The sequence below is a fragment of the Pseudopodoces humilis genome, chromosome 3 (genome assembly GCF_049639895.1).
Source record: "Pseudopodoces humilis isolate 2021_Gansu_Grassland_sample_001 chromosome 3, ASM4963989v1, whole genome shotgun sequence".
Taxonomy (NCBI): domain Eukaryota; kingdom Metazoa; phylum Chordata; class Aves; order Passeriformes; family Paridae; genus Pseudopodoces; species Pseudopodoces humilis.
In genome coordinates, this window is record NC_142202.1 from 83,845,968 (window position 1) to 83,990,146 (window position 144,179).

The window sequence follows — 144,179 nt, forward strand, 5'->3', positions numbered from 1 at the left end:
CTCCATCCCACTGCAATGGAGAAAGGGAGGGAAAAGCAGGAGAGCAAGAGAAGCATGTGGTTTGGAAAGCCTCGGTGGGAGCCCTGAATTAGGGAGAACCATTCCTGAACCACAACAAATGGTCACCCCTGAATAACTAATAAGGCAGCAAATCCCTCTCTGTACCAGGGAAAGAACATCCTCAATGGGGTGGTGGCTCAGCAAGCCAGTTTCTGATGGTGCAGGGCATGAGCTAGAAGACCCGAATGCCTGGGTATAAAATAGGGGGAAGGCTGGTAGGACTGAGAGCTGTCTGCCATTCACTGTGTCAGAGCCACAGGCAGTGAGCTCTGGGCACAGCCACAGTGAGGGCTGCACTGCTTGCTGAGATACAAACTCTTTGCTGCTTTGCTCTTTTCCCACTGCAAATGCCAGCAATCCAGATTCGCTTGCCTTTAGTTCACTGGGATCTCTGCTTGAAAGGAATAATATATTTAATACAGGGTTTGTAAAATATATGGACTCAGCTGTTCAAATGTCTGAGCAAAAGAATTTTATTGAGGAGACTGAAATATTGGTGAGCAGTTCCACTGAGTTTTTTGCACACCTCAGATTTATTCAACTAAGACTTTATTCAGCAGACCAACTATACCTCTGTGTTGTTTAAGAGCGACTGATACAATAAATCACATCATGTATAAGAATTACTGTCCTTTGCAATAGAGAGTACAAATTGGACCTGTCTTAGAGAGAAGCACACTGACATTAGAGCAAACAACATAGTAGTTGCAGAAAAATTTGTTTTTCAAGAAATATTAATAGTAATTGCCTATTAAATTTTATTCCATCTGGGTACATATGCACAGAAATTGCTGTGGTCCATAAATCTTCTTACCTCCTGGTTTCTGCACTATAGCAAATATTTTTCCAGGCTTGTTTTGATGCATTTTTTATAGTGTTGTTTCATTCCTGGAACTAGAGGAAAAATGGATGAGGAGCAAATTTCCAGCACTGCTGCAGCTTGGAATTTCACCTTGATGGTGAAAAGCAGTTGGATCCAAGCTTGGATAGAGACCAGCAAGAGGTGTAACAGGTGCCCAGCCTGTTAGTATTTATAAAGCTTCTTCAATATGAAAACATCCTGAATCTATGCTGAATGCATTTTAAACCATAAACAAAAGTGTTAATACTGGAACACTGTCATTGGTCCCTTAAATCTTGATCCATATAATTGATTATATTAGTTAGAATTTGATGTGATTTTTTTTGCCCTTAGCCATAGTAGCCACAGTAACCGTTTGGGTATCGTTTAAACATTGGAAGACCAAAGGTCTTGGTTTCAAATCTTCGTAAAATGACCCAGCATTTTCTTGGACAGAGGCAGGCAGTGGTGGCTGAGCGGGTAGGTGCAGGCTGGCACACTGCCTGGCCCCAGGGCCAGACATCCTGCTAGCACTCAAATTGTCCTCCTGGCATTCCCCTCCAGCCTTCAGAGCAGAAACCCATGTTTGATTGCATTCAAAGGCAGATTGTCTTTGCTGCTTGGCCCCAGTCCCTGCAGCAGCAGAATATCCTGATGACTTTTGCAGACTGGGAGCAGCGCTGTTTTGCCATCGCGGCAGGTTCTGATGTCAGGATGTCTGAGGGACAGCACGCAGGTTAAATAAGGCTACTGTGCATGCTGTTAGCCTTTCTCATCCAGGAGCAGCAGCAAATGTTTGTGGTCTCATCCTCCCCGAAAGCTCAGTGGCCCTTTTACTGGTGGCAAATTCCTCAACACCAGTCTCATCAAGATCAAACAGAAACAGCTTTCTCGGCTCAGAAAAGCATAAAGACCAAACCCTGCCAAATGCTGTGTCTGGAACAGTTCCTCCCTAAATCTCCATGGGAATAGGATGGGAAAACAAGGGAACATAATGCCAGTTTCTGAACTGTTTCTCCCTAACTGTAAAATGCTACAGATAGAAGCCCATTTAGAGAGAGATGAAAGAAGCAAAAAGGAGGAAAAGCAAATTTACTTTGTTAAAGTGAAAGTCTAAAAACAGTATATGTCTCACTATTTTTTGCCCCCAATGCATTTAACTACTGATAATAAAAAACACCCCCACCTGAGCTGGACTCTAATTAGGCACCTATTTCTGGCAATCCATTCTGACGTTCCCTTTTACCTGCAGACACAGCACTGAAAATGATCCCTTCTTGATTAAAGAGACAGGCCAAGCAGGTGAGTCTTTTCTGCTGCTTTTCTGGCCCAGTTCTTGCCTGGGCCAGGCTTCCTTCAGGATGAAGTTTTAAAGGGCAGGGCCCTGGCTTGCAGGGGCCATCTCCAGCTCTGCCTGCCTTGCCAGCAGCAGCAGCCAGAGGGTCCTTTCAGACCCAGCCCCAGAGCCTCAGAGCTCTCCTGTCACCCTGAGCTACACCCCATGTAGCAAAGAAAGACAAGGAGAGCCCAGAGCTCCCACCTGCCAGCCGTGATCTAAGGGCAGGCATGTTCATCAGAGCACTTTGAAGCAGGCTGGGTTTGCTGCTGCCATGGACTGAAACAAGTCTTGCATTGCTTTCTTATCGATGGCATCAATTGTGGCTGTCAGGCACTCCAGTCTATCCACTCCTCATCAGTTATGTACTGGATCAGGTCCAGAGAGGGTCTAGAGTGCTCTGAGGCTCACAATATAAAAGTTTTAAGAGTCTAACTTCAGTTCACCATGCCATGCATGAGGTAAGCTGGCAGGAGCTTAAAAAAAACCAGCAGACTGAGTGGGAAAACAACAGATGTCATCAGGGCTTTCAGGTCAGGGCATTCTGCTTCTTCCCATACTGCTTCTGGTACTGTGCCTTGAGATTTTAGGATTTCCCCCCATTACTTCAGGACTCATAGCTCAGATCCCCAGAGACAGGAGCCTAAATATTAATTTTTAAAACAGAAGCAACAGTTCACTTGCTTGCTGCCTTCCCTTCTATTCTTCATCTCTGCCCCTCTGTAGACATGGCAAAATAAAACCCAGTTATCTTCTCTACTCCTCTCCCACCTCACTGTCCCCCTGCTGTGGATAGGAAGCTTACAAAAGAGGGATGAAAAGTTGCCTTGCCAGCATTATTCTCAGATTTCTGAAGCACCCACAACTTGGAAGGCATGTGGACCACATAAATGAACAACCATGGGATGTGGCGAGGGTGATACACCAGTGACAGTCTGATTTAAAAGCACTGATTCCACTGACTGGAGCTGCCTCCAGCAGTTATGTAGCATTTTGAGATATGCATTATGTAGCATTTTGAGATATGAGGGGTTTGGTCTGGGGGGGTGATTCTGGCTGCTTGTGCCAAGCAGTTGGAAGAGCCACACTTTCTTCTTGCTTCCTGACAGGTGTGTGCCTGCCTTCTGCTGCTTGGATTTGCATCAGGGTGTCTGGTCAGCATCTCAGCTGCCAGGAGGAGATTAGCAACCTCTATGGCAAAGTCTGAATTTTCCATTTACCAGATGGCTAAAGGATTGCACTCTTGTATTTATTTTTTTTTTGTTTGGATATGAACTTTGGAAGACAGGAACAACCTGTCTCTTCTGGAGATGAGATGACGGTGCTGTGCTCTGTGCTGGGCAGTGGTTTGGTTCTGCTCAGAATCAACTCAGTCTCACCTCTGATGAGGCATTTCCTTTCATGGAGATACGAAATGTGGGCTCTCCACAGACTTGTACTGGCAATGGGCTGTCTTCTGGACCTGGGTTATAAAACCACTCTTGGGAAGCCAGGCATTTCCCAAGAGACATCCTCTTTTCCCCATAGCAGCTGGTCAGACCTACCTTAGCAATGTGCTGTTGCTGAGACCCACTGCTGCAGGAGCTGAAGCATAGCAGGAAGTTCTCTACTAGAGCTCAATATCTTGGAAAATATCCCTCTCTCCCACCAAATTCTCACAATTATTAGTCTCTGAGTGGGAATTGTATTCCTTTCCTGCAAGGAGGTGGGTGAGAAATAGAGGGACATAAAACTGCAGATGGCAGAGGGGTGAACTCATTTCCTTCCTTCTGATCTTGCTGTTCTGGGGCTGCACTCAAGGAAATGGAAAGTGATCATTTTAATACACTTAAGAGTCTGGAAAAGGTGCCAGGGCACTGGGAGCACTATCTCTTATGAGCACCTATATAAATAAAAAGCCTTAAATGGAAAGAAAGGAAAAGCAGGTTCTCAAGACTATCCTTGCTGCTACTGTGATTGGCAAAAACAACCTGCTTTTGAATATATAGGTGAGATACTGTACCTCTAATTTGTGTCAGTGGGCTTTACGCAGTGAAACTCTGGGGTGCTTTTTTACCCAGGAAGAGTAAATTTAATCCCCAGTTCCAAATATTATCCCAACACCAATTTCATTAGAGGCACAAAATGGAAACTTTTGGGAGCAAGAATTCCTGCTGTTAGGCAACAGCAGAGGTTGAGGGGTGATTATTGAAGTGCAACCCTGGTTTAGCTGGGAGACCAAAGCAGCACAATGGCAGACACAGAACTTTTAAGAACAAGTTGGACAAATATCTATCAGGCATGTCAAGGGGTCATGAAACAATGGAAATGATGATGAGCTAAAGTTCCAAGCAGCCCTGATTTCTATCATTTCTGGGATGTTTTGTGACTCTTTAGTCACAAGTACAGCAAAATTTTTAATTATGACTGTGGCAAATCTAGACATAACCAATAAAACAGCTAGGATTGCAATGCTAGAGCTGTTTGTGCAGCAATTGGCCAGAGCTGGGCTGGGAAGATCATGGGTAAGGGAAATATGTGATATACCGGGTGGTCTTTGCTCATCCTCCAAAAATGCTTTATGCTCCTAATTTTTTTCCTATCTCTATTAATTATCATATTTATTTGAAACAATTTTAAAAGGATAAAGCATTATTCAACGGAAAAACTTACTAGAGGTTTGTTGGAATCTTTCCATGAATGCCTCATCTGTAAAAATTACATCAGATCAAGGAAAAGGAAAATGAGCCAAGCAGAAAGGCATTCACAACAGGTGCAGAACAAACTGGACAGCACACTACTGATCCCCTCTGCCAGCTATGGGACACACTGCAGCGTGCCCCGAAGTTCTGTCCTCGCTGATCTTGGACCACAGTGGAGAATAGCACTGTCAAAGGGTCCTGACGGGCAATGCCTTTCCTTTTCACTTCCCTGAGGCTCCCATCCACCTGCCTACAACCCCAGCAGCAGAGCAATGAAAGAGCCAGTGGTATTTCATGTGGGACCACTGAATGATTCCAAGCTACCCAAACAATTCTGTAGTTCATTTGCTCCCCCATTGTTTATCTCTAAAGTGCAGTTCGATGGAGTCTCCATGTTACAAGCATTGTGCTTCTGTGCTCCCAAGAGCAGCTGTCCCACGGAAAGTGTGTCATACTTCACTTATCCCACAACAGCATTGAGCTGGTGAGATGGGATAAAGTGGCATGCTAAAAAGAGACTCACCTCTGGATGGAAATGAAAAAAAGTGATCATGACAAACAACATCCATTTAATTCTTTAGAAAAAAAACTAAGCATTGAAGAACCATTAAAAAAACAGAGAAACCAGTAAAACACACTGCTGGTGATCACCTCTTCGTGCTTTCTGCAGACCAGCCCATACGCAGAAATGATACATTATGTAGGTTAGGTGTCAGAAGAAAGGTTCTAATGAGCAAAACAGAGTGGATGCAAATGAGACTCCCAACATGGACACTAAATGTAGGGGATGTCAGCAAACAAAATGGGCTCCCAGACTGTTCTTGGAGTCCAGTCAGCTGCCAGAAGGGATTATCTATTGCAGCTGGCCTTGGGTCCATGATCTGGAAAGCCTCCTACAGGGCTGTGTCCCCAGCATTCTCTTGGCCTCAGCAAGGTCACAGGGATGCCTCACACCAGTGCAAGTCTCCACATGGCTGTCCCCAAGCAGACATGGACCAGGCCACCTCCTCACACCCCAGGCAAAGGCAGCAGAAGATACAGGAGGTCAATACTGCTGGAAACCTGGCCTTGAAGTCACCTCTGAGACTGTAACTGCTCTGGAAGTCAGCAGGTGCAATGGCTTTCACCCCTTTGTCCTTGAGAAACTAAACATTCTGAATATGCCTTCCTTGAAAATGCACTAACACACACTCTCATGGCTTCTTCAGAATGATTAGTGCTTAAAGAAAGGAAAAAAAAAAAAAAAAAAAAAAAGCAAAGCACTGCATGCCTGACAAGTATTAGAATAAATGGTGTGAACAGTAGAACAGCGTGTGCTGGGAAAGAGAAGCATGCAGGAACCTTTTCAAGTTGGCAATTATGCAACTTAGTAGAGGAGACTGGTGACATTCCAGTAATCTTCTGGCCCTCTTGACAAAAAAAAAAAAAAATAAAAGGTGAAACAAAGCCCACACCATTTCAGCTGGATGAGAGCAAAGGAACAGAGATTTATAGAGATTTATACCATCTATACTTTCCAAACCTTTTAATTCTGAAGAGGATAGACTGAGTTCAATTTCTGCAGATGAAAGAAGGAGAGAGGAGAATTATTACAGATGTCTACTGAAAAATCCTAAGGCTTGCACTGTCTTCACCACAGATAGCAAAAAAATGAAGAAAACAAAAACCATATCTGACAGAACCTTGAGAAATTAAAAGCAATGGTCATTAAAGCACTGTCATTTGTTCACAGTACTTTGTATTCCCAGAGCAGGAAAATGAGCTAGAGAGAAGAGTATGGTGAAAGTAATAAACAAAGATATGTTTTCCAATTATGCTCTAAAGAGAGTTAGAAAATCCACACAATGGAGCTGAAAGGAAAGAGAAAGAGGAGAGAATATGAACTGCTGAGAGTATGCCAAAATATTAGTCATCCCTTGAGTCTACCCTGAAAGGTTAGTGTTGTTTTTAAGGAAAAGAATAATTTCCTTGCAGAGGTAATTTCTGGATGGTCATAAACTCTCTCAAGAGAAGCAGAAACCCCAACAATGAAGTCAACAAAACTGAGGCAGAAGGAGAGGAGGACGAAATCTGCACATGAGTCCTCAGGGCAGCCCCAAGAGTAACCTGCTACTGGAAGGCAAGAGATACAGAAAAGCCTGGCAGAGAGTGACAGTTGAGTAGGTAAAGATCTGGGTGTAAAAATGTCAGCAAGGAAAGGGAGTAGAAAACAGGGAAGTGTTTATCCCTGAGATCACCTCTCCAGGATAGATGACATTAGAGAAGGCTGACTCACTCTTGTCTAGCTAAGGTTTGATTAATCTGAACTACATGAGATTTTCATGGAGATGAAGGAGACAGGCCAAAATGTTGCCACCTACCCTGTGGCCCACAATACAGAATTTGTGAATTTTCAGTTCTGAAGAAATTTCAGGGACTTTAGCAAAACTTAATGAACTAATGGCTGATATAGAGAAGAGTCCCTCCTGCTGGTTCTATATCAACCTCTCAGGCCAGTAGTGTCTCCAGGTCACCTCAAGTTGCACTGGAACCTGACCAGTGCGAAGAAGAAAACATCACTAACTGCAAGTTAAAAATACCAATTTTAAAAAAGAATTTAATTTAATAAGAGGGAATACATTTCATTTTTCTGGAATTGTAAGTGGCAGGATGTTGCCCAGGAGAGGAGCATGGTTCATGAGCTAGATGGCAGGTCTCATGCCTCCCTGAAAGGAAGACGGTGAACTCATCAGTCTGCATAACTGCTCTGCCAGGGCCTCATCTAGAAGCCTCACAAGTTACAAATTTCTGAGGACTCCTAAGCCTCTCTGGCATGCCTGGGAATTAAGGGTGCCCAGAATCTCTGAATGAATCTGTGTATCATGACAATTTGATCCACTGTCATCTGGAGAACACACCACCCTTCCCACTGAGCGGCCAAGGCTGATATTTGGCTTGCTGGTATCATTTAATGTGTTAAATTACTTTCATTGCTAGGCATTCTTTAACACTGGAAAAAATTAATATACCCATTACTTCAATATGTTATGAGGTAAAAATGCTATTTTTCAAGGTAAGTGATGATACTTTGTATGAGTTCAGGAAGAAAGAAAGAAATCCTGTAACATTAGTCCATAAATTCATTTTATCAGTTCCAAGCAATGGACATAAAGACTCCTGAAACAAATTAGTTGTCTTTCATCACAACACTTGCAGCTAAGTTTTTCTAATGTGTTCAAGTTTCTTTTGCTATCTGCCTTCTCAATAGTTAAACTTTTGTCAGTCTGTTTTTCAATCTATAGGCAGCTGAAGGACTATTTTACCAGACAGTGTGCATAGTGCCAAACCCACTTTCAGCACATTTTAAGTATATTCATATTGTGGGAATCAGTGAGAAAATCTGTGTGCAAGAAAATCCAGTTTGGAGTTCCTTTGCTTTAGCAAAACCATAACATTAGTCCTGAAATGTGATCCATGTGATTACTAGGACGGATGGAAACATTTTGTTGTGCAGGGACTAAATGGAGTTCAAAATCTTAATTTAACACTCCCTTATTCGCACTCTCAAGAAGTCAGATCAAGGTGTTATGTGATGTTGATACAAAAAGAATTTAAACCAGTTTCTAACATACAGCTCATCAACAGTTTGACTGGAGCTCCCTTTTGACAGCAACATACTCATCTGCTAATATTAAAGGTGTTCTTCATTATTTTGTGAGTTTGGAGCCATGAAACTGGAACTTTAAGGATCAATAAACATATACTGAGCCAAAACCAGCTGTTTCTCCTTGGGAGGTTTTGGGCTTTAAGGTTTTGGTTTTCAGTAGCTCTTTCTTCTGAAGCAACTAAGAAGCAACTAACTCAATATTGCCTCTCACCAGAATCCAAAGCTTGGTTTTTGTTTGCCACTTTTTACAGTCTTTTATGACTTTGGTGGAAATCTTGATCTATTTGAGGTTTTTAGAAACAGCAAAAAATTTGATTTACCATAAGATATGACTTCTGACTACATAGTTTCTTTACCCAGAGTTCAGAAATTTAAAAAACATTTTTGGGAAAAAGTTTCTTTAATCTTCAATTCAAATTTCTGGTCCACAGAAAATCAGTCCATAAGAGAATAATTCTGCATATATAAATATTTATTGGGAGATGAAAATTTCATGTGATGTAGGTCTTAAAACTCAGTCTTTTAGCTAGCAGGTGGGTTTAGGTCTCCATCATACAAGATATTGTCTAATTCATAATGAGAGAAATGTGCCCTACCATAACTGGACTCTTTGAGGTGATACTTTGAGAAAAATAGTATCTTTTTCAATATCACCGAAAGGGTTCAGGGAAGTACAACTACACACACCTCCCACATACACACCACTCCCACACCTCTGCCCTCCACCAAGCTTCTGAAATATCAAAGACTAAATCAGTCTTGAGTTTTACTTTTCTTAAAATATTCTTATTAAATGAGGTCAGGAAGATCATTTAAGGAAAACCTGAGAAAACCTCAGCTGAGTGAATCTGGAATATTTGAATCAAATCTGAAACTCAGCTCACTGAAATTTCCAAGCTTCTGCTAGGTGAGTTAGACTTTGCAATTTTTCTACAATTCCAGCAAAGTTTTATGGTCTTTTCCCTAGCTTTTTGACTTACAGCTTTTACAGAGTGAAATCATTGCCATAAAGTGCTGAATTATCACATTGCAAAGATATGTAATGCACTCATCATAAAACACTCTCAAAATAGAAATCTCTCAAGAATATCTTAGTTTGAAGATTCACATTCAGCATCAAAACTGAAAGAAAGTAAAAGAAAAAAACCAAGAAATTCTGATAAATTTCTGCAGCTATCTCCTAAAATATCAACATGATCAATATTCCTTCTTTTCCCCCAATGCACTGGTGATAATAAACCTCAGGCCCAAACAGCTATCTGAGCCATCTTGAACTCTCAGAACTGGAAGCTCAGGAGGCTCTTGTGCTTGTGGCTTAGCTTGGCAGGTAAAACATTCCATCTAATCTACATTCACTTCTTCTTTATTTTCCTCTTGTTTCAAAATCTGACCCTTTCAAAGAAACACTCAGCTTTTGCAAGACTTTCTAATAGACCTCCCATCTGCGACAAAGTACAAAATGATCAAAGCCTGAGATATCAAAAATACTATCTGCAGAGGTTCATTCACTGCATAGAGAATGGTACATAAAGCATTCTGGAGTACAACAGATAAGCACCTATAATTTTCAGCTACACACCATTGTATGTAGCCCTTAACTCAGACCCAAACATTCCCCAGTATAGTTGGCTGATAAAGATTTTCCCAGTCCTAAAATACTTTGCTTCCTAAAGCCTTGCAAGAAGGCCAGTCTCTTGCTGGTTTTATTCAAGTGTTCAGCAACATACATGCCTAAGGTGCAGGAGCTCTCTGGAGATAACTCCAAAGCAAGTTGTTTTATGAAACAACCTTCCTCAAGCTGCAAAAAGTCAAATACTAAACCACTGGGGAAACTGCACTGTTCTGATATTTCCAAATTTCAGAAAAGAAGCTCGGTAACTTTAATGAAGCTCAGGTTTGATTCAAATTTTCCAGTGTTATTAAATTTGGAATTGTTCCTGTCTCCTTAGTACCCCCATCATTCTTCTGGACCTCCTCCATTTCTGAATCACCTTCTGCATGGCAAGGCAGCTCCAGAATACTGTGGTCATCCTTTCTATTTATGAAGACAGTATTAGTTGAAGAGGAGATGAAGGCAGCAATTTTAGGGTGCTTTTAATTTCTTTCATTTCTCAGATTTTTTGTGTGATTTTTTCGCTCTCAGGTTCTGTACAAAAGAGATGGAACAGCAACTATTTAAAACAGAGAAAAGTTAATCCATGGAGTGACACATTCATTTAATTAATGTTTTCCTTTCAAAAGCACAACAATTACATCTGCAGGGCTTTGACATTCAACTACATTAAAACCCTACTATTTTCCATGGAGAAAATAGAATGCAGTGATGAAACTTCTTTTATGAACAATATTTCCTTTTAATCCATTTTAATGATATTTCCAGAATAACTATTTAGTTACACAGGGGAGAAATAAAAACGAAGAAACTCTTTTTAAAATCATTTAAATAAGGAGGCACTCTCTCATCCCCACATTTGCATTCACTTCAAAATTTTTTAGCTGAACTCAAATCCCATCACAGTCCTTCCACTGACCCTTCAAATCAATCATGACATCACTACAGGTCCCAGTCAAAGGAGTTCTAATGGTCTTTACATACCTTTAAAGTACCTGCCCTGCAAAGCAGAATAAGCCCTAATTAATGACACAGTAAAAGTTAGTTCATAGTTGTGGATGTTTTGTAGCTTTAATGAGATTCAAAGAAAAGATGCAAGGATTTGGTTCAGAATTTTGTCTCCACCAGGGCTCTACCAGATACATACTATGAATCAAGACTGATCTACCTACTGCTTTGTAGCTATCTCAGTATTTCCTATGTCCCTTCATCTGTTCATCCTCCTGTGTCCTCGCTGTTCCATGTGTTGACAGGGAGTTGTCTGGAGTAGAGACTGTATTTTTGCTCCATGGTTTAAAAATACCTGGCACAGGTGGGTCAGGGCCACTGAGCAGGACTTCTCAGGTGTCCCAGCTAACACTCACAATGCAGTCAGTGGCACCTGCACGTGCACCAGGTCCTGACCTATCAGAGCCTGCTAAAGTGACAATTGCTCCTCCACCACACTGTTTGAAATTGGATATTGTGTGTGCATGCCTGAACTTTCACATTAGTTTAGCACCTGAAAGGCTTTCCAGAAGGTTGATCTGAAGTAGAATCTGTCTTCAGAAAATCTGTTTAGAAAATTAGTACATCAGTTACTATCACATACAAATTTTTCAAAAGGGGAATTTGTTCTTCATGGCATCTGGGGACTAAACCATTTCTTGAGCTTTTGAACATATTCGCTTTGTTTGCAAATATTTTTAATGAATATATCTGATATGCTTTCATAAAACTAGCTATAAATTCTATCTATAATTAAATTTAAAAGAAAAATCTGTTTAAAAAAACATCTTTGGGTACTGAGCTGCATGTTCTTTATTTAATTAAGGGATATAATTTTGCATTAGGATTCTACACAAGACTTACTGAAATACTTGCAAATCATCTGGAAGATTGAAAGGAAACTTGGTAAGTTCCTGCGGCTTTGGAACCTTGTAATAGGACGGGTTAGGCATAGGATCCAGTGGAAACAGACAGTGGTTAAACATGTACTTTCTCCAAGCTGCTAGCATTTTCCAAATAAGCTAAAAAAATGGGATTTTAAATTACAAATTAAATGTAAACCTCTTCTGCCTGAGCACCAGCCTCCTTCATAAAAGATGGCGTCATATAAGATTTGTTTGTTCTGCTGTAAGAGAAAAGAATCTAACAGTGTAGTCGTTTAATATTTCTACCTCTTTTATTTTCTCTGCTTAACTCATGTATGGAAAGACTTGCACAAAAACTGACTACTCTAATAAAACCAGATAAAATCTAATACAGCATGCTGAGGGCTGAGGAGAACAACTAGAATTACACCGAGCTCTTTGTTGGCATCAGGAGAAAAAGGATTAGAAATATCTTTTGTCACCTGGTATTCAGACCTTGCCAGGCTCACCCACTAGGCATTACACAAGTTATGTAAATACTGTGTGTGCACATTTTTTTCATTTTTTGCCTATTGGCAATTTTTTTTCCAATCTTAACTTACCAGTAAGCTCTTATAATCCTAGTTAGGTCACTGAAAAGCAGTGAGCTCATTTTCAAAGGAGCAGATCACTTACAGCTCCCTGGGACTCAGGGATTTTCAGAAACCAAGAACTGAAAGTCATCTGCATTTCTGATTCTGAAATATTCAACATAAGTACTTGAAGGCAGCCTAAAAAATCAAAATATGTACAGCTGGTGGATGAGTATTACATCAGGACTTTGAAAAGGTGCCTCAGCTGAGACTCCTTGGTGGCCTCCGAAGAAAATTCCATGCCTGACTGTCTGTGCTCTACGTGCTGCAAGGTGTGCACCCATTTGTGTTAATGATTACTGCCTTCACCAAGAACTAATAAATTTTTTTTTTTTTAATTAATAACACAGCAGCTGACTTTTAAAAATGATGCAAACAACTGTTTGCCTGTAAAGCTGTAAAGCTAATTTTAGTCAAGGGCAGCAATTCTGGTATTTGTTGTGATCCAGCATCATGGCATCTTTCACAGGATCAGCACCCCAGAAGAACAGAAATACAGAAAGTATCAAATGAGTGTGCATACCTTGTCAACACTCATTTGGAGATGGCTGAGTTGAACAGCCAGGATATCAGACATACACCACTGGGCATTTCACATCTTTGGGAGAATTTAAAATGTAAGGTGTTTATATATGCAGCTACAAGCTGTAGAACAAAAAAAATAAACTTCTGTGCATTCATATGCAGATATGCAAAATTTGTAAGTTGCAGAAGTGAAAAATCTCTCCCTATGCCTATAGCTGCCTCCATATAATCCTGCAGGTTGAGTTTGGTTGATTTCTCCTTGATAAACGTGTTCTGCTGGCTACACTCCTTAATCCTCTGAGTCCCTTGGATGGTCACTAGCAGTTCTAATAAGCTGTGTTGTTGAACAACCAGGACAGATTTACAAAATGTTAATGGCATATTTGAGAAGAGTTGTTCTGAACATCTTGTTCAAGAGCTTAAAAGTTTAACCATGCCAGGACATCTCTCAGTCCTTGCTTGTTCTCTTTCCAAGTTGCCCTTATGGAGGCAGCGAGAATTCTCACCAGGGAAAAAAAAATTCCGTATTTGTTTTATAACCCATAACATCAACCTCTTTATTGCCTCCCAAGGTTCTTGTTTTAAATCATCAGGTTTATCAAGTTGTCAGCTGTCGCTGCCAACAGCCACATCCAGCAGCAAATGTCTCCTACTGAGGCTGATGCCCTACAACAGTCTGCTACATGGCTGACCCTTTCAGGTTTCAATCCTCAACACAGTCCTTGCTGGAGCAGTTTTTTTGTAAACATGGAATAACCACCCATTGCACTGCACCTCCCAACACACCAGTGAACATCTTACACGTAAAAGGTATTTGGTTATTTAAAAAAGACTTTTTTTCCATAGCACCTTGGTGCCAGGGAATAGCAAGAGCAGACCTAATCACTAAGAAAGTTCATGAGGATTCCTAAGGCTGAGACACCCTAGAAGGGCCATGACTCTTAGAATCTTGTATAGTCCTGGACTCCCAAGGCCCTTGCACAGCCAGTAACTGCACTTAAAATGCAGCAAAACTCTAAGTACAGCAAGAAATAAAGTAATAGGAAGCACTGGGACCATGCCAGCCTCACCTATAGATATATTTTAAAGGCACTGGGTGTAGATCTGCCTAAGAGCCTGCCTTCAGCACACACTTAATTTGCTAGAATTTTTACAGTTTTGTTACCTCTGGCATTTTGATTTTATATTTGGGAAGGGAAATGGTGAAGAAGAAATTTCAGCAGAAATATGATACGGAGAACAAATCTTGGCACAAAATCATAGCCACTACTAAAAACACTCCCCAGGTAGCTTGCTCATAGTCTGTACATTGAATCTGCAGGCTGTAATCTAACATCACAGCTGTAACCACCAGAGTCACAAACACATATAAATCTCTTCAACTGATAACCCTTGTTACAGGACACCTGATTCTCTACTTTCTAATGAAGTCTTGTCAAGAATGACTTTCATTCTGCACATACTGTGAACCCTATTACAAATCAAATGTCCAGGCAGTCCTACTTTGCTCTTGAGAATTAGCAGTGACTTTTGGAGGGAATTATGGCCATCATCAAATAATTCCTCTATAACTCCAGTAAATTCAAAGCAGTTTTTCAGCACTTCCCCTAGCATCAGCAGAAAGTTACACCTCGTGCATTTCATTAGGTCTCTTGTAAAAACTGTCTAATTCTGTGTGATAGCAGCAGAGCTTGCAGATATCAGCTCATAAGAAAACAGCTCTGAGAAGGACATCAAGAAATTACTTACTCCATCTCCACCACTTAGACAGTCTCACAGAGACCCGGGCCATTATTAGAAGGTGTTTGGCTAACTTGCTCTTCTTTCTGAAGAAAGAAGCAGCCTGTCTCCCACAGCAGCCTGCCCAACAGTTTGTTACTCCTGTTAGAAAGGTTCTCCCTACTGTTGAATTTTAATTTTCTGAAATTTATTCACCTGGTTCTAATCTTACCTGCTATGGCCACAGTGAAATCATTACTCTCCTGAATTTTTTTGAAATAGCTAGACATAGCTGAGAGAGAAATATCTTAACCACACCCCCATGTCCCACAGCTTCAAGGGACCCTAATTAATCCAATCTTCCCATGGTGGCTGAGCTTCCTAGACAATACTTGTTCTCTGCCCCCAGCAGCCCCACAGTCAGAGAACTGGTTTCCAGTCACAGACTTGAACAAAGCATGGCCAGTAGCTTAGAAGGACACCATATGTCTCCCACGTGTACTCTTGTTTACACACTCTGTTGTTTGCCTTTTTGCACAGCAGTTCTTGACTCTCACTGGTTGCTCACAGCAGCGTGTTCTGTTCCTGAACATCCCTCACAGAGCCATCCACGCTGCACTGCATGGGACATGGAGCAAGAGGTCTGTGTTCAGGCAAAGAAAATGCAACTTCAATGCATGTAGGAATGTTTTGTGACCTTTGAAACAAGATGTCAGCTTGGAGAGTCACTTTTGCCGCCCCTAGCAGAGAATACTGATCTATACAGTGATCTAGCACCAACACGCCACCATTAATTGCGATAAAGTTTGCTCCTTCTCCTGCTCTTGCTTTCCTTCTTCCACACAGCCAGCTTCCTCATGTCTTTCAGACTCACATCCCATTGCCAAAGGTATGTTTTGGCCAGAGACCAGGCACAGAGGCTGGCTGCCTCCACAGGTGGGACACAGCCACTCTCGTGCTTGGGCATTGGAGTAAGACTGTGCAAAGAAGTGCTCTCTGCCAGGCTGTTCCTGCTCCAGGCAGCCGCCTTTGTTCTGCCCCTCTCCTTGTCACCTCGTGCCTGCCGCTGCCCAGTTCTGCTTGCAGTTCACATAACTTGTTTTCAATCACCTCCAAGGAAAATGGCTATGTTCAAACCTCCTGCAAGCCAGATGTGCCCCACTGGTTGCCAGGTGAAATGTGCTAATCTAGAGGGACTTGAAGTATAGGATTGCATTAGAGAGTGCTCCTGCATATGACTTAGTGCAGCATTATCCCAGCCTTACAAAAGCAGAAGAATAAAGTCATTATGAATGAGTGGAAAAAGAATGAAACCAGAGAAGCAGCTGAGGCAGAGCTGTGTTGATCACACCAGGCTTTGTTTTCTGTATAATGTGGAGTCTCATACTCCTTTGGTTAGAGGTACCACTTTGAGACCACATGCTGTGCTTCCTCACAAAGAATTCACACCTTTTTTTTGCTTTTCCTGTATCCTGTAATAAAAGTCTTTTAGACTGTGGTTGGTCTCTGTGTATTGGCAAAATGGTGGATGGAGTTGAGAAAGGAACCAGGAAAGCTGTAGCATTCAATCTTAAGTGGAACAAGCAGAATATGTAGCAATGGCAAAATCACTCCTTACAACTGTCTCAATAAAGCTTCATGTTGTCGAACAGCAAAAGCATTTGTGTTTTTATTATTCTGACTAAGATTCAATTAAAATCAGGAACAGAAAAACAACAGACCTAAACTCACGTGAACTGATCAAGGACAATGATCATCCACACAAACAAGACACGTTTACCGTATTGACACTCATCTAACATCCAGCCACCTCATCTTTAAATAATCACATGGGGAATGATGCATAGTTCATTCCTGAAATCAAAATGTGAACTGTAAGGGAAAAATCACACAGCACCTTGCTGATACATGCTCTTGTATTGAACTTAGAATATAACGTACAGAGAGATCTCTGGCTTAATTAGCTGCCCACTGAGCTAGAGTTGGCGTCTATCTTTTTTCTGCATATGAAACCACAGAGCTTTCTTAGTACATTATTTCCACATGTGTTTATGTTGCTATCCTTGCCCTATGATCTAACATTTTAACTGAGCATTCCTGTCTTTAAAAAAAAAAAAAAAACAAAAAAGTCTATCCACTTACCTAAAGTATTCATCAGTCCTCCCTTTCCATCAGTGTGAGCCAGAAGAATCCCCAGGAAAATCCATAGTCTCCCTGGCAGCTGTTGAGAATCAGATCAAGACACTCTTCTTTATGTCATTTTATTCCCCTTTATTAGGGATATGATTTCTCATTCTTTGCTTCAGACACATTAAAACCCTCACTTACCTAAGTAGCCATGCCTAAGGTGGTGGCTGGTTTCAAGACATGAACACCCAGCTAGGGTTGGACAGGCGTGCGCTAGCACAGCACAGAGCAGGGAACTGTGGCCTGAGCCCCAGCGCCACCAACAAACACATCCTCGGCACGGGCTCACGGCTCTTTTAAAGGTGTCCGTGGGCAGGAGAAGGATGAATCACCACTTACACACCACTTAAACACACTACAGACACTTCTTGTGCAGGAAGGGATGGTATGTCTGCACAAATATTTACACTTAACCTCTGATTGCTTCTACACTTCACCTAGAAGCCTGCTCCAAAAACCACTTTTCTAGAGACCGGTCTATCATCAGAATGTCTCATGTTCCAAATTTGCTTTATTTAGGACTATTATCAATATTGAAACAAAAAAAAATATGAAAGCCTTACTAAGTTCTATCCACTGTTCTTCCTCATGCACACAGCCAATCCTCTTACCACAGAACGCTATTAGGTTGGTTAAAGATTATTTCAGCTTCAGAGATCTGTGCTGACAAGTCCCAAGTGTTTCCTATTCATCCTGGGTTTGAGCTGATAGCTACTTCTCCATGAGACCAAATATTTTAGTCTTGACAGGTCACAAAGGCTCTGAAAGAAAGGGTAGATCTGTGACACATGAGCACAGAAATGCTACTGAACTTACAGGAGAGATGGTGAGGGGTCAGGGCAAAAGAGATAAGTGAGGCTCAGCAGATCCTGACCTCAGAGTTGAAATGGGCCAGGAAGCTCTTTCAAGGGCAGGCATGAGGAATATCAAGAGAATTATGAGGAAAATTAGGAAAAGACAGTGTCATGGAGACCAAACTTCTAAACCACGAAAAATGGCAGTTAAAATAGCAGGTCACCAAAAAAAAAAAAATTTTGCGTATCAATTCAATTATGTTTGTATAATATACTTTGACATAAAAATTTCTTGGTGCTCTTTTACTTCCACTTCAACAATTAGCTCTGTATCTGGATACATACTTCTCATACAACAGTACCGTTCCAGATGTTCTCCATGACCACAAGGGGCCTACCTAAACTGAGCACATTACATAAGACTATTTATGCTACCTCTGCTACAGATACCAGCAAACTTTGCAATAACTTCACGCTGAACAAAATAGTAGACTTTTAAATTGAGGTGACTGTTTACAGCCTGACCAGAGAATCTACTGCTGTAATACTTTTAATACTATTTTATTTATGTTATTAAATTCTGAGCTTTAAAACACAGATGTGGAAACCTCTAAAAAGTGCTGAGGATGGGTAGTGGTCAGCAATGTACAGAAACTGTGATCTACTACACGTAGCTGTATTCTTAAACAAGCAAACATTAGACATATATTATTAAAAGTCATCTTTAATAGCATTTAAAAATAGCTATTGCAAACTTTATTTGAAGAAAAATAAACGAATGACAATCTTCCAAGGTCCTTTGAAACAGTCTAGTTCCTTAACATTTGCTTTATTACTTGAAAAGAGAGAAGCTATTTGCATAGTTGGCATGTTAGTTCACCTCTGTTTGCTCAAAACAGCTCATAAAAGCATTATTTTTCTACGATATCTGATTTGATCAAAAGTGAAAATGTGAATGATGATCCTAACTTAGATCCAGTTGGGTAAATGAATATGTCACAAAGCAGTCAAGAATTTTAGTTCGAATTGTTTAAGGCCTGATATGGAAAAAGAAGAGATGTGCCAGTCAGTAGGACATTATACCTGCTATTATACGTCCACTGAGCAAGCATATTTTTATTTTCTTCTTTGTATTTAGTATCCCATACAACCTAACAAAACAAAAAACCACAACAAAAAAACCCTGTTCATAATATAACATTATAAGATATAAGCAATGCTGATGATTTTTTTTGGGTAGCTACTAAGAAATGCAATTAATTATTTGAATTTAAAGATAAATCTTATACTGGAGTACTGGTGACTCAAATGCAGCATATAAGGAATTAATGTTCATACCTATCTGAAAATAAGCTATCTATAGGAAAAGTAATCATTAGATTAATCTAATACAGCACACTATCAGCTTTTATTGCTTAGAATAGCAATAGAGCAATGGCCTTTCCATTTGACACACAGAAATACATTAAAATGAATAAAAAACAATATGGAAGTGAAATATTCTGATATGGTGAAAAGGAAACAACTGCTGTTATGTTTTATAAATTAATTAAGCACCTAATTTCAAAATCTTCAGATCACATAGAGATAGTTCACTGCATAAGGACTTATAGTAGAAGAAGAAATGTTATAACAAAAATAAAATGAAACATTAAAATTAAATCCTCTTTCTTAGTGTTTCAGACAGAAAAACTATGCCATTAGGCACTAGTTGCTTTCTAACATATTCTTTCCTAGAAACAGAATGCTACACAGCATTGTTTGTTTGGGCACTTTGTGACGATCTTGTGTTTATGCACACACATTGCACACTGCAGAACACTGCAGCCTGTAACAGCTCAGTGTATGCAAAAGCTTTCTGCAGGACTCAGCTAAAATCAAATACTGTCAATATTCATACCAACTTGAACAATGTATTCAGAGAAATATTGCTAGGATAATATTTTGAAAACCGAATAAAATTGATGTTTGCATCTTAGGTTTGATTGTCAACAGTGACTTCCAAGGCAAAAGAGAGGCCTGTCATATAAGAAGGACATGGAAGTGTTGGAGCAAGTTCAGAGGAAGGCCATGAAGCTGATAAGAGGACTAAAGCACTTCCCCTGTGAAGACAGGCTGGGAAAGTTGGGACTGTTCGCCTGGAGAAGAGAAAGTTGTGTGGAGATCTCACAGCAACCTCCTAGAGGGGGCCTGCAGGGAAGCCAGAGAGGAACTTTGTCAGGAGCTGTACTAACAGGGCAAGGAGTAATGAGTTCCAACTGAAAGAAGGGAAACTCAGAATAGATATTCAGGAGTTTTTTACTGTGAGGTTAATGAGAAACTGGAACAGGTTGCCCAGGGGGGCTGTGGATGCCCCAACCCTGGCAGCGTTCAAGGCCAGGCTGGGTAAGGCCTTGAGAAACCTGATCTAGTGAGAGGTGTCCCTGTCTATGGCAAGGGAGGTTGGGACAAAATGATCCATAAGGTCCATTCCAACTCCTTCACCTTCTATGATTCTGTGAACACTGGATATGGCTCTCATGTTTCTCCTGCACCCGTCTGGCCACCTCTCCCTTTTAGCATGTGCCACTGATGTGCACAAGCCACAAGCTCCTGCTTGTGAAGCGAACAGGAGCACATGATATGGAAGCTAACTGGGAATATCTGCACTGCTTGTGTTTGATACAAGTTGTGCCAGGGGATGTTTTGCTTGAATTTTGGGAAAAATTTCTTCACTGTTAAGCATCAAAACAGGCTGCCAATGGAAGCAGTGGTGCCACCATCCCTGGGGGTATTTACAATGAGTTTAAGTGTGGCACTTGCAGACACGGTCTAGTGGTGGACATGGCAAATCTGGCTTAATGGTTGGACCCAATGATTTTAAAGGTCTTTTCCAACATAAACAATTCTATGGAGCTGCCATGCTGGGAACCAAACATTCTGTACAGCAGAATTTAGTATAGAAGATCTCTAAATGACTCCCACATTGAAACCTGTAGAGAAACCCTCAGCTAAGATGATGGATGACAGCAGAGGCAGAATTTGGGGAGAACACCTTTAAAATGCATTACAGTTTTGTTTTAGACTCAATCCTAAATAAATATCTCTTACTGATTCAATAGCATATTAAGGCCTCTAGACAGACCATGTCCATTCACACCCTGTGGGTGAAAAGAGCATGGGAAGTACCAGCACGCATTCAGACTTCAATGAACAGCAGAAATGTTCACACAATACAACATTAAGACTCCATCACAAAATAGCTTTTCATGAATGCTTTTAGCATCACTCCTTAAAGCTCCTTATAGACCTTATTGCTACAGAGATCCAAAAGACTTTTTGCTACAAGATTTCCTATCAATTTCAGTGGGAGCACGACACCCCTAACATCCAAAATGGATATTATACAGCAATGGGGATAATATATATGCTGAGCATTAGTGTAAAGGTTCACACACAATAATGAGGAAAACAAAAAAGTCACTATGCCGAACAATATTGCATTTCTGCTGTTCCATTCACTGCCCACAAAGTACAAATTTTATCCTCTGCAATTCATTCAAAGCACCAGCCACTACTGCAAAGTGACTGAAGGCACTGATGCAGAAATGTTAAAGGCCACCTGGTGTAAGCATTTGTTTAAAGTCATACGATGTACACGGTTCCTTTAAAATAGCTTGATACAGATGCAGATTTGGATGCCTACAATAATATGCCTGCTGTATAAAATAAAGTAAAATAAAAGAGGATGTTTATTCACTGACTCCAACAATTTCCCTGACATGGTGCATTATGACTGATGATTCTTAATATAGTGTGCAAAGCAGCCAAAAGTAATTTAAAAACATGTGTTGTTTGTCTCAGAAACAAATGTAAGGGAATACTAGTAAAAGCTGTGCTGTCCAAAACTCAGCTAAGCAGTTTAAATCCGTTTTTCTTGGAGGATTTTCAGGAAGATTGGACTGCATACAAAACAGAACTAATTTATTCCTACTATCTACTGCAAAAGAGCAATTTATCTCCAGTACATCTTGTCTAGAAAATAAGACCCTTTAACCTATCATTAATCAGGTACCAATGTCCGTATTAGAAGCCCTATGTATAGAAAAAACCTGGAAGCATGTGAGCTTTGGGTTTCTGAAATTATATTAAAGGAAGGCAAACGACATGTCAAGTCTGCTGTTCTCAAAGAAAGAGAAGACCAACTTTCATAGGTCATAAGAAAATCAAACCCACAGCAAAACACATCCCAGCTTAGATGAGACATTTTTCCAGATCTTAACTTGGCACAGTTCAATTTAGGCTCCCATAAATTAATAAAGTTTTTTGAGATGCAGAAATGTGTTTAAGTCTGTATCTTTGTTTCTCTTAGCATTGGACCCATGTAACCAAGTGAATGGCTTACATAGGGTGAGATTCTGCACCCTACTGACTAAGCAGTGTTTTTGGCTTCAATAAATACATTACTTCATGTAGGTCAGAGCAGCACAACACTGATCAGGCACTAATTAACTACTCAAAAGGCTAAATCCAAAACACACCAAGGGCAAGTGAAAAGCATGAATGACCATGAAAAACCAGGCCTAAGCTCTGCCTGAGAAACAGGACAGAACTTCAAATTTGTGAAAAACATTGTCAATTCCAAAAACAGGTGAAGTAAGACAAATAACCCCATCTAAACTAGTTCTGCAGTTAAAACCCATACATTTGTATTAGAAGGCACCCCCAGTTCAGGAAGTTCAGGCCTTTTCCCATGCTACTATGCAAAATTTCCTTTGTGAACAACATTATAGATGAGCATAAATACAAAAATATACATTTTAAGCAGTAGCAAAAATTGAATAAAAATTAGAAATTGCCCAAGGAAAGTGACTGCTATACATAATATGTAATATTATATATAATATAATATTATATATAATATGTGTAATAACATGTGCACAAAAAACACATTTAGTCTCTAAAAGGTGTGAAAGAAAGGGAATCAATAGAAATTATAATTTCCACCTCTCTTAGTCAGCATTACAGCTAATAACTTCATTTTAGTAACTATGAATGTAATAACTTGGCTGCCTCATCAAAAAGATACAGATATTACAGGTAGTGCACAAGAAGGACAGATTGGCTGCCAGACAAGGAAGGCATTCATACATTCACTCAGGAGCAACAAGCTCCCAAGCCCACACATTTCCACACTCACAGAGACCTGTAATTCTCCTCATGTGCAAAGAGCAGGTTTGGGTGTAAAAGTGCCTGCTACTTTTCACTATTGCTCTCCTCCATTTCACTTCAGCAGAGCCACTGAGCATACAAGGATGTGGTTGAAGTTAAGCAAGTATGTGGATTGTTTGGCTGGACTGAACGCATATGCAGCCCATGCCTCCTAAAGCCACCACCAGCAACAGGGGGCACAGGTGGCATCCAGGGCCACCAACTCACATGGCACTGAGAGCAGTAAACAACTGTTTGGGGTTATGCCTCCTGAACTGTTGACAAGACACTGAAAGCGCAAGACATAAATGATGCCCCAGAGTGACGTTTCTAGGACACACCAAAAAACCAGAACAGGTTCAAAGCAAACTTCCTTCATCTGGCCATAAATATATGCCAATTGACACCAGCATTCTCACACGGAAAGAGAATTGCATTTGTTTCTGAATAACCCTGGAAAAATTAAGTCTGAAAAACAAACTTTATCTTTGATGTGTTTACAGTAAAAAGCCTTTCAGACAAAAATGCATGAGAACATCCTGAGGCCTTATTTTCAAGCATGATTAGCTTATGAATTGACAAAAAAGTCTGCCTACCTTCTCTGAAAAGATTAAAAAAAAAAGAAGACTGACAGCTTTCTGGAGCATTCAGCAGTTTGTAAATGCAGTACTTTTTGGCTCTTGGATCTGCTCTGAAGCCAACTCCTTTTTTTTTTCTTTTTTTTGGTCATAGTATTCCCCATGAGAGCACACAGAGAAATTCAGTATTAATGTGGAGTGTCTCATCTTCAGAACAGAACAAAGTGAGCTCTGATACCAAGCTCCTATCATTGTCCATCAACTCCCTAATGGAGAAGCATAGTGTTTTGGAAAAGCATGGTAAAACAACATGCATCTCTAAAAAAAAAGCACAGTTGGAAGCTGGGGTAATAACAAAGTGGGAATATGGAACTAAGTTTACTTTTCATCATACTGCTTTGTCAGTAACTCTGTGCTTCTTCAGAATATAAATTCAGTATGAAACTAACACTTGGAAAGCTTTTCCAGCAGACACTTGTAGAAGTTTTCTGGCACAGCCAGAAAATTTACCATATGGGCCAGCCCAGTTCTCCCTGAACACAGCAGGAGTTTGGTCATGGTAATCACTAAAGACGGGCTGGTATCTGAACATAAAATTTTCTTTTGGATAATTTATGGAAACCTTAGATGTGAAACATAATCTTTTACAGCACCCAACTGCACAGCAAGTTTACATGGATGACAAAGAGTACACAGAACAAGGAGGCCAATGAAGAGTGCTGAAGCAAGGCTGCAGAACCGTCTCGGTGGCAAAGGTTGCAATCACTTTCACAGAAGTCACAAGAGGTTACACTTTGCATTACTTCTGAGTTATAGCTTCTCACTGCTCTTCTCCCTGTTCAGAAAGGTTAGTTAACATTAGTCAATGGACTTCTGAAAATTAACCAAGAATCCAGCTTCAAAAAGAAATCATTTTTAAAGGATGCACTAAAATCTGACACAGACTCTTGACATCATACACTGCAAAACATTTCCCATAGCTGGTATTTAAGCCCAGCCATTACTCATTTTTCTTCACCCAGAACACCTCAATGTATTCAGGCCAATGCCTGGTGAAAGGCACACTTTCATAGAATCAATCTCAACTGTTCACAAACCTTGGACAAACATTTTGAAAGGAATTTTGCCCCTACCTACACAACAAAGGAACTCAGATGCTTTACCTGACAAGTTGCTGGCTATAACATTTAAGAGCAAGATCTCTCCTAACTGATGCTTTCTCTCACTATCATTCGTGGGAGCTTCAGCTTCCTGAATCTGGGACTGCTTACCTCACCTAGGTCCTGCTCTTGTATTTTACTCTCCCTTTCCCTGAAGGGTTGCTACAGAGCCACACTAGAAGTCTGAAAAATCATATTAATTTCAGAAACATTAATGTATGGTAATTGCTCACAGAACAAGCTTTTGCAAAGTCTCTTCCTCTCAGCAGCTTTTTCACTTCTTTTTCTTTCCAACTAGAGACTTTGCAACTTCTTTTTTTAATAGTAGCATTTTTAAACTGAAATTATATTCATTTTCATTACAAGCCTCAGGGTATTAAAAAAATATGTAATTTTATGGGACAAAATGTTTACCAAACAGCAACACCCAGCTAGTTATAAAAAGTCAGGTAAGAGAATACTGCATCCAAGCCAGCTCTTACATCTATGCCAGTTGTACTATCTTCTACAACAAAATCTCATTTATCAGTAAATGCCAGAGGAGGAGATCTCTAGGCATTTCCTAGCTCTGAATATAACATGAATCTATCATCATCACATAAAATATATCCCTGCAGGTCAGGTCACCAACTACAACAGTGGTGGAAAATAATAAATTAAAATCAAATTGCATTCCTGTATTAGACAGGAAGGAGTTCTCCCAGAAGAACTCAACCATGGCACATGTATATATGTTGACCAATAATATATCTATGCTATATAGTAACAGGATTGGTGTCCTGTAAAATAATATTTGCACAAATAATTTTCTTGAAATTAAAGTAATTACAGCACTGATTGCATCATAAAAATTTTGGTCCTTAATATTAGTTTGGTAACTGAGAATTTATGGACTAAATTCATTTAAATGTAATAAAAATATTTACATGTGTGCATTTACCTGTAACTTTACAACAAACATATTTATTAGCCTATCTAATAGCATTCTTATAAAAGATTAGGTCCTGAGTGCTTATCCCAGGAACTGAAAATTCATTTCAGCCATTCATTCTAAGTCTCATGTGTTTCTCTCAAATAAAATCTTGCTGTAATTTTTAAGCCACTAGCCCTTAAAACATGCTTTGATTAATGGACTTACAATTAATAGTGTATTTACAACTGGTAATTTCCTATTTTATTTTAAATTCTGTGAATGAACAAGAATTTCAGCCTATATAGAATAAATGTGATCTTCATCTAGCTGAAGTAGCACACATTATATTTGGCTGTCTTTTGTATTGTGCTAAAAAACATGAAAATTGCCAATACAACTTTTTTATGCCTTATCTCAAACCAAGACCAAATCCTTAATAATGTACCAGGTGGTTCAAGTAATGAAAACCTAGTATCTTCTTCATCAGCCTGTAATTTTTTTCTTGCTTTTAATTTTGCCAAAGACCTTTGTACATTGTTGCCCATCTCTAAAACACACTCTACACAAAACATACTACGTAATACATATAATACACTCATACACAACAATAAACAGACAAAAACCAAACAAAAACTCCCTAAAAAACCACAAACGAACAAGCAAACCAACCAAAACCCTTCTCCCCCCTCAAAAAAAACCCTTTGAAACTACTTTTCCAATGTACACCTTTTTTAGGTAACAACAGAAGTCAAAACATTAGCATTTTCTCCCATGAAGGAATCTTAGTTTAAGTAAGAAACAGATGGCAAAGCTACTCCAGAAGTAACTATTAACTTGGTAAGTGAATCACAGTGAAGCTCCTGCTTCATTTTAATAGTTTTGGGAACATATTGGGCCAGACAATTTGCAACAGTTGAGGAACCAACCCATTAGGACAATAGATATGTGTAAACACTACTAATTGTTCACAAATTGGGCACGTAAATGTCCAAAAGCACTACAGTTCAATGCAGCTTTTTCTTCACTAAAATTTTTCCTATTCTTATAAAAAGAAACTTTCTTTTAAACTTCTGAATAATTACATACCATTTGAAATGAATGACACTTACTAGGTTCATAGTAATCCACTACAGCCACTGAAGCATCTTGGATATTTGCCACCTTGAAGTCTCTCGTAGCCGGAATATCCACACAAACCTGTGTTCCATTAAGCTAGAAAAACAAGAGAAACATCCTGAGAACCCTGGGGATGGTGGCTTCATGGAAGAGGTAAGGACTTTTAGCTCAGTGGTAGTCCATTTCTAAAGGCTTAAGGCAGGATGCATGTAAGGATAATTATCTCATTTGCAGTCATTTTGGCCAAATTACAGACTTCTTGAAATGTCTGCCCTCTTATGTGTAATTTTTAAGAAGCCTAATTTAGAAACCTCTTACAAATACAACTGAGTTGCACCTATCGAATCAGTCTCACGAAAAAACAGAAGAACTATTAATTCCATGTAAATAGCAGATGTTGATTCCCCCAGAGAATACAATCATAATGTATTTCCAAATTTAAGCCTAACAATGTCAGAGTCAAGATTAACATCACCACAAACACATTTCTTTGTTATTTCCAACTTACAGAGTCTAAGTATAGGTTGACTTTTCCATTGTCTTTTTCCATCTTCTTAACTGTATTGTCTAATGGAACAAAATCTGGTGACACAGAGAAACCACTGAGTAAGCCAACCTCCATGAGGACCATACCACTACTGGGAGCTGTGCCAGAACCAAAGTACCTTTTCAAAACACAGAGACAAAGGAACTTTTAATAGAAATACAGTAGCCCACTCTCCAAAGAAAATGTTTGATCTTTATGTCCCAGCTAATGAAGTAATAATGATTAAGAATACTTAGGAAACAAACGGAATAAAATACTGACAAAAAATTTCCAATTATAAAGAGCTAAAAATCAACTTCTCAATTATTTTTCTTGCTAATTTTAACCACATATACAAAAGCTGGGCTAGCACTGAGAAAACTGCAATACAAATATCACATGAGACATTGACACCACTTGGAATTTTCAACTGGCATCTGTAAGTACAGGTTTGCATTACAAATATGCAGAAACTATTGCAATTAAACACATTTCAAAAGAAGCAGTTAAGAAACTGCTGTGGGAAGTCTTTTACTGAAATATATGCATTTCCTCTTATGGATGCATTGTTTTGCTTCTATTGATTTTGGAGGTCAAGATACTTTGGTGTGTATACCAAAGTTCTCCCAGACCTTTTCATATTTCCTTCACAGAGACTGATGGTTCCATTTAAAAAGTTTTCTAAAAGTTTCATTTTTAGAATGCATAGCCATGTTATTAATCCACATTTGGAAAAAGATTCAAGAAGTTGAGTCCCTTCTTTTTTCCTAAATAATTACATTATATATATATACATAATTATATATTATTGTATCTTCTTCCAATGTGAAAACCAGACGCTGGAGTAAAAGTTTGCTCTGTTAAGAAAGCCTTGCATACTATGGTGCGTAACAGATGTATCAAAATGTATTAATGGTGCTCTGTGCTACAAGTGTCACCTAAATGACCTGCAAAAGATTCTACTGCTTTAAATAAAGCAGGTAAAAGAAGAGTTTCCCCAGCCTTAGCATGGAAGGTAAATTATTATTATTGTTCCACTAAAATAGAAGGGTCTCCAATCCTCATTTCGAAAGCCTGGCAGTATTGAAAGTAATTAAATTATTTCTTTGTAGAGCTGGGTAGTAAAAAAAATAAAAGAAAGGGAAGAGTTGCTTTCAAAGCAATGCTGTTAAGCCTGGCTGATTCAAGGCAGATACAACTTTGAAAGAAATACAGCACAACCACTGACTTGAGTTGGCTCACAAGATTAGAAACAAATGAAACCATCTGTTCAATGATGTGCTGTGCCAAAGTAGCTGCTATTGAAAACAAATAACTGAATTGGAACTGGATGTAATTATTTCTGCATAATTACCAATAAGAGGAGAGGAAAATACCCAAGCTGTCTAGCCAGCCTGGGGTGCTACTAAAACACCAACAGGGAACCAAACTATCTTGGTACTGTCAAGGGGTGAATTAGATATATCCCTAGAATTTATGAGGATCTGACTCTCAAAAAAGGATGAGAGGCAGCCTTGGGGGTGGGCTGTGGTACCATCTCTTCAGCTCCATGGTCTCTTAAAAAAAGGGGAAAAAAAAATCATCATGCAAGAATGATCAGTAAGAGAAAGACAGACTTGAAACTTGTACCTGAAAAAAACTGATAATATTTTCAGTTGAACTTTATGTTTCAGCTCTTCAGCAATATGAGATCAGGGTGAGACCCTCTCACAGATGATACAAAGAAGAGAAAATCAAACCAAGCTAGTGCAGGCAGAAAGCAGAAGTGAGAGAGTAAATAGAGCCATCAGTGATCATTTTCCCATGTCTGGAAAAGGAATGCAAGCAATAAGACTTAGGAAAAATGAGCAGTCCTGGGTATTTGCCTCCCAGAGAGTGAGTTAGCTCCTCTAACCAAGAACCACTTCAATTTGAATTAGACATCACCTGCTCTAGTGTCATAAAAAATGCCCAGTTAAGATGACCATAGCCAACCACTATCAAGCTGGCTGAGAGAAGGTGGATATTCTCCAGATTAAAGAAAAGAAAAAAATGGTGAAGCTGAAGCCTTCAGTACCCAACTATGTATATCCTCAGCTAGATGCATACCCACAGCTAGGCTATACACACCCATCCATGGAGATTTCAGCAGTCTTGCTGTATTGGCTTCTCTACTAGAAAGCTGCATCATGCTATAAAGATCGTTAAGTCAACCAACTTTAAACTGAGGTAGGAATATAGATAAGGCATAAATAATACACAATTTATAGGGAAAAGGAGAGGAAGACAACTCAAGCACAGCACAGATGAAGCTGTAGCCTAAGAAATTTAGACAGACTTACTCAAAGTACCAGTCCACTTTCCACAGTAAGAGTTGAGGGAACTGAAGATAGAACTAACTAAATGTTCCAAGCAGTCTCTTGAGGATACTTTTCAATGTCACTAGATTTGTCTCAATTCTTTGAATACTTTTCAATTAAAGCATCACTACCCTAGAGGGTTCCCAGAGAGATGGAACACTTCTTTGTATTTTAAGCGAAAGATCTTAGCTAGAGAGTCAGACTGCCCAGAAAAGACTTACCCCAAACCCAGCCCTTTACATGTCAGGAGTTTGTGCTAGACTTCAGAATGTTGTTGACACTTATAGAAGAGTTTAAAAGAGAACAAGCCCCTTCTGTTTCAAGAGCTCTCAAGTATTCTAGCATCTCTGCCCACCATCTGTGTCACTGAACTGGATACTAGAAACACATAAAAACAGAGCTCTGGCTTTATGCCTGCTGACTATTTCCCAAATTAAATCAATCCTCTGTACTGAAATCATGTTCTCTATAGCTGATTATTTGTATGATGGTGTCACCTAGAGGCTCCATCTCCAGTCACAGCTCCCTTGTGGTAGGCAGAACATAAGAATAGTTCTAGGCAAACGGTGTACAAAGTTTAAATAAATAGAAGGTGTGGATGAAAGGCATGAAAGAGTAATCACGGTGGATCAGGTGATACTTTTCAAATCTTGCATTTTCAAGGAATGTTACAAGATGTTACATATGTAATATGTATAATATCACAAGAAGGAAACTGCTTCTAGAGGAAGTATTCACAAACAGATGAAATCCTTAAATACAACAAATGCAGTCATCTCAACAACATCCTTGTTGGTAACAAAAGATAGAAGAGAAAAAACATTAATATATATCGAGAGATAAATGTCCTATAGGGTTTCAGATGAAATATGCAGTGGTCTTTAACTGCAATAGTAAATACATACTGAAGAAACTGACAGAAAACAAACATACCCTTTAAATATGTGTATGAACACTTCCACAGCAAGAAAAATGGAGGCACAAAGCAGTCAAGGAAATAACTTGACTGACTGGCAGACCTAGGAATATACAGTTCAATGTCACCTATTCTCATGTGATGCAAATTCTATCCAGGCAACACCAGGTGGCTGTTCTGTGGTCCCTGAGATGATACTTGAGCAGTCTCTGCTCAGCTCTTAGTAGTTGATTACTGAACAAGAAACATCACCCCAGATGCACACATTCTCCCATATCCTCCTGCCCCATCCCCCTTTTTCAGCAAAAAGAACAGAATTAGCCTGGGCGGAAAACTTACCACCTCTTTCAAACACAGAATAATGTATTGTATTCTATTACCAAGTTCTTAACTACTGGTGAATGAAAGACTGCAAAGATAGTTGCACAATAGGGCAATGTGAATTTATCATTAAGTAAATATGGATTTTGATTCCTTCCAAAATTGTTCTGAGTGAAGTTAATTATAGAGACAAAGAATGACTACTTTACTTCATGGTGTTTTCAGCACTGCAGAACTTCCTTCTTTCTTTACAAAAAAAAAGTATCTCCTTCTGTATCAAAAGCAAAGGATTCTTTCCATGAAAGGTAAGAGTAATAGGCTCTTGTCACATTTTGCTACTCAAGTTAGAATGCAAAGGTACTGATTCAATTTTCAAGTCTGTCCACACTCATCCCTATAGCTCAAAAGCACTTGCACCAAAAAAACCTTTGAGGTTTTTTTCTTGTATTTCACATAAACTCTTTCACATACCTCTAACATTTAGGGTACCTCCATCTTTATGCATACTAGTAAAAAAAGTATCACCTGGCCAGCAAAAAGTGACTTATGAATTGATTCTTAGTTTAACTACTATGATTGGTGCAAAGTAATTTTTATTTTCTTCAGTTATGTATTTATATCCCATACATTAGTAAATTCATACAAACAAATGGATAATTTAGTTTATTTAAAGTAATTTAAAGGTGGCATGCACAAAGATGTGCATGAGATGCTCCAACTGATTTACCTACCTTGTGCACACATTCAAAGTCAAGTGGTTTTTATCGTCTTTATCATCTTTTACATCAACATTCAAGTCAAAGGCTTCTCGATTTTGGACAGATCTGAGCCTCTGATCGGTGTGTTTTGTGTTGTACATAACATTGAGCTGTGGATTGCAAGTACAGACATCAGGTGATATGTAAAGCAAATCAGTGTGGTTTAAACACTAACACCATAACACCAGAGGAGTGTTCACATGAGAAAACACGTTTGCACAGACCTGCTAGCCCATAATTGACTTGCTATCCTGTAACTTGTACATGCTCCTATCATACCTTTAAATTTGGACTGACAATTTTCCATTTGCTATCTGAAATCATTGTAGAAGGACTGTGATTTTCCAGAAGCACTTTTCATTCCCCTTTCTCTAGCCAAGCAAAATGCATGTTGGGGTCTTGCAAGGGGAGTTACTCCAGCCATTTTCCATTTATTTTTCTACTAAAAGCAAAGAAGAACCCTCTCACCATGCTATGTGTTTTATCTGGATAACTGAGGGAATCGTCTTTAATTTCTGATTTTTGCTTTTGCTGCCATGTCTCTCACTTTTTGATACAAAAAATATGGTCCTTCTTTCAATATCTACACATAATTCCCATTGCCCTGCCCAACATTGCTGAGTTTGGCATGCTGTGTGAGTGCAGAGCCAATTCTGTAGAGGCACTCAGGACAACCATGGTGAAACTGTGAAGATTTATCACGTACAACTGCTCCACAGGAGAAGGCAGTACCAAGGATGAAACCAATCTACAAAGCCTGCCAGCTGAAGGCACACAAAAAACAGTGCCTCAACAATCTGTCATCATAGAAACAAAACTGTTTTAACTTTTGCCAGAAAAAGCTAATGAATGGGAATTTACTGCCAAGGCAGGATGCTCTGAAACCACATACTGAACAGGTCAATCAGCTCATATTTTCATGGAATAAGTTATTGCTGTTACTGTCTTCCTTTTCCCTATTTCTCATGACAATGAAAGAAAATGTTTTCACAACACAGAGTTTAATTACAGCCTTCTGTATACACACTCGCTTTGGGGACAGAAGGCTATTATACAGAAATATGCATAAAATTAACAAAATGAACAACTGTATTCATATAAACATAAAAGTTTCTTAACTTTTAAAAGGCAACTGCCAAAGCTAAAGGCAGAACCGGTCCAGTCTTGTGTGTAGTACACCAGTTCCAGTGAGAGAAAGGTACTGACTCCAAGGAGAGAAAACTAAAACCTAGTATTCTGCATGAGAGTGATGCTTCTGATAGTAGCTGACACTATCAACTGCACTACACTTCTGAAAATATGGCATATTTACAATCCCTTAATCAATGCCTATCCTTTTTTCTTCTTCAACTAGCAGCATAAATGAGCTTGACAGAGGATGGGATGTGAATTCAATGAAAACATCTCCAATATTTTCTGTCCCTTTTTGAGTACTCAACATGTATTCAAATGGTAATGGAGAAATATGTGTGCATTTCTTCATGTACCTATTTCAGTACCATCACATTAACATTCAGTCCTCTGCCTAAATCCAGCAAAAATACACTGAGTGGAAAAAACAGTCAGTATTTCCAGTAATGAGTAACAGGGAATTCTGAGGTTTTTTCCTCATTCCCTCTCTATACTTGATCAGGAGATCGAGGATATCTTGTTCACCTATCCACTTTGCCCATACCCACCCTTGTTTGAGCCTGTTTACCCTCCCCTTGTTGTTGCTAGTTCTATATTTTAGTGGCATTCTCCTTCCTTCCAAGAAGGCACAGGCCATGCCAATTATTTTAGTCATGTGTCAAGACCAGTTCACAGTGGTTCTAGACAGTAGAGAGGTGTTTCTTTCAAGACTTTCAGCAGGGCTCCTAGGGAAGATTGCTTCTTTGACTTCTTTCACCAGAGCACCTTTCATAACACCCTAACCCATCCTCTCTTCCCTCTTGCAGAATAAGTGTCTTAGGTCATGTATGGTACATACCCACACAATGCAGAGATGAGCTAGGAAACTAGAAGGACCAAAAAGCTGTAAGTAAATGCCTGCCTTTACAATCATAATATCCCAAAAAAATGCATTTTATGAGATCCTGAAGGGTCAGGAGTGAATGCAGTGCCAACTTGCACACACAGACAATGAGATTTCACCACAGGAAAAAAAAAAAAAAAAAGGTTTTTTTTCCTAGGAATCCATTCTGTTGGGAAAGCATGATTTCCATTAATGGATTTAATTTTGTGCTGTGGGATATTTAAATTAATTACTGTTTTGACATGCTGCATTTGGCGAGAAAGTCAAATCTCAGAACAGTGATTCTTACCACTGTACTCTGACAGGCGCAGAACAATGAAACCCAGCTGAAAAAATGTGATTGTTACACTATAGCTATATATGCTATCTGATTTATTAAATCTGATCCAGACCCAGCCTGTGTATGGGAAAAAGAGAACCCTCATTCAACGTCCTCAGCACTCTTTCTTTTAGAATACCAGACCTGCCAAAGGAAGCAGAAGGAAAGAACTGATCTTAGCAAAGACAAGGTTTTAGAGGAACTACTCATGGGTGTTAAGAGCAACATCTTGAATCAAGTCAAAGCATCTCTGACTCAAAGCTTCAGGAAAACAGGCAACAGGACAGTGACCTAAATGAACAAGTTATTCTAGCCTTGGTTCCTGAACAGCAGCTCTTTGTGAGTACATTTCCACATGCATGCAACAAACCAGGAACTTAAACCCTGGAGCTATACAGCACCAGGGAGTGCTCCCACCACAGTCAACTGGCTATTCTCGGTGGAAGACTTACGCCCAGTCTTCACCACACCTGCTAGTTTGAATGTGAAATTTTCTTGCTGGAAATAATGTAATTGGAACCAATGTGTTTTCACAAAAGGTATTAATTTCAACAAATCAGTGTTTTCCAGCATGAAACTACTTGCTGAAAAGTTTTTGATCAGCTCGCCTGACAAATTAGCTGACTTAGTATCAGGGAGTATTTCTCAACAATGATTAGGGTTAAGTAGTCTTAACTGTTCTGGAGCCCCACTTTGTTACATTCCACACAGGCACACTGAAATCACAGATGTGTGAACACAGTCCTGCTGAAATGTTCACTCTTATCTTGGCCTGCAAGCCCAAATCTAAATTATCCTCTGAAACTTTTGAACTTTGCTGTAAACTTTGTCTGCACTGCCGGGAATTAATAACCATAGGTTGTGATTTATGGCATTGTGTGTTTTGCAGACTGGTGGTGAATGAATGAGGTGTATCTCCAGCTGCTGTTCACTCCTGATAGGCAGCTGTGAAGACCTCTTTGAAAAGGTCTTTTTGAATATGAAAAGCCTATTTTCCAACCATCACCAGGCTTTTTTTGTTTCCCAGATGCATAAGAACACTAAAGTGAAGGACAGACTGGACAGAGCTTGACATGGAATCTGACCTGCCATAAAACTTGGAGACACTTAAACGTGGCTTTGGATCAGTTTTCTCAACTATGACTAGTAGTCCAGTAGGAACTCTGGATCAGTGACACAGTCAGCAAGTCTATACTTTCAACAAAATTAGTCTCTCATGCTCAGAGACTAGTATTTCTGCATTATTTGTAGCTTTTCCAAGGTCTGCTCTTTCACCTGTGTGGTCACAACCAATTGTCATGGAGAAGGCACCAGGGAAGTGAGAGCCACTGCTGGCCATAACAAGTTAGATCCAACACTGTTTTCTTCTGGTATGGTATTGCTCCTTCCACTCTCTGCCATGCCCACACTTTTGGTTGATGCTAAGTGTTACTGTTACAAACTATTACTGTTCATAGTTTGCAGGATGCCTTGACTCCTTTTTCATGCTATTTCAGAACACTGTAAAAACTGCTGGAGAACTTAGCTGTAATAATCTCTTATTTTTAGTTTTTGTTGCTTTCTACTTCAATGCAAGGAAAATAACTCTTATAACTAGCAATGCAATATCATTCTGTACTGATCTGTGCCTTATTATGGTCTACCACAGGTTCTCAATGAGGCATTTCTGCTTTGTCCACATACCTGTTTTACTCCGAACTCTGTGCCTGCCAGTGTACCACTGCAGTCCTTTGTCTTGCAAACAGACATTGCATTTCTGCAAGAGGACAGGGCTGCTTTGATACAGCTGTGGCCCATGAAAGTGCCCCAAAACTGTCAGTCATCCAGCACTACTTAAAAGGTGAGGCCATTGGGCAGAAACAAGGACAGGAATATAGCTGTATTTTATTCACAGCATTCCCCAACTACTTTGCTTTGCTACTGATTTAAGACATTTTGGAAGACTGCTCCTATTAACATGTTCTATAAAGCTTCCAAAATACACCTTCCTCACAGAAAGCACATCTTTAGCAAGAATACCTACCTGATTGCCTGCATTGCCTACCTGAAAGACAGCAAATCCCATTCCCTCCGCTGACACTGTAATTGTCATTTGCTGTGCAGGGGGAATCTGAAAGAAACATGAGTAAACCAGTGTTTTCAAAGTACTTTCACTCAGCAGACTTTACAAAAGTATTCCTCACTTTTTACAGTACCTCCTTAGTCTGAAGCAGGAAACGGTTTCGAGTATCAACTGAGAATGTTTCTGGCATTTCCAAAGAAGGGGCTGTCACTGTTACATCCATTTCTGTTTTGCTTGCTGCAGTGAGAGCTGCAAACAGACTCAATGCTTGTAGAGCCACCACTGTGTCCTGTTGAGAGAAACAAACCCTTCAGTACTAAAAAGAAGAAGCCAGTGCAGCACATTGACCATGCCTTGGGGAGCTCATAGTCCCTGCATTGACACTTTGGTTGATCATGCTGGACTCTTCCTGCAGCCACCACCATATCTCTGGATTCCCCCGGCACGAAGAGAGCAACACAAGACAAGAAGTTAGCTACTGTGGAAATGGAAAATGAGGTGGCAGTCAGCTAAGGAAGTTTTCCTCCTGTGCAAGGTACATGCAACACCTGACGAACTGAAAGACACAACACTCAGAATTACACACCACACCAACCATGGAGAAAGACACAGAGGAAAATAACAATATTGCTACTTTCTAGATATATTTAGTGACTATGCATTAAGTACTCAGTATTGCACAGGAATTTTTCAGGGTGCCTTGATCGTTGACACAAAAGCTACAGGTCTGAAAAATTATTAACACTAATTTTAACAAAAGGCTGGAATTAATTTTTATCAGACACTCAGCACCAATTAAAAGGGTTTCAGACCAGTTTATCCTCTGTATTTAATCCAAAGATTTGGTGCAATTATTTAACCACTGCAGAATATACTTACAAACACACTGTCATATATGTATCTAAAATTCTTTTTTTCATCTTTGTGTGTGATTGTAGACATAGCTCTCCAGGTTTTGAACACAAGAGGCAGTATTTGAATGTTTGGTCCAGTTTAAGGAATGAGAATTTTAACATCCACTATTTTCTGTGAAGAAATACAGTAATCAAATACATGTCTCTAATCTTCTCAGGGACTTTTACTGTTCATGCAGTTCATTTTGCACCTATTTTTAACCAGTAAGAGTGAAGAAATTGGTCTTTCAGGCTTGGCATACAGATACTTTATTTATTATTAGGCCACTTCTAGTAACAAAATTCTAACATAACAGGAATTCATTCACCACAACATGGTGGCTGTGCTGTACCTTAAGGGGCTAGCACGTGCTGACTATTCACTCTAAGTGATAAAAAAATCCACTCTCCTTCCCATGCCATGTTCTTGTCTGAGATGACCTGCTTACCACTGGTTTCTTAAAATGCAGAAAGATCAGCTGATTAGCAACTGCAAATTCTTACAACTGTAAGCTGTATCATGTATAGAGATTATGGTAAATTAATACACCCTAACTTATAAAGCATCACACATGCAACTTAATTCTTTCCTCCTTATTGTTCAACAATATATTAAGTTTCTTGTGTAATTAACTCATGGAAGGAAACATTCCAGCAATTATTTTTTAAAGCAATCTTAGAAGTTAAGTAAAAAACTATGGAGTCATTTCTAAAATTAAAAAAGGCATCTAGCTAGACATTGGAGTAATTTTGAAATCAAAACAGTTTAGACTATGGAAGAACAAAAGGATTAAATCAATTTCTTAATTTTACCATCAAGGGTAAATGATATGTTGCTACATTTTCAAACTTTCAACTAAAGTAGATTTCAGGAGAATAGAGAAAAGCTTTCTAAACTCATTTAGTGCTTCAATCAACCTCTCCAAATAATAAGCAAGAATTAACACACTAGGAAAGCATTAATACCTCAGGGGAACCAGGCTGGTTCTTAAATTCCATTTTACTCAGAACACATTTCTCTCAGATTAATACCAACCAACATCTGAAAATAATGAAGGATGGCCTGTACACCTTGGTACCAAGCAGCATGATGACATGTGGCATTTTACTGTGAGCGGCATTTGTAGTTAATTTAAAAACTAGTTTAAACCAATGCAATCCAAAGTACTATCTAATTTTTTGGATGCCAGCACAGCTTACAAGATGTGGCTTCAATAACATGGAAACCTCCTGGAGATAGTGAAGGTTTTCCAAATTTCATGGCCCATCAAAAATCTATGCAATAATAAGGACAAAGTACATTATTAAGTTAAGACCAAATGCCAACAGAGGGATTAGGTTAGGCTGTTTTTCTAGTAAAACCTACTCCTTTTAGTTAAAGGCTAAGTTAATAGCCTTTCAGGAGTTGAGGACCTACACATGGTAAGAATAAAAAGAGGCTTCTCTCCTTGGAAAGAAAGTAAGCGTAGATATCCATCATACTTATTTCAAAATTATGTTTAAACACTTTTCCATGGACACTACTATTTCTTCTTAATTTGTTATTAGTATGTTATATAAAGAAGGTCTCCCTCTAATTCTCTTTTTTACTAGACTTGCCAAAAATACTAAAACTGGCAGTTCAGGAGTAAGATGCCAATAATTCAAGCTTGTACATAACCAAGGCTGTTACAGCAAAACAAAGCTCAGTAATTATTATGTAAAAATGGTCCTTTTTTATTTTTAAATATACACTGTTTGATTAGAAAGCATAGCAAAACCCCTTAAGACAAGATATTACCTGAGTAGATGAAAATCCCCCAAGGTGATTTCTTTGATGACTTAACCATTTCATAATAGGGATCCCCTCAGCAAATCTGTCTTGATGAAAGTGAGAGAGAAGAGCGTATGCTGCAAGTTCAATATCAATGGACCGTGGCTGCCATGAGTCAGAAATTTCAGAAGCAGGTGTTACCCAGAAACGAAATTCTCCTGTAAAAGGAACCAATAACAACCTCAGATCCACAGACTGAAGTCTTTGGATTTCTGGCAAAGTCTTAGGGGAAGCCTCTTCATTAACACTTACACATGGGTTCTAGCAAGGATCCTGTGTTAGTGTTTAGGCACGTGTTCCATAAAGGCCTGACTTAAGTACTTCTTCAGCAATGTTTGAATCTAGATACAAATAAAGCTGGAGTCCAAATCAGTCACTCAACTGATTTCAGTGAACTTTGCATTGATCCTTTCCTTCTCAGCCCAAAGTGCTCACATAAAGGAGCCCTTCTGAAAAAGACACCTAGTTGTCCCAGTGCTCCTTTCTCTCAGGACCAGAGAAGGCACCTCAGGCAGCACAGCTGCTCAATAGACTCTTTCTTGAGTAAGGCCTTCCCAAAAAAATTACTTCTTCTCTTCCCAGAAGTGACTGTCCAAAAGGCCTAACACAGTAAACATAGATGGACGCTCAAAAGGCCCCATTGCTATGCTACAACACAAATTCATTTGGATTTTTCAAGGCGAGTTACTATTTTGAGCCAAAAACTTCCATTTCTTATACTCCATATGGTTTGTTCTTCCCACAAATTAGGACAAATAATCCAGCTGAACTTGAAAGAGGTTAAATATACCAAGATTATAGGTCCCCAAAGAAAGTGCAACAGACCTCTGTATTGTCTTACAGAAAGTCCAATACTTCACCTCTTCTTTCCAATACTCATTGTTCCCCAATATCCTCCTGATCTCTCCAAACTACACTGGAATAGTTAACTTCATCCATTTATCTCTCTCTAACCAGGCTGATCATACGAGTGTGCATAATAAAACAGGAAAACTGACAAGTCATGTCCTTCAACAGCATCACAGTACTCCTATCAGGAACACTGTAACTGGGAATGAAATCCCAAGCCTTGTGAATTGTCACTCATTTGTGGACACTTGTCATGAAGGCTGTCTTGGAACTTCCTATCTAATTCTCCTTATCATACTCTGAGCAGATTTGAATTCTGAACACACAGCTGTAGATATATGATAGACATTTTTAAAGTTGACAAAAATCTATCTGTGCAACTGTATAAAATATTTGTGCAGTACCTTGGCGTTCTGCTCTCTGGTTCAACATATTCAGTGCTTCCTTCGCTCTTGTACTTTTTGCCCAGGACAATGCGTATGTCACAAGTGCCAATGTGTAATTATCTGAAATGCCTTCTTCTAATTTATCTTCTAGAAAATTTGTAGCAGTCTTGATGGCATAAGCATGCTGGAAATTAAGATAATATTGAAGACTGTACAGTGAATAAAACATATCTTGGAATAGTAAAATGTAAAACAAAAATTTGTAGTGATCCAGAAAAATTACTAGCCCCAAACCACAGCCAGTAAATAATGAAAATCTCATTCAGAATCACAGATGAATCTCAAAGGCAAACCTTTTGATCTGGCACTGCTTTTATGAAAATGAGTAATTTCAATTAAATCAATTAGAACAGCTTAACATCTTTAAGACTAGTTCCCACCCAAGAAATTTCTTTGCAAGTTCTTAGATTAAAGTCATGACAATATTCTTGTGAAGAGAAACTGCCTTTAGATTTTGAAAATATAAAATTGAAGGGTTTAACATAACTTTGCATTGCTTTGAATAGGTAAGGGATGTTTAACAAAATGAGGTTAAATTTTGTCTGTGTTCAAAAATCCTTCTATTTATATTATCTACCAAGCGTTTGCCAGATATTAAGAAAATTTATGAAGCATTCTTGTAACTATGAATCATATTTATGAATTCCAATACCTGTTTATCTGGGAACCCCAGGAGGGATGACATGATGTAAGCTGTGAGAGTAATTGGGTTATTGGTTCCTCCTTGAAGATCACTGTTTAACACTTTCCCAGGCTCCTGGAACTCTCCATTTAATTTCTGATGACGGACAATCCATTTAGCTGTATCCATAAGTACATCTTCATCAATATCTATGAACGGACGAGCTTGGAGGAAACATCTCAATACAAAGGCTGATAACCTTGGAGAAAAGGTTCATCAAGTAAGTCAAATTTAGCCATGCATTACAGCTTCCTCTGTTTCAGATGATATAAGAATACTGTAAAGTATAAGGTGGTCTATACAACCCTACCAAGCAGAGCAAAATGCATGCCACGCCCATCTAAGCAAGTAAACTAAATTTAATCCAAAAAAAAATTAAGACATGTCCTTTTCTACGAAGATCACCCCTTCTACAGCTATATTTCAAAAATAAATACAGAGTATAGACTATGAATCTGTCAGCACAAGCATATCTTTATTCAAATGTTGCTCTCCTGCCTTCTGCTGCTACAAAGATGTTATAGTTCACAAAGTGATGCAGTTACAAGTGTGATGTTAATTACCACCACTATCTCTGTAATGATATCCTTGAAACAACCTTTGCTGGTTTATTATTAATCCCACATTATCCCCCGACTCCCTTCTTTCCAAATGTGCATTCATGTAACTCGTCACTGCACTATTTAAGTACCAGAACTGCCAGCACAGGTAAATAATCTTCATCTTCCAAACCATCAATACTGAGTCAAAGGCAAACCCTCCTGATGTCAGTGAAAGATGCCCACTGACTCCAGAAGAAAGCCTCATTCAGTGGCACAGTAACAGGGACAGAAGCACGAATTGAAATATGTAAGTACATCTAAACTGAACAAGGCTTAGCAGAACAAAGTGCTGGAACCTCTCTCCGTTATCTATCTGGCTTCCACAACTACACTCTGTATGCTTCCTGGAGTGAAACTCAGCACTGAAAAGACTATTTCAGCTGTGTGTCTCAATAAAAGGAAGTGTGACAGATGCGAGTAGAACAAATTTTTACCACCAGCAACTTTGTTCACCCCCTACAAAATGTCTCAGTCAGTCTTCAGCTTCCAGTACAGAGATAACTGATAATCTGATTGAAGCAGTGATGATCACGTAGCCCTAAATGGTTTCAGTCAAGTGCTATCAATACCTAATTTAATTGTTATTGTTCATTCCTTTGAGTAAAGTAACAGAAAAAACTTTCAGACTAAACCATTTCCTCAGTTAAAATAATTCATCATTCTTTTATTTCTATTTTTTTCAAAATTAAAAAGTCTTGCCATAATAATGCCTTTGACAATATGTTATCCAGCAAGACCTTAGAGCTGGCCTGAACACCTAATGAAAAACAGGCAGAAGGCTAATACAGCTGGAAACTTTTACCAGCTTCACAAAAACTTTTCAGATGCAGGGAAAATATCTAAAATACTAAAATTCCACAGTGATTCTGGCAGAACTACTCACCATGTGCTCCCAGAGGGATCTTCATTTCCAAAGGCACTAAAAGAGCCATCATCCCTCTGGAAAAGCAGCTCTCTTTGGTAGCCTGAAGTGGAAAAGTAGAGACAGGTATTGAACACTCTCCTCTCATGCGGGTCCCAGCACAAACCAGAACTGAAAATGCTGATATGATACAAGGTGCTTTCTAAGGCTGAGAAGAGCACAACTCAAGCTTGTATTTCTTAAAAAACCTGCCAAATATGGAGGAACACACAAAACCACATGGAAAATTATGAGGAAGTGGGTAGCAATGGATCAAAGGATCCATCTACAAAAGGAGAACCAGAAACTCCTGCAGCTGCTCATCAGCCACCCAGTGCAGAGAGTGCCCCCACACACCCAGGCGTTCCTGAGCAGAGCAGTGAGAGCAGAGCAGAGATGCTCTAAAGTTCATTGCTTCATCATTTTGGGGAGCTTGTGTACCTACAGAAGTGCTCTACCTTTACAGCAGAAGGAAGAACAAGCAAAAATTGTTTTCCAACTGGAAGGGCAAGGCTACAAATGCTGCTGGAAAACCAGACCTCCTCTTCAGGTGACTTTTGCCAAATTGGTAGGCTTGCTATCAGAAAAAGCAAGCTGGAAGAAATGGTTCTGAACTGAGTGAAAAATTTCAAAAGACCTGAAGATCCAAAATCCTAGAAGAACCCTTTAAAATGTTATCCTAAGATTTTTTCAATATCCTGGACAAGTGCAGCTATCTCCTGACTGCAGGATAAATAATAATATTATTTATCCCATAATGAAAGGGCCTCAAAGGCTCACTCACAACTACCAGCAGCATTCTCACTCATAGACAGCTTCTGTAGAGAACCAGTGTTTGCTCAAGTTAGAAATTAAGAGCTTCCTGTGCTATGCTACTCCCTGTAGTTTCTGGTTTCTAAAGGCTTTCTTCCCTTACATTCTGCCTGCCATTCGTGAATGTAGAATAGTAACAGCACCTATTTATAGCATTTCATAACATCTTTTCTTTCCCTCCACTTTTCCCTTTTCCCTTGGTTTGGCTATTTTAGCTATTAATTAAGAAAGTATACTCATTAATCAAAGACCTGATAGATACAGACACAATACAGAATCAGGCAGAAAGAAAACTCTAAGGCAGCCATTGGTAAGTCCTACACAAATGAATGAATTTACACAAATATGTCCTGTGAGGTCCACTGAACTACAACTCTAACTAGAGTCCTGAAAAATGTTCCTTGCTTTCACTAATAAAGGATTCATCCCCCACTTCCATACCATCCTGACTGTAGATACAGTGAGTGAACCATACCCCTAATTACTGAGGAACAACTAGCCTGGTCCTTCAATCTAAGCAGCAATGTAAGATGAATTCCTAGTCATGGTTTGTCTGTAATAAAAGAGAATGAGAAATAAAGCTGTGAATCTGCTACAGTATATCTGGGTACCTTCCCATGTAACCCCACTAGCAACAAATTTAGCTTTGGGTCTTCTTTAGAAGAATTTTACAATTTACAATATAAATCTTTGCTTTAATATAGGGGATATGTTATGTGTTATGTGTTATAGGTTAAGTGCTATATGACAGTAGCTAATTACATCACTAAAACTGATGAATCTTTCAGACATAGTATCATTAACTGAGATGACAGGTAAGTAAAGTATTCTCAAATGGAAGGAAAAAAAAGGAGGAAGGAGTGGCATTTCTCCCCAAGAAAAGCAAAAGTCACTGCCAAAGTTTCAGCCTCCAAATAATGTTCTATGAGGAGCACAAATACATGTATATATAGAAATAAAACTGCTTCCTTTTCAAAACTATCTGACTGCAAGGCCTGAAAATAAGGTCTTCTGTTTCTCTGCAGAACTGGCAATATACAGCAATAAGTATTATAATCATCATCCTGCTGGTAGTGTAAAAGCACTGGACTACAACTTTCAGCCTGCTTAACAAAGACTGCTGAGCAGCCCTTACACAGGCACAAATTCATCTCAGAATGTAAGCTTGGGAGGGATCAGGAAGATGAGCAGAACCAGAGGGAGGGAGATCACTCAGCTATTTCCTACATTCTGTTTGCTTTTGTCTCAGTGCCAGCCCTACTGCAGTCACGCACAAGCCTCCCAACACGAGCGTATCTAGCATGGGAAGTCTGCAGGAACACTGGAACAGGAGAGCCGGAGGCTGTGAACAGCCGCGCTCGGTCCAACGGACACTCAATCACACGTGAGAAAATGATGCTTCCAATGTCAACACATAGAAGTGGAAAGGCAAGGAAAAGAAGGATCCTATTATGATGTCCACTGCTATTTTCAGAGGGTTGGCTGGACCCCAAAAGATGTAGGAGGCTCGCTGAAAAGAGCTTGTAAGGCTGAAAGAGGAATGTATGAGGATGGAAAAGACTTCAGAAAGATGTGAAAGACTAAAGGATCATACATTTTAAATAGTTTGGAAATTTGCTCAAAATTTTTACCTCTTTGGGTCTAATAACAAAGCTTTCAGGCCAATCAGGTTTTTTTCATTTCAGAGAAAGTGATTACAAGATGGAATTTGTCATTACCACAATTAGGAATTGTGCTTACAAGGCAACTTTTCTTTGGCTTTCCCTTTGTTCTAAGTAAATAAAACTGCTAAAAGAAAGATCATGTAGCAGTTCCTGCTAGCTATATGATCCCTTCGTCTCACAAGCATTTAGCCATAAACTAATTATATTTACTTCAGATTCTGAGGTTACTTTTTTAAATACTTGGTGAATTATGACATATGAAATAGTCTGTTTTAAATTAAACTTCATAACAATCCTTTCAAAAACTAAGCCTATAAAAATTACATATTAGCTTAAGTTAAATTTCAAGTTGAAGATTACACTTGAAAAAATAATCAGTGCAACAACAGAAAACAATTATTAAAATAAAGCAAAAAAATATTTTTTTAGATTGTGATTGTTTTCTATGTTAAGGTTATAAATATTTCAGCATACTTACTGTTTTGGCACCTACAGTGTTAAAAACATGTACCTCAATTCAAAGCCTCAGAAAGAAGTTAAAACACAATACAATCTGTATGTAAGTGACATTTAAACCAGTAACTTTCATTTGCTTTTAAATAACTTAAATAAATCCACTATTGGAAAACTTCAGAAAACTATGGTACCAAAGCTCAGTCTTAAAAGAGTGATAGATCACTCACAAACTTCAGAGTAGCTGTTTACATAACACATCTCTTCCTCCCCACTGTACTTTTCAACTAAACCATGTAGTAGGAAGGGTTTTTAAAAAAAAAAAAAACATTTAACTGCTTTGACAGAAAATTAGAATCCTGATGAAAGGGAAATTTATTTTGAGCTGTGCCTTTTCCAAGGGAAATGTCAACTTTAAAAAAATCAAACAAAAAAGGCTTTGAGGGGGTAAACAAAAATTGAAAATGTCATCACGATGCCTTAGTAGGGGTGCAGCTCACACGGGGCCGGTGTCACTGCTCAGCATGGAGACTGACACGTGGCGGCTGTGGGACACCATAGTTAGACACTGTCTGATCCAAAAGCCAGAGTTCAACTGTGGTCTCCAAACGTTGTGATGTTCTGGAGTATCTCCCAATTCAAACATACAACAATTTCCAACTACAACTTTCCAGCTTTTGATTTCTAGCACAGAGTTCACTTCTAATGAAGTCTAAAATTTGTGTGGGCAAAAAAGCCAGCCATGAGATCAAATGCCACTCCTTGAGCTCTACAAGGACACGTCAGCCCAGGATGGAGTCACTGAAGACGTGGGAAGAATATGGTTCACTCTGCTCACTGACTCATTTTAAACTGCTGTGCCCCAGGCTGAGATACGAAATATTCCCTCACATGTGGTTTTATCAAACAAGAAGTAATAACCATCTAGGAAATCCATGTGAATTACCTTTTAGAACACATTTCTCACCTGAAAAAAAGTAATTATACAAAACCAGCATTTTTTTCTGGGAGAATTTTCCCTTGTAAACAAAATAATTTGCTGTCTATCAGCCAGAATAAAGAGGAAAGAAAAGAAAAAAAAACGGGTTTCTCTTCCAGTTGTCGTGACACAAACTGAGCAATATTTCAAACACCAGATGCAGAGTCACAGAAATCTTTTTACTAGGAAGATATCTTAAAAATCTAACATCTTTCTTTTATGCATACAGACCTTTTCTCATAAACGATACTGCTTTTGATCTAATATCCTCTCTCAGCTGCCTGGTTTTAATCAAGTATTGCAAAATATAAACATTTGGAGCAAAATTGATCATATTCTGTTCACCACAGCCATAAGGCATCTTAATCAATGATGACAAACCGTTGATAGAAGGCCCAAGTAAATCACCTGGAAGATAAAATTCAACCAAAATAAACCAAAGCTTATTGCAAATAAATGCATACCTCACACATTAGGGGTGGTAAAATCTAAATTGGGATAAAATATTACATATTACAACTATATATATATATATATATATATATATGATATATTAGGAATAGTAATAAACATCACTAAGCAGTCAGAAAAAATACTTCATCTACTGATCAACTTTACACCCACTGATGCAGCTCTCTACAGACCTTTCCAACTACAGAGTAATTTCAAACAGTTGCCATTAAAAAAAAAACCAAACAAAAAACTCAAAAGCAAAGAAACAAAACCCCACATAACCAAAAGCTATTTAGCCCAGGAAAATGTTTCAATAGTGATATGTATTTGAAACTTCATTCATTTCTTCTCTCACCTACAGTTATCAAAGCCTTGGTGACACAGTAAACAACAATTAGTCAGGTTATAGGCATCATTCTGAAGACAGCATAATTAACAGGATACAAGCAAACTTTGCAGGACTTTCCTGACCAAAAGCCAACTCCCTAACTCTGAAAATACCTTACAAATATCATATTGTCATAAATTAAAGAAATTAAAGAAATAAAACACTCCATCCATAAGGTCTCCCTATATTTAGCCTAATGCCCGACAGTAAATTACTGTGACTTAATGATTCAACCTACTTATATTACAGTTAAATAAAAATTAATGCCATTATTAATTCCCTAATTATAGAAACAGAGTAATTCTTACCAACAGCAGTGACCTGCACTCTCTCGCTGCCACTTACAACATCAGAAGGAAAAGTGAATTCCAAAGTTTTTGATACTGCTTGTCGTTTATTCCCAGTCAAATCCAAAAGGACTGTCTGAGAATATGTCTGTTCCAATCCTTCAGCCTATAAAGATAAAGACAGGGATTCTGAGTATCCTTCTGTAGTTGATCCTGCCCTGAGCAGGAAGGTCATGCTACTCCCTTCCAATCTCAACCAATCTTTGATTCTGTGATCTTAAGTTTTTATTGTAGGATGAGATATTCCAATATCTACCATCTTCCACTGAAATGGAGCCTAAACATGAATCAGACTTCGACATCCAAAGCCGGGCAAGTTTTACCAAAAAGTCTGAAGGCTAAAATTCCACCTGTAGCAAAATAAAGAACTGTTACTGTAAAATAGGCTTTGAATGAAAGCCAGATGTGTGGCAAAATCAACTGCACTTATCCGAAACAGTTAGCAGGTCCACTCTCCACAGGTTGTTAAATTAGCTGCAGCACCAGGGGCTCAGTGATACACAAATATCTTTCAAGAAGCATTGGACAAACTATCTGTAGTAGAACACATCTATGTGTTCAGTCACACATAGAAGGGGATCTAAAGAATTTTAAAGGACTTTTAAAAAACTATTTTATAAGTAGTGTTTTCTACTTAAAGCCACCTGACCCCAAACCAACCATGCAGAGCAAGAGGCAGACAGGTACACTGGTTTGCCTTTTTGCTGCATTGTTGCCCATTTTCAGGAACAATTTACTTCAGGAATAAGCCAAGCTTCAGAATGTTTACCTTTACTAAAACTTTCTGGATAACAGCATCAGAAGCAGCAGATGATATTGCTGTCACTTTGATGGGAATCTCTCCCAGCTGTTTTGGTTTGATTGGGAATTGAACAGTTTTCCCATCTTCACTTGGTACAGATATGGATTGTTGATTTGCTGTAGCATTTATTTCACTGGATGTTAGAATAACTTCAAAAGCATCATTCATATCCAGGATCACAGTAACCTGTAAATACAGTAATATTTGCAATACAAAGTATTAATTTTGAAAAGCTGCTTTCATAAACTGACACCTGCTTCGTGTATAGAGAAATAGGTCTGCCCAATAAAGAAAATAGGCCAGTTCTCACAGAGAAAGACAGTCTCCACCAGTGATGAAAACCCTGTAATATCTAGTAACATTCAAAGATAATGAGATTGTTCTGTTACCTCAGCTTCTTCTTTCAAGTAATTAAAGATGTTCACTTCCAAAATGAACTGCTCTCCTCTGATGATGGAGTATGGAAGGTTCAGGAAAACAAAAAAAGGCTGAAAAACTTGTAGCTGCAAAACAAAATCAGTCATGAACCCTTACAACTAGAGACTAGAAAGAGAATTACTATACAGTGTGTCTTCCAATCACTTTTAAATTCAATGACAGAGTAATGTTTAGTTGGACTCTACAGCTGACAAAACATATTACTGCAGGGCTGAAACAGAAGGCGAAAATGCTTCTGGTCATTAGCACCATTAGAGACATCGTTCAGATGAGAGCTGCTGACAGCTTTGACAGGGCAGCCCCAACAGAGGCAGCTGAATTAGGACTATGAGTCTGTCATCTGGCAAGTCTGGAAGCTGTGATCTGTCCTGAGCTCTCATTAAGGTAACTGAATTGCTTTGAGTACACAAGTAATGGATTAACGTCAATTGACCTATCTTCATGTCAATACACAAGTAACTAAGTAACTGACTCACCCAAATTCTGTAACTTACAATGATTTTTTTTTTAATTTAGTAAGATTAATCTTAGCACAAGTTCTTTAGTAATACTTCTAAAAATACATACTATATTAATTGATATAACGGCCTGCAGAAATATACCAGCAAGCAGTTTCTTTTATCTGTGAACAGAGGGGTTTGGAAGAAATCTTGGCTCCAAGAAGTCAATGGTAAGGTCTCATCAAGCTGAATGGGATCAAAATTTCACTGTTTATGAACATCTGTACAATAACAATGGCTGAGACACGATGTCCTTTATTATCAACATGTCAACTAAAAATTATTTTAATTCAGTTTGCATTTAAAAACATCTTCCAAGTGTTTTGAGTTTCAGAAACAAAAATCCTTCAGCTTTTTCATCTAGCTAACAAATACTTAAATGCTTTCTCTAAAAAATAAAAAAAAACAGTTGCTTGCTAAAGCTCTCAGTGTCATAAACTTCTTTAGATATTAAATATGGAAGGTCTGATGGAGACTTTTTTGATTAGTTCATAGTAAAGGTTTTCCCTTTATACCTATTTTCTTTGTCTTTTTACTTTTCTTTAAAACTGAAGTTTTACACTCATGAATATGCCAGTATATTACAACAAAATACAACTGAGTGAAATTACTGACACTCTGTGTAGGAGAAGTCCAAATAAAACCATGATGCAAAGCAGTACATGACATAAAGCACGCAGATGTCATTTATTTCCCCCATAACATTTTTCATGTCTTTCTTTTACTTGCCTCTCTGTATGGTACTGATTAACATGTTTCAGCCATATGGAACTCTAAGCACAACCTAAATGTCCCAACAACAGTGAAGTACTGAACAATACATGGGGGTGATTATAGCTAAATTATTATCTCAACATCTGTTCTACTTGGAGCCTTCTCACATTTGAGGATGAGCGGCCAAGTGTGTATTTCCATACAGTTTTAATCAGAAAACTATTCCTCCTTCTGTCCCATCTCTGCCAAGCCAAGTGAAAGAAACAAGAATCAAAATTCCAGTCTCAAAGGAGCCTTAGCCACAAAATCCAGATTGGGCTCCAAATTCTGTAGTGGAGTTCAGTTCAGGATGTTCAAAGCACATGCTCTGTGTCTGGTATAGCTGCCAACTGTGAAATCTGGACCTAGATCTCAGTTTGGATCTCAACAGTTGCCCCTCCCCAAGAATTTGAGGGCATGAGAACTTAAATGGGTAAGTTGGCTGTCTTCAAGCTATGCTTACACTAGTCCAGGAACCAAGATGGAAATCTACAGCCCACTACTACAGTCTCAACCATTCTAAACTTAGGTAAGGAAGTGGAGCTGTCTCTGATAGGAACATAGTTTCTCTAGGATCTTTATGTAATGAATGGATGGATTATTCTGTATATTTAAAACACTAGCTAAATGAGACTTCAGTAATTAATTCCTATTTTAAACAACTAAAGAACTCTCTCAGTAGTGGTTTCCTTGAATACAGAGTGATCCTAGGACAATTACACTTGTACACTGGGAATGTCAGGTTAGAGATCTAACTTAAGGACTGCTAAATTTAGCTTAAATCACTGAACTCCTCAAACACTTGGAAGCAAGAAAAGAGCTTTGGGACACAGGAATTTGGGAGCAAGAAGACTCTCACCCCAAGGCTAGCTCTCAGTGTCCACTCTGCTCCTCAAGCTAAGTCATCCAAAACTTAGCACCTAACACAGATCACAGAATGGTTGGGGGAACCTCTGCATGACATCTAGTCCAAACACCCTACAAGTTTACCTAGAGTAGGTTGTACCTGTGTTTACTCCAGGACTGCTTTTGACAGATAAATTTAGTCTTAAGTCAAGTCTCTGTTCTCCCTCCTGGGGTAAGCATTAGCCAAAAGTGTTAGCAGAGCAGCAGACAAATGCCTCTCACATGCCAGCCACCTCCTCCCTGCCAGTCTGTGCAAACCTCACTGAATGCATTACCAGCTCATGGACTGCTCTCTGGGCAGAGCCAAGAAAACATGGAACACTGTTCCCAAATAGTCATTCCCCCCGTCTACACACAAAGATTCTGAAATGGGCACATCCTGGAAGCACTCTAACAAAAAAAAAAAAAAAACCTGCTCCAACAGAAATAGGCATCCAAATATCTGTGTGGAGTCTTAGATAGTCACATGAGCAGGAAGGGAAGGCAGATACAGTGTGTGATACTTCAGTGATACTGTTTTCGTTACAGTTTGAACACACAGGGCCTCTCAATCACTTCATTAGCACAAGGAGATGCTGCTGTTAGAAATAAATCAGAGTCCAGCAACAACCTGCAGCGTTACCAGCCTTAAATGAGAGCTCTCTAGTGAGATGGTACCTCCACTGGAGCAGTCGTCACTCCAAGCCCGCCGTTTTCAGAGATCACAAAAGCACTGGCTACCCAGGATGTGATGGTATCAGGTACAATGGCATCCATTGTGGTTTCTGTGTCAGACCTGATGGCACAAGGGGAGAGCAGACTTTCAAAATCATCCATTTATGGACATCAGTAAGTGGACCCATATGTTTAAAATGCATGAAAACTAAAGTTCAAATTCCTGGAAAGAAAAGCTACTCATTATCCATTTTTTTTTTCCTTTTCTAACCATTTAGAAGTAATGTGATGGGATCAAAATTACTTCAAAAATTTAAATTACATGAATTGAAGGTAATTACACTGTAATTTGAAGGTAATTACATTACATGTAATCCACTTTTACATGTCCTTTAAAACTATCCCAGATGATGGTTGCTTCATGAACTTCTCAGCTGTAAAAGAATACAAGATTTGTGCTTCATGACACAGGTCAGATTTCACCATCATTTGACAGTTTGATCTATTCACTGAATTAGGTGCAGATAGCAATAGATTTCTGGGCTAATCACCATCTTTTTATGTACTGTAGAGAAAAAGGCTAGGTCTCCTTATCCATTATCTCCCAGTTTGTAAATGTAAGTTTATTTCTTTTGTCTCTAGGTACTAGAGACAAAAGGAAAACGTAGATAATATTAGATATTAATCTATTAATAGTAGGTAATAGTAGATAAAAGTTCTAGCTACGTTTATCTAGCTTCTATTGAAACCACTAGGCCTTCAGTCAGGCATAATCCTCTCTTGTGCAGTTGTACAACTCCTCATTTTTTCCATCTCTGATCTCACTTGCGGCCTCTAGGTGGTAGCAGAATATAAATCTACATTTTTAAGCAGTGCTCTTCAGCACCAGTGTAGAATGCTACTGAAACCCACAAAAAAAAACGGCAAGTGAAAATTGGTTTCCTTTTACTTCTAATTTATACCTCATTTTAGTGTCGATCCAAAGCCAAGTCTCTGGAAAATGTGTCCTCACATAGAGATTGCTGAAATCAGGAGGTCCATTTTTAGATATCGACATATCATCACCGAAACCATCCTCTATAGGTATCATTCCATCATCTACAAAATAAAAAATACTGTCCTACCTTCCAAATATCTATATTTAGAAAACTCAAATAAATACAGTTAAGAAAAGTCAAATTAATATATTGTTTGGAGTCTAATCTATAGCTTTGTTACATATGATAAGACTACTTTGGGACACTGGGAACTTTTTGATTTTAATAATAAAAAAAGTTTCATACAAATTTCTACATGGCCTCTGTGGACTACTGATTAAACTGGTGTAATTTGGCTACACATGACAAACCACTGCAATATGTATCAACTGGAGCTGCAAATGAAAACTCTACTCATCCTTAGGTTTTTAAGGGGTAATGTCACTGAAGTAAAAAAGTAAAATTTCTGAAATGCTTTTATGAATTCTGTATGTCTTGAACCTCTGAAATGTTAATGATTTGCAAGGCTGGATGCAACCTGTATGCAGCACAGTAAGAAGACATAATAGGGGCCCTATCCCATGGACCTCCTTCCCCACTCAGTAAATTAGATTTGGCTACATTTGTCATATTACTTACAAAGAAAATGTTCCTTATCCTCCTCAAGAACTGCATCAGTTGATACCCAAAGGCTGCATTTCTGGATAAAATTTATACAGTATATCTCAATAGAGGACACTCAGGACATCAACAGTGCTTATCTATATTCTTTTTCTCTTCTTTCTTTTTAGGTAAATAAAGTCATAAAGCAAGCATGAAACTAAAGCAAACAATATACAGAAACCTAAAAAAACTGAGATGATATGAATCTGAAAATTGCCATAATGACTGAAAAGTTTTCAAAGTGAAGACTATATCAGGCATAAATCAACCTGTATTTATGGAAGTGTAAATATATTCCTTGGCATTCAGAGTATTACATATTGCCAAAATTCACAATTCTAAATAAGCCATGAAAACATTACATTGTCTATATTTGCGAAAGTTAGAAAGTTCATTTTTTTCTAGCAAGTGCACTAAGCAGTAAAAACACAACAGCCTAAAATTATGAAAAAATTCAAAAAGTACCTGAAATACACCAAAAGAACCTCTGACCAGGGGGAAATACTGCACTGTGCTGTATAAATTGAGCTCATGGAGGACCTAAAAAAAAAAAAAAAAAAAAAGATCCAAAGACTGAATGCCAACTTGCCAACTCACAGTTGTAAGAGCTTTCACTGTTGCTAATTCATACAGCTGTACCACAAGCTGTAGGTTGCTTACCTCTCATGGCAAAGGGAAAATAATCTGTGACAGGATGAAGGGGGTTACATTGTAGTGGTTTTATGATTAATGGAAGAGTGGCCAAGACTGTGCACAAGCCTGGAATAGAGCCTATAGCCCACTGATATTTTATGGTACTTAGGCTAAGTCCTTTGACTACTTTAGGAATTATATATATTGTAAGCTCTTTCAAGCTGTAGATGCAGTAAAGCTTCTGCAAGTAAAGGTAATTTAAACATATGAATAATTTATTCTGTGCTCCTAAGGAAAAAAAAAACTTTATTTTATATTATTAACCTTAAGTAGCACAAAGCACAACTCATTTGTTATTTTTTGTGACTTTGTCTTTTCTGAAAGAAGAAACTGCCAACAACTGTCTTAATAATTTATCAAATGAAGAACAATGAAGTATTGATTGGAATTGTAAATGCTGTACCTATTACCTTTTAAGCCTTACAGTCTCTTCCACTCGTGTGACTTGCAAACGTGAAAAAAAATTGCATAATTACAGGCTAAAAATCATGCTCAAAGAACATTATTTGTTCAGCATATAATCTGTAACATTTCCACAAACATACATCTTTCATACACACAATAATGACAACATACTTACAGATTCTTCTGTTATGTCACTACTTTCGCCCAGAAGCTTTGCACTTTTATCAACAACTGAAAGTCCAATTACTGATCCTGGCTCTGTTGTACTGATTTTAAGGGAGACTTTCTCAGATGGCTTGGCTTTATCTTTGCTCCAAGAGATTTTAATCTAGAAAAAAGTGAAACACAGCACTGATTTAAATTCTACAGTGATATTTACAGCTGTTAACAATTCCCAGGAAGCAATTTTTTTAGATTTGTTTTGGCTATAATTAAGACCCTGGATTTGCTTTTCCTAACCTTTGGGGCACTGGGGACCTCTGAGAGTCTTTTTCCTAGGACTTTTGGTAACTTGGATAAATCATGAGGCAAATGGAGACATTTTTCACGCAGCAGGACAAACAGGCTTCCTACTGATGTGTGGTTGTAAGTGTAAAAGTCTCCAGAAGAGAGAAAGAATTTGAACCCATCCAGCCTTTGGATGGTCTCACCTATAAAAAGTGATACTGAGGCTTTTATTTGCACAAAGGACCAAATCTCATCCTGCTAAGTAAGCTGGAAAAATCAATTCATTGATGCAATAAGCATTTTGATTTAAAGTATGGATAGTCACATGAAACACAAACACTGGTCACAATGTGACCACTGCCTGGCTAGAACAAGCAGTTTATCAAGGTCTTGATAAACTTTTACAATTCTACTCTTAGAGCACTTATGATACCTTGTCACTATGTTGGCCAGAGTAATCTTTGGCTCAGAAATTGACCAAACCACTAAAAATACAAGGAGATGCTGTGCATCTCTTTAGGTGGAAAACACAGCACCAGTAGAAAGGACTTTCAAACATGCAAAAACTGGACCCTAATTGCATTGGTATTATCAAAATCTTTCCAAAGACTTGCAGAAACCTCAGATTAGATCCTCAATGAAATGAAAAAGTTTTTACATTTACAATACTATGATCCAAAATACCGTTTACAAAAGCCAGACAGAAACATGGTCTCACACTCAAGTTCAATACAATTACCTTGTCATCCAAGGCAGGCTGGATGGGGACAGTGAGAGCATCATTTACAACCACTCCAAGCTCATCTACATAGAATACAAGTACAGATATCAAAGGAGCCCAGGAATTTTCTGCTGTTAAAGTGAATGTTTTTGTAGACTTTGTGCCAAAAGCCATAATTTCTTCCTTAGATAATACCTGAAAGAGAATAAAATCAAACACTCAAACTGTTGGTATCCTCAATATGTCATAAGCTCAGTAATTCATTCTACAAGTAGCTGCTAAAGAAGAGACACATAGATGTGTGTGATTCATCATTATTTTTACTAACTGGTAGTCCAAGTTCTGTGAAAGTGGGCATGGTAGCTGATGTAATATTTAAATAATATATTTTTTCTGTGTTTCAATTCCTGTATTACTATGGACAAGTAAAGAACTACAAGGGCAAATATATGGTATGAGAACATAATACAACAGTAATAGGGTTGGTTCATGTGAGTTTGGATCAGGCATATACTTTTAAAAGCAAACCTCCAAAACACCCCTACTTAGAACAGTTTGTTTGCCTCATGGAGAGCATGAACTCAGGTCTAGGAAAGTGCTCCAGTTAAAAGCAGGCATTCCTTTTAACAGATCAGATTAGGGCTAGTCTAAGCTATCCCAAATACCCGGATTTCAGGTCCACAGCATCAACTTTTTCACTCTAGATTTGTTCCTACCAGATCATACACTTACTAACAAAGACAGAAAGATGAAGGGCAGTTCCCTGCCTTTGGCTGCATGGACCTAATTTATTTTAAACCTTCTAGAGAGTGTTTCTATTATAGAAAATACATATGAATACCCAAATTTTACATGGTTTTCCTAATTCAGCTTACTATTAAAGTCTGTGAAAGAAAAAAGAATCCTAGCTACCATGGTCACTAAGATGCTGACTGAACAAGACAGGATGGGAAAACTGAACAAGACAGGATGTTTTAAAGACAGGATGGGAAAATTAGGATAGTATATATAATAAATCTTTCTGATCCTTTAAGATACAGTAGAGCAGCTGAGCAATTAAGCCACTACACAAGACATTTACTTTAATATGCTTCCTATGAATCTCCCTTGTTAACAACACCCCTCTGTTCACTGCACCATCTGTTTCCTTAGCAGGCAGCTCTTCTCACCCTGTAGCCACAGGCTCAGCCTGCCAGTCCTGAATCTGCATACAGGCTCTACCAGGCCCCTGCTTCCATCTGCATCTGCACACAAAGCCACAGTTTGGGCTGCTCCTGGGACATCCTTGTCCCTTCTCCTATTGCAGAAGCTCTGCATAGTCAGAAACAGTATTTGTCTCACAGCTGTGTCTTGTCTCACATCTGCGAGCAGAGATAACCCAACACCCAGATCAGAGAAGCACTTTTTCCAGATGCACTTCCTTACAGTGCCAGGGGCATTCCTCCCAGGTAGAATAATAGAATTCTCTTTCAAAAAGGACCATCCTAGTGCAAAGGAAGTTTTTCAGCCTCCTCTTCCAGAAATCACAATTAAAAAATGCTGAATCTCTCAAATCAGATTCCACTCACTGGAGTATTTCTCAAGTTGGCAAAAGTCATCTTGGATTGTCCCCATATGTAAAGCCTGTAACTTACCAGATAGTGATACTCTCTCACTGGCTTGTTGCTTGCAATGCTCAGCTCAAAAGGCTTCCCAGCCTAGGAAAAGCACATGATTCATATGGATGAGTATGGAAAATCCATGAGTAACTTGATTTTTATCGTGGCTAGTTTTGTCTCAGACTGTACCTTTATATCCTGGCTCCTTGTTTTAACCTGGAGATAAGTCTGACTGGGGGAGCTGAACACATCATAAACACCTATGTCAGTCTTACTGCTGAGGAACTCTGCCTGTGAGACAGTGCAAAAAACAACTCTTAACAAAACAGAAAAATCTGTGATGTTTATTTATGTAGTACAGCTTACAAGACCATGGTAGCCTTAGCAAAAGTCCACTTTGTGCTTTGGGTATCTGGGGTTTTTTTCCTTTGATATCATGGTGCAATTATTAAAACCCATTTAACAGGATCTCTCACTTTCTTTCCAGCTGTAACATGAAGTAACAAAAATAACAACAGGTGTCATGTCAGCTGTTGCAGATAGCAGGACAGCATATCACTGATCCCAGCCCATGCAATTTAGTGTGTCAACACTCCAAAGCAACATGTTACAAAGCAGTACCTGAACTCTCAGAGTTTTTGTATCAGACAGGATTGGAAATTCAACATCAATTACTCCATTTTCTGGAACTGTGTAGTTCAGGATGTGAACCGTCAGATTTCTCTCCTCTGTTGCCTCATTTTCCATGTGAGAAAATGAAGAGTGATGGAAAAGCAGGTCTGACTGTTGTGTAGTGATTGTTACAAGATTCTGCCTCTCTTCAGCTGTCAGCTGGTTGCTATCAGAACGAGACACCTTTAGCTAAACAAAAATAAAGAAAACACTCATCAAACCCATCAACCAGGGTAAAGCTAAAATATGCACAACACATAGCATGTAACAATATATTTGCACTCACATCATATCAAAAAAAAATAAATGCATCCTCAGATTTCTCAGACATCAATAGCTTTATTTCTGTTCCCTCATAAGCACTGAAAGTAGGAAAGTCAGGCAAGAACAAAATTATTCATAACTCCAGGGAATAAAAAAAAGAGTAAAAGCAAAGTAGATGGAACTGAAAGGAGACGTGTTCCATTTCAGCTCTCCCAATTACGCTTCCAGTTGTAAATGTTTATGTCTCAGCTAAACTATACATATCCTACCTACAGTCTGAATATTTCATTTTTTCACTTGCATTTCACCACCACAAGAAAGGGCAACCCAACATTTACATCATGTGGGCAAATAAGTCAGATGAGCAGAGATGGTTCTGAGTCAGATGTGTTTATGAATTCATCAAATGAGTTGAAGACTGAAACCAGGCCCAAAATTGAAAGTGTGCAACTTCTTCACTCCATCATACATCAATCAGCACTACAACTTACAACATTTATGCCCACATTCAAGCAGATTTTCATCCAGTAAAATCATTCTTATTCTGCATTATACACCACCAAAAAATCAGCTTTTATACTGAAAAACACAGAACTAATGTTTCCCTTTCTTTGTCCATAGATATCACTGCATTACCTCTCCTCCACAGCCATTATTTTCCTGTTCCCTCTCTGAAGAGCATATACTCTTCATGTAAGATCTCCACCTTTTAGTAACAGTAGCAGCTATTCATTCACACTTCTTTGGGACCATAACTGCACTATAACCTTCCTGTCTGCCAGCTGCAAGAATTGACAGATGCCTCAGCTATCTCTCACTCAGTTCATCTTGGAAGATGAGAAAAAAATAGGTGGATTCAAACTGGGATGCAGGCAAAGAAAATGAAAAGCACAAAAAGCAAAAGCCCAAATGATCAGGCTAGCATAAAGCTACATCTTGAGCCAATCTCCTCTGGAAGAGTATATTCAGCCTAAATCACTGCTACTTAGGTCTCATTTCTATACAGTAAAGGCTCAAAAACTGATTCCCCTTTTCAAGCAAAATGCAGTGATACAATATGCCACCACTGAAAAATGTAGAAATACTGTTGAGGGAAATGGAGTTGAGGGACAGAATGAAGAACATGAAATATGTCTAAGAGTGGACTGTAGCTGGCATGAAAAAGACAGGACAGACAAAAGGCAGAAACAACACTCACTTGAAAGAAATGTGGCTTGATAAGTTTTAACTGAATTATGTAAAAGCTGCTTAAATATACAAATTCACTATATAAAGTATATATTTGTCTATGTATATATATGTATTTATATACAGTTAGATACACAAATCCTATAAAGAGGTTTGAAACTTAATAACTAATCTGTTGTTTCAAAGCACAGCCAAAAAAAACTAGCTAGTAAAGATTTCTCTTCCATAAGAATGATGACAAACTATACACAAATATATCCTGCCAAGACTACAGCATTCCCACTTTACTCTTTTCTAGAACAAATGCCTTCAAGTTTAGTATTTGCTGATATGTATTATGAAAAAAAAAGAGGGACTGTGAAAATAAATCTGTAAATTACACATAAAAATCCAAGGCAAACTTTACTATCTAAGCATAGAGGAAAAATCACATTAGTTTATCCATAGATGATAATCAAACAAAAGAACTTACAGTAGCTATGAAGTTCAGAGATGGCTTTATAACTCTAGAGTAGTCCAGAAATTCAATAAAATAGTCACTTTGCTTTGGAAATATGATGGTACTTGAATTTTGGGAGACACCTGTTGAATAATTGTATGTGTTTAGACAATATTCATTTAACACATATAGTACTTTAGCAGCAATACAATTTACTGCCTGTGACTTTGAAATAATTCTGTCATATTTTTCACCACTTCCACTCTTATCATGCTCCATCCTTCTAGCTGAGCATCAGTACAAAGGTAGTCTATATACTGGTACTGCCTGCCACAATGAAATATAAGATATACACAGGGCTCCACTCACACAGACTATGTCAGAATGACACAAGGAAGAAACTTACTAAATCCCAAATCAGCCAGCTTCACCTTCCAGGGTTTCTACAGAAAGTCTGTAATTACACAATTAAACCTAATTTCTGGGACAGACACAAATTTTGTACACGTTTGTTTGTTTGTTTGTTTTTTCTAATGTCCAGTGGAACACAAACTCACAAAAAACTCTCAGTTTGCAAATCAGTCCATCTAGAAGAGGCTAGACTGTGGACAACCTAGGACCAGGCAACTCCTTCTACTAATGTGGCTTACAAATACACAATGTCAGGTAAGTTTATGATTAAAGTTAAGTTTGCAAAATTCAGGCTAATGCTAGCAATTCTTTATGCCTGCTTTTCTTGTCAAAAATGATCAGTCACTGACTTTAAGCTCCTATCAGAATGTGTTTCTTGGTTATTTAATAAATCATTTAGCATAGAACTCTATTCAACCAAGTTAGCAGTTGGTTAAACTACTAAATTTCAAATAATATATTTGGATGTGGATGGTTTGTGCTGACACCTGTACAAGACAATTTTCTAGAGCTCCAACGTCTTCCACAAAGCAGTAGGGCACTCTGGATTTCTGTCAGACCTCACAGCCACATACCTGTGAGTGACTCAGTCACCACCGCAATCATTTCTATCGGCTCTGTGTAATCGCTGTCACCGTGGTGCCACGATTGCTCAGCATTCAAGTTTTGCAACATTAGCTTGTTACAGGTTACATTCACAGATCCATTTATCTGCAATGTAGGAAAAAATAAGTGTTGAGCCAGAAAAGCTGAGGACACCTTTCTGTCTACAGTAGATTAGTTCTGGTTAAGTCCTCTAGCTCCCTCCATATACAAGTTTTGGAGGGTGAACACCAGAGAATTATGAATGCTGACCCCTTATTTTTTTGCCATCATCAACCATTTTTATTAAATCCAGTAGAAGTTCACTACTTTTTTGGAGGCAACAAAGCTTTATGGAAAAAGTTACTTTTTTCTTTTTTTTCCCTAATTTCTGGAATTATCCACTTCCACATGGCTAGAGCAGTGGTACCTAAGCGCTTTACAGGAAAATACAATTAACAAGTTCCTGCTGAGGAGAGGGGTATACCCTATTCAATATCTGAGCTCAGATTTTCTGTAGACTAAGTGCTGCTGAAGGCACTGAAGTGGCTGAAGTAAGCAAACAGAAAATTACAGTCACTTCATGAGGCAAAAATTTAACCTTTTTTAATACAGTCCACATCTCAAAAGTAAAATATCTGATTTTGCAAAGAGAATGCAATGAATCTATTGCCTCTTTTAAGCCTTCAGACTGAAACTGTGTGTCTTTTTAAATTTCATGCTTCAGGTTACAATTAGTGCAATAGTTCAAATGTAATTGCTGCCAATTAGTAGGCAAAATGTTTTGGTTTCTACCATGCTAGAGCTTCACCTAGACAACTGGAGTGTTCTACTCCGGCCTTGTGACACAGAGCTCAGTGTGCAGAGCCAGACAGAGGGCCAGAGGGCATTCCTGAGCATGGGTCCTCCAGCACCTACACAGCTCCTGGAAAATTTTTCTACCCGAGTCAGTTGGTACTGTCCAAAATAACTGCCAGGCACAAGTAAAGGGAGCACAGGTGGCAAGTATCATTCCCAACAAGCAGTCTGAATATAGATGCTTTAGGCTGGAAATTAAAGAGAGTTTAACACTCTCCAGCTAAACCCTGCATTCAGGAATGATTCCAAGTGTCATTTAACCCACAACAGGACACTAGTTAAAGACACTACTAAGAGATGACTCACCTCCATTGTTGTTGTTATATTTCTCTTGTTTGTCCAGTAAGAAACAGAAAGGCAAGTGATTGTTACAGTTCCCTTTACTGGCTTTCCATATGTGTACCTGAAACACATCAGGCAAAGTCAAACACCACCCTCCAGGACTTGGGGTCCTGAAGACCTCCCAAGGCAAAAGATCCTACTCAAATATTATTCTCTGGCTTCAAACATGGATAGAATACATTTCTACTTTGAAACATGGAGGTTGCCATACTGACACCAGTTTATCAACATTAAAGCTGGAAGCCAAAAACCTGGAGAAGATACACAGTGCTGCTCTTTCCATTACACAAGCTCTACAAACCTCTTAAAATTATTATGGGCTGTATGATGTACAAAAGTTAACTGTGCTAAGCTAAAAGCTGAAAGCAAGTAACTGAACAGAACACTGATGTAGTATCACAACTAATATGCAGTAGAGGCAAAACAGGATGTGGGAAGTGTAAGTATTTTGCTTACCAAATACTGCTAACAAAAAATGAGATATCTCCAGATATTTGGTAATAATTATTACTACTTATTTAATAATCACAGTGTCAAGAAATCATTGCAAACAATGTCCAGCTGTGGCAAATCTGAAAACTTTAACATACTCCCTTCTTAGATGACAGTATAATCTTGCAGTCACTGAGCAGAAATAACATAAAAATTTTGTGTAAATGTTTCCAAATCATATTTAAGAGAAGCCATGACGCATGAGATTGAGACAGAGAAGTGAATGTGGGGAAGAATGACATGGGGACAGACAGGACACCTAAAATCATTCTGGTCCTCAGCAGTAATACATGCAGGTGTGATAATTTTAAAGTACTTTAAATCATTATGCAGCCACTGAAGTAATATCAAAGCTGAAAAGCAGATGGAAAGAAAAATCAAGAAGCGTAGATATAGGAATAACTCAACAGTCTTGTATTTGAACTCAGTCTTTCTAAGCAGACCTAAATACAATAATAAGCTGCCATTAGCTTTGAAATTATACTGCCATTGGGCAGCATCCCTGTACTTGATCTAAAAACACCCCAGAGAAGAAAAAGTTTCACGACATCTACTAGCATAAGTGGAATATAATCTCTTTGTATAAAGAGACATTATGTCTATAAAAACAGTCACCAGGAATGAAGTCATTCTCTATAAATAATTATGATGTATTAGTAAAACTTCGTCACTGCTGGAATTCAATCTCAGATGGTTCACTGGTGTCTAAATACGAATTTATTGCAGCAGACAGGTACATTTTCAAACACCTTATGAGTATACCAAATGACATAGTCAAGTATCCTGTGGAAGACTAAAACAACTTATGAAACCAAGTATTAGCTGGCACATAATGGATTCCAAACACAAAGCAGAACTGGGGGGGGAAGCAAGAACTTTATTTAAATTGCCCCTTATGATACTCACAGAATCATAGAATGGTTTGAGATGGGAGGATCTTAAAGGTCATATAGTTCTAATCCCCTTGCCAAATACAGGGATGAGACCCACCAGATCAGGCTGCTCAGGGCCCCATCCAACCTAGCATTGATAGTTTATAATATCAGGGTGCATGGACTCTATGGAATAAAGTGTTTTCTCAAAGTCCAAACATTTAATTTAAGCAGCTTGCTAAACAATCATTTCTGCACTTCACTTAGAAATGGACTGCTTTTTCAGAAAGTATTCATTATAAGGCATTAAATAACCTATGAAAGACCCTTTATTTCGGTCTTCTTGGATGGATCCATCAGGATCTGACCCTCATCTTCAAAAATTAAATTAATTTCTATTTGAGATTAATGCACTGCAAATTTTTGTCTAGATATTTAAGACATATTACAAGCAAGAAACTTAAGAAATTTTCAAATAAGGTAGCTGAAAATGTATAGCTATTGTCTAGAAGTAAGATTGCCAGACCTAATGAATTTACTAGATGTCTGAAGATCTACTGAACCTTGTTACAACAAAATCCAGTAACTAGAAATGGATACTAGCCAACTAATTTTGAATAGATGGGACTTTATTAGCATTCTAAATATAGGTTTTCACTTTGACATTTAGATACCCACAGTAAGTTTCTTAAGAGTATGGGTGACAACAGTATCAGTCATTTACTTACTTTGCAGAGACAACACCAGTTACATCTTCATCTCTCAAAGAGTAGTATAAGGGTGTTGTTATCATGACATCAAATTTTGGTAAAACTAAAAACAAAATTACAAGAAGCATTAAATTCACTGAACGAATATTTATTTTTTTAAGTAATAAGGGTAGAACATGTAATTTGATAAAGACTACTAGTTTCCTAGGTAAGATGTATTTTTAACCCAATCCCCAGACTACAACTTTTTGTAGAAAGGAGAAGAAAGCATCATAAAAACAGCCTGCATATAAGCCTGTAGGTCTGAAATATAAAACATTTAGCTTATTTGGCCTTTACAGAATTGGTAAGCTTCACAACCAGATACTATGCAGATATTTGGGGATCCTTAAAATACCAAAGATAAATAGGGCAGCTGATAAGATGGTATTTTTTGTCAGTATCAGAGAAGCCAAAAATTTGGAAATTAAACTTTCTGTGAGTATTTAAAATGCTCATGCCAGACAAGGGAAGCTAATATAAATTAATGGAGAATCACTACTGATTTTGGTCACTACTAAATGCCCTAAAATAATACTTACCATATTCCATCACTTGAAATCTTTGATAATGAACTTGACCCTATTGGAAAAAAATAATATGAGAAAATACATACAATTGTGGTTAGATTGGTAAATTTAACATATCTTCTTGGCTAAATCCCACCCATATGCAAGTCAAACTACAATTTCTGACATGGTGTGATTTTAAATCATGGCTCAATCCCTATCAGCTCCTGGAGAGACCAGCAGTATGTATTTGCAAAACAGAAGGACACAGAAGTTCATGTGAAACAGACTGTATTTACCATGCACAACTTTTACAGCTTCCAGTCTGCAGACATCTACATAGGCCTGGTTTCTGTACTAAAGAAATGGAATACCTGAGCTATGATTCTACATTTACTCAAAAGGTGGCTGCAGTTTTGTTACACTCTACAGCCATGCTTACTTGAGGAGAGATACCCACCCTTGTGCTGTATGTTCTCATCCCAGCTATTTGTTACTTAAAATCAAGGAAAGAAATTTTAAAAATTATATAATGTGCTGTTACTTGTGCTCTCTTCTATTTTCCCATTTTTCTAAATTTTTCACTTATTTCCCGATTTTCTTCAGGAGGGAAAAGAAGAATGAATATGGATAACCAACTGTCTGGTGGCATTAAGATGTATCAGATAGGAATGACTGTTTGTAGCAAGAGAGGATAAACTGAGAATTATTATGGTAAAAACCCTAGGACCAGGACCTGAACTGGAAACAATTATAAATTTTTGTTACCTGATCAGCAACTTTGCAAGTTAAGCATCTCAAACAAAGCCCTTTATATAATCTGTATTTACACGCTTCCTAGCAAAATACTCCTATCAAAATAAAAATCAGATTGCTGCTAATTTAATGACTAAGTCACTGATAACCAAAATAACGGCCATACTTATATTCCTAGGTTTAAAAATATACATGCAGAATCAGCTATTTCCACATTTGTGCAAATCACATTATTTGCAATACAAAATGCTACAGTACTGACATGCATAAATCAGTCCACAATCAGATTACTATCATGTAGTCTTAGGAACGTTATCTTAGGGAAATGACCTGTAGTAAATTTATCTCACATCTTGTTCCCTGTACAGCTTTAATTTCCAATACTAAGTATATATGTGACCCTTGCCATAAAGCAAACCCCAAACAAAATGTTACCGGAAGCACGGTTAAAAAGCATCTCCCTTGAAAATAAAATATTGTTTCCCATTATCTTAAAAGTAAAAATTAAAAAAAAATAAAAATTAAAGTACAATTAAAAACTAAGATAGCTGTAAGTAGTAGAAAACAGTGAGACTAGTACTCCTGGCTTCATCCTCTCTAAAATGTGTTTTGTGACAGAAATCAAGCTGTGCTTCATAGTTAAGGGAAAGGCAAAGGCCCTACTTGGTCATCTTGATGACGTGAACACCAAGTCAGATTTTCCACTAACATTTTTTAGACAAGCTGGTCTGAAGTAGGACAAGTAACAGCACTTCACTCTATCATTTTAGTTCATCAGGGCAAGGCTGTCTCTGGCAAATATTGTTCAAATATACTAAAGTGGAAGTTGTTAAACCAGTTTCTAGGAATAGTGGCTTTTGAGACAAGCAGTTAGTCATTTAGTTATATATGCATAACCCAAGAGAGATTTTTAGGGGTTTTCTTTAAGACAGGAAAACAACACCATGCCAATTCCATTATTTCCAGAGCTGCTATATTCTAGTATAGGTTTTGTCTTCCCTGCTTCTTAAGTACACTCACTCTTCTGGATGAACAACATTTTGCTCTAAATCAGCATTTCTTAAACTGCAGAACACCTATTGCATTCTGTGCCAATCACCCAGAGTAAAAAAAGCAGTGCCAGAAAGGGACCCATATAAGTGTTCTGGGATGATGAGGCTGAGCCCTTCTGCAGGGCAGCCTTATATGCTGTGTATCCTGACATCCAAAAATCCCTAACAACTACAGTCTAGATTCTGCTCTGCTGTGAACTGTTTTAACTCATTGGGTCTGATCCAACAAAAGTGAGGTCAAAGGAGCTGCTCCCCACAAATTTTTTTTTCTCCTTCAGGGACTTCTGAAAATCCCTGAAATTAATCTGGTCTGGGTCCATTTTCTTATTTGTTTCTGACACTGAAACACAACGCTGTTAGAGCAAGGGAAAGACTCTGGGTGTGGTCCAGGGCTTTGCCCTGGAAAAGCGCAGTGCTGGCAGCAGCTGCATTCCTGGGGCTACCTCATTGTCTCACACGCCCTGTCAGGAGCACTCTTGCGCCTTGGCTTTGCAGCTAAATAAAACAGATTTTTGTCTAGACAGAACAGAGCACTTCATGATCACATCCATGCTTTGCTTTCACATTCAAGAAACAAACTCCAAAATGAAATTCTGTTCAGATTCAATAGCGCAGTCTCCAGAAACTAATCAGACTCCCACCAGTGTCACCACTATTTACACAAGCAGATCCTGATTGAATATCTGTGCACATTTGCAAACTACTGGATACTCCGGCAATGCCAAAGGCTTTATGTATGGTCTGATTCTGAAGTGTGACACATTTACACATTTTTTAAGCAATTATATATACAACATTAAACTTATCACATCAAATGTGAAATCCATAACTGATCTAGCAGTAAAACATGACAGAATTCACTGTGGATACACTGCAACATATATTAAACCTCAAAAGCTAAAAAAATTCAACTTGTATATAATCATTCCCAGTTGATTCTGGAAGCTTGCTTTATAGCTGAAGCTTTTAAAAATAATGTAATACTCTTAATATTTTGGAAAGCCCTTGTTGCACCTGAAACATTACTACTCTTCAATATTTGATCATAAATTTATACATAACAACTTCCATAAATTAGATTACAAAATGCAGTTTAACTAGAAAAAACTTCTGGTTGGAGGTGCATGCTACTAAAACTCAGCAACTACAAGTCTTTCAGCAACAGGAAATATAAGATATCCAACTAAAATACAAGGTAGAGACTTGGAAACCAGACTGTAATTAGTCTGTCTTGAGTTTTCCTGGAACAGCTGTACTAACACCTGAACTTTTATTAAAAATACTACAGGATGTTTAACAGCAGCAAGCAGCCAAAGACTGATTCAAAACAGGATTCAGAGGCAGCATTTCCAAAAATCAAGACTCAATACACTTGGAAACTGATCTTAATCATAAGAAGGGAAATGTTATTTAATCATTTAACAATTCTTTAAAGACAAGAGAGAAACTGAGAAAGAAAGGCTGGCTATTTAACAAGAAGGTCCAGGTCATGGAATCAGGACAGGTAAGTCATGCATAGATCAGTCCGGTTTGCCATATGAAGATGTTCCTAAAGCCTCAACAGATCCATAAGCTGCGCAGGATGCCATGCGGAGCCAGAGCTGGCAGTACTAGTTAAGGATAGGAAGACATATCTATTAAAAATCCCAGTCATATACTAAGTCTTCCTTAGCAGTAAATCTAAGTTCTCAGTGACCTCTGCTATCAGGAAGAGTGGCAAATCTATGCAACTTTATATATAACGCAATAAAACTTACACCTCCCTTGAACAGCAGAGCTACTGCAGAAGAGAGAGGATGATCCAGCTAACAGCTAGGAATATCCACTAGGAGAGATCACGCACTAGCTTCCACTGAACACCAACTAAATCTCAGATATATCACCAACACAGAGCCTCCTACACACCTTAATGTTCAAACTGAATCCCATCCCATACTATCTTGCATTTCACAGCATAAACTCCCTTGCAACCAAGAGAATAAATTAGAGTTTCCCATTAGAAAAGTTCTTTTCCTTTATTCTACAAGGTGTCTTGAGCTGACACCTAAGGCCTTTTTAACTATCACTTCTCAAGGGAGTGTACTGAGAATTTGTCTTTTTGATCCCATCTAAATTTTCGGTATTCACAACAGCTGCTAGTGCTGTGCTCTGCAGTTCAGTTATGATGTTTTAGTCATTTTGAAATCACTCTTTCTTTACCTCCTTTACCTGATGCCCTTTAGCTGTATGTTGAAATAGACACTAACAAAAAGTTCTCTATCTACTTTCTCCTTGTTACTCATGACTTGAGAGACATTCTCACTCTGACATATATTTTCCAAGATCATTAACCTTCTGTAGCTTGGCTAAAATTTAGAATACCATCAACTATACTCTATTAAGGTTTCACTTCACTTGTCTCACAGCAGTTTCATTAGCCCAGATGAATTTACAAGACATTTTGCTTCCAACTTTACAATTTTTTTTTCTTTTTGGTTTCACTTCAGAAGGGAGTGGCATTCATTCAGATCCTGAAAACAGCTGCCACAATTCCTTCATCAATTATCTCCTAATTTCAGCATTACTCAAGCCTGTGCAGAAAGCCCAAACTTGGCATGTGAGCTGTTGAAGGAGCCCACCACTGCCACCAGCCTTTGTTTCCATGTCTGAGCCACACTTCCCCAACTGCTGAAAAACACCTACAATAGCTGTGATTGGGGATGGCTTGTCAGCTGGATCAGTGAACTGTTCTGGTCTAGGCAAAGAAAAACATTCAGGTGCTTTTCAGTTTGGGTCACTTCCCCACTGCACTTTAGATCTCAGCCTGTCTACAGCTACTTCAGTGTGACTGAGAGGCTACTGAATAGCAGGCAGGGGATGGGAAGGAGTGGCAGAGCACAGGGAGGAGCACAGGAACAACTTAATACATTTTTCCCATCACAGACAACAGCAACAACTCCACACCCACATGACAAAGTGTTTGAAAAATCCACTGACACTCACTTGAGCACCACCCTCACCTAAGCCTATAGAAATCTATCAAACATCTGTTACTCCCAAGTAACACATGATCACGTGAGTTTTTCTCCTTTCTACCCACCATTTCCGTCACTAGGTAACGTTAAGCAGTCCTGTTTATACTTGCTAAGTCTCTGAACAGCCACTGCAAGCGAAATAGGAAATGCAGTTCCCAAATTATAGGTATTTAAAAGCAGACTGAATAACCCTGACACACAGAGTTTTGAGCAACTAAACCTCCAGCTATTTTTGAAACATGTTCCATGGTGCATGAGGAGGGTGACAGCTTCAAGGATTGGCCTGAGAGAGCTACTACCAATAGCAACATGCAACACAGACTCTTACAGTTTTGTTTTGCAATAGTTCTGTATTACTAGTCATCCTTTCTATTTTACAAAGTTATTTTTTTCCTCAGTAACTCATCAGTCATTGTAAGCTGCTGAAACACACCTAAAGCCAGGCAAAAATCTGTAAATAGTCTTGGTTCCTCAACCCTTGAGACACTGACTGGCTGCACAGCATGGTACAACAAATTTTTGTGTATTTGCTTGCAAAATAAACATAAGGGCATTTCACTTAAAAAGAAAAACACTCTACTCCGTGAGATCTTTCTTTTATATTGATATTACAACTCCTCACTTTTTAAATACCATTTTTATTGTGTAATTAAAACACAGAACTTAGGATAAAGTATGTATGTGGGGTTTTGTCCTTCCCTACAAAACCATACACTATTGAAAATCTTGTGAGGTTTGCATATTACCTTTGCATAGTACTTGATCTTGTATCTTTGCACAGTATTTGACATGAGAGGATTTGCTCATCTCATGATCCATGTTTATAACTGGTTTCAGCAACATAAACACAATTTTAATACACATCTAGCAGAAGAAATAAATCTCTCTGTGATTTGGCAGCATTAATACTCACGTTCACTTCCACTTCTATGGACCAGTCTCCTAGCGGAGGGCTCATTGATAACTGAAATTTTTTGGAAACTACACCCAAATCACCCTCCTCCATCAACCACTGCTGAATCAACTTCTTCCGAGGATCCTAGGAGAAAAGTCAAGCTGCATGTTAAATGTGAGTGGCCTCGCTAGCAAGATTTAGGTAGCTATACATACAATCTTTATTTGTCACAAATTTGGAACACATGACACATTCTAACACCTAACTATGCTCCTGTGGATACTTACTCGGATATAGATATTCAGAGACACTTTGTAAGGTTTAAGATCAGGATAGACAGTGACAATCCGGAAGAGCACATCTTGTCCTGGTTTATACATGGCTTTATCAGTCTGGATGAATACAGAGGTGCTCTTTGACACGTACATCAGGCTGGTACGGTTAGAGAAGATGAGCCGGCCATCAGCATGGCCCTCCACCAGTAATTCATAATTCCCGGAAGCACTGTTCAGAGGCAGCTTAAAAAGAAATAGTGACTCTCTGTTAGGTACCCAAAATATTCTTGAAGACACTATTATTTCAAAAACATTTGACATAAAGAACTAATATATACCTGAACTTGTCAACTTATGTAAATTCTCAAAAAGAGAAAGGGGATTTTATTCATGGCCTTAATGTGTTATTTCAATAATTACCAGAAAATATCTTATCAGAAGCATTTTTTCAACACATTTCCATCTAATTTTAAGTAGCAATCAGGTTTTCAGCAATATAAGTATCTATGCATTCATATACCATTCACAGTCTTACACATACATAAATTGTGCTCTCTCTTTTCAATTATTTAGACATTTCTCTGGTTTGACATAATGGGCTAATATTTTTCTTCATCACTTTTTGCTAATAAATTTTCCAAAAATTAAACATCTGAAGAAGGTATGTGAAAACAAGATGAGCAGGACAGTAAGAGAACTTTGCACTTGTTTTTTTACAGTCTTTAGCTTTATGTCCTACAGGGTAGAAAAATCAAACGCAAAATTTATTTCTCATGAGGTGGTGAGGCACTGCTTTTCAAGAGGAACCTCAATGACTTTGCTCATTTCACTTTCATAATTCATAACTACAGCACATACTGACTCATTTAGAAAGTAAAATAATTATCCTTCCAAAAATATTAAGAAATAAAGGAACAGAAATTTTATATGGTTAACTTATTTTGGATAGACATTGAAGGCCCCTTTAGTGCTGGCAGAAGAGACAAGATAGCACTGGGAAGGAAATTTAGACCACATAAGATCAGAGTAATCATGCACAGGTTTCTTCTCTCTCTCTCGCTGTGTCTTTCCAGTGCACAGAGGAAATCTAGAGATCATAATTCAGATGCATCACTTCATTTCCTAAAGTTAGCTGGGAGGAATCCCAGTCACAGGGGTTGAAAGGCTTAAAGCAGAGATGCTGCAACATTCCGGAATTTTACTTGAGCAGAGCCTTCACAGTCAACCACTCTCCACAGGGACGTCCCAGCCCAGATGCTGGCTTCTGTACCACCAGAATGCCTCTTTGAAGAAGGAAAAGGGTTTTAACACTGCACACAGCTCATTCCAACAAGCAGCCCTGCTGAAAAGCTTAAGAGTCACATGATTCTGCTTGGAGTTAAAACTGTAAATCTGGAGTAAAACCTCTGAAGTTAAGACAACTAAAGCAGACAGGCTTGCATTTTTCAGCATAACATATGGAACTGAAGCATTCCTCTTGCACTGTAATGAAAATTACAGCTGTTAATTCACCAGGCACAGCACTTCAAAAGTATCCTACCAAGTGCTATAAAGAAAGGCTGTACTGCTGTCACAGCTCATTTTAACAGCGCAGAGTGAGGTAACAGGGATTCACAAACATGGGAAAATGTCACTGGGTGACAAATGTGGTAGATGCAAATGTCTGTAGAGAATACCTTTCCTTCTCTGTGTGTTTACCTATAAAGAGGAACCAACTACAATTCTATCCCTCTCTGTTGACTTTCTCTTTTAAAAAACCAGCCAGGAAAAAAAAAAAATCAAGGGGGAAAAATAAAAAGGCTCTTTTTCACCCATAAACAGGCTTATGATGGGAAGAACATGGGAAGAAGAGGTCCCCCCTTTAAAATCTGGATTTATAGAATTAAATTTTAGATGCAAAGTTCCACACTGAAACGGATTTTGCATTTTCTTCAGCTAAAGGTTTTTGTACACACATTGCCAAGAACATATGATTCACATATTTCAACACCCTCCAAATTCCACGCCAAGTATTCTGCAATATCTGAAATAAGAGGGACAGCCTTAGCTACTGCATCTGTCAAATACTACCTTATTATTACCTCAAATATCCATTTATGAATATTACTATTTCTTAAAGGAGTTGTAATCCCTAAAAAGCTGATGGGATTTGCTACATGAAGTCCAGGACACATTCAAAATCAAAATGGGATAAGTCCAGGACATAATAATTCAAAATCAAATTGAGGGAAAACAATCTTGATTTGTTTCATCATTGTAGTGAACTGTACTCTTACAGCACTATTTTAACATGCCTGCAATGTTAATTTCTTCAGTTTCTTCTTTAAAAATGTAAATGTTCTGTAAATGCCATTTAGAGACCTCATCTATTTTCCTGTATCCCTTTCCTACCACAAATTATGTTGGATAGCACTGAGCTCCTCCCTAGGTTTTAATACTTGTTATATTTCAAAAGATCTTCCCTTCCCAAAACATGGTGACAAAACTTCCTTTCTTGATGTAAAAGGTCAGAGGTAATGAGGTTTGCATTGCCATGGCAGTGTATTAGGACAGCTGAGGTGCAATGTAACCCACCTTCTGTTTCACACACCTATGCTCCACCAGAAACTCCACTAATACAACATTTTCCACAATTGCTACAGTAACAGTGACTACCTCAGCCCCACCAACTCCTTCTCTAAAGGGCTGTTTCTCAACCCAAATATGATCAAGGCAGCTTTTAACACTAAGTAGTAGGAACTTGCTATGAAAATATTTTATCTTAGTCAAAACATCCCAAATGAATGGAATTACTATCCCCATTTTGGCAGTCCTAACACAAGAGAGAAACAGGCCATCTCATGTACTTCTGACTACACCAACCACCATCACGAGTACCTTGGACAAAGCAGCCACTGTTTCCTCTGGAAAAGATGAGGCTGAATCCAGAAACTCATTACCTACCTTCTGCTACCAGCAAATTAGACTTTGGACAAAACCTAAGTGTGGCTACACAAATGAATAGAAAATCTTGCAGTTAAAAAATTAATCAGTTTGCATCACTTCAGATAGCAGTGAGAGAAGGAGGAAAGTGCCCTGCCTAGTTTTAGGTGCTTGAACATTTTAAGACCATTTTAATAGCCAGATTATATTAAGGAACTTGTTCATTTAATTTTTTTTTAAATGAACAGAATTTTCTATGTTTACTAATATATAATTTATACAGATGCATTTCAACCTAGTAATATTCATAATGTTGAGCTGCTCATTGTCATTGATTATCCATCTATCAAATACATCCAGATTATTTAATCAGAGACAGTTTAGTTGAGATCAGAACTTAAAACACACTGGATTAAGGGATACCCAGACTTATGGACGACTTTGGTAAAACTTTTTTCCTGATATAAATACATAATCCTTTAAATTGGGTTTTCAAAATGAATAGCCAGGATCATAAATTCAGGATTCATATACAACACACAATTCAAGATACACTGTAGGGTTTTTTTATGTACTTTCACTGAATATGCCTTTTCAAATCCTTAAAAAGACTGTATATAAATATATTTTTATTTTAGTATTTCTCAATTGTTGCTTTGCACAATTTTTTTTAGCTGTTATCAGCCTTCATGGTGTATCTAAAATACAGATGTAGGTATCGGCCAGTAAAAAAAGACACAAATCAAATTTCTGTGTTCAAGTTTTATAATGGTTTGTGTTGATGCTGAAAATCAACTCCCAAGTCCTGTAATTACTTCTAACAAGCTGCAGAGCATTTGATCTGAAAAATCCTTGATTCACTGGTCACTAAAAACACTCATCCAAGACTGTGAAAACAACTGGGATCACATGCAAAATATATCATCAACAGCAATGGGTGGTAAGTTAGAGGGAGTCAACATTTTCTGAGGAAGGAGGGAAAGAAAAAAATACTTACTACTGGAAGAACAAGAGTCCCAAAGGTATCTGAACAAAAAAGAAGAGATATCACACTGTCAGATATCTGTGAGATAAACTACCATAAACATCAACATTATCTTAGAGCAGCGCTCCTCCCCCTTACACGGTTGATGGAATATGTGAGATACCTTTTGAAGTGCTGCAAAAGTATGAACGCAAACCTACAGCAACATTACTTCTCTTTTTGGTGGGGACTGTTGTCCATGTTCTCTGCTTGAACATTTTTTGTTACATTCACAGAGACTGAAACATGTTTATAATACATTCAACCCTCTATGCCACCCAAGTTATTATTTTCCATTGATTCTGCAGCCCGGATAAAAACTAAAATTTTTGCACCCTGCACAGGATTTATTACTCTTAAGCAAAGGAGCACCCAGAATTAACCTCACAGAATTATGTCACCATGGGAAAAAGCAACTAACATATCAGTATATCTGGGTTAATGTAACTTATTATGTGACCTCAAATATTTTTAGAATCCAAATAAATGTCCTGTTCAACTCCTGGAAATCATTACATCATGAGGCCATCAGCATCACAGCTCTTATCTTAATTACATCATGAATTATAGAATAGAACAGAATAGAACAGAACATTCCAGTTGGAAGGGACCTGATCACTTCAGGGCTCACCAAAAGTTAAAGCATGTTATTAATGGCATTGTCCAAAATCCTCTTAACCACTGGCAGGTTTCAGACATCAATCGCAGCTCTAGGAAACCTGTTCCAATGGTGGACAACCATCTCAATAAAGAAATGCTTCCTAATGTCCAGTCTGAAGTTCCCCTTCTGCAGCTCTCAAGCATTTCCACACCTCCTACCACCGGACACCAGGCAGAAGAGACCACACCTCTGTCTCCACTTCCCCTCCTCAGAAAGCTGTAGATAGGAATGGGACTGCCCTCAGCCAGACTAGAGAAACCAAAAGCTTTTAGCTGCTCCTCATAGGACATGCCTTTGAGCCCTGTCACCAGTTTTGTTGCCCACCTATAGAGGCACTGAAGGACCTTCTAAAACTGTGGGGCCCAGAAGTGCACAGAGTCCTCATGTGAGGCAGCACCAAAGCTGAATGCAGTGGAATAATCACCTCTCTTGACTGGCTGGTGATGCTGAGCTTGATGCACCCCTCAAGTATGTGGTTCCCCCTTTTGGCTGCCAAGGCACACTGTTGACATGTATTTGCTCCTGCTGATTCTACTCACTTAGACCTTTTTGTATCTCCTAAAAAGCCACGGCTTTATACCTATCTTTTACTCAACTGTTTCACAGAATAAAGAAAAAAAAAATCTATTTATTTATTAATGTCCTTCTTGATCCTGGACCTAAAGGCATTCCTAGATGAAGCAATCACTCGACCTCTCAACTTCAATAAATGTTAATTTTAGAAGTCAAAGAATTTTTTCCTTTGACAATGGCAAACAGAAGGAATCTCAATGAACTGAATACAGGTTGTCCTGAGTGCTGCCAGAGCACTAAAGGAAAAATGCTATCCAGTATGTACCATCTATTCAAATTATAAACTGGGTTAAACCAAATGACTCACATCCCACAAATGAAGTCTGCGGGTTGCACACTCCAGTACTTCATTTTGTTATTCAAAACTTTAACAGGCACGGGCAATACTGGGTCCAAGGAACACAGTTCTTTCCACAATGCGTTTATGTTGCTGTTAAACCTAAATTTTTTTTCATATCATCCCTCTCTCCACTTGAGAATCATCTCATGCAGTCATTAACTCTGAGCAACCCCACTGGCCTTGGAGGTTTTCCAGACAGGCGTGTCTTGCAAAATACTTTTCTCAGTAGCCAGTGGAGAGGACAAACTGCCCCAATTCACAGTGGCAGGGAGTCCCCACACACTTGGCCAAGGATGCTTGGCATTACAGAAGAGGCATTGCAAAGGCCTGCAGAGTACCTGATCCATAGGCAATGTAAACACCTCTACATGCACTGATATGTTTATTCCCAACATCTACCCAGACAACCCCATGCTCAAACAATTACACTAAGAGACGTAATTCTAGCCAAAGGAAACTTTAAAAAGAAGACATTTTGAGAACAAGTGGCATGCAAAAAAACAGAAATCTTATGGCAGGGTTTCTTTCCTGTTCCCAAGCCTGGGAAATCTAACATCAGGTGTGAGCTAGGTAAAAATGTGATGCAAATGGGGAAAGACTTGGGGAGGAGGGAGATTTATATCACAGTTGCATTTGTGCAACTCAGAAAGGATTTACCTTCTGAAACGGTACTATCCCTGGCTGCTGTGATAAAGCCCAGAGTGATGTCTAATTTCCAGCCAGTAAGAATCATAAAGGAGGCTCCAGGGCATGAGGTAACCTTCCAGTTTATGCCACTATGTAATTATTTTGCTAGGAATCAAGCAGCCCGGGAAGATCTGAAAGTCTTTAGCACTGCAGTAGATTTCCCTGTCATTCAAGATTTTCCCATCTTCTCAGAGACTATCAAGCTGCAGTCAGTTCCCTGGAGCTCTGCTCAACTATGCCTAGGGATGACTTTGGACGTGCTCATGCAAGAGCTATAGGCAAAAACGTTTCCTTTATGCCAATGCTGAATAGCGGAAATTCACCAATTTTTCTGTTCAGTTGGTGAATTAAAGTTATATTTAATCATACAGCAATTTCAGGTTTATAAGGAATTAACCACAGTCCAACAGCTAGCACACATCACTGCTCTGCTGCAAGCCCTCCTATCATGCAGCTGACTTTTACCCACATGCAGCGTGTTAACACTTCCACACGAGATCAATCAAGTCTGGTACCTACTGTCCCCAAAAATGACAACAGTCTTCTTCAACACATCCTTGCAAAGAATACCTTCAGTTATGAAATACAGGTAACTAACTCTGGGCAGAAGAAATAGGTTTAGAAAGGAGCCCAGAACAGCTAAGCCACCTACATCAAGCACTGCAAACCACAAAAAACTTCCTCCTGACTCATTCCATCTGCAGCAGCAGACACCAGCAAAACCGGAGTGGGACATAGAAGGGACCAACCAGGCAAGAACACAGATCCCTGCTACCACAAGAGATTAGCTAGGGAATACTTCCAGCTGGGAATCATGACTTTGCTTTAGGGGGAGACATGAAAAATTCAGTGGACTGTTCCAGACTGATCTTGAAGAAAGTTAAAAAACAAACTACCAAAAATCCCAACAGAAGTCACATGAGCCTTCAAGAAAGAAATCTCTCTCCTTGTCATTTGCAAAACTTTCTTTCACAGAATTTCTTCCATAGAATTCCTGAGGCTTGTACTGTACTCATTAAATAACTACTGCACTGAGAAAATACAAGGAAATGCAGTGGAAACAAATGCCACACTGTCCTGTCCCTTTTTCCTCAGAATCCTTGGCATTTAGGATTGTCCAGCAGAAGTGGAATCAAAGACAGTGTAGGAGTGACATGTCAGCAGTATATTATTTTTCTACTCTGCTTTTCTTTGTCAATCTAATAGTATTGTTATCAATAAAGCAAATATAAAAAATTCTACTTAAACACATGCATTTTTTTTTAGACTTAGGGAGAACTGCACAAACAATGGCATCTTAAATTCTTCCCACTACAGGGGCCTGACCCAGACCCAGAAACTTATGCTACCCCTTCTTGAGATGACACCACTAGGACTAGTCATAAATGTTTTAGCTTCCACCCCAAAAAAAAGGACAGAGGTTCTAGAAAAATTACTGTATGGCTTGGCACAGTGAACTAGAGCTTGTACCAATATATATCAGTAAAGCAGTACTTCAATCTCTCATTTACCTAAAATTAGCACTGACTGTATATTCTAGTTCATGTGGCAGGTATTGCTATAGATTTTCTCACTTAAACTTTTCTACCTGTGTCCTCAATCCCTCTTAGTAATGTGTGAGAACAGAAAAAATAGAACTGGAATCACTTCAGAGGATTTACTGAAATTATGCTACATCTTTGCTCCGGCAGCTGTGTTCATATATCCACACTTAGGAAAAGTTTACAGAAAAACATTTTCTTTGCAGTGGCAAATGGAGATATATACTATTTCTGTGTAAAAAATAAAATAAAATTAAAAATAAAATAAAATAAATAAAATAAAATAAAATAAAATAAAATAAAATAAAATAAAATAAAATAAAATAAAATAAAATAAAATAAAATAAAATAAAATAAAATAAAATAAAATAAAATAAAATAGTAATACCAAGGCCTAAGCTGTCCAGGAAGTGAAAAACAGTTATTCCTCAAAGACCTGCAAATCTGTTGATAGGTTGCTTTAAATATGTTATACTCCTCATCTATCATGCTAAAGCTATCACCCAAATTAGCACTGATTATTTACACAACTAGCCCAAAATACAGAGCTTAAGCCATGGCTGTTATGGCTTAGTTTGGCCAGGATGACAGAAGGAGGGGCAATGCAGCACTGAAACACACAACAGGGATTGCCAGGAGACGTCAGCATTTGGGCTGACATCCAAAGCCAAATGAGGCCAACAGGCCTGTAGCAAAGGGGTATAACTTGCTCCAAAAAGCCTCCTAAACCCTGCCTGCCAGCACTACATACACTTCCCTCACAGCTGCTTCCTAACCTCCCTATTCCTCCACCCCTTATCCTTTTCAGTTGTTTTTGCAAACCTGGAGGATAAAAGCACTCAGAAATTATAAAGGGGGAGAGAGAGGCAAGGTAGCAGTGCTGCCTATGAAGAACGATATAGGAGGAATAATCTAAACTGGACCAAAGTTTATCACCTAAGGGTCTGGTCAAGAGACAGGGCACCACAGCCCTAGAAGACAGAAGAAAGGTGGAATGCACAGACACTTTTGTGATTAAAGCTCTGTTTTACCCAACTCTGCAGTTGCTAGCAAGTTCTAGCTTCAGTCTGCAATGGGAAGTGCAGGAATATTTTCCTGACAACTACGAAAAAAACCTTCTCCACCTAAATACAAAAGTTTTTCCCTAATTCCATGACCAGAAGAGTGGGAGAAACCCAACCATAGCACATCCAGAAACACTCCTGGCCAGGACAGAACAGATGCAGATTTACCAGAAGGTATGAACAGAAGAGGCAGTGACCTTCCTCTTCTCTGCCCCCTGACAACAGCATTCTCTGTGTCTTTCTACCTTACATGGCAAAGGTACCCCCTGGCTTGTCCCATCTACTGATTCAGCCATTCTTCCCTCGTCAGCATTGTCAGATCTACCCTAGAAGAAAACCACCATCTCCCACTCTCTCAGACCAACAGATACTGCTGATGGCTGGGCACCTCTTCCCTAGCCCTGCCACATCCATGATCCCTTCCCTAAGCAATGTAGCATGTTTCCTGCTGACTGGCCCTTTTTAGATTTAAAGAATAATTCATTTAATTATTCTCTCAATCTTCTAAAGTCAACCAACTCACTCCATGGATTACACTATTATTACCACTTCCAGCTGAGTAGTCAGAGACTGGCCAGTTGCAAGAACACAATACTTAGAATTCTAACACACTCTGGTTTATCTAAGATACTGCACACTGGGTAGGAAAACAGAACAGCTTCATATTTCCAAAACTAAATAATCTTTTTAAACAGAGGCCTTCTGAGAGCTATCCAGGCACTATCATCGCTTAAACTCAAGTACAACCTCCTTTCAACTTTTTCCCCAGACAAACTTAAGAGCCATTCACAGACTTCTTGTCAGGCGTATGACATTACCACTGCCTACCATGCCATAACAACTATACTGCCATGAGTTACAAATTTACAGCTCTTAGGAGGGCAATTTTTGAATACTACACAGGAAACTTTCTTGACATCAGATCCGGTTGGTGAAACTATATGGACGACTCAGAATAATCTCAGACTTAAGCCTTTTACACAACTAAATGTGAAATACACTTCATCCCCTTGGTGACTGTACACAAACACGCAAACTCACGCATCTTCACATCCTGTTTTCAAGGCACTATTGGCCATCATTACTATGCATTCTGATGTCCATGAAATAAACACAGACAAAGACACTATCAAAGCAATTTAAAGCAGCTGCAGTTTTTATTCCAGTTTAAAACACAGGAAAATCACATTAGAACAAAATACAGCTTAGCCTGTACATGCCAGGCATTTGGCAGTATTAACACCAGCCTCATCACATCAATTGCTGTAACTGGAGCAAAATTTCAAAGTTAAGTCACCTCTCAAACTCATTCACTGCAAATAACACATTCACAATCTATTGAAATTTCTGCTTAGAGGGAGTGAAAGAAGGTTTGTTCTCATATTGATTTTCTTCCATTTTCTGGAACACATTCAAAGTTGGTGATGACAAAGTCGCGTAACTTTTCTGAGGCAATAAAATTAGTTGAATATATAAAAATACTACCAGAAACTTATTTCATCTGTAAATAAAGGCAATACAAATCCCTAGCCACACAAAGTATAAGCACCTGGACCTTACAGCTATACCTCCAGGAAGCTGAAGAAGTGGTCTGTCACTATAACCATGTTTTCTATGCACATACTTATTTGGACTGCAATGAATCTAGGTGAACCAGCATCATCCCTTGATGCTTGCTATTCAGTCTCTGCTGACAAGATCTCAACTCTGGCTTCACAAACAGGTAGTCATGGATAGCACAGCATGGAAACCAGCAACACTGCCAATGTTGATAATCATAAGGGTCTCATGTAAACAGAAGTCACCCCTGTATGACCAGAAACTCATTCATTTCCCAACTGCTTGCTGCCTCCACAGGTATTTCTGTAACTCAGTACTTCAGTTTGGATCTCCTTCTAACTAGACACCACTAAGGACATCACAGTAGACCCATATGTTGTTAGCTCCCACCCTTTTCTCTTTAAAGCTACTTTTTATACCTAACAGTATATAGCAGGTGTATAGCAGACTTCTCCTGATACTTCACCCCAGTTCCTCCCAACTCTCTTCAGATGCTTTCCAGAACGTTTAAGAGACTCCCAGGGCAAACCAAAGCCTGCTTGGCCTAAGGCATCATCTCCAGAAACAGTCAAGGACAGACATCTGAAAAGTGTAAGAAGTGAACAGGTACACAGTGACCCTTCCTTGGGTGCTCTTCCCAGCCTACGCAATCTGTCTTTATACTGGGCCAATCCTTCATGGACTTCTGTCTTGTGAATTTGTGCAATCATGTTTTCCATCCACAACAACTGGGACATGGAGTCCCACGGAATTTATTTTCATCTCATGTGAAGGCCCATCATCTTCTGTCAGGTCTGAACTTGTCTCCTGAGAGAAAGTTCCCTCACCTAAGAGATCTTTCCCTCTGCTCTCCCTGGCATTTCTCCAGTTGGTTCATGGGCTCCATGATGAGTGCCAAAAATCAAGCACAGCATTCCCCAGGATGCCTAATTAGGCTGTGAAGATTACTAGAACACTTTCTCATAGCATACAGAAAATACTTCTCTGTATATCTCTGAGTACAATGTTTACCTTCTTTTTTTGAGCACCACAGTATTACTTACAAGTCTTCACCTTCTGTTACCTTTAAACCATCACCCCCTATACACATGCCCCTTTTTCTGCAAGACTGCATCACCTTGTTTCCCATCCAATAAAGGAATGTTCTTTTATTTGTCAACAAAAGCAGAACTATGTACTAATTCTATCAAATCACACTCCAATTTTTCCCCTAACCATTTCTGGTATTGCCAAAATGTGTTAAAAATCTAATCCTTTCTCCCAGTGTCCTTACCACCCCTTCACTATTCTAATAAACATTCTCCCTTTTTCATTCATGTCAATCATACTGAACAATACAGTTTCAGGGCAACTCATTTCCAATTTGAGAGTGAACCACTTAGATTTACGTGATGAACACTATTTTTCACCCAGCCACAAACATTAAATACAAATTTCACGCTGTATCTGCTCCCCCAGCTGGCTTATCTAAGTGCCATGCCAGACTATCAAAAGCCTTAGTAAAATGAAAATATAACAAAATCCTTCTTCTTCTCCACCTACAACCCTTGCCAACGCATAGTGCAACACATTTTTTCTGTAGGTTTTCAATCTTCCAGAAGATCTCTGTTCACTCATGCTCTCAAAACCTCACCATCAGATTTTAAATTATTTCAGTCAATTGCCTAAATATTCAAGAGGCAATTCTACCAAGCTGAAACACCTAAGACTAAAGTACTCTAAACTGTTCCTCCCCTTTAGTTATCTTAATTCTTAAGCCTTTTCCATGACAGTTAGTTGATCTTCATAGTGAAGACTAAACACTTACTGCCTCTCAGCATCCTTAATCATCAGAGTAACAAGCCACATCCTTTGCTAGCTTTCTTGCTACCAATATGGAATTTGAAAATCCTGTCTTACTATCCTTCACATTCTTTCCTACTCATGGCTTGGCCTTACCAGTTTTGTCTGTTAGCCATGCTACTTCTTTAAGTTCCTTAGTAACATGATCTCATTTACAGTTTCTACTTATGGTTTTCCTTCTTTCTGTTATTTTTTTGGCCAGTTTAGATTGTGTTTAGCTACTTTATTTCTTACCTTTCTGCTCCACTAATGTGTACTTATACTTTTATTATGAATCCTTCAGGAATTCTCACCCTTTTCTTCCCTTCTTGTTTCTGATAGCATGTTACCTACCAATTCCTGTTTATTGTCATCACTTCTTTTTTCCCTAATTCATAACCTTTAGTTTGTTCTTCTCTCTCCTCCCTTTCCTAAAAGCTGCAAAGCTCCTCCAGTTCACAGTTGCAACAGGGAACTGCACACTTGGATATGTAATATTCCCTCGTCCGTATGAGTTGCTGTCTGCATTTCTGTCTTATCCCACCCTTTCTGAAGGCACTGTGAAACAGCCTGTAGTGCTCAATCTGCCCCACCCTCCTCAGCTGGATGTCAACGAAGAACATGGTGACCAGAAAAACCCCGTGTACCAACACATTAAGCCTAAAGTCACAGAAGGATTCTTTCCTCAAATCTCCAACAGCATCCAAACAATAAAATAAGGCTCAAGTACTGGATAGGATCGCTACTCCCATTTTTCTGCAAACAACTTAATGGGTCTGTTAGCAGGATGGATTCAACAACAGGCACAGAAACCTCTTGGGTTTTGTTCTTTTCTTTTGTTTTTGGGTATGATTTTTTCTTTTCTGTACTCCAGCAATATGAAAGCCCATGAGAGAGTGCCTTCTTTCTCTACTACTTCAGTTGTCTCTGGGTCCAGCTCCAATACCTCCTTCCCCAAAACATTTCCTTCATTCTGATTTTGCATAGGTTATGTGCATGTGCTGACTATTTAACAACTTATTTTTCATAAGGCACAGCTATACATACTTTTGGATATGGAGGTTATGGATGCAAAATCACTGCTGCAACTCCTGCTCTCTCACTGTTTGGCTTTTTAGGCATTGACAAAAAACTAGGCAGAAAGAAGATGTTCCACTAAACTGCCAGCAAAACCTTCCAGCCCACAGATTTTCAGCACAGACAGCACAGACACCAATAACTCAGCTGTTTTATCCTGACATACGGTACAAAGACAACTCAAGGTTATTAACAGGGACTGATGATTTTAGGCCATTCATTTCCATTTAGGTGTTCCTTTACAACATTCTATTCCTAGTGTTTCTCACTGTTTCGCATACTGATGTGGTCAGAATCATATTATTAAGTATGTAAAACATGCTTTCTGGTAAAAGGAGATTTTCCATTGTCTCTGTGGAGGATCACTACATGTCTGAGCTTGACAAACATTCTCACGAATTATCATGCTTCATAAATCCTAGCTGAGTATTTACCACACTCTAGCACAGTAACCACTGTTAACAAGTGTACCCCTCTCTGTAAATACAGAAAAGCAGCATAAATTAACATGTACAAGTAATTGACAAACTATGCATGTTACAATAAACCAATTCTTCAGTAAGTTCACATAATTCTCACTCACCATACCTCAAATACATTACATTGTACCTTATATAGCAAAAGCTTTAACTAATGAATCTTATTCTTTAGAATTAAAAACATTCATGCTGTTGGGCAAATGATGACATCTCATTACAAATAGAGGCTTTTCTGAAAAAACAACTTTTTTTTTTTTTTATATGCTACTTATTCTTTCCAGATCATTTTAGCACCAACACAGAAAATACTTTTCAGAACCTCTCATAATTAAGGTATAAGGTTTCTCACACACTAACACACACAGCAATGTCTGGGTAGCAAACCCTGTAAAAAAACATCCCCTGCCAATTCATATTACATCTTTATTATCAATGACGGGATAAATAAGCATGGCAAGAGTCACCCTTCACTGCAATCACTAAAGATCAAGTTATTCATGCAGGGAATTTAACTTGTCTGTCTGTTATTCCCATAATTTCTTTTTTGCTATCGTTGACACAGAAAATCCAACAGCTCCAATTGCACACAAGCCATTGTTACCTTCTGCAGCCATTTTCAATCAGGGTGAGGATCTTTCTGATACTGCATCTCCACAGAAAGTGTGCCAAGGCTTGGTACAGTACACAAAAACAGCTTTAGTTAGTGCTTTGTGTTTTCCTGGTGTCTGCTCTAGGCAATGGAAACTTATTCTTTCCTGGTGACGCATTCTATTTTTTTGGGCTGTGCTTGCTCACACAAAATTTACCTGTAGAAGCAACCTCCCCCTTGCAAACATTTAGTTGTTGTGGGTTTTTTCACTATATTAAATGTAATTATCTTAACTTCTGCACCCAATATTGGTCCTAAACCATCTCTTTTCCTATACAGTACATTTAGACTCTGGAATATTGTGCCAAGCTCAAAATATCTTTAAATGCATATGCACACACACTTTCTCCTTCACTCCAAATACTCTCTAGTCACTTATTAATATTTATTTTCCCTTAGTTATATAAAAAGCACAATAATGATGGGAACCAACCTCCACTGCTGAAGTGTTTCTCTAACAGACAATTGCCCAAGAATCACTCAGGTATCAAAATTCCACTTCCAGTAATATTAAATAGTAAATGTTTTATCAACCATCAGAGGGCAAACACCGTATTTCTTAAAAAAGCAAGAATTATATAATAGAAATTTTAAAAAAACATGCCTCTAATACAGTAAGGTCCTCTCATGGAGCTAACTCAGAAACTTAGACCACTACATGTATCATATTAAGCTGCTGCTAGGGAACCAGGCATAATTGTTAGTTTAAGGCAATTGCAGAAGAATTTGACAGACAGGTACACAATACCTTTTATACTTAGACACTTGAATGAACTTGGCCTGTCAGATTAAACATCCCTAATAAAAACTGTGTCCTCAGCCTGTGCTATGTCTCCAGCATCCAATTTCCAACTCAGTTCCATCACCACAAATGTTTTCGCACTGAACCAAAGGACCTGTCTGCCTGAAAAAACTATTCAAACAAAATAAAAACCTTATTTTTCAGTCAGATCAGTTTCTCAGAGCAGTTAATCCCCTGCTTTTGCTGTCACCATGCAAGGAAAACTACAGAGCATAATTGAGCCAGCTCAGGCAACAGTGCCACTAAATGTACAGTCTAACCAAGGTAGGTATTCAGTGACAGATAAACCAACATTTTCTGGGCACTAATATATGCAGCAATTATGTAATTTAAAGAAGATTTTGTGTGCCTGGAGATATGCTTGGGGTTCTTCCTTCAACTGCAACAGCTGGTTTGATAAAATCTCTGGTCCTCCTTTAGTCACAGTTTAAGCTCAACTATAACAATACCACTTCATATTTTATCTTAAGATCATTGTGTTCTTCAATGAAAATTTTAAATATTTATGTTCTAATTCTGACAAGCTGCGTTTGCTTCTGAGTCAGAACTGATCCACACCTGTAACACCTTTGGATACATGTCTTCAGGACTATATCCTCTTTTACAGGGCATTTCCCTTACTGCTGGGCCCTTAACAGTTCTGCTTACATATTTGTTCACAGAAAACAGATGACTAACAGATTATATAACCTGACTAGGAGAAAATTGATGGCCACATACTAAATTTTAAGAATTTTGTAAGAGGAAATACACGGTATGCTCAGCAACCTTTTTTAGTTTTCTGTTTCACTTATCAAGTAAAAAAGCATAGAAAATTTAAAGATGTATTTAAAAGACTGGAAAATATTAGAAGTTAGTAATTCACTACAGCATTTGTCCTTTCTCCTCACTGCATCCAGCCTGAATACAGTGCCACCTGTTCCTGATATCCCGCTGTTCACTCTGACTTCAGCAGCTTCTGGTGTCAAGCATTATTCTGTGTGCTCAGAAGATAGAGACAGACACATATTTTCACAAGCCTGGAATTACCAGTTTCTTGTCTGGCTTTTAATGTCGAGAAGGACAAAAACAGACAGGTTGAAACTCATGCAAGGCTCACTGAACTCTATGGTAAAGCAGAACAGAAGCAGGAAATAAAAGCCAGTATAGTTAGAGGAAGAAAAGGAGAAGACAATTCATTTTCTTTTTAAAATTTTGGCTTTCAAAAGAAAACAACAAAAGCTGGCTGGTTAAGGTTTGTTTTGCTTCTATATCAAAATTTTTTGATTTGATCAAATACACTCCATCTCACTCAAAGCCTCAATCTTCACTACAGGCTGTGAAGGCTTTGAAATGAAGGTGCTTCCAATTAAGGCATCTACGTTAACTGCAAGACATTAAGAGAACAATTACACAAGCAGTAGAGAAAGAGCATCATAGAGGGGTAGATTTTTCAGAACCTCAGACTCTCTACTTTTAACAAATAAAAAGCTAGAGTCTAGATGTCATTTATTTTGCCTTATACTAAGAACAGTGCAAAAGCTGGACTATCCATACAAAATTTTATTTTTCTCATCAGGACAAATCTCAGGTAGGATATCTCTATGCTTCTGTTGCCAGGTGACCTTGCTGAAAAGGAACATTGGCCAGGATATCTCAGCTTTTCAGAATTCCCACCACATCCACTACCCCTGCCTGATGACATAGATTGAATTAGTCTCTTCTCATATTTGTTTATCTTCAACCACCAGCCTCTCCACAATTCACTTCCTGGTCCTTAAAAATTCTTGTTTCTTCAGATGCACAGAGCTTCTATGCTTCTGCTTCCACAGTGGCCACACTACATGGACCAGAGTACTTCCTGGTTCCTCAGAAATCCCACATCCATCACTTTGCAACTATTTGATCATTTTCAGAGTTTACAGATTTGATTATTTACGGAGTTCACCCATGCAATCACTCATACCCAGCTCAGTTGTCCAACTCCAAACAGAGCCAGCGGTGTACAGGCTATTTTCCCACAGTGACTCCTACTTGGTAAAATAAATTTCCTATTTTAGTACCATTTAGAAGCTGTGATATTTTAGGAGGAACAAAATATTCCTGTGAGAGGGCAAACTGAAATACTTCCAAGCCAAGTCCATGCCTTTTCTTACCTTTCTCAAAGACCATTTCCCGGCTCAAGAGGGTCTCGTTATCTCTGATCACTTCTCCCTTTACGGTGACCTGTGCTGGGCTGTCCGGCAGCAGAGCTACCCCAACCGTCAAGTTTGCTCCAGGCCTGATGTTCCAGGGAGCTGCCACAAGGAACGTAGGTCTGGAAAGTCCAAACGGGCAGAGGGAGAAAGGACAGGGAGTGAAACACACTCTCAAAAAAAAGTAACCGCGTCCACATAAAGACGTACGACACATGTTGCCAAGCTCTTCTGCTGTTCTGCGCCGCGGAGGCTGGAGGTGATGCTCACCCCCGGCCGCTGTGTGTGCGCAGGACGGTGCGCGGGCAGCGCTGCTCTGCCCGCTCCCGGCACCGGCTGCCAGGCGGGCGCCCGGGAGCTCCGGGAAGCGCTGCCCGCGCAGCCCCGTGCCGGGCGGGAGGGAAGAAATGAGAGGTGCCCCGCGCCCCTGCCCGCCCCAGCCCCACGTACCCGGCCGCCGCGGAGCTGCAGAGGAGGAGGATGAGGAGGAAGAAGTAGACATCGCCGCGGGACCGAGCCATAGCTCTCCGTGCGCGCTGCCCGGTGAGTCCGCCGCTGTGCGCAGGGCCGGGCCCGGGGCTGTGGCCGGGCGGGAGACGCCTTGGCGGGCGGGGAAGGGAAGGGAAGGGAAGGGAGAGGCCGCCGCTGCCCCAGCGCCAGGCACGCTCCGCCGGCGGCAGCCGCAAGAGCACCCGCGGGGCGTTCCCGGGGCCGGCCCGGGGTGGGCGGCCCGGCGGCAACACACATCTGTGTATGCAGAGATACCCACGGCTGTGTCTCGCTTCCCTTGGCCATCGCTCCCACATCCTGGGGCTGATGTAGCTGGGAAACGGGTGGGATTCTCAGAACCCAACAGCATACAAAAGCAGCATCGAGAGCAATGTTTCCTACCTGCAGCTCCGAGCAGAGCGGCGGTCTGTTGTGGAGAGCTGCCCGGTTATCGACTTGGAGAGACCCGGAGAGCCCGCAGAGGAGCGCTGGCCTGGGGCTCGGGCTCGGAGGTGAATCGGGAACGGTTCCGGGTCTGAGAAGGGAGAAGGATGTTGGCAGAAATTCAAGGAGCCTCTTAGCTACTTAAATGTGAACCGATTGGTAATGCACTTCTGGCTGGACTGTCCTCTGTGCCCAATATTTGTAAAAAAAGGTCATACCTACTTATAAAACTTAACTTATTTTCAGAGTTCAAAAAGTACACTTTTGAAGTAGCTTGGGTAAGATTCTGTTCCCTTAGTATGTTCATTTAAACTTTGTAGACTAGACACATCTAGTATTTGATTTGTCCAAATTGTTTCATTGCAAGACAAGTCTAATAGATTTAGAAATTATACCAAATTTTTGATGTGTGTCCCTTCAGAAGTGCTGGAGTAGCATCTTCTGCATTGTGGTACACAGCCAAATGCAGTCAGTTATAGTCCTAAACAGAAGCATCACGCTATGTTCTTATGAAAATCAGATATGAACAGTAATGTGCGTAAACACTGTGCTCTAACTTTAAGCCAGGCAGTCATGCAGTCTTTTCACATCTTTTACATTTGCTTTTCTGGTTTTTCATACCTCTGCTGATTCTTTTTGGAGCACCAGTCTTTGTGGTGACAAATGACAGTGCCACCTCTCTAGACTAGGGAAGGGGTGATAGTACAGCAACCAACTGATGTTTGCAAAGTCTGTCTTGGCAGCTCCTCACCTGCAGAGGGTGCACAATAAGGCAAAGTTTGGGAGATGTTTGCTGTTGGTTTTAGTAACTCCTTGTTATATTTGGGAAACAGCCAGGGAAGATGAACAGTCACTGCCACTCCTTTTCTTGGAGATTGAGAAAAAGAGCTTACAAGTAGCACTGCATCCCAAGAGCCCCAGCCTCAGATGGCAAAGCTACACAGAGTACACATGTCTCCATTCCCTGGCACTGAGCCAAATTTGGACTCCATCATACCTATCAATACTCATCAGCTCTCTTAGTCTCCAAAACAAGGTGGTTACATCCCAACTTCCTATCCGGTATGGTCCATGCTAACCCCCAAACGGCACTGCAAACTGTTCAAGAGTACACCGTAGCCAGAGCAAAACCATACCATGGTCAACTTGAAGGTAGAGACTATCAGTTTCCAGTCCCAAGAGCATTTTCTGGTACTGTTTAATTCATTACTGTGAATGTAGCCCAAAAGTTCATTAGTGAAAATGCTTGCAAATGTCATAGATTTTGCCCAGTTGTGCAACAGTATTGTAGACTCCCATCTTCCCTTTTTTCGCCTAGGGGCTTGCTAGTTTAAGATACTTTGGTATATGTATTTGATCTCTTCTATAAAAATGCCAATAAAGAAATTCTACAGCAGAAAGTAAGAGAATAAATAGTTATATTAGGGTAGATTCTGTCCTGAATAGATTTAGAACAGATAAGAAATGGAGAAACAGAAATGGTTACATTCCGCTCTATAACAACATACAAGCTCCATTTCTTACATGTGGATCTGTCTACCCAGAGATGTTTTCATCATTTCAGTTCCAAACAGGATATCCTACACTGTAGGTAATATGTAGAAGATTTTCATGGTTAAACATTTAGAAATCAAGTGTAGTATATAAGGATTCAGTAAGTTCCCAGTTAGCAGAAAACTTAAACACATATTAGCCCATTCTGACATAATTTCAAGAGTCGTATCTTGCCATCATCTAAACAAGGTCTTGATTTTCCAAAGTGCTCTGCAGCTGCTAATTTTCATTGTAATATACTCTCTAGTTTCCCTGAAACACTGCTTCAAATCCTACATTGTTTTATCAAATGTGGTCCTACTCTGGTGCCCAAACACTAACTACTGTACCAGAACAGGGAATAGTTTCACTGTGTGATGGCTCCCTCTCCCATTCTCCATTCAGCACCTCCCAGCTCTGCAATCCACAGCCCTCCAAACCCTGTTCTGCAGCCTGTGCTATACAGTGCTTTCTGGAGAGAGGTTTACAACTACTGCAGCTCATTTCAGTAGCCCTGTTTGCAGCACAGCCCCAGAAGTGGGTATCAGTATAGTATGTAGGTAAGAAACTATGGAGCATGGGCAGATACGAAATGGAGAAAACTTTCAACCCTACAGCCAGTGACTGCCTATAAATATACCATGAATCTCAAACCTACTCTGAACATTGCGCACAAAGAATAAAAATGGGTCATCAGTAATTGGAAAATTAGCACAGTTAGAGAGAATTGAGCTAAACCGGTATCCATTCATGCTCACCAAGTGCTAAGCTCTTTGTTGAGTTGGACTTGATTTGGGTTTCAGGTAAGCATAACTGATCACACAACTCTGCCAGTTGTAGGACTGTTACACTGCCCAGCACACCATTGATCTGCTCATTTCCACTGACAGTTGCCTACACTAGGGTTTTGTTATGCAGTTACGTGTCATTGTCTGATTTAGGTCAGACTAGTAACTCAAACAAAAACAAGCAGTGCTTCAGCTGGTGCTAAACTGGTCAAATTTAAACTTAGGAGCACTTAGTTAGAAAAAGCTTTTGCATACCCACTGGCTTTTGTTATAGAGTACACAACATTCTCAGCTAAAAAATTCCTGTCCATCCACAACAAGCAGAAGGAACAGATCATATTAGTACTAATTATCTGCTAAGACATCTGTATTTTAACTAAACAAAAGACCTTAGTTGGTCTACACATTCAAGGCTATAGAGACAACCATTTGTCAGTGTCTCAGGCCTAAGTATGTTTTCAATGCCTGTTTCTGACAAGCACCTGAAAGACTACTTTGTGCACAAAGATCACCATGCAAGGGAATTATTTTTTTTTCAGACCTCACTTCTGCATATTAGGAATAAATCTGAGGAAGTATAACCTAGCATGAAAGGATTTAATAATCTTCAACTGCTCCAAGCCAGTCAAGTGGATAGAGTAGAGACACAATTTGAGAGGTAAAACAGGTTGCTCTTGTGTTCAGCATGCCAGTCAGAGAAGCTAGTTCCCTCTTTGTTCAATGTTCACATTTTGCAGTTAAACAAGCATTACCAGACCCAAGCTGTACACCCATCTGTCATCATTATGAAAATTCCACTTTTACCACCTTCACTGCTACCCAGGAATCTTATTTTCCTAATCCTTCATGGTGTCTGACAGAGCCACTAAAGGCTGAAAAAGTTATCTACAGCACTGGCTGTGCTAACAACTATATTGTTACCCGTTTCTGTACAACTTGGTTTAAGTCTAGCCCAAATATATGAATAGCAGAAATCGCACCTCTGAGTTGCAGCCTAAGTATATTCTAAATGAAAATGTGTTTAAGTAAATACAAAAATCCAGAATGGTTTCTTAATGAGTACAGCAAGCAACTTCTGCCTTGGGCAATTAGAAGGACTTCAGCACATAGCAAGCTCTAGTAATTGCATAAAGATTGGCTGGAAACACATGCACAGCAAGTCTGCTTTTCTCTAATATCACATGTAAAAAAGTACTGTTGTGGTAAATATAAAAACCTAAGCACTATAGTACTTAAAATATTGGGGGAAATCTCCACAAAAATTACAGCCGTGAGTACTAGAATGGTCAATGTCCTGTGTCTGCTTTTAGCATTAGACAGTGAACTTGGATGGTCTGATACTCAACTGGATTCAACAGGCATTCCAGATTGTGGTACAAAAAATGTGTTTCCATGAAATGAGGAAAATTCAGGGAAATCTGAAGAATTTCAGATTATGTGGAACATTATGTGGAAATTTGAGTCAGAAGACCACTACAGCCTCTTCCAGCTTAATATTCTCTCTTCAAAAGTTTAGCCAGTTGCCTTATGCATCACTGAACTCAATGCCTGCAGCAGAGCTCATTTAGGGGATGGATAAATCTTTTAATCAATTTCAATAGGCTTTGGATGAGGTCCTAGCAGAAACTGTGATTCAGCAGTTCATAGAACTAGGAGGGAAGCAATAGTCTGTTTTATCACTCATAGTGAGGGGACAAGAATTAAAGTGAATGCTAAAAATAAGTGGATGGAAGATCATTTGTGGTAGTAGGAGGGCACATTCCTTGCTTGGATGTCAGCCTGAAGAATTTGTGTTTGCTGGAAAGTACTGACAGGAGCAGAGGCTATAAAGCTCTCCCAGAACACCTCTGATGCTGTTTCTGATGATGGAATGTGTCATGTTTTACACTACACTGTCAATGGGTATGCCATGCACTGAAACTTGCCCTGAGCTATCAGGGTGGAGCTTTATGAAAATCTGGTCTGCACTACAATTCAGATTTTTTTTCCTATTAGCTGAAGACATTTCCCTTGGTGAAAAATTTTATTTATAAATTCTATTTGAACTTGAACTGTTGCTGCACCCAGAGTGGGTAGGATTCACGTGATCAAACATGGACTGTGCAACTGTCTGTCACTGGATGGACAGTGGAGTGAAGTAGGCACTTTTCAGAACAGATCTGTATGACTCATTGAAATACCAACATTTGAATGAACAGACATTTAAAAGTGGCCTTCTAAACAAATCAGATTAAGCCTCATTTTTAAAGCACCAATTTCTACTACATTTCTAAACTGGAAATCAAGACAAGTAGTTGAAATATCTTGTTATCTCCAGAGCATGTAAAATGCATGTATATCTTAAGAGTCCTCACTGAGTAGTCAGTGAATTGAACCTAAATAAAGACATTAATTTTTACAAGCTTTGGATCAGGCACTGTTTGAAGGTATCAGATTTTGTTCCAAAACTGGCATAAGAACAGGCAAGCTATATCCAAAAAGGAGAAAAGGCTTCCTTGTTAAAAAGGCATAGAAAAATCTTAGGATCTTGGAATTATATACTTACATTTTCATAATATTTTAATTTTAAAATATGTCTACACTTTTTAAACATACCTATAAAAATATATGTGATCAAATCAGCATATACTATATTATTGCATTATATGTAGTGTTATATATGGGCTTTGAAAAACCCCAACAAAATGAAGCGCTGTCTTTTAGAAAAGGTCCTTATAGAAGGACCTTGTGGTTAAGACTTCATGAAGTTTCGAGAGATTCAGTTTATAAAAATGAGATTCTGAAAAAGAAGGGAATTAAAGAAGGAGTGACAAAATTATACTATGGGAAATGTGAAAATCTAAGGAGCAAATCTACAAATGCTACATGTAGGAATTCCTCAGCAGCAAAGACAATCCTCAGTTACCATGTTCCCTGGCCATTTTCAACTAACTAAACAGTGCAGAAGGAACATAATGGAAAGAAAATGAGGACCTTGTCCCTTGGTTTTCCCAGCTCTCAGCAGTTGATGAATCTCACAGAATTGTAAGGAATTACTACAAAATGATCCTATGTTCTTGTTGCTGGTGTGAGGAAGGTCCTCCAAAGTGTGAGTGAACGCGGTAGTTGTAATAGGATTTTATGTGTAGTTTCAAATTTCTGCTGTAGACAGCCTCAAAGCAGACTCTTGGCTTTACAGCCATCAGTGGCACTGAAATCACTGCCTTTAGAGAGCTCAGGACTCAAAATTGTATCTTCCATCTCACTCAAACCTCTGTAACTATGATAAGGAACTGAGGGTTTTTTTCATTATTTGCTGTATTGAGCCCCTTAACTTTGAGTGATATACTGCATCCTATCCAATACATAGATACAGAATATTTAGGAAGCAATCTCATGTAACGCCATTATTTTATTTTAGAATTATTCTCTGATTGTAAAATGTTCAACTATACAGTTAGGGGCATGTGAAAACATGTGCAAACATCTCTTTCTGTGAAAGCAAAAGAAGTTAGAAACATATATAAATAATGACAGGTTGTCCTCAAAAGTCTGTTTTAATAGGGCAGTATTTTTTATAATTGTATGTGATGAAATTCCATTTACCAAGCTTCATTAATCATTTTACTTTGGTAAATGTAATGGTCCTTGTTCCCTTTGCTCTGAGGGTTTTCAAAAGGTCAGTGCAACCCCTCTTTGTTGCAAATACAGCTAAAACAGCCAAGAAAAAGCCATATTCTTATTAAATAATTTAGAGTGAATTAACACTATTTGATTTTAAAGAATGTGATAGTTCCCTGAAGATTTAATTATCTTAAACTATAGCCTATAATTAAACTGTAAATTTCAATTACAGGTTTTTAAAAAGGAACTTCTAAACCCAGTGTTTCCATAATGTCATAGTATATCACAGCACTCTGAAGTACATGCATTCATACAGTGTAACTTCATTTTAAATTAAGGACATAAAAACTGGCAGATTTTTTAATGAATGTGTGTTTCTGTCATAGCTTTTATTTCATTCATGTACCCATAAAAAAGGGAATGTTAGTACAGCAGTCTGTTTTATAGACCTGTGTATCCCTGTAGGCAGAGACAGCTTCCTTTCAAAAGCAGACTCACTTGAGAGCAATTCATAGTGTAGACAAAACTCATTTCCCACATTTTTACACAAAAATAAATCAAGGTGTGAAGACAATGCCCTAAAACAACAGACTAAAGAGATGCCTATTTTAATTCATCAATTAGAGAAGATTGAGAGGAGCCTTCATAACACTTGTTTCTTTCATAGAAAGAAAATACCAGGCACTGACCTGTGGTACAAAGTATAACAGTAATGGTCAGACAATTAAAGTCAGTCAAATGAAACTTAGCGATTAAGCACATACTGTCAACAGAAGTTACTTTCCTGAACACACTACTAAGAAAAAGCTGTGGTTTCTGCTTCTTTTTATGTGTTCCCATTAAACCTGAATGCCTTTTCAAAAGTCTAAACCAAGCAATGAGGCTAAATAGAGGGTTAGCTGCAATTCTGTATTCCATAACACAGAGATCAGGCTAGGTGACCTCCAGGCAGCTTGGCAAAAATCTGTGAGGTTGCTCTTGAGTCAAGGGACCAAAATCCTTTAGAGATGAAATTGTCCTAAAAAAGACAGAGAAGGGATCTGCTCCCAAGTAAATTAAATAGAGTTGTCAAGAAGGAAAGAAAAGCATTTCTCAGTAGTGTGGACTATAATATTTCAGTCCTGGTTTCCTCCATCTTGTCACTTCCAGAAAAGGTCAACACTGAAAAAAGAAAAGAAGACAGGATTAGAAGCAGCTGTTAAAATGAAAAGTTGTAGGATGTGATCTCTTGCAGGACAATTTTTTTCATTCTAAAAATAAAACCCAAACTGTCTGCTTGGAAATTGGTCAAAAGCTAAAACTGTGACATTTAAGTTTAGTTTGTCTTTCTATTTTTTTTAATCTAAAATTTAAAAAAAAAATAAAAATAAAAACAAGAAATCTTTCCTTTTCCAACCCACTCCACTGTGGTATCAAAAAAAAAAAATCTTAGTAACTCAGTAAAATAACTTAGAAACTTAGTAACTTAGAAATCTTAGTAACTTAGCAAAATATCTTAGAAACTCCGTTCTATTTTAGATGACATCTGTTTGACAATCACATAAGAGTCAACCTCATAGTACACAAATTGTCCCTTACAGAATCAGTCCCTGTTGTAGCTAAAATGGCTTCCACAGACATAATGTTTGAGAATTATTTTTATAATACACTTAAAATATTTATAAAACTTGCACAAAACTGTGTTTAGTTTTGACACAGGTAAACACCAGTTATCTCTCCCTGAGGACTAACTCTTACCACATACTGCCTACAAGAAAGAAGGGAGGGTGAGAAGTCCGATCCCAGCGATTAAGAAGGAACTGAGTAAAGGTTTCATGTTTCAAGTCACCAAATACGCCAGAGTCTAAATAAACTTAGCCCTTGAGAAATCCACTATAGGGTATTCATTCACACTGTCCAAAAAGCAACTGTTTGTTCCACTGCCAGCCACCCACAGCAGCAGCCATGTTTATTTAAATGAAGAGGGTGCGGACCCAAGAGCTACATCTTTCCAAACCTTGCTGTAACAACCAAATGTTTGGACATTGCTGTCATACGTCTGAAATGTGTCCTATATTGGACAACCTTCTGAGCTCTCCTGGCCATGTTTTTAAGCTAAAGACTTACCCTGTGATTTTGCTGACCACTAACAGCAGGTTCTCAGAGGATTTTATTTTCTTTTTTCTTTTTTTCTTTTTTCTTTTTTCTTTTTTCTTTTTTCTTTTTTCTTTTTTCTTTTTTTCTCTCTTCCTCTTTTCTCTTTTCTTCTCTTTCTTGGTAGCTGGTTACTTTCGATATTAAAAAAACCAGTTGAACTATATTTAAAACACCTAGTGCACATGATGTTTTTAGTCCTGAGAGGGGTCACAGAATCACAAGACCATGGGAAAATTCAGGGCAGAGGACTCAGGAGGTTGTCTGATACAGCCTGCTATTCAAAGCAGGATGAGGAATGAGGTCAGAAAAGGTTTTTTGGGGCTTGATCCGGAAAGGTCTTTAAAACCCCCAAGGACTGAGATGCATAAGCTGATGGTTGGATGACACAGTGCTCAGGAGTTGGCAATTACATTTCTTATTATGTCTGAAACAGCTGTTAAAATTTTCAAGCTGCAGTTTACTTATGCCTAGTTGCAGTGCTTATACATTTTCATTTTAATTGACATTATGTAAACTACAACCAGATTGCTACTTTATTGACTGCAGGAATTACTGTTGTCTTGTTTCCCCTTCTCTAGTAAACAGAACTTTTGACAACAGGACACACAGTTTTTATGCACAGAATGAGACTTGGTGGTAAGGAAGCAGAGGGTCCTCTCCCAGCAAGGTATGGCAGTACAATAATGTGCACACCCAGGTACAAAATATGTGATAGGCACCAGGCCAGGATTCAGTCCAGCTGATCTTGTACATGGCCAGGCTGTTCCAAAAGTGGTTTTGAGAAACATGGATGTGTTGACACCAACTGAGTCAAGTCAGGTTTTACTCCCTGACATGGACCACAAAGAAATTATAGATATAATTTATATAACTTAAAATATTCTAGCCCTGGAGACACGCTCCCCAGCAAAGAGAAGGAAGAATGCTTGTAAGGGTATTTAAGGAATGTATAAAAATTATGAAAGACTGCAGAGGACTTTTCCATGCTAGTCAGAAAGAACAGTTTCCCTACAGCTATCTGAAGTGTAGGGTAAGATAAAAAGCAAGCCTCATGAAAAAACTGAGAGTTTGTAATGGGTGCATTGGCCTATTAGCTGAGAATTTTAAAGGCTAAGTTTAAAAATATGTACCACTTTCCAAATTCTGAAGTGTAGAGAGTGACAGTTGTTAAGTCATACACCAAATCTTCCTGGGATTAACAATTATAAAATAACCTGGAAAAACATCCCAGAGAGATGTCCTGAGGTGGGCATGGACTTGGAGCCAGTTTGCAAGAGGGAAAAGACAAGGGCTTTTCAAAGGCACCACCACTCCACAGGAGGATAAGACAGGCTTGCAGTGAGGTACCAGAGGCTCCCTGGTGCTGGTACCTCTGAGAGATGGCTGGCTTCCACAGCCAAAGAGAATTGCAGCACTTTCTGTGCCCTGCCACCCTGCAGCACATCAGAGCTAAAAAAAGGCTTCTCAGCTGCAGATAACCCAGCTGAGACAGCGTAAGCACTGCTGTACAAATAGGTTCAGCATTTTAAAAGTTAGCTGAATTGGGCCCACCTTCTTTTCACCTTCCCTTTCCCCCTCTTCACTTCTTTCTCTTCCTTTTCCTCTTTATTTCTCATTTGTTTTGTAATACACTTGTTGCATTTTTTTTTAAATTTTTATGTACATCCTCCAGGTGTAATAGCAACATTTGCAGAATAAAAAGCAGGTCAATTCTGTTATGAAAATGTTATAATTACCATGAATTTAGGCTTAGTTTGCAAGCATGGAGTGACAAATTTTGGTCAATGTTGTAAACAATTGTTTTAGTAAAATGACAGCACATTTACTCTTTTGAAATTCAACAATTTTTCATATCACTGTCAAAGAAGCGTCTTTATTGTGTCAAGCTGCTTTGTTTCTTTTTGCTAGGCACACCTAGATACCAAACATTTGAGAATATTCAGACCCACATCTTCCTTAGACACCTGCTGGTAAAAATAAGTAGAGTCATCCTCTATTTCCCAAACCAGTCTAAGGGATATCATACTTTCACACACATATTTTGAAGTCTCCTAGATTGACTAGGAGAACACCTAGTGAATGCAAGAGACTGGCAATGATTAAGTACCTAATTCACAGGTTCTGACCTTGATTGGCATATCAGGTTCCTTGAGCATAAATAGCACATCATCCTGTCCTGCATGATGGTTCCACTCAGATTTCTGAGATCCCAGAAAAAATTATTTACTAAGTTACTGACAAGAGAAATATAATTTTCAGAATCTCTCACTTATTGTGCATAATTTCACATATCAACACTTCTAAAATTGTGAGGCTTTGCCAAGAGAAAATTTTTTTAAAGTTTTATCATTAACTTTCACTACAGAGTTTACATTCAAAAAAGAAAACACTTTAGTGAGAGCTGCAGCATATTCTTTGGCAGTTTCAGGTTTTGACAAATCCAGCTACCAATCAACTTCCCAGGAACAAGACAACGCTATTGAGACAACCTCTGAGGTATCAGAATATGTTATCTTCTTAATTCCATCTTTCATAACAGGATAATTCAGATTAATTTTGTTTTGCTACATATCTGAACAACCTCAACATTGCAGTATTATAATGCAGCACTCATGGGGTGGGAAACTCTTGAATCATTCTAACCTGGCACCAGGCAGGTATAAAGACATGGTTTTGCAAGACTGAGCCACACAGCTGAAAGAGTAAGTTCAACATGACTTACTCCATAAGTAAAATGCCTTAAAAGCTAATGTTTCTATGGGTAGGTATGTGTACAGGGGGAGGTTAAGTATTTACTGGGGATTCAGAATAAAAAGCATTTCTTCTCAGAAAGACCATAAAGGTATAACACATCCATAGTATATAATTCCAATGTGGAACTCCTTGACACAAGGAACATGAATACTGAATTTTACATAGATTCAGATGGCATAAATTCTTGTCTGACAAATGCTAGGGATTATTCAGAACAGAGGTACCACATCCTGCTCAGGAACAGCCTGAGTCACCAGTCAGTGTATTCAAACATTCAGAGACTATTCAGATGTGTTACCTTATGTTTGATCCATACAAACCCTTCCCTCAGCACTTGCTATTCACTGCTGTGTGAGACACAGAACTGCCGGGAAGTGAACACTGGTCCAACAGACCATAGCTATTCCTCTGTTTTCATAAATCCACAGACAAAATAACTGCTCTTCATAGTAAGCACTCTAACATCCCTTAGTAGTCCATGGTGAAGTTTGTAAGCCATTAACCCAGAAAATACAGAACTAATCTACAAAGCTTATGGGGAATCTACTTTTTTCCCCTAAGGATATTCATGATTTCTATACATAAGGAAACAACTGTAGTTAAAAACAAAGAAGATTCCACAAAGCCCCAGTGCCTTGTCTTGCCTGAAATTCAGCATTCACTCCAGTTACTAAATGCCACTGACATAGGAGAAATATGGGCCCATGTTTCTATGCACAGATAAGTGTTCTGAACAAAGGCCAGTTGTTTAATAGGAAATGTCCAGCATCATTACCACACCTATTTCCTTTAGAAAGACTACCTTTAAAGGAGGGAGTCTAGACATTAAGGTTACCTGTGCTTCCAATATATACTTCCACTGGCTAATATAACACTAAAATTTAGGCAATACAAAGCCTAAGCTACTTCTCTGAACCTAGTTGAGTACTGCCATATAACCCAGAGGAGTACTTTGTAGAGGACACAATACACACCTTCCTTTCTTCCATTTGAAACCAATGCTGCTAATTGAGGAAAGTCCCAGGCTTTCTGCTGCCATGGCCAATGCCAAAAATTGAACAGCATGGAATGCTTCAGCTAACAAACAATAAGAAAAGCAGGCAGGATGGGTCTCCTCTCCCAACATAAACCCCCAGGCAAGATTATCCATGGTGACAGGGAGCCCTGAGGCATTTGCAGCAGACAGAATATTTCCAGACAGATGAAAACACATTGTACTGCCAGAGCCACATAAGCCATTTCTGATTTGGTCAGCATCATCTTATGCATGATTAAGTAATGACTTTGTATTCAGCTTTGCAGTAGGAGAACTGCCCAGCTTAAGGCATCCTAATTATTTTCCTTTTTGATTGACTGCAATTTGCTCTCTTATGGGAAACCTGAGAAATGTTTTGCTTGGATGCATGTGCATGTTTTTTCTTGTCCAAACAATCTGATACCTTAACTTTATATTATTCTACTTTGTAAATTATCATTCTAAAATCTAATATCTTTGTTAGGCATTTACAACATTAAAATGCTGTATACTGTACTGTGTAAAAGAAGACTTAGACAAATCTTCACTCACTAAACTCTCTTTATGTTACCTTCAGTTATTTGAGAATAACCAGTGATTATTATATTGTGAATATGATCTGTATTTCTCTGCTCCTTTCTTTTGTTTATCTTGAAAAAAACAACATTTCAAAACTCAGATTCCTTAAAAAGGTATAAATAAATAAAGGCATCTTGTAATAGTAGTTTGTGAAAGACTGAAAATAATATGGGAACCCAGAAACAACTTCCTTGTTATATCCTATAAAACTTAATAGGTTGACAGAAGAGGTATTATCTGGCTCCATGAGGAAATACTACAATTTAAGTTAGCATCACTGATCTATTTTCCCTGGCCACTTTCTTCATCTTCTAAGCCACTTAGTATAGGTAGAGTTAATCAGTTTAAAATGCATTCCTACATCATCACATCTGTATGCTGTCTGCACTGTTGAATGAATATGAGAGCTTGCCCAAAAGTAGCCATGGCATTGAGGGAACAGGGCTGGATTTTCTCTTAAGACCCAGTGTTTCTTTTCCCGACAGGACTTCAGAGGAAAGAGAGCCATCTACTGCTCCATACGAGACATGCTGCAGCATGTCTTTTTGGAGGGATGATTTGAAATGTCAGGGTGGTGTTTAGGGAAGGAAATGGATGCACAGCTGCATCCAGCCATGATAGTAACCAGGGCAAAAGTGTTTGAATGCAAACAACTGTCCTTTTTAGACATATAAATAAATGAAGTCTGAAAATACTTCAAATCCTCCACATCAGGAGGATGCATCACAAGTATGACACACTGGCAGAGCAGACCAACAACCACCAGTGCCTGGTAGGTTGGACAGAGGCACATCACACCACAACTACACACAGAGTCAGCCAGGAATGGCTTTCTTATCTGCTGTGACAAAGGTAAGTGCTCCTCACACACCCCTGAATCTGTATTCCTAAGTGTCACCTTTCACCTGTGGCACTGCAGCCTCACAATCAAGCTGCTTTTGGTGCACTGTGTCACTAAGATTCACTCCACAGTGAGGGTCTGCAAGACCAGAGAAGGAGGCAGCAAGGCAGAGGAATCTCTTTTCTTTGTTAAGGCAGGGGGGTTTGGCACTATCCTGTACTGACAGTGTAGGTAGATTTAAAATACAACTTGCCTTAGGGAGAAGAAATAAGAAGTAAAAAAAAGAAGACTTCTAGAAAAAGCTTTGTCCATCATTCCAGGCTGTGCAGCCTTGCATCCTCCTTGTATTATGACAAGAGGAGTCTATGGGGAGCTTGGGGTTCAACCTGTGGATGGAAGTGATCACACTCATTATCCTGTGCATGCTGCACATAGTCCTGGCCCATACACCCCTACACTTCCTTCCTCATGGGCTGGGTGCTAGTGCACTGGGGCTGTGGGGGTATGTACAGAAATGCCAAGAAGAGTACAGCATGTGTGAAATGCAAAGCTAAAGTCTGAGTACTACAAACCAAATCACCACTTCTAATAAAATGATGCAAATTATGTTTGATACTTGTTTTGTCTTTCTGCTTTCTTCCCTTAATTTTGGCTGTAAGAATAGCTTCCAGGTTAGTTTGACTCACAGAAGACACTCAGGCTAAATTTCAGAACCAGAACAGAAGCACTAATTTGCTTCATGTTTTCACATAGATGTAATACCGTATGATAAGCACACAGCCACAGCTGTTCTACTGATACTTGCAAACTCATATATTATATACCTTGTGTGAAATGATATAGCTGATTATGCTGCTGGGAATCTTTTACATTCCTCTGTTTTCCAGTATGGAGAATTTTCCAGGCAGTTAATTACATGCCACAGAAGGATGGCACAGGCATCTAAGCAAAGGCAAAGCTTTCAGTGGATGACTGACAGCATTACCAAAATGACTCAGTCCTCAGCCCTGGTAAAGCTGATGAATGGACAAGGTGAGTGGAAGTGGCTCTCATGTAGGAAGGAGCCTGTAAAACTTAAAGATCTCCACTCTGTTGTTATCTTTGACTGAAAAACACTGATTCCAAGAGGAAAAGCTCTATTACATATCCCACAATGCTTATTAATCAGTATTGGTGCATTTTCACTCTTATTCAATAATAGGACTGGAGCACCTTCTCTGCGAAGACAGGTTGAGAAAGTTGGGGCTGTTCATCTTGAGAAGAGAAGGTTGTGTGGAGATCTCACAGCAACCTCCTAGAGGGGGTCTGCACGGAAGCCAGAGAGGGACCCTGTCAGGAGCTGTACTAACAGGGCAAGGAGTAATGGGTATAAATTGAGAGAGGGGAAATTTAGGTTATATAGTAGGAAGAAATTCTTTACTGTGAGGTTAATGAGACACCAGAACAGGTTGCCCAGGGGGAGTGTGGATGCCCCAATCCTGGCAATGTTCCAGGCCAGGCTGGGTAAGGCCTTGAGAAACCTGATCTAGTGAGAGGTGTCCCTGTCTATGGCAAGAGGTTGGGACAAAATGATCCATAAGGTCCATTCCAACCCCTTCACATTCTATGATTTTAAAACCTCACTCCAGGAGTTACGCACTGCACACACACACAGAGCAAAAAGACCACGCGCTGCAGATGCTGCAACGTATTGTTAAATGGCATTTGGGTGGTTACAGAGAAACCCAGCACCAGCAACTCGAGCCTTCCCTTCTCCGCCCGTGACTGCCGCAGTGGCACCGAGAGGCCTCTCGCCTTCACTGAGGAGCAGCCGCTTGTGGTGAATCAGTCTAATCAGATTTCTCCTATTTTTCCCTCAGCATTCGGGACATCGCGCACAGCGACACCCGCCGCCGGCCCGTGGGCGCGTTCGTGCGGCCTCGTCAGCCAGCGGGAGGGAGCGGCCGAGGGAGGGGGAGGGCGCCCTCACTAAAGATGGCGGCCGAGGGCGGTGCGGCAGCAGCGGCCCGCTGAAGCCGTTCCCGCCCCCCCCCCCCGCCACATGATCGCCGGGGCTGCGGCCGCCGCTGCCCGGCCCCGGCGGGGCAGAGCCGAGCGGGTGGGGGGCGGCCGCGGAGCAATCTGAAGACTAGCTGAGTCAAGCCGAGCCGGGCCGGGAAGGAAAACGCTCCCGGCCGCAGCGGAGGCGCCGGGCGGTCTGTCCCTGAGTGCACTGTGTGGTTCGGGTGGCAGCAGGGAGATGGAGCCCGAGGAGGGAGAGGATCGCACCCCACTGCTGAAGGAACCCCAGCCCCACACGGGTGAGACGAGCGGCAGCTGCTCCTGTGTGGCGGCGTCGCGTTGCCATGGAGGTGCGGGCCGCGAGCGCCGCTGTGGGGCCGGGGGGTCGGTGCCGCCGTGCCGCTGCCGGGGTGACGGGGAGCAGCGGTGACGGCAAAAGCAGTGACGGGGAGCAGCGGTGACGGCAAAAGCAGTGATGGGGAGCAGCGGTGACGGCAAAAGCAGTGATGGGGGGCAGCGGTGACGAGCCCGGGGGCTGCGCCGCCCGCCCGCGCCGTTAGCGGCGTTCGGTGCCGGGGACGCGGCGGTGCCCTGGGGTGCTGGATCAGGCACGAGTCCTGACAGCTCTGTCGGTGGCGGGGACAGGCGTGCAGCCCTGTCAGACGCCAGCCCTCGGCTCGGTGTTGTTGCAGTAAAGACATTCCAGCCCAAATACCGGTCCAAATACTAAAATCTACCGGGGTCCGCCAAGATTGTGTCAAAATTTCATACGAAGGCAGAATTTCAGTTAAGACTAATTGCTTATTACAAGTATGGAGAGGCAGGAACTTGAAAGGATGCACGAAAGTAGGAGATGAAGCTCAATATATGGTCAGAGCTTAACAACAGAGCCCGCGTGTTTACTTGTCTCTGCTGTTTTGCTTCCCGGAATGTACAACCTATAGAGTAGAGTAAGATTTCTAATTTCTTTAGCGTGTCATGCAAAAATGCTCTAACCTACTTAACAAATCTGCAACTGCATCAAGGGGTGCTGCTAACAAAATGACTTTAAAATGATGACGGAAGGAGAGAAATTTGAGCTCAAGTCTTCCTAAAGTAATATGTCCTTAAGTTTGCACAATGCATCAGGCTCCAATTGGAGGTGGTTCACCTCACCCACAAAGCAAACTACTGCAGATGAGCAACTTCCTTTAAACTGCCGCGCAACTTGCACCACAGACCTGTTCTTTAACTGCAATTTAATAATCTTGTTAAATTGTAGCTACAGTGCTTTAAAACATGTCCCTGAAATCAGAATTAGCTATAGACGTAGGACCAAAGACTGCTAGTCAAGGTAAGATCTTGAACCCAATGCTTTAAACTTTGGTTAGCTGCTTTAAACTTTAGGGGGGTGAATGTCTGTGTCTCTGTAGCACTCTCCTGAAACACACCTGTAATCTTCTTGAGTCTTCTGTTCTGTTAACCTGAGCTAATATTCTTAGGTATTTCAAGTGCACATGATGGAATGACAGGGAACCAATAATTTAGTACCTGTTTGCTTCACACTTCAATTCTATGTGTTAGGTTTTTTAAATAAAATGTTTACAGTTGGGGAAAAAAAAAATCTAATACTACTGACCTTAAGTTCTTGCACATCTGTTTTGTAGAGCTTTTTCTCCATGCAAGTTGTATACCAGTAATAGTCTTATAGAGGAAGAGTAATGACTGTATCAGTTAATCTGTATTTCCAAGGAAGGGTTATATCATCAGTGTGTTATTCAGTTTTCTGTTATTATTGTCTAACCCCAGCAACTACAAGAAGTGGAACAGTTAAGCAGCTTTACCTGTCATTTTATTCACTATTATAAATTATAAGACTTTACATTTCTGCTTAAGGCAAATTGCTTTTTAAACAACAACAAAGAACAATGAAGCTGCTTGAGTAGGTTTTGTGTAGTAAGTTCTTCCTGTTCTCAGTGCCTGTTGTTTTTAATGTAAGCAATAAAATCTTGGCTGCTCTCCCTCATGTCATTTAAAAATCCAGGATAGCCTTTTCAAATGCTTCTGATGCAAAACTTGCAATTACCACAGGTCTGGAAGGGGTCTTAAATATTTGTACAGTAGCCTTGTTTATTATTTATTTATTAAATGAATATAGCAAGTTCAGCATCTCTGTGTCATTTTAACAACTTGTGCAGCCATAACGAACTTCACATAAAGTTGGGCAGGATTAGAGACTTCAATAATGGGAAACTTCTGTTAATTTCACGAAAAACAATCTTGCAGGAAGGCTGTGTTGATGTTCCCCTTGAAAAACAAAATTACATAGGCTCATTCCTTGTTTCAGGGAAGTTGCTGGGAAGGGGAAGGACATCAGTTTGTCCACAGGACATGTCCTTTGTTTCTTACTGCAGACCAGAAAATCCAGTCAAGTGACGTACTATAGTAGCAGATGAAGCTCTGGTCAATCCTGTTCATAGATGTTCTATTCATCATTTGAACTCTGAGCAATGGAAGAAGAGATCACTGTAGACTGGTGTAAACCGATGTAATATCTTCTGATTTCCAGCCTTCCCAGAGTTTCAGACATCCAGGCTATAAAACTTCCCATTAATAACGTAGCTAGCTCACAAGAGAGGAAACTCTACTCTCTGAAAATTCAGCAGATTGTTCAATTAGTTCCTCAGCAATTTGACATTCCTGCTCAGTAGTTTCAGGGATTCCCAGTTCATAAAGAGTAGCTGCAGAGATTTAAACAGTTACAGCTCATCTCTGATCTGGATCTCCTGGCACTGATGAATGCTGTCTGCCAAATGCTGCTGTGTACTACTGTAGGAGATCAATAACTGTTGCAGTGCATAGTCTGCTATACGTGTATAAACAGCTGACAGACTTAATGTCATGACACAGATTTTTTTCTGAATCTTAGGACTCATTTCCTTTGTTGTCTTGTGACTGACAAGAGGCAGTAAGGGCAGTTAGGAACCTGTCACTTTTCACAGTACCACCACAGTGTTTGCCATTCCCCTTTCTGGTCATTTTGGCAGCTATCCGCAAATGCATATTCCCTTGTAAGCAAACTTATAGAAGGAAAATTTGTCCTAGAAAACAGTCTGAAGTAGCAATGACTGTTCTTTAGCACTACTTAAGGAATATTTGTGTTTCTTGAACCATTTTTGTGTGTATTACCAGCTTCCCACTAATTCTTTTTGGGTTTTTTTAAGTGTGAAATTCTGTCTTGAGTAAATATTACAATATTTTGGAGAGGACTTTTGAAACTCTGTTTCTAAATCTATTTCTACAGACCACACACTACCCCATTCTCTGCGGTCCCCATTCTAGTGTGGGTAGCTGCCTGTTGTCTAAACGAGGATTACATTTGCTTTGCACATCAGTATGAAAGTGAGGTTTTAAAATTTTTTTCAGCCAGCCTCAGACTCTACGCCTATTGAATAAACCCCTTAAGAAGAAAAATTACCTTGCCTCCTTGCTAATTTTTTATCTTATCCAAAGATTTCTGAGAACCTTAGTAAAAACTGCTTATGAGTTGTTCTTCTTCTCTTAGGTCTGTTAAACATTTTTAATTTGCTCTCGTTTCAGTCCCTGCATGCTGCTCAGCTCGCTACAATCTCGCAGTCCTGGCCTGTTTTGGGTTCTTCCTCCTGTATGCATTGCGTGTTAACCTCAGCGTCGCACTGGTGGATATGGTAGAACCTAACACAAGCTTAGCAAAGAATGTGACTTCCAATGTGTGTCCAGAGCATTCTTCCACCTTGAATGTTCCTCGCAACACAACGGTGAGGTCTCAGACATATTGTCTTGTAATGTGGCATGTCAAAGTGGTTTTAGAACTCTGTGATAGAAAGAACCACATTTAGGTGGCAAGAGAACAAGCTGGTTTTGACTGGATGGCCTTTCCAGTGGTTCTTTAAAAGCTATTCTGGGAAGCATTAGCCTTAAATGACTAGCTAATTGAGAAGCACTGTGTTCAGGGTCAGCTATTGTACATACCTCTTTTCTGCAGTATTCCTTAGAAACTGGCTAATTTGACCACGTAGATCTACAATGACTCACTGTTTTTTGTGCCACTTATTAATTCTTACTGTTACATCTGCGTCAGAGCTCCCGTTACTGTCCAATTTTCCAGTTCTTTGTACAGTCACAGTGGCATAAAATTTCATTACGAATTAGCATGTAATATTTCTCTCTTCACTTCTTCGATCTCTTTCCCAGATCATGCATTTTGTCTTTATATCCTTTACCTCTCTCTTCCAGTAATCTTGAAAATCACATTTCTTAACTTCTGGATATGAAAAAAAAAACAACTTCTAAAACAACCTCCAACTTTGTAAATTTGGTCTTGCGCAGATTTTGTCTTGAAGTTATTCCTGAGCACTCTTGCCATCTTCCTGCTTTCATTTTATTTGCTTGTTTAGAGGTAATTTATTATTTATCACAAACAAATTACAGTGGTGAACTTTATGGGAAGATTCTGTGTCATCATTTCTGGGAAATGTATGCTGCTCATTTAGATGCGGAAAAATTGATCTTTTGGAAGTGATCCCAAATTTCAGAATCACTTTATTGGGCAACAGTTCCTGTCCTCTTGCTGACTTCCTTTATAGCTGCAGATTCCTATCTCAATCATCTTCACTTTTATTGCATTGTTCACTAAACTAATCTTCCCTCTGTTGCGCTTCTCCCATTATTCCACCTACCCTTGTGAGCCCTGTCTTGACTGCTCTCCTTCTTTATATTAAATTTAAGCACCTGCATCTCTTTATTTGTTTTTTGTCCATGAATTTTCTGCAGGTAAAGCCATTTTATAGAGCAAGACAGAATATCCACTCTGTGATTCAGAAGTAGGATTTGTACTTTGGCAGACTTACATATTCAGTACCTGTCACCTAACCCAGGCTGCTTAGAATTCAAAAAGGGATAACAGCCAGAGCACTTGTATTTCATGTACTGATGATTTTCATACTTGGGTTAGATATGTCCAGATAGATTGTAAACTACCTGAATTAGCTTATAACACAACTTTGATTGCAGTAAAGGTGGGTGTAGAGGAAGGAGATCCTAGGGAGTAGGTCACAAAAAATTTTAGATTTATCTATAATTGACTAAATAGTAGATCAGTGTAATAAAAAATATGGTCAGAGAAACTGCTGTCTTTAACATTTACTGCATTTTCTTGGGTTTTTCCCCCTCTTCTTAGGGAGAAAAGTATTCTTGGGATGCTGATACTCAGGGATGGATCCTTGGTTCTTTTTTCTATGGCTATATCATTACTCAGATTCCAGGAGGATATCTTGCAAGCAAAATTGGAGGCAAACTGTTGCTCGGGTTTGGCATCTTTGGTACCTCTGTATTCACCTTGCTTACTCCCTTAGCTGCAAATTTGGGAGTTGGCTACCTCATAGCTGTCAGAGCCTTGGAAGGACTGGGAGAGGTAATCGTGTCTCCTCTATGTAATTTGAAAATGTATCTAAATAATTGGTTTAGAATTGTAGTGATTAGACTCTATGGGAGTTGTTATGCTGGAATAGGATATGGATTGTCTCATTTGAGTGGCTTCGTTTTATGGTTTCTAGAATAAAGAAAGTGTTTGCACTATATTTTAGCCTAAGCTTTTCAACTAAGAAATGTAAGGGTACTTGAGACAAAACGATTCTCATTTTTCAGAAACCAGGGCCTTGAAACAGTGTTGTTTGTATTGTTCCTGCTTTTCAAGTATATACAGAGTCAAAAGCAGGAGAAATTAATTCTGCCTCCTTATTTTCATGCCTTGCACAATTTTTATAAGTGGTTTCTTGCTAGACAACAAACTAATAGATTGTTCTACTGCTTTTTAATGAAACGTGCTTTGAAACATGTAAAGTTGAAGCGAGTTCTAAAATTCTTGCATTTCAACAGAATGAAATGATGTTTTCTAGGGTGTTACCTTCCCAGCTATGCATTCAATGTGGTCTTCTTGGGCTCCTCCACTGGAACGCAGCAAGCTCCTTAGTATTTCATATGCAGGTGAGAAATTCCCACGCTGATAATGGGATTATAAATTTTTACTGTTGTAACGGGGAGGATTGACTTAAATCAAAGGGATTTATATTGTAAATTTTAATCAGCATTTAATCCTGAAAGTGTAACATTAAAGTAAATCTTGCTTTCCATTAGTTTTCTTCATTTATTAATGGTTTTTATAACCTGACAAAGGTATTGATCTACAAATAAGTATAACCTTGGGTCTAACTTCATTATAAAGTGGTGCAAATAATTACTGTGAAGCTGATTAATAGAAGATACTGTAAATAAAAAAGGATTTAGCATTAGGAACAAAAAAGCTGGGGCAGACACAGGATAGACTTGTTTGGTTGTTTTTTGGAGAGTTTTTTAGCTGTTCTTGGACGAACTTGGAGAAGAAAACACCCAAGGTCGCATGTATTGCTGCAAGAGCTCCTTGTTAGAGTCAAATACTCTCTGACCAGATTGTCCTAGATATTCTGTGTCTGGAAGGTGTAATGTTTGATATCAGATTACTTCTTTGAAAATATTTGATGTTACATGAGATTTTGATTTTTCAGAATGTCCTGAAAGCACAGTACAAGTTAGCATTTAGCAAATGTAAGTTGACAGTTGGCAAAATATTGCAATTGCAATACACTTCTTCAGTTTGTGTTGGCTGAAAGTCAAGTCTGTTGCTCTCTTAAACAAATTCTGTTGTTGTTGAACTTTTCTACTTTGTGTTTGACTGACCCACATATTCATTCCCCTCATGCTAGTCTGGCTAAGTCAGTGAGACAATCACACTTTTGATGAACTGAATGAGGAGAAACATTTACCGCCAGCTGATCCACTCGACTTACATAGCTGCTTATCTAAACCAAATCCACCCTCTGGTGCCATTTGTGTTGAGATAAAATCAGCTTCTTTGCAACAACTGTGGTTGGTCACACCCAGTGTTATTCCCCGAATTTGATAGACATGTTACTCTTGCCTACCTCCACTGAGCCTTGCATTTTTGGGGTTTATTGGTCAGTCATATTGCTCAGTGCAGTATTTGAGGGGCAGGTGAAAAACATAGGTTTCTAAATTTGCTAGTCAAAATTAATGTTATTTCTCTGAGGATGACAAATTTTGTATTCAGTTGCAAGTAATGGTTTGTTTTGTTCACTCTTAATAGTAATAATTCTGGTTTTTATTTAACCTGTGATTTATCAAGAAGACAGGTGTATACCATGTAAACTTCAGCTACAGTTTCTTAAGGAGCTAAGACAACCTAGTGACTCACTTTTCCCAGAGGGATGAAGCCTTAACCCTTTTTCCTCATGTTTCCTCAATTTGCTGTGAACCAAGTGTCTCATCACTCATCACGTTGAAGTGACCTTTCAAAGAGCTACTTCAACTCATCTAATGCATCAAAAAGCTTTTTTCTTTCTCTTTTTTAAAAATGTTTTCTGCCTTAATATTTAATTAAATCTACTTTAAAAGAAGTCCTCATGTGAGACCCAGCACACAAGTTAAGCAGAGCATACAGAGTTGCTTTTGCCTTCTACAGCATTCAGCAATTGGGATCTTTTAAACTGTCCTTTTGTATTTTGTGAAAATATATGCTAATGTACTAGCGAGAAGAGTCTGTGGCCCTGAACAGCCTATTGTTAGCAGTCACATGAATAAGACATCTTGTGTAATCTTGGCAGGCTCTTTTCCTTCCTTTCCATCCACGTTGTCAGTCATGTGGTCTGTAGTTAATTGTGATCATGTTGATTTTCTGAGAACATGTGGTTGAGATTATATGTAGTTGTTATTTTGATTTATATTTTGCATGATGTACGTGGTTTTGCTGTTCATTGTTGGAGCTTTCTGCCTCAAATCAGAATTATTGTTTCCATGGAGATGGTGTCTAGGTAGCAAGAATATCAACATATTTTCTGAGTTGAGATTAAGTTTGGAGAAGTAATAGTACAACTAACATTAAGTGACAAAACCTACTGTTTATCACCAGTAGAGTGTTAAGTATGTAAATAAAACGGGTTTCTGGTTTAGATTTCAAAAGGGAAACACCTGCTGTGCTTATTGTCTGCTAAATGTACGTTGAATTATAAGCACATGATTAGGTCTTTCTGGCTTTTGGCTTTATTCTGAATTGGAATCTGCTCATCTTTCCCTTCTTCCTTGATCCTAAACCCTGTCACATTCAAGAAACATGGAATTTGAACCTACTGGTTATATATGCATGACTTCTGCTTCATTTTTCTAGCATTCCTGGTTTTGTAGAGCTAGAAGGAGATATGAGAAGTGCAAACTGACTATATTGTCACATTATACTCCCAAGGCCTTAATTGTACTTTGTTCAGCTCTCTCTTGTTTTGCAGCAATACCAGTTGATTAATTTGCATTGGTTTAGATGTGTTAGAGCCATCACTTTATTGGAGACAAATGTGCCAAGAATGCTTATCTTTTATTGCTCATTGCTTCTAATTCTGGCTTCTTAGGGCTTTATGACTCTATTTGCTTGGAGCTGCCAAGGAAGCTCATTTTCTGTGTTTCTTTAAAGCAAAGCACAACCTTCTAGTGGTGATGACAATCTTTATTCAGGATTAATTTCATAAAAATAAATAAAATAACTCTGAAATGCCACTTATACTTAAGGGGTTCATAGAGAGATATAATTATTTTTCCACTTTGTTTTGCTTTCTTCCGGTAGGTGCACAGCTGGGAACTGTTGTGTCTCTGCCACTATCTGGTTTAATTTGTTACTATATGAACTGGGTTTATGTGTTCTACATATTTGGTGAGTTTTTGTTGTTTTGGTTTTTCTTAATTATTAAAAGTACAGTCCATATTCTTTTGAAAAGCATATATTATAGAACTCAGTTTAAGTTTTAAAAGTGTGTTTTACATGTTGAGTTGGTGTTTTAGTCCTTCTGGGCAATTAAGAGATATTTAAGACTAAGTAGATTCCAGTGAATGGCTAAATAAGCCTTCTTCCAGTGAGCAAAGCTGTCTCTGAGTTGGACAAAAGCTGGTACAAGTCAAATGCTCTTAACTCTCCCACCACTTGAAAACAACAGGCTGAAATTTCTTATTTGAAGTGTGAAATTGAGTTAATAACTTTAATCCCGGGAATAAATCTCAATTTACAATGAAAGAACGTGTGAAAAGTTATTGCTGCTTAAGATGTAAACTGTGGAAAATCTCTAGTAGTCACAGGGACCCTGAAGGAATGCATAGCATGTTTACTGTGATTTATATTCTGGAAGAAGCTGAAACAAAATATTTTTTTTAACAGCATGTCTTAGCTAATGCTTTTTACAGGTCTGTTTATGGGTCTGAGCCATTTCATGTTCTGCATGGGAAGAGGGAAACAGAATATAAGACAAGAGTTACATTTTCCTTAAAAGAAATCTCCAATTTTTTACAAATCACAAAGATTCAAACCAAAAAATCTGAACAAAATTAATTAAGTTACAATGTTACAGTTACATAAGGGTGTAGGTGCAGTTAAATTAGAGTAATTATTGAAAAGTTACCTTGTTTCAAATAACAATTCTGGGGTTGGCTTAAGAAAGAAAAGGAGGAATAGTACGTCAGTTAAGCTGCATGTAATTATACTTAATAATGCATATTCTGTATATGTGCACAGAGTATTTTTTGTGATTAAACTTAATGTGAACTTTTTTTTTCCTGAGGTGGCTTGTCCATGTGACTGATAAAAATAAAATTATGTATGAGCGTGCAGCTTTCTTGCTCTATGAAGAACTACAAGTAGAGGGAAGAAGTGAGGAAAAAAATGAAAAATTCTGCATAGTCATCTTCATTCTTTATTATATCTAAATGTGCAGTGTTAAGCCACTTTGGGGAACTAGTGTTTGTATTTAGATAGAAAAATAATATTCATTAAAATTATATTAGAGTATTGAGAAAATACTTCTGACTATATCATCTGAGAGTATTACTCAATAAAATTAGTTTTTTTTTAAATGTCTTTCTGTTCTATCTTTTCAAAATAGGTGCACTTGGTGTACTGTGGTGGTTCTTCTGGATGTTTTTGGTTAGTGATACACCAGAAACTCACAGGAGCATTTCACATGCTGAAAGAGAATATATACTGTCTTCTCTAAAAGATCAGGTACAGTACTTTGGTAGAGACCAACCTACTTAAGTCTGAACATGAACCACAAACATGGTCATTAATGTCAAGCTTTCTTTATGGTTTGTTACACGTTATGTTATGCTTTGTTATATGTTTATGTAAACATGTTTATGTTTAGAATAACATTCTTAACCTGAGATGGAGGCAGGATTTTTCAAACAAAAAAAAAATTAAATAGTGCAGTTGTAAACTGAAAAACAATCAATAATCAAACAAAGCGTTTATAATAATGCCTTTTGTTACAGATGTTATTGGGGTGCTTTATTTAAAAAGCTTCAAATTTAAAAAAAAAACCTCAAATCTGTCATTTTGTACTAGATCCAGACCTGTATAATGTCTTTAACATCTGCAATACAATATTTTACAGCATTTCTCTTTCTCAGTGTATCATCTAGAGTAAGAAGCAGATTCTTATTCGCAGAGATAATGCTAATGAGCCAGTTCCGAATGTCTTCATAAGATTCATTCCTCTGACGAGGGGGATATGTGTTTACAAACAGTGCAGCTGGCTGAGAGACCAAAATTAATATCTAATTAATTAATATCTAATCTAATAGATATAGATATAGATAATCTAATATCTAATCTAATTAATATCTAATCTAATAGGATTAAGCAAGAAAGGTTTAGCTAAATCAACACCTGAGAGGTGACTAAATAATTATTTATAGTAAAAGCTGAAGGCATCAAATTTCAACAAGGAAAGGCATACTTTTTGAATTACAAAATGTAGTAACTGGTTTACTTTGGAATAGTAAACATCAGAGCAGTAGCTCTATACTTCAGTATACCTTCATTAGAACTGAAGACAGTAATTAATTCATTGCTGATGACTTGCATCTATCAACTGAGACTCATTTTGTGCCTTTCAGAATGGATCATAAGCATAGATTTGGTTAGCATCAAAAACTGTATTCAGTAAATGTTCATATCAACATCCTGATTTCCTTCTTTTTCTCTTCTCTTTGTCTCCTGCTTGCCAGCTTTCTACACAGAAATCTGTTCCCTGGAGACCTATGCTGGAGTCCCTTCCGCTCTGGGCTATTGTTGTGGCACACTTCTCCTACAACTGGACTTTCTATACTCTTCTTACACTCTTGCCCACATACATGAAGGAGATCCTGCGATTTGATGCACAGGAGGTGAGATACATACAAATACAGTCATTTTCTTCTGAATTAAAGAAACTCAATCACCTACTGTTTAGAATAAAGCATTTAAGAACCTTGGAATGTGAATGTACAGCTGGGAAATGATAACCCTGCACAGTTAAGCAGATGCATCAAAAATGTTTCCTGCCTTATAATTTCAACTTTCTTGACTTTCTTAACATCTACCTTAGTGCAAGATTTCAAGTTAAATTTTCTGTGTGAAGATGCATGTTACCCATTTTTAACTGCTCTGCTTTAAAACAGTAACTATAAAAATATTTTCCATGTTATATGGCTTCCATGATTATTTCAGATTTTACAACGAGTTTTATGGTTTCTGAAATAGTACCTACTTCTTTGCTAACTCATAAAGGAAAACATTTCTAGTTAAAAATAAAACTAAGAAAACCATTGGACAAGTGGCATTTTTGAAAGTATTTTAAGGATGGGGTCTGGGGGAGAAAGGGACTAGAGGGAAGCTTCTAATTGGATCACTTTCCAAATTGTCAATTTCTTTCCTCAGTGAGCAGCAGAGGTAAAATACCATTTCTTACTAAGGTAGCTGTGAAACAAAACCATAGTCTTAAGGTGCAGATATAGTGCTTTTCAAGGAAATTTTATAAAATTAAATTATTTATCAGGGAATAATTAGGGGGTGGGGAAGGTGGAATATTTTTATTTATAGCAATTACTTGACTGTACTGGTCTGTCTTTAATGCAACAGTTTCGGTGGTGGCATAGCTTACCTGGAGAAACTGGTATAGCCAAGATAGAAAGGTGCTCGGAAATTGCAAGAAGTTTAACATAGTCTTTTCCTGGTTTAGCAAACAAAACTAGTTTAGAGCAATCTGTAGATGAATGCCATGCAAGAAAGAGGTGATGCCAGCAATATTGCGAGGAGCAGATGGGGAACCTTAGCACTAGAACAGAAGGTTGCATTAGGGCAAGCTGAAAAATAGCTGAAAAAAACTAACTGATGTTAGTGGTTGGACTCCTTATTATGCCTCTTCAGATATTTCCTGAAGAGGCATCAACATCTGTGAAAGTAATTTACTACCACAGCTCTCAGTTGTATGCATTTTGTAAAACACCATTGCATTAAATGGCAACAGCTTCTGCTGTGAAGTGGTTTATTTTATGTCTGGGTTATGTTTTTTTCTTTTTGGAGTGTCTTAGAGTACTGACTGTTATGAACACCAAAAAAAACCCAAACTTGTGTAATAGTGCTGGACTAACTTTGTCACCACAGATTTAGATGGAAATTGCATTACCTTTTAAAATATCATACAGTTGTTGCTGTTCAGTTTCCTTTCTAAAATACAGAAATTAGTTAGAAGTAATGCTGTGTCTTTGAATAGTGGTTCAAAAAAAGTTTTTTGATTACTGAGACTGTCTCTATTTTTCAAAATTTTTCTTACTGTTTTTGAAAACTGAGCACTGAAATCCAACAGGTTAGAATAGATCAATGATAGAATCATAGAATGGACTCCAGGTGGGGATGTGTTTCTTGTTTCATTTCAAATTCAAATTCCTAGGGAATCTTTCACTTCCTGACAAATGTACATTTTATACTAGCGTATAAAGGTCATTTATACATATTTATATATAAAGGTCATATATAAAGACATATTTCTATTCAAATACCCCTTTTTAATCACAGAGAATGTCAAATTACAGCTCTGTTATCAGTAACTATCCATAATTTTTTGGAAAGGCTGTAAATGTAGGCAATTTTAGTCATAGCTTTTGTTTCCCATCATCAGAAAATCATGTAGAATCAGGCAGAAGTCTCTAAACAGCACATGTTTAAAGTAACGGGCATTAACCGGTGATTTCAGTATAAGTGATGTCAGATCCTGAATAACTCTGCTTTGGGATCATGGGATGTCCAGCCTAGAATTGATGAAAAGTCCTAGTTCTAGATTTTATCTCTGTTTACAGCCAGCACCAGATGTTTCAGCAGATGGATAAGGAATAATGTAATGCAACAGTAGTACAAAACCAAGAGATTCTGTATAGTTTTCAAAATCCTGAATAATATTTTCAGCTTCCACTTATTTTAGTAACTCACTTGATATTGGTATCCTGAAAACTTCCACAATCAGGTTAATGCCTACAGGATACCTTCAGTTATAGTTTTCTTTTTCCTGAAGCTAGTTGCTGATCTAAACCTTTGAATTTTTGGTCTGACTGCATTGGTAGTTATGGATTAAGTCATGATTGATTTGTCATTTTAGTGTTTTAACTGTCTTCTTTTGACCTCCTTAACAGAATGGATTTTTGTCTGCGCTGCCTTATTTTGGCTGCTGGTTATGTATAATTCTGTCTGGCCAAATTGCTGATTATTTACGGGAAAAACAGAACTTCTCTACTGTTTGTGTTCGCAAATGTTTTACCCTAATAGGTAGGTGCAAGTATCATCATCTCTTGGAACATGTAATCTTGGAATATATAATAATATCAGTTTGGGAAAAATTCAGGGCTTGGGAGATTAGTCTGACATTCTGCTGTGAGATGAGGCAGCATTGTGCATGGCCTGAGAGGAGCAAATTTATTCGTACATTAATGTGTAAAGAACAGTCCTATCTTTTTCCCATGAGAGGTAGGCCTACTGGACAAGAGAACAATAAGACATTGTCAAAAGCTTTTTTTAGGTCAAGATAATTGGTCTACAAGCAAACCAATCAAATAAATGGCCAGGTAAAGTCACCATAAAAGGGTGACTAAAGCACTGTTACCAAAAAAGGTTTATCAAACTGACAGGATTATTGTTCTGCATGAGCCTATTCTGTTGTTCAGTGATTTGTTTATCTAAGACTAAAGTAAATGAACAGGAATACACTTGCAAAATTTATAGTTGCTACCACAGTAGAAAGACCAAACAGAATCCAAAATAATCCTGATTAATTGGGAAGACAGATGATCTGAAATCACCCATAGATCAGCCAGATCAGGTTTTTAGTGAACACAAATAAAAGGCTGTATTTAGGAAAGAGAAATTGATTGCTGAATGAAGAGGGGACAGAAGAAATAAATTGAAGGGAAAAAAAAAACCAAAAAAGAGGACTTCATCAACAAAAGCGTGTACTTGGAGCTGTTTGCAGAGGTCATGATGGGGTCATGTAAATGGGCTCTGGTACTGGGAAATGGTTACCAAAGTTAACTGCAGATAGTGAGCAGTGTGCATGAGCTCATGATGGCTGATAAGCTTTTTCCAGTGCCTGATGCAGCATCTCTACACCTATCTTGGATTCACCCAGGGTTCACAGTGTCAGTGTAACTTCAATTTATTTATAGCAATAAATGAAATTAATTTGTGAGGTAATTTTCAGAATTGATTTTTGTTAATTTTTTTATCTAGTTTGTTCTTTGCCACTAGAGTGGGATATTTCTGATCTAGTTGCTGTTTCCTAAGACAACAACAGTTTTTCAATCCATCTGCTCTTCCTTTTTAAAAGGACATATAGTAGTAGGACAAGGGGGAATGGCTTCAGACTGAAATAGAATAGACTTGAATTAGATTATGGGAAGAAATATATTGATGAGCGGGTGGCAAGGCACAGGAACAGGTTGCCTACAAGAAGCTGTGGCTGCCGCATCCCTGGAAGTGCTTAAGGCCTGGTTGAATGGGACTTTGACCAACCTGATCTAGTGGAAGGTGTCCGTGCCAGTGGCAGCGGGGCTGGAACTAGATGATCTTTAATGTCCCTTCCACCCAAACCATTTCTGATCCCGCACCGTCCCAGTGTAACGCGCGCGGTTCAGTGCCGATTCTGTACGCCAGGGGGCGGTGGAAGTTGTATGGAAAACACTCAGCTTGGAGCCTCCAAGTGGTTTTCGTGTTAAACGTCCATTGATTCTCAGGTTTCTGTCTTAAAGGAATGATTGGACCTGCGGTGTTCTTAGTAGCAGCCGGATTCATAGGCTGCAACTACACGCTGGCTGTTGCATTTGTGACCATATCAACAACACTAGGAGGATTTTGTACATCAGGCTACAGCATTAACCATCTGGACATAGCACCTTCGTAAGTATTGCTGAAGCTGTTGTTAGTGCATGTGAAATGTTTATGACCCCCTTTTTTTCTTTTTTTGTTGCTGGGGTGCCTTGGAAATGTACCTGTGGAACATATGCTGTACAGACCTGGAGTGTAAACACTGACAATTACTTGGGTTTATAATATTAAGCACTGTATTTCCAAAAAGTGCAAGTTTGGCAGAGGATGACATAAATAACAATTTAGAATCATTCCAGTTTTAATCCTGCAGTAATAGATTATATAATTCTTGTAGTTACAGACTGTAATTATAGACTTGATAGACTTTTGTCACATGTTCTTAATAGGACAGTGTGTTTTGAACTGTACAATACAGTTAAGTTTTTCACTGTTTTCAACTTTTCCATTGGAGCTATCAGCCTCTGGTATGAACATTACCATATTTAAGCACTGTGATATAGGCAAATTATTTGCATTTGGAAAACATTCTGTACACTGGAATCTAAATCTTGTTACAAGTAGTTGTTATCAGTAGGTGACAAAAGATATGTACAACGGCTCTTAGATGAATACTTTTCAAGAATGGAAAGTTGAGACTTCAGGCTGTAATTTATCCAGTGTGTTACAAATTCATAACTGTGCAGATCTGTCAATTTCACAGAGTGTGGATGTATGTATATTCTTCTAAAAGTGCACTGGTGGAAGTCAAGTACTTTGCTTTGTCATTCATTTACCTATTTGTAGTAGCAGTTAGATGTGAACGCGGTCAATTGACTTTATGTCCAAAGAAAAGTGTGTTTCTGTATTAATGTGTAAAATTAAAAGACTTTCTTCTTTCTTTAAAAGATTTTGAGAAGAAAAATAATTTGTAGAAATAATTACTATAAAAAAATTCTGTTCATTTAGACAACTTATAGGAGACCTTGGGTCCCAACTGAAGATGGTGTTCAGGCTTTGGCAATTGAAATAGAATGGTGGTCACATCCACAATCATGGACAATTTTTGACTTAACGAATGGATATGAAATAGTGGGAATCCAGTTAATCTTGGCAGGTGTGGTTAGGTAGTAAGCAAGAGGGGAGGTATCAGTGGCCTCCTATAAACAGCTTGTAATGCTGAATTGAATATGAAGGTAAGAAAAATAGCTTCTGTGGTGCACTTTGTTTTAAATCACGTATAACTACAAATTTAGAAAATATACTTAAAGCAGTTCTTCTGCGGTGTTATGGGACCATTATACAACTTCTGTTTCAAGCTTAGTTTTGCAGAACCACAACAGTTAGTTTCCAAAATACGTATTAAATGGTACTTGTGAGCACAATTTAACCTGTCCATGGAATGCAACAGAGCTGTGACAGGAAAAAGGAAATCATGCAACTGCAGTGTCACACACAAAAGGAACTTCTCTATGTAGGCAATGGCTGAGGTTTCACAAACTAGGAGGTTGTATGCATCTTCTAATTTTAGATACTTCATTTTGCATTTCAAATATGTTTATTTCAAGAGTCAATTTGTTTATAACAGTATTCAAAGTATTTTAGGTGTTCAAAAAAAGCACAAGAAGAAAATGATGTTACACAGTGCCGATGCCTGTCAACAGGCATAGTCAGTCATGTCACATGAGCTGCTGCTGATCCCTCTGACCAAACCCCACTCTCTTCTTCCAGCCCTTGATAAAGTCCTGCTTTTTCCCTTTGCATTTGCACCAGACAAGTTCTTCTAGCTCTTCTTCCCTCTCAGACAGGCAGAAGGGAGCACATTGAGTGCAAGAGGGGTAAGTGTCTTGCTGATAGTTCAGGGACTTTGGCCCAGCATTGCCTCTAGAGGAGAGTGGCTGCATTTGTGGGAAGACTTTCCTTGGTGATGTGGTCAGGGTGAGTGCTATTTTATTGAAATCAGTGATTTTCTGTTCAGCACATGCATGCTTTACTTCAGGGTAAATCTGTTCAAATGGGGACAGAGATGGAAAAAAGCACATCCTTGTAACAAAGGTCATATTAAAAAATTTCTGCAGATACAGAAATGCAAAGGACATCTGAGATAAGAAGAAAACGAAGACTGTCTTCCCCCTCTCCCACACCTAATTTTTTGCAACTTGTCTGAATTTTGTTGGATAAAATGATCGAGGCAAAAATGCACAATCTCAAGGAAACACTTGACATAATTGTAGAAATCTAAAAACCAGGTCTGCATAAAATTGTGAAGGAAACCTCAATTAAAAGTTTACTCAGAGCTCAATATTTATTTTTCATAATTTATTGAAAGACATCAGAAAAAAAATTATTCAGAGCAGTTTCAAAATGCACAAATGCCCATTTAAATTGGTTAAAAGTATTCTGCCAAGAATAACAAATGGCCCCTTTTTGCTACTAAAACTTGCATTATATCAAAGAAATAATTATTATATTAACAGGAAAAAAGTAAATGAAAATACTAATGCTTAATTAACAATATTTGCTATGTGCTTTTGGTTGCTAACATATATTTATTATGCCATTGGTGTATTGGATTGGGGAGGGGCTGGGGACAGGAGGAGACAAGATAGTTCTTTTGAAGAATATGTATTATATTTTAGCTCTTTAAATCTACATTAGTACCCCTCTATTATTACAATTTTTAATATTGGTGTTACCCTGATCCCTGGTAATATTCATGTGGCTCTGTTGTACACTAAATACTTCACATACCTGGTTTTTTTTACTCTTGATTTTACTGCTTGACTGGTCTGCAAGTTAATTTGCTATTTGGTTATCCCCACTATGCCATAAGGACATGACTTACCGCCCACTATTGATTTTGCTCTGCAGACGTCACTTTTTGCTTTCCCTTTTCATATGGGAGTTTTCACTGTGCTAGGGGAGTGTCATCACAGTTATCTGCATCCAACAGCGAGCACTATCAAGAATGCAACCTATGTCAGAAACACTGGGCATAAACAGAGGCATTTAGCCAGCAATTGGTTGCCAAAGATCTTTGTCGACCAGAGAAACTATTAAACTATGTTTAGTTTTAAAAGTGTCCATTAGCAGTATTGTAGTGTTTAAACATGTTGAAGACGAAGTGCATTTGGTTCTACTTAAAGGCTTTAAACAGGGTTTTGTTTTATGTGCTTATTTTCCTAAGGGAAACTTCTACACTTTGACATTCAGCTTCATAAAGGCCTATTAATTCTAAACCACTTTCCAAGATAGGAAGACTGCATGCTAGGTTTATAAGAAATAAAGAGATTTTAACTAAAACATTGCCATGCTTTAAACTGATACGTAATGTAGAGTTTCAAGAAAAAAAAAATCAACTAGTAGGCTAGATGATTGTTTCCCTTTCTCAGGAAAAAAACATGTTTTTCTAATATCACTGGAATAAATATTGCAATCTTTTGTAACAATGCTGTATGGTTGAATTCCCTGTTTTGGTAAATAAAATTTCAAAGCTATGCATTTCTCTTTAGAGATGAAATATGTTTCTGTTGTGTTAATATTGGTGAGGACATAATTTTACTCTGAACAGCCAGAAATGATCACTGGGATATGATTCCTTTCTACTATGGTAAACTGCAACTATTAGTATTTTGTATGATTCTTTGGCGAACAAGTCCACCTTGAAAATCTAAAACACAGGGATCTCTGCCCTGGTGGTTAGAAGGTCAAAATTCTGTGAAACATCTGGCTCTTATTTCTCTTCAGTCTCTCTCACAAGTCTGCACTTGTGGTACAGTTTCAAACTTTCGGTATTGCAACATGCCTGTGAGAGAGATCTTGAATTGCTTAGAGATGAGGTGCTGAGACTCAGATATTAAGCAAGTTACCAGCTTTTCCCAGCAAGTTTTTATGGCCGCTGGTGCATACACATACATTTGTGTGTGAGAGAGCAGCACGTTCATGGAACAGGAGGCCTCAGAATAGAGCTGCAGGAACAACAACCAGCAAAACTGGTTTAGTCAGACCCATTTCCCATTGGCCTTGACCCACAGAAAGCTGAAAAGGACTGCTACAGCACTCTGAATGCCTATCTTTGGAATATACACTTTGTAATGTAAGTGGGAATATCTAGGCACACTGCTGATACTGCCTTCTTGGCAGACAAATTTTTAGCAATGAAACCTCAACCAGCTCTTACTGTTGGCAAACAGCACTTTGTCATACTCCTCGTCTTTCTACTTCAAGACATGCAGTGTGTCTTTAACTGCTTCACTGGATCCATTCCAGATGGTTTGGTTATGGCTTAGCAAAGGGGATGTGAGCTTGGATTGTGGATCTTGATCAAAGCCATAGGCAATTTCAATTAAATTCCATAACTAGCCTCTGAAAAATGGAGACATACAGAATAATATAAGTAGAGAAGGATCTTAGAGATCATCATGCCCAAGCATTAACCTAACACTGCCAAGTCCACCACTAAACTATGTCCCTTAAAATATATGTGCCAAGCTGTCAGTAAATTGTTATTAGAGGAAAAGCAAGTCATTTGCACGGATTATTTGTGGTTTAATTTCTTGTTTGATCAAGATGAAGCCTATGTGATCAGGTTAGGCAAAATTGTTTCCATGATTGATAAAGCCTTACAAGTTAATAAGCAGTGTTAACAACTTCTCTTGCAGGTATGCTGGAATTCTCCTTGGGATCACAAATTCTTTTGCTACTATCCCAGGAATGGTGGGGCCAGTTATTGCCAAAAACCTCACTCATAATGTGAGTCTGTTTATTATTTTTTTCAGTTGTTAGATTTTCATCTCAGTTGAATAGAAATTCCTTCTTCTCAAGCCTGCAGTCCTTAAATTAAACGTGGTTTACACCTGTAAGTCATATTGTTCCACTGTGGTGAATTACTTAATTCCTAGCTCTTATTGTCCTTATTCTGATCAGGAAAATAAGACTAAAATCAAAGACCTTTGTAAGACTTGAAAATTTTACTGACTCACCCTTTATATTTTCTAGGAATAAAATGAATATATTTTTATCACAGTAGAACTCTGATAAAATGCCAACTAGATGAGACATTTGTGGTATTGTTCTATGAAATTAGAACAAGTTCTTGCTTGTTTTTTTTTAAATTAGGCTCTCACGTGAGGTGTTGAGTTCTAATGTCAGCATTTGGCAGATAAGTGAGAAACTAGATTCTAGTGTTAGATTTGATTATCAAGGTTGTGTAGTGATTTGGATAGGAAAAGGGAAGCACTGAGGCTTTTGAGGAGTTTTTGATTACTATTTTTTCAATGAACATGTGAATTATTCTAAAGTCTTTCAAGAAAGGGAGATGGAAGGAGCAAGCTTAGTGATACACTTGAATTTTCTGGAGTTGGAGGTCATTCTAAGGATTTCTTACAAATCACACAATCACAGAATATTCTGAATTGGGACTCACAAGGATATTCAAGTCCAGCTCTTAAATAAATGGCCCATATGAGGATCAAACTCATGACCTTGGTGTTATTATCACCATGCTGTAACTAAAAACAATCAGAAAATATTCATTAATACATGATTCCAATAAAATTAATTCTTCCAGATACCTTAACAAGTAGGTTGTTTTAGGGTATTTTCTTTTTCAGTTTAGTTTTTTCCCTTCCATACTAATGTACTCTTCAGGTACTCTGTTTTCTTAGTAAGATCATTTACAGATTTGTTACAGCATCATCTGGAAGTTAAAAAAAACCCTAAATCTTTAAGGCGACTATAGATATTATTTCTTTATTTGAAAAGAAAAAATAATAAACCAAAAAGCAGATAAATCACAGTTCTTTACACATTTATTAAGGCCTTTCTTAAATACCAGAGTTTCAAGGATTACTCTTGAAACCTGAGTTAAGGTAGCTACCTTGTTTGGACCAAAAGGCTTGTGAATCTGGAATGTTCACATAAGTAGTCATTAGGAATATCTTACTGCACAGTGCAGGGCACTTCAGCTCTTGGATCACCTGATCTGAAAGCCAAGGTAGAGTTTCCCTTACAGTAACATTCTCTGCATTTGTATCAGTGGTTCTGCATCTTGGATGATAAACCGATCCACATGGGTGATGCAGTTCTGATGAGACTTTCTGTGTGTAAGCTGTATTATAAAACTGAAGTTGATTATACTAATGGTTTCATCCTTTATGTTTATAATGCTTTTATGTTGCTGTGAAATCATGCTGAATGGCATTTACATTTAAATAGGCAAGGCATGTAGCATTGATTTTAAAATTACTTTTTCTTGAGTGTGAAGCCGCAAATTGACTGCATCTTTTTTTTTTTTCTTTCCCCCATTTGACAGAATACTGTGGGAGAATGGCAGATGGTTTTCTATATTGCTGGTTCTATTAATCTATTTGGAGCAATTTTCTTTGCATTATTTGCAAGTGGAGAAGTTCAGGACTGGGCAGTCAGTGGATATCACTTGCATAGAAACTGAAGGAGATGTTGAAATACCAAAGCTGTGCCGAGTCCCGTTGCGTTTAGAACTATGTGACCAGAAAAGTGCCTTCCCTGCTGATGCCTAGGAGTCTTCAGAGCTATTCAGTTAAACTACTTTATCTCTGTATCTTTTGTACTGAAAATAATCTGACAGACTAAGTGTGTTATTTCCTAATAAGAAACTACTTGGATTAACTATAGAAATTTCATGCTAGGACTTGATATCAAATATATGATCAGAGACATTTTAAATAAGTGTACTAGGCTCTAATACTTTCCAGTTTTTAATTAATATATTCTGAATTAGTGTTTAGGCAGATGTTCACTGATACTAAAATGAGAGGAAAAAGTAAAGTGATTATGCAGCACTGTAAGGAGGAATGACATGCAGAGTTGTATCCAAAATGTGTTTTGATTTCCATTATGAAACTGATAGTTTTTTGCTGTTTAAAAAATTGTAGAAGAGCTCTAGCTTCATACAATCTTTTACAGTGCTTTTATTTTGTCATTGTTTTAATGATGGCTAAAAAATGCATGTGATTTACTTCTATTTTATGCACAAGTTTTGAATATATAAGCAGCCCCTGTTTCATGAATACAGCTTCACAACTAATACATAGCAACAAAGAAGTAAATGTACCATTGGAACTGAGAGAATAAACCACGTGTCCTCTGTGGTGCAGGTTTTTCAAATAGGCCTCATTTTTATTTCTCTCTGCAAAGAAGGAACAGTGCAGCTCAGTGGTTTAAATCTAGGCAGTGTACAAGAGGGAACTAGAAATAGAATATCTGCAAGATTACCTTAAAATACCTTTCAGTTTGGCAATTAATTTTTTTTTATCCCTTTAAATCAATGCAATGGAATTCTTTCCTCTTGCATGTAGACATGTTTGTCAGCTTGTCAGTGTAAATGAAATAAAATAAGGCCAGTGCAGCAAATAATGAGAAAAATCAGTTCTCTAACAGCCTTGTTTGTTAGTCAGATAAAACTAGAGTATAAAAGACCTGGTGCAATAACCTGGTGCTGTTACTCTCCTATCAAGAGCATTCTTTGCACAACACACACTTAAATGCTGCAGCGTAGGACTAAAAGTTATAAAAACAGTGGCCTTGTTAAGAACAAATGGCTGAATAATGTTAGAGCCAGAAAGCAAAGGAAAATTCCTGTGCCAAAGATTCCTGGATTGGAGCAATTAGGTAAAAAGGAAAAATCACTGGGCTCTGGGTTTTTCATTTACCACCAATCCAAAAGAAAAGCCCAGTACTAAAGCTGCTCCAGTGGAGCCTACCTTCCTTCATTTCTAGGAAATGGCATCTGCCTCTCCTTTTTAGCTTTAAGAGCCATTTTGTTTTGGCCTTCCTTGAAGTGTCATGTTCTCTGATGGTTGATTTAAACTGTGTTTAAGTCTCTGTTTGTGTCTGCAGCATTTCCACAATAAACAATGTGTTTGATTAAATTAGTACTTATTCAGTGGGAGTCTGTTAAAACTATATTGTGTCTTCAGTGTTTCTACAATAAATGGATTGAATATTTACATGTGCATCTGTTGTTGAAAATCACTATCACCCTGAAGTTAGAAAAGCATTTTGAAAGTATGCTGAACAACAAGGTTGGTGACTGGATTAAGGAATGGTTAATGTTTTCTTGGAAAATTAGCTTCCTCAGAAGTTTTTTGTCTGGCTTTACAGGTAAGTATTGTCTTCCACCTGACACTGTATTAAAGGTAATAGTTTCACTTTATGTAAAAATAAATTTGTACTCTTTCAGTATCTTTGGTTAAAAAGGAGGGGGAAAAAAGTTAAAAAAATAAAAGATTGAATATAATTTAAATTAATTTATGCCTTTGCTTTTCTGAAAGAGATTGTCATCAGGGCAACATATGGACAGGGTTGCAACTCCACCTGTTCTGAAGTTGGAAACTTCAGCTTCCTGTGCTTTTAGTCTTTTTCTTTCTATGCTTTTAGTCTTTTTCCTTGAAAACTGTTCAGCTGAATATCAGTACTCAATGGAGTAGATGCAGTAGAAGTGTATGTAGACATTCTCTGTGCCAGTTCAATGAGTCTGAACTGGATTTAGTTAAAACTGAATTTTAGGCATATCAGCAGTTGAGCAGTCTAGAAAATTTTGGACCAGCATACTAGATTTTCTTTTCCCTTCATCTAATGCACCATTATTAGTCATTTTGCATACTCTGTAACTTCTAAACCAGCTTGGAATCTAGAACTGAAAAAATGCTATAGGTCATTATATTATTTGTGGACAACAGGCTACACTAACTGTATTAACTGAAGTTAATAAACAGCTATTTCTGACTTAATTTTTGAAAGTATCAAAATATAGGGTGGGATTACTGATTCAATGAGGCTTTTAACACTTAAGAAACAAGAATATTCCAAAAAAAAAAAGGTAAGTGTTATCTTCCTGTATCATGCTTGCAAAAAGGAAAATCTATTAGAAAAAGCTGTCAAAATATTTTCTGCTAATCACTATATTACTTTTATTGCTTTGCCACGCTGCTGTTTGCATGGTTCTCTCAGCCACTTTCATTTGTTCGAAGACATTTTTCATATTCTCTTTTTTCAGGGGTAACAAGGGGTTTGAGTACCTCTTGTCTCAGTTCACCTGTGTGACACGAGATCTTGAAAGAAATTGGCCATTTTTTTTTGTGGTGACTTTTTCTGAAACAATCACGTAACTGTTATTTCTTCTTGCATTTCCTTAACAGGTTAGAAGTACCAGACTAAGAAGTTGTGCTCTCTGTTCCATGAAGAGCTCTCTAATTAGGATGTCCACCTGGAATGAGGGAAGTCAGTTCAAAAACAAATTTCACCCATTTCAGAGCAGGAGTTGAACCACTGGTTTGGGAACATGTCTTAGTGTCATCAGGTATTTTTAAGTGCTTTCTCTTCAATGTCTAGTTCTGATACAGCTCTGCTTAATTTTTTTTATTTTTATTAACATTTAGTGCAAATTTCTAACAATATTAGAAAGACAGATGGGATAACTTCTCAGAATACCCTACAGCATGTGACATGGGTATTGCCTGAGATCTGAATCATGTCTCTTACAGCCTTCCTCATGCTTTGCAAAAGATGAAATGCCACTAAGTAATAGGTGTGGTTTTCAGTTCACTATTCCTTTGTTCTAAGGTTACAAAGCATCAGTCAAGTGCCTTACAGAGGTCCGAAGTATTTGACATCCAAAAATACAAGTTAACTTATGTAGGTCTTTTGAATGCTAACCCAGTGAAGGTTTATATAACTCGCCTAGTAAATAGGCACCTGTGTATGGTGCTTCCCCACCTACATGTTCCTCTGCAGCTAGTAACAGCTGCATTTGCTGTTGATTTCCTAGAAGTTGAATTGTTCCTGTGAGGTATCTTTTGTCTAGCTTCTCCTCTCAATCACTTATTTACCAATTTCTCCTTTCCTGCTGTGTAGGGAATGTTTGATTCCATGACAAATTAACTACACTTTGAGTTTAATGGGTTTTCCAATATTATTAGCATTTGAGGAAGCCTATACATTCCACAGGTAATTGAGACACAATTTGTAAGGAAAGGTAGTATCTTCTGTTAGATTACCTAGAGCTTCAGAGAAAAAATACTTGTTTTTAAACTTGAAGCTTCCTCCTTCACATTTTGAGCTCATCCATCATAACTAAAACACTGCTACTGTGTTTTGTAAACTGTTGCAGTGAGTAGTATTTTAAGATGGTCTCCCATTTCTCCTGTGCACCTGTATCTCAAAAAGCTGAACGTCTACTCTTAATTTACACGACTGAAGATCAATTAAATCATATTAAATCAATCAAAGCAGGTATCACTCAAACAGTTGTAGGCTGGCCAAATCGTTTTCTGAGACCTGTCAGTAAAAATGCTGTCTCCATTACTACAAAGGCACTGGCCTGAATTGTTACCCTGAGGAAGATATGTCTGCCTTGAAGCTAAGGTAAGGGTATAATGTGATATGAAGAAAAATTAACATATTTTGCTGTTTTCTATGCCCATGGGGAGGAAATCACCACACTAGCACTAGCATATTCACCAACAGCAAAGAAGATAATCCTGAAGGTAATAAGAAGACCTCATGTGGCCTCCTATTTGGTCATTTTTATATGAAGAACTATAATAAGCCTTTTTTTCTAAAATGCATTTGTTTAACTAATCAGAACCTCATAGAGCCAACTTAAAGTTTTGCTGATTTGCCTTCTTCATGCTTCACTCATGCTACAGCTACTAATATTTCTACAATTCTTTATCTAATTCACTATATGTTTATAGTGCTCAAATATAACTTAAGAAAGGGCTCATTTATTTACACTTTATGTGATGTATATAGTGTGTTGCAGAAGTAATTCTTGCCGTGTTAAGTGCTAGAGTAAAACAATGAGTTCTGTTTATTTGAATTTCTTGCCCTCCACCCAGCAGAGTTGCCTGTAGCCCCCAGGACCTGTTTTATGACAAGGTGTTAGTTGTTAACATTTTGTGTGTTTCAAATAGCCAGAAAAGAACTGCAAGAAGACACCAGCAGTTATTTAAATCCCAGTTGTGTAGCAAATGGCAGAGGCAGGGCAGCAAAGGCATGCCAGAGGATAAAATAACACTGTATTGAGACACTAGAGACCAAATTAAATCCCACTGCAACCTTCCTACTTCTCCTCCTTCATAAAGCTGCCATAATGGTGGTTGGTCATTTTAAACTAAAACTGCATCTGTATGATTCATATCCCTGACACAGAAACCAGGTTTTTATTGTGTGTAAAACCATTGATCTGACTTAACACTTGGTAGTTGCTAAGAAGCTCCAATACACATCATGTCAATGTAGTTCTCAAAGGAGTCGTGACTCAATCCTGTGAAAATTGCATTTCTTTGATAAAAGTTACTTCCAAGTGAAATTTTAACTGTTTGACCTTATCAGTTAATAAGTGGTGTCCTAAAAGAGTTGCATGTGTTATTTTTCCTTATCCTGTGTAAGCTCCAAAATTGGAATTGACTTTCATTTCTCAACAGTACACTTAATAAGATTGCATGTTGGTAGAGTTCAGGCCTGGCAAAGCATGAGAACTCAACTAGTGGAGTAATTAAAGAAGGTTCAGGAATTGGTGTACATTTTCAAGTGAATGCAGATTAACTTCAGAACAAGGGTAACTTTGCTCTTATTGCAACATAACCTGTACCAGGTTGCAACATACTGCAAGTGAAGGTGCCTTGGAGTTGCCCAAGGCATAACAATGGAAAGAAAATGTGGCTTACTATAGCAAAACTCTGTCTTCCCCTTCCTTCAAAGGCTATATTTCCTACAAAGTAGAGCTGAGTGAAAAGTGGTAAGAGCCTTTGATAACGTGTTCTTGGAATGAAATTTCATTAAAGAAATTTCTTAAAATCTTTTTTTGTAGTATACAGAAGTTTCCCTAATGCTGCTTCAGAGTGGGAAATGAATATATAATTTTTCTGGTCTTTCTTAAATTAAATTTCGTTGTACTTATTAAATAAGCTTAAGTCAGACATATTGTTATGTTTTCTGATGGAAAACATGGTTCTGTTGATATTTCTCTACCTACCTCTTCTTCTGAAGTATTCTAACAGTAAATGACTAAGCTTCTATTTCCAAATTATCTTACTAGATGAGAAGGGTCAATCTAGGAGCAGACAGTGGGTTTGTTTGGTTTTGATTGGGGGATAGGGGGAAATGTGAAGAAAAAAAACCCAACTATTTTTCTCCCACTCTTTTTTCCCTGACCATCTGGGATTCATGGAGAACAAGAATGCCTTCTGTATTTACAAGTTTAAACAATCTCTGCTCATAGGGGGGAAAGAAAAGAGTTTTTCATATATTTGTTTGAGGGAGATTAAGCAAGAGTCCTGCTTGAAGGACTTTTTAAAATATCCATAACTAGATAACTGGTTCAGTTAAGTTGAATTATAAATTCAGTTGGAATGGCTATGGAAGGCTTAATTTCTTGTCTGGAATGTTGTTTAGTTAGTGCAGTCTGTCTTTTTTTTTCTTTTGTATTTAGAGATGAGCATATTTTGGAATTTGTTTCCAATGCAGTTACTTACGTTGATATTTTCTGCTATGAAAATAGCTTCTGCTTAAGCTTAGAAGCCCTTTTGTGGAGAGAATGGAAATAGAGATATTTGAATTGTTAATACATAGTTGGTAGAATTGCTTAGCACATCTGCATGGTTTTGAAAGTAAACTGTCGAATACAAGATACATATAGTGGTAAAGAAAGTTCACATTGTGGAAGCATATTCATGCAGGGATGGTGGTGTTAATTTAACACCTCTCTGTAGAGTTACGTTGATGCCAATGTACTTAAAGCAGGTATTGAGAGCTAAGCATCTGCTAAATTATTTTGCTGTAGTATGATCTAAAGCCAGATTTGCAAAGGAGATGGCAAGTGGCAAAGCTATGCTGTCATACATAAACTGGTAAAGTGCATGTTGCCAGCAACAGAATCCACAGCTCTCAGGCGTATGTCTCAGGCATAACCTCTTCCTCTCATGGAAGACGTGGGCTTAAAATTCCTGCAGGTAGAAGGTGGAAATCAGCCTTGTTCCCTTTTCTGTCACCGATAGGGGAGGAGATGGATTCAAATAATCAACACTTATTCCTGTTCTGAAAGAAGAGGGGCAGCCCACATTTGTGAGCAGCCCACCTTGTCAGTCCTCTGATCCTCAAGCTCTGAGAACAAGGACTGATATTTGTGGAGCTGTGAAAGATTTAGAAAGAAAACAGGGGTACCAGGGAACTGAATATCAAAGGCCTATGTGCAGCTGGCACCTTTAATGTTAAAAATGGGCATCTGTGGGCAGAACTGTTTCTAGACTGGGTAGCAACTGAAGTTTTCACTACCCCCAAGTGTGTGTGAAGTGTGTTCGCTCAAGCTTAGATGTCATTGATATCGGTAACTTTGCATGCATTGCAACATTCTTGCTATTCAAATTATGCCTTCTTGCTTGAAGCAGGCTGTGAAAATCAATCCATAGCAGCCTTCATCAGTCTAAGCATATACAAAATCACAAGCCACAGAATCTGATTCCACCCGCAGATCTCCTCTTAACAGGGTGCTAACTTCAAAGGTTACTCTTGACCGTTGAAATACCAGCTCTATTAAACAAGCAGTCAGAATGCAAGCAACCAGTTTGAATTGCTGGAATTCAATTATAAGCAGCTGGCTTCACTTCTAACTGAGGATCTAATAGTAAAAGAAAAAAAAAAAAAAAAAAAAAAAAGCAACAGACCAAAACAAAATTCCAAACTAAATCCATCTGTCTACTCCTACTCAATGAAAGTTAAATAGTAAGTGTGCCACTTTGAAGCCCAGATGAAAATTTCACTGTTCAAAGCATGTGCAACCTGTACAAACACACATTTACAAAGGCAGATGTCTTCCTACAGGAGATAAAAATAAATCTCTCTACGGGTTTCCTTTTCCTCTATGTCTGTTTTAATTCTTCTGAATCACAAAATATGACGCAAAGTCACAGCAACATGCACAGATGGATAGTTAATATGCAGCTCTGGTTGTTCTGAGGAAGTTGCTGTTTGACTTGCGTCTTTTCAGCTGAGTCATGAAGCATAACTATGCAGTTGTACATTTCTTTGTCTCAGTGCTCCAGGCAAGGAGGCTGCTGAGAGCAGCTGTCTCTGGCCGAGAGGAAGCACAAAAGCAGGGATTTAGAGTACGGAGCGAGCGGGGCAGTGCTGAGCTGGTGCATGCTTCACAACAATGGGGAGCCATGGCAGGCCCCTGCCCCAGCACGGCTTCTCTCCTACCGGCCAGCCCGGGGGCAGCTCACGTGGATAAGAAAGCACAGAGGATGATACAGATAAACCACTAAAAGAATTCAAAGTAATGGGATCAAAATAATTCCTCCTAGATCCCTGAAAAATCTCTAGATCAGCAAGTCAGTTAGCATAGTCAATAAAATATTTTGCATCTTTGCACAGTGCCTTTACTGCATTTGATTTTGGACTGAAAACTAACTACTTGTAAAGAAAGTACCAAGACTTCCCAAATGGGCTTCAGTCATGCCCCAAAGAATCCTCTGAGGCCCCTCCATTCCCACACACAGTTTGTTTGAAGTTGCTGTCTCCAGCTGTAATTGTGTCCTGGAGCTTTTGCTTTAAATGAAAATGGCTTCACATTGAACCCTAACCCTTATTATGATACTCAGAAGGGAAGAGGCGCAGTGGTAGTTGTGCCCTTGTATGAGTAGGCCTACCTGACTCTCTTAGAGATAAAAATTACCTTAACTAGGTAAAAGTCAAAAATGTATTAGCTAGTAATATATTATTGGTACAATAATAAAATATAACTAGTCTTTACACTCAGTGTTTTCCACCTGAGTGACTTCAAACATTTCTGGTTATAGGGCCATTGTTCATGAGATGGGACAGAGAACTACTTGGAAGAGATGAGCGGGAGAGGCAGTTGTGGAGTGGGAGCCTGTACTGTGAACACCTTGCTGCTCTTCAAAGCCTTCACACTGTGTGAATGTGGGTATGCAGCCCCTGAGCCTCCGAAAAGCCAGCAATTGGCTTGTGACTGTTTGCTTAGCACATTTTTGTGCTTTCAGCCCTGGATAGCTGAGATGCAAAGGTGAACTGATTTCTCAAATTTCTCTAAATATACCATTGGTTCCATTGTGGAATGTTCGCACATCTAGAAATAGGTAACACAGGAGAGAAACCAAAAGCTAAACCTGGTTAATTTTTATGAAGGCACAAACTAGAGTTCTGAATAATAGGAGGCTCTGGCACAGTAATAAGCAGCATCACTGCGAAGGTATTCCAGCCACAAGTAACCCTTCCTACAGCAAAAGCCTCTGGTCAGTGCAGTCTCCATTTCCTACATAAGATCCAGCCTCATGTTTTATTCATCAGCTAAGTTAAAAATGACAGATTTTTAAGGATATCAGTATGATGCAAGTCTAGCCCGTTTCAGTTAAATGACAAACTGGCAATGGTAATTCTGTTGAAATCAGTGTAATTATGCTTTGTATTTCAGAAAAAGAAAATAGTATTCAAACTTTTTTTTTGGTATAGAATATGAATCAATCATGTCATTCTTCTTTATAACTGCTTACATGGTTAACACCTACACATTGCAGCTATTCGCATTGAAAACAATATTCAACAATATATAAAATAGGAGAAAAAGCATGTATAAGTACACTGAATAAAAGTGTCTGGCTTAACAAGGAGGAGGAAATTGAAACACAAAAGTTTATGTATTGTGTGCTGCAAGTGGTATTATTCAGAACAATTTCCAGTGCAGGTGAGTTGTCTATGGAGTAGACTATGGAGTTAAGTTTATCACTTCTGGAGCCAAATAATGAATGTATTTTGGGTTTTTTTTGTCTTTATTTCTGATAACCAAGCCTTCTGTCATTTTATTCCACCAAGCTATGGAGGTGAAAACCACTGCACTTGTGGCTGGTTTTATGTTTACATCTGCATTTCACCTCACTTTCACTGCAGTGACTTCCTGCTAGGCAGGGCTGTGCTCCCTGCTCTTGCTTTTCTTGCTTTCTCTTGTCCCTTGATGAGGGCTCAGGATAGTAACTTTGTTGTGTGCTTTTTTTTTTTTTTTAACTCTGCTGCTTGTGTTATATTTGCAATAAATGTATCATTACAGTAGAAACTATATATGCCTCAAATTAACCAGAAAAAATGTGATTATACTGATACGTGTTTTACTTGTAGCTCCAGCTGCAGTAATATGAGACCTGCTTTATAATTCATCCACTGGGAATTTTGTGTCTATTTTGAAACCTTTGACGTGCCTATTAGAAGGTAACTGAGAACTGTATACCAACACTCTCAAGTATGGTGATGACAGATCATTTATTTTAAACCTTCTGGGTATTTCTGTACTGAGACTTTCCTAGCATGTCGTAAGAACGACAGGATTATAAATCATGCTTAATCACCATGGTTTACCTTAATAACCACTGAAAACCTGTTTCACTGCTGCCTAGATGGCAGCAGGAGCAATTTTTGTCCTGTGAAGAGAGCCACCTCAAACCATCCTATACTTACACTGATGTAAGACAAGGGTGGTATACTGTGTGTTGTGCCAGGTATCTCTGGTAATCTGCACAGCAAAAAAACAGATTTGGGGTTTTTTGAGCAGGTTGTGGTTTCTCTTTCATTTTGAATTAGTCTGCACTTTCTGTATTTAAAATGAGTACTCTGGTCATGTTCAGAAATGGGTAACTTGATATGCCTCTATATCATAGGAGAGGCCCTCTGGTGCATGTGATATAGGTGTTGCCTGTGTTCCAGGCGTGGTCTTCGTTCCTCTCCTTTAAGCCTCATCAGAGAGAAAGTATGTGAGACACTTCACTGCTGCCATTCTGGGACACACTGAAGATGCATTGGCAACAGTTTGGAAACTGCTGGTTTGGCTGAAATCATAATGTCAAAGCCATGGCACAGATTATTGTCATAGCTGGTTTTCATATTGCTTTTAAAGGAAGCCCTGAGGCAGCTGGTGTTATAATCCAAAAAAGTGTCTGTTCTATCTCTTTTGCAGTAATTTCTCACCACCTCTACCTCTACCCCCACCTTAGGCTGTGGTTTAGGCAGTCACTGGACTAATGATTTTGATAATTGTCAGGAAGAGAATATGGAGGAAGGGAGTTTGTAAAATTGAAATCCAAAGCGTACTGATTCATTTTTAAAAAAACTACCTAAGAATGCAGATCACAGAGTATTGACAACTGCTGCTTAAAGGATGTGCTGAGGAATCCATTCAGTGCGGGTATCTCGGTGTGCAGCTGCAGTAGGAGCCGGAGGTTGAGCTCTGGGTGGGGAGAGCCCGAGGCAAGAGCTGGGGAACTGCCGACCCTTTGCACAACAAAGGGCCCTGGGACCTGTGGCACAGCTGGGGGACTGGACACTGACAGATACAGCAGGAGCTGACAACCCCCAGGCTTCTTCATACTTGGACTGTGAGGATATAGAAGTTCGGAGATTACTTTGTTCAGGGTCCTTCCTCGGAGGCACTAGCTCGAGCTGTTATTTTGTTATTTAGTTATTGCACCATGATTTTAATTATTTTAAGGAGCTGGACATCTGAGACTCTGTTATGGGACACCTGTGGTCAATCAGGTGAGGAAACCTGGTGTGATTTTGTGAGTGTGGGGGTGTAGCTGCGAAGGGGCCTCAGTCCCAGCTCAGGTGGGTGAGTGTGACTGTCAGGATGGCTCCTGCAGGGCTGGACAGGGAAATTTCCTTAATATCAGTGCAATTATGCACCTTAATGCAGCATAAATACACAATGGCCGTTGATAACTTTTTTCTATTTTTTTAACATACTAAAAGAATAGAGTAGAAGATAATTAATACATGATGCAATGTAATTGATGCATATTGCCATTAACAGATCAGTGGATGTAACTGGGTGTTGTCTGTTGTTGCTTGTAAGCTTTGAGAGGGTACACTGCCCCTGTTAGCAGGCACTGTACAAATTATAGCAAGAAAAGTAGAAAAAACCAAGCAAAATCCAAAAAATAAAAACCCACACATTTCATGGTTCAGAACTCAGAATTCAGAGACTATAGAGACAACAAGATCAGAGTCACATTAAGATGACTAAGATGGTCTGATGTTACCTCGTCATGCACATAGCGGGAAGTAATTCAGTATTGTTGTAAACTTTTGAAGTTGTAAATTACAATTATTTTGTGTGTATTACCACTGACTACTCTGCCAAATAATGAATACTTCAGAATTAGTGGAAAAACCAAAATAGCCATGGAAAAATACTCAAATATTTTTGAAAGAGGTAAGTGTATTTTCACAAGGTTTAAGCATGAATTGCAGGTCTGGGCTTCTGAGAAATGTGTGTAGTATGTGACACAGCCTAGGTTTGCCTTGATGGTTATAATGGCTTAGTTGAGAGAATAAATGAGAGTGCAATTTCACTTTGTAGCTAAGCTGATGTAACTGAGCCTTGACACCTAAATGATATGTCCTGCATCCAGTGGGTTGAATCAGGGAATCACATGGCCATTAAGCTAATTTGGTCAATGGGATGATTGAATAGGAAACAAAAACAAAGTGAAAGTTTTCCTGTGAATAGCTTCACTGCTCCCACTCCCCTTTCAACTATACAATGTGCTAGATCCAATGCAATAAATCTCTGAATTGATAGAGGAGAAAAACAATTCTTCTGGCAGGTATTCCCAGCAGCACAGATTTAGCTTTGACATGGAATAACACCTTTCAAATTCCTGAACTCGGATATATGCTGAAAAGAAGAAATTAAAAGCTTAGTTTGGAAAAGACTTTCCTTTTTTCTTTCATATCCTCTATGTTGCTGTTTGTTTTACTGACACCAGTCACTATCTGATTCATAGGAATGCCATTATTCTGAATTGTTGTTAATGGTTCTCAAGAATATCCCAGAAGGAAAGGGAAAAGCAAGTGAGCCAGAATCTCTGCTTCTGTGGTGCGTATGGGTGTGTGAATGTTGCTGTGTCTCATGACTCACTGCACAGCTTTGTGAGGTAAATTGGACTGCATTAGCTTGCAGGGCAAGTATAAACTGTTTCCCATAAATAGTGATACCTCACTTTGTCTCTGATGACTCCACAGAGCTAAATTTAGACAAGGAGCTAAGATTTACTTTCTAAAAAGCAGCATTTCTTTACAACTGCCACTTCACTCACGTGCACCCCCACCTTAGATGGTCAGGGGCCCCATTCAGATAGGGGGGAAGTGGGGGAGCCACTACTTGTGTGTGCCTCCATATGTTTTATTATTGCAGTACTCCTACCTGCACATAGCATTTACACACAATTAGGTTTTCTGTGGTGAATTAGAATATATGTACATAAAACAGCTGGGCAATGATTTAATATCCTCTGTGCTAAATCAGAAACAGCATTCCAAATTCAAGACAGTGTGCTTTTCACTTCAGGTCGCCTTAGGAATTGCACAGAGTGTGCCTTGGAGACTGCCCGGTAACTGAGATAGACCTCCTAGCTCTTCCTGCTCTGCACAAAGGGGATCCCTGAGTGCTATTCACAGCTTCAGCAGCACAGGCTGTCTCCTGCTGAGAGTGGGAGTGTTCCTGTTTCAGGCAGCGGAGGACAGTAACACATGACTCGCTGGTATGAACCGGTTTGCAATCTTCTTCTAACCCGTACTGTATTTTTAAGTATCTTATTTTTTTTTAAGTATCTTATCTGGCCTGTGGGATAGCCACAGGCTTTTACAGTTCGTATTCCCTTCGCCTGCCCTCGCTATCCTCTGGCATGGTAGCCGGACGGGCGGGATGTCCTGTCAGCCCTGGCTCCCTGGCCTTGTGAGATTTGGCCTCAGTGCCAAGAGCTGACTCAACACCTGCTCCGCGTTTAAAGGGGCCGAAGTCTACTTTTATACAACGTGTGGTACAAGCTTTTAACCTTTGAAATGCCATTCCTCTGAGGATTGCCTTGCAAAACCACAGCAGCTGTTTCTCGCGGGGACCGTGAGGAGCAGCGGCGTGTGTGAAGTGACCTCCCCCGCAATGCTGCTTAGCTGATAGATCCTGCCAGGGTATCGCTGCCCGTGGGAAAGTCACGTGCACTGGTTTCTAACATTCTTCTGGATGTTGTTTAGAAACTGCTGGAGAAACCAAACGTGTTTTCCAGCATTTCAGTTTGATAAGGAATTAGTACAGAATGAATACTTTATAACAGCCAGGGCCAGGAATGTACTCAGTTCCCAACAGCTCTAACATAATCTGCCATATGCAATGGCAGGATGAGTCTGTGATACAAAATTTCTCCTCCCATCTTTCATTTTTAGCCTTGCTCTTTATGGGTTAGAGTTTAGGACCGACTATTCCTTTTCCTCCCACACCTCTCTTAGTTATGTTATGCCACCTTTTTGGTTTTCAGAAAAATTTTCTTAATCATCTAGTGTGGAGGATGTAATTTATACAGCAAGATGCATGATTATTGGTTGAAATATTTGTGAATTTCCGTTCAGATTGACACCTGTAACTAAAGAGACTGACCTTTAGCTGATACAAGTACACTGAAGTCAAGGAGAGACTTCCTTACTAAGCTGTTACACCAAGAATTATGGTATAAGAAATTCATTTTTGATTACACAGATCTTCTAAGTAATGTAAACCTATGGAAATTAAGGCTTGAAGAGGCTTTTGGGTATGTATCTATCAGTAAATATTATTGATACTTGAACCATTCCTGCTAGGTACTTGGGTGCTTTTAAAGAGTTGGGTCATTATGGAGGTTCCACCAGCTGCCCACAAAATCTGTTCCAGTGTTTTTACCTCTAGATATCATCTTGAAGCATCATTCCCAAGATGGACAAAGTATCCCAGCAGAGGCTTTAATAAGTACTAAGTAAAATGAAAGGTTTATTTTACATATCTTACAGCACTTCTGTTTATACACCCCGGTATGTTTGCTTTTTTCACAAGAGCATGGCAGTGTTGACTCATGTTCAATTAGTGATCCACGCTAACCTCAGGTCCTTTTATACAGGACTGCTGGGTAACTGCTGCTTCTCCTGTGTTTTTGGAGTGTACTGTTCCTTACAAATGACAAATATTAACCTTAATTTATTTCCTAATTATTTTAGCCCTTTCTTCTTTACCTGCCCACATTACTCTGAGTAATGTTCTTGACTTCTGAAGTGGTCAGAGGTGTTCCCTGCCCCTTTTTCTCCCTAAGTGTGCAATTTAAAATTATACTTTTAGGTATTTATAACTGTATATTTGTGTGGTGGATTAATGTGTGTGCCCACAGAAACTGATTTGATACCAGTCAATTTCATAGTCATAATAGCAATCACTTTGAGTAAGTTATCTTCAGCCGGTTTCCTGCACATGCAGTTTGGTCCAAACTTTGCTGAGCTTATTTATGCAAGTTGTCCATCAAATCTTCCCTTAAATTAAATGATATCCATATTTTCCCATCCATGAGCCTGTTAAACCTGTCACAGTAAACAAGATCAGTTTGATGCAATCAGCTCCTAACAAGTCTGGGGTTGTTACTTATCAACCTAGTATCTTCTAAAAATAGTTCATTTGTTCTAATATATTTTTCCAGGAATTGAAATTAGACCAACTGCTCCATAACTGTCCAGCTCATGTGTGTGCTTTTTCCCTCTTTTTCTTCTTAAATTATTATTTTCCTGATTTTTTTTCTATTTATTTAGTGTTCTGCTAACTTATTTAGTGTCCCATAGCTTTCCACAATAATCAGTAGTGGTTCCGAGATAGCTGGCCAAATACTTCAGAGAGACTGTATTAAGAGAAGGCTAACTAAAAATATAGGTATAATTTTAAGTAAATGGTCTCTCCTGTTCCCACTCCCTCTCCTCAAATCAAGTTCTTGATCCTGTATTGTGTTTGGGGTTTTTTAACTAACATAATTAAATATTGAGCATTTCTTCATGTGTTGGCTTCCTGCTTTAACCAAGCTGCTACCACTGCTCATTGACAATTACAAATAAGTGGCTTCTATTTCTACTTTAATTTAACTACCAACAGCATTGAACCTTCTTGTGTCTGTGCCCAGACTTGTGTTTCTTCCTTTACAGAATTTTCTGTCTTGCAGAATCATGGAAACTAAGCCAAACTGTCTTTCAGTAAACTCAGTACAGACTGAGCAGGTCAAGTGTAAGTACTTCTCCAGATTTAGATTTATTCCCATAGATCTTCTCTGAAACCTTTCCAAAGTTTAATAGTTTCAAATCTAAATTCACTGAATAAATGTGTAGGCATATGCTATATTCACTAAATCTGAGCAAGGCTTCTAAGTGACTGGACTTGCACCACGTCTGGTTACTGTGGTTATCACAGAGTAAGAATAATGTACATGTGATTGCAGTGGAAGGTGAGCCTATGGCCACAGTGATGCCAGGAGTCAAAACCAGAGCAGTGTCAAGATGTGAGAGTGAACAGTGAACAGCTGGATACATCTGTGCCATCCTTACTAGCCCAGGTCTCAGGTATGGCCTTCTTCCTCCTTTGAGCCATCCATCCACTGGCTCAATCTGGAACATACTTTTCTGGTCTGTTCCAAAGTCACCTTTATTAAGTTTCTCTCCCTTGCAGCTCTAAGCTGCACCTCAGGGTTTTTTTTATTCATATAAACCCCTTCTAGCAAGGGGTTATATGAGCAAATAGAATGTCTCTTTGACCACTTACTCACCTGGCTCACTTGGGTCAGTAGGAGAGGCAGAAAGGGGAGAATGCACAGAATCTGCAAGATGAAAATGGGACTTCACAGGTATTTTTGTAAAGCACACAATCCAGCTCCATAGCAAGGGGGGCAGCAAAATTAACCTGATGAGTGGACACTAAGCAAAGTTATTCAAGCATAGCTCAGTTGCTATGAGGGCGCAGAGAAGAATTCTAAGATGCATGGGTGAGGATTTGAAATCCCACTTAAAGTTTGTGTCACAGGTTTATCAGCACAAGAAGAAGCATATGTTGCTTTTGGAAAAATGATTTTTAGCAGAAGAGACCAGAGCTTTAAAATGGAATTTTGGAGGTTCATGATAAATTCAGAACAAAAGTCACACCATCCTCACCCAGTGGATTTTGGTTCAGTAAAGGACATTTTCTTCACACAGAATGCATTATTTATATATATAAATGTAAAATGCCCCCATTTAGGGCATTCTTTGACCTGAACTCCTAGAAGGGCTTACCATTCATTTAGGGGGTTCAAAAGATGGTGGGATATAGTAAAAATTAGCCTGTTTGTGTTGAAAAATAGCAATGCAAAACCACTTCAAGAAATGTTGTTCCCCATAATGGTGGTTACCTCGTCAGCCCTTCACCTTTATTTTGCATTACTGTCTAGTAATTCTGCTTTTTGCCTGGAGCCAAGTCATCAGCCTCATTAGCCTAGCATTAATGAGGTGTATGAAGTTTTGTCAGATGTCTGCAAGTGAAAGGTCACTTTTTGTTTCAGCTACTGTCTGCATGTATCTGCCCATTTACTGTTTTGTTCCAGAACACAGATTGAGCCAAATCAAAGCAGCCACATGTGACATTGTTTTTTTCCTGTTTAGGACACCTCTGCTCTAAATCAAATACTTTCGTTTTCTAGCTCACAAATGCAGACCTCCACAGAACAGAACATGGGGTTTAAATACAACTGTTAGTTCTGGTCACATCCCAGTATGATCTGACTGTTCTGTCTGATCCTAAACCTTCTGTATCACAGTTCAGACAGTACTAAACCCTTCATCATAAATGAGCTTTCTCGTGCTGTGGATAAATATGGTTTGAAAAGACTGTCCAAAGGATTTTTTTTTTAAAAAAAGGCTATCCTCTAAGCCATTAGTCCATCACCTATTATAAATCCTGTAACTACAACTGCAGTGCTTCCCAGAGGATAGTTCTTTCAGGGACAACAATGACTTTTAAAAAGGCTTTTGTTAAGCTATTCAGAAGACTCTGAAATTGTAACTGCTTGTTCATCCCAGTGATACTCTCAACGGTTTTGAAGGTTTTGAAGTCCACTGTCTTATGCCTCCTACTGTAAGACCTTCTTTTGTGAATCTATAAATAAGGTCAGCTATATGATCAGACAAGGGAGACTTTATTCAGTCCAAGTCTTAAACTTCCAAAGATGGAGGAATTTAATTTGTACTATCTACTATGACAGTAACTTAAAGTGTATTTACTGTTGCCTCTTACTTTTACCAAGCAATTTTGTTTATATAAAAACACCAGCTACTTGTACACAGCTAAGTAACTTTCAAAAGTAGTGTTTTTCAATTCGTTTAGATTACCTCACCCTGTTCAGTTAAACCATTTTTTCAGGCAGGTTTTCTGTCCTCTTTATCTATGAATAACACCATTATTCTATTGTTCTTTCATTTCATAAACAGATGACTGTAAAAACTGGTAGTAAGCATTAAGATCATTTATGAAAAAGGGTTTTGTAACAGATGTAGATGCTTTTTATTGCTATTAAGAGCCAACGCATAAAAGAACACTTAGAGATGGAAGTAAGACAATAGGCTCATGGTGTAGTTTATGTTGAACCTCAGACAAATGTGTGTACCATGATAATTGTAATACAGGGATTAGAAAGCCTTTCACAGTAAGTATGAGGCTAATTGTATGGCAGAATAGTGCTGTGTATCAGTTTTGCTGATCTCCAATTACTATTGGTAACTTTGGACTGCTTTTCTACCACTTTCTGAAAGTGCCCTCAAGAAATTCTAGTGCCTCTTTCATATATAGTGAGATTGATATACTCTGTTTATAAGATCTGTGTTTCAAGTCTTGTGCTTATAAAGTCTGTTTGCTCACCTCTTGAATGACCTTGGTCACTGCAGTTAAAATGGTCGTATAAGCACTACTTACCTTCATCTTTGCACAGGGTCTGACCAAAAAAATACTCCTATATATATGGTAGAGAGTTAAAATTCTTTAGAGGTGCTCAGTGAGGACATCTTTTATCTCCTAGCATGTTTTCATTGGCTGTGACTGTGTTCTAAGCTTATAGCCCATTCAGTATGTGCTGGAGCCACATGCTAAAATGGAAGTAATGCTGCAGTAGCTACTGTGAATTCAAAATCCAGACAACATATACTTATCACAGCTTAAAAATTTGGTTTAGATACTGACAGCATTACTTTTA

The 144,179-nt window shown here is 38.7% G+C and overlaps 2 protein-coding genes across 3 annotated transcripts; one reads left to right on the plus strand and one right to left on the minus strand.

The window, feature by feature from the left end:
* Positions 1–18,431: 18,431 nt before the first annotated feature.
* On the minus strand, positions 18,432–88,287 carry CD109 (CD109 molecule). Its single transcript, XM_005518144.3, has 33 exons — positions 88,133–88,287; positions 87,644–87,804; positions 74,228–74,256; positions 70,321–70,551; positions 70,052–70,177; positions 64,350–64,389; positions 63,787–63,871; positions 61,659–61,755; positions 60,488–60,623; positions 59,535–59,644; positions 57,560–57,799; positions 57,128–57,229; positions 56,975–57,037; positions 55,359–55,535; positions 54,348–54,500; positions 53,540–53,614; positions 53,051–53,111; positions 52,397–52,532; positions 51,438–51,555; positions 48,573–48,686; positions 48,151–48,369; positions 47,343–47,487; positions 46,425–46,601; positions 42,267–42,348; positions 40,752–40,980; positions 40,058–40,223; positions 38,772–38,962; positions 36,232–36,387; positions 36,081–36,146; positions 31,677–31,813; positions 27,352–27,508; positions 26,837–26,939; positions 18,432–24,489 (listed from the first exon to the last, which is right to left on the minus strand). The coding sequence occupies exons 1-33, from the start codon at positions 88,201–88,203 to the stop codon at positions 24,299–24,301; spliced, it is 4,344 nt and encodes a 1,447-aa protein (XP_005518201.2). The 5' UTR covers positions 88,204–88,287; the 3' UTR covers positions 18,432–24,298.
* A 15,600-nt stretch (positions 88,288–103,887) lies between these two features.
* SLC17A5 (solute carrier family 17 member 5) lies at positions 103,888–127,076 on the plus strand. 2 transcript variants are annotated; one of them, XM_014248355.2, is made up of 11 exons: positions 103,888–104,215; positions 107,445–107,641; positions 109,063–109,296; positions 109,781–109,868; positions 112,549–112,635; positions 113,855–113,973; positions 114,981–115,139; positions 117,420–117,552; positions 119,028–119,175; positions 123,744–123,834; positions 125,396–127,076. In XM_014248355.2, the coding sequence occupies exons 1-11, from the start codon at positions 104,104–104,106 to the stop codon at positions 125,531–125,533; spliced, it is 1,506 nt and encodes a 501-aa protein (XP_014103830.1). In that variant the 5' UTR covers positions 103,888–104,103; the 3' UTR covers positions 125,534–127,076. The 2 variants fall into 2 exon arrangements, with proteins under 2 accessions (XP_014103830.1, XP_005518199.1); XM_005518142.3 differs by having other exon boundaries at positions 103,889–104,164.
* The last annotated feature ends 17,103 nt before the right edge of the window (positions 127,077–144,179 follow it).

Excerpts from the sequence above, each read along its gene's own strand:
- CD109 (XM_005518144.3), bottom strand. The coding sequence starts at position 88,203 with ATGGCTCGGTCCCGCGGCGATGTCTACTTCTTCCTCCTCATCCTCCTC. Across the intron at positions 53,615-54,347 it reads GTGACATAACAGAAGAATCT|GTCCTCCATGAGCTCAATTT; the intron begins GTAAGTATGTTG and ends TTTTTTTTTTAG. Across the intron at positions 48,687-51,437 it reads TGACGACTGCTCCAGTGGAG|CTACAAGTTTTTCAGCCTTT; the intron begins GTACCATCTCAC and ends TTTGTTTTGCAG.
- SLC17A5 (XM_014248355.2), top strand. The coding sequence starts at position 104,104 with ATGGAGCCCGAGGAGGGAGAGGATCGCACCCCACTGCTGAAGGAACCC. Across the intron at positions 115,140-117,419 it reads TGCGATTTGATGCACAGGAG|AATGGATTTTTGTCTGCGCT; the intron begins GTGAGATACATA and ends CCTCCTTAACAG. Across the intron at positions 123,835-125,395 it reads CCAAAAACCTCACTCATAAT|AATACTGTGGGAGAATGGCA; the intron begins GTGAGTCTGTTT and ends CCCATTTGACAG.